At 32.9% G+C, this 102057-nt stretch overlaps 2 protein-coding genes across 2 annotated transcripts; both read right to left on the reverse strand.

Moving 5' to 3' along the window:
* Positions 1–18850: 18850 nt before the first annotated feature.
* On the reverse strand, positions 18851–73666 carry LOC127719559 (uncharacterized). The gene is made up of 19 exons (XM_052225777.1): positions 73395–73666; positions 68853–69219; positions 68094–68214; positions 64239–64483; positions 63876–63941; positions 60207–60524; positions 58853–59173; positions 57820–57918; positions 57091–57117; positions 56259–56345; positions 55413–55505; positions 54640–54675; positions 53151–53186; positions 29631–29753; positions 27530–27598; positions 26049–26159; positions 23535–23561; positions 20408–20488; positions 18851–19212 (listed from the first exon to the last, which is right to left on the reverse strand). The coding sequence occupies exons 1-19, from the start codon at positions 73629–73631 to the stop codon at positions 19106–19108; spliced, it is 2571 nt and encodes an 856-aa protein (XP_052081737.1). The 5' UTR covers positions 73632–73666; the 3' UTR covers positions 18851–19105.
* An 8849-nt stretch (positions 73667–82515) lies between these two features.
* LOC127719557 (uncharacterized) lies at positions 82516–100428 on the reverse strand. Its single transcript, XM_052225774.1, has 3 exons — positions 99934–100428; positions 87504–87736; positions 82516–85793 (listed from the first exon to the last, which is right to left on the reverse strand). The coding sequence occupies exons 1-3, from the start codon at positions 100042–100044 to the stop codon at positions 82685–82687; spliced, it is 3453 nt and encodes a 1150-aa protein (XP_052081734.1). The 5' UTR covers positions 100045–100428; the 3' UTR covers positions 82516–82684.
* Positions 100429–102057: the final 1629 nt, after the last annotated feature.

The following is a 102057-nucleotide window of genomic DNA, read 5'->3' on the forward strand; positions in this document are numbered from 1 at the left end:
AGTTGTTGCCATGACACGGGTTATGTTCTTCTCATATATTTTGTGATGGTATAATACTAAACCCCTAACAGGAGGGATTTTGCCTGATATTCATATGATGAAGACATAATCTTCCAATCAGTTTAATTGAGGTCTGGAGCTGGCATGTCAGTAACTGCTAGTAGTCTGTTGTTATTAATGTATTATTGTCATTTTGTTTTATTTTCTTTTATTTCATATTCTGACATCGGACTCGGACTTCTCTTAAACTGAGTTTTACTGTGCGTACTGTTGTACGTTTGATTTTTCTACATTGGCTAGAGGTATAGGGGGAGGAGTGAGATCTTAAAAAACATGTTTAATCCCGCCGCATTTTTGCGCCTGTCCCAAGTCAGGAGCCTCTGGCGCCTTTGTTAGTCTTGTATCATTTTTAATTTTAGTTTCTTGTGTATAATTTGGAGTTTAGTATGACGTCCATTATCACTGAACTAGTATACATAATTGTTTAGGGACCAACTGAAGGACGCCTCCGGGTGCGGGAGTTTCTAGCTGCATTGAAGACCCATTGGTGGCCTTCGGCTATTGTCTGCTCTATGGTCGGGTTGTTGTCTCTTTGACACATTCCCCATTTCCATTCTCAATTTTATACTTTGTATATGGATTTTTTTTTTAAATTACCCTTACTTTACACTAATCAGAACGATTCGGATCAGAATAGGTGATACGTAATCATCAAATTACCCTTACTTTACACTTACTTTACACTATTCAGAACGATTCGGATCAGAATAGGTGTGTGGACTCATAATCCATTTACTTGTAAAATCATCGCGAGGACGACATGCCTTATGATATTGTACCCACGGAGATCATCAAGGGATAGTCAGAAGAAGTGCTACAGCAAGTGAGTTGGAAATAGACAGTAGGAATACGGAATTTTGTTGTGAATCTTTTAATTTGTTCTGTGAATTACTGTGTTCCAAATGTTTGGTCACAATCTTACCTAATGAAGGATATTACAGAACCGTTTGTGAACGTAGAATGATATCATTTGTTTTTGTAAGTAATCTCAGACATGTAAAAAGACATTTATGTAGAGATGAGTCCGAGGAGGGAACAAATATATTGTAGAAAATTTTATGTTTTTTGCTCTCGTATTCTTTTAAAAACAAATGATGGGTATTGTTAAGTGCGTGCAGGGATTTTGTGACATACATTAATACACCATACTTCTTCCTTCTTTACCGTTAAAACATTTGAGGTAGAAAATATTCGAGTAAATCGGTTAGTTTAAATTGTTTTAATCAATTTCACTCCTGAAAGATAATAGTTGTTAAAGTTTATACCCTAACAGTATTGTTGTATGAATGACGATGTCTGCTGCTTATCATATAAAAATGTACGGGTTTTTTTTCTTAAAAGACGATTTGCAGAAAAACGATTTTCGTTTTAGAAAAAAAAACTTTGCAATTTAAATGATGATAGTTAAATGGATGAATTGGAAGATTGTGATGGCGAAAACATACTTCAGGACAAATATTCAAATGGAGGATTTTGATTGTGAGAATATATATCAGTCAAATCTTATTCAAAAGGACGATCGTGATGGTTAAAACATATAACAGGGTATATCTCATTTAAGATGTTTTCAACACCATACCAATGAAATACCTCATTTAAAATATCGTGTGTCCGATGCGCTTGTCTTGATTAACCGTCAGCAGGAACGATCAACCTTAAACATTTAAAATTCAATGATGAAATATAAAGACCAAAAGGAAACAAAATATGATGATAAAATATTATAACATTGACATATTTTGTGCCAAAATAGGATTATCTATATGAGGATTGAAAGATTTTCTTTCATTAAAACATGTGACGTCACAGAGCAGACAAAAAATTGCAAAAAATCATTAGATCGATCGACACAAAATTGAGGTCACTTGCATTAAAATCACTAAAAAGTCGAAAGTTGTGTACTTTTCATGGCCAAGTGTCACGTGTCATTCATTTCTGTCAAACTAGAACGTTTTATAAATCTTAATTATGCTAATGTTACTGACGTCATACAAGAAAAAAAGATGATAACTATTTTTAAGGAACAGATTTCAAATGTCACAAAAGGGAATAAGACATAATAGATTAATTTACAGTTGCGACGACTATTCTTGTATCTTAAAAGTAAGACAGACAAAACATGTTTCTTTTGAGATGAGACACAAAACAATCATATATGTCGAACATTCCCGATTGGGTAACCATAAAACTTATGATGTGTCCATTACAATCATGTATCCTTAAACCCTACTATCAAAGTGGTTGTAAATGAACATCAAGGTTTTCCGTATTTTCATATCCGTACAGACCATAGGTCCACAAATTATTGTAATGTTTTCTAACAAATTGGTTTATAATGGAAAAATGCGATGAAATGCATATACTGATTATTTGATCTCTTGATAGAAAGATGTACTACTACGATGTGTTTAACGCCCCTGACTACCCATGAGGATCTTGTACGGTCTTTAGATAAATGCCAATTGTTTCAATAAAGGTATCACTCTATAAGATTAAAATTCTACTTTGAACCAAATTTCGGGGACACATGTGAAATGTTCACCCCTAAATGTACATATATGACAAAAACAGTTAGCTTGATTTGTTAGAAAGCAAAGGAAATACGGTAGTTAAAAATTCTGAGCGTCACTTTTTAGCGTTTGTTTTTGTAGCAGTTCAGTGTTTCTGTTGTTCCGTTGTTTTCCTCTTATAGATGATGTGTTTCCCTCGGTTTTGGTTTGTGACCCGGATTTGTTTTCGCTTAATCGATTTATGACTATTGAACAGCGGTATACTTCTGTTTTCTTTATTTACTTTTTTTTCCTAACTGTGTATTGCCACCATACCTGCGAATTGTTAATGACCTATCGAGTCATCAATCAACCCAGGATTTCAGCATCTGACCAGTTTTCACACGTATGATACATGATACATTTGATGTCCGAATTTTGCAAAATTTCCCTCTGAAATACTGCACGATTTGACGTTCAACATGTACTTAATTTAATGTTTTACAGCTGTCAAAATAATATTTTGTCACTCTATTAATGTACAGGTGACAACTTACAATTTCACAATTATCTCGTTAATTATCTCATAGAGAGGTGTCTGATTTCAAAGGATATTATAAAATCGCCGTAGTCAGGCGCTGAAAAAATCAATTATCGTTAAAAATCATGACAAGTGCATGAGTAAATACGATAAAATGTTCCTCATAGAAAATATCATGACATGCATTAAACTTTTCAATTCCTCGTTTTAATGACTCAAAAACGTAAAAATGTGGAAAAACTCCCCTTAACCCATGTACAAAATATAGCAGGAAGTACACCAAATGCATTTCTTCTCGTTCTTCTATGTATTGTTCCTGTGAAAGGAGCAACCGGGAATCAAATAAAAAGTAAAATTACAAAAATACCGAACTCCAAGGAAAATTCAAAACGGAAAGTCCCTTATCAAAGAGCAAAATCAAAAGTTCAAACACATCAAACGAATGGAAAACAGCTGTCATATTCCTGACTTGGTACAGGAATTTCCTTATGTAGAAAATGGTGGATTAAACATGGTTTTATAGCTAGCTAAACCTCTCACTTGTACGGCAATTGCATAGAATTCCATTATATTGACAACAATGTGTGAGCAACACACACTATCTAGTTGTAAAATACCGTATATCTTCCATCAGTATCAATGAATAAAATAGAACTATTTACATCCCATTAGGTCCTGTATAAACTTAAATTGTCATGGACCTCTAAATATTGATTGAATGATACCTACAAACAAAACGCTTAACTATAAATATTTAATACAGACCCAACTGTATAAAACTAAGCAATATGATCCTTGATACTTCAGAACTGTATATCTGACTGAAATTGTTATAATACAGGGATATGTTTGAATTGGTTCTTTGATGAATAAATAGAACATTCATAATAGTTAAACTATTTATTGCAACAAAGAGAATAAAAAAGTAAGGCATTGTTTGATAGTTTTCAATGATTGAAAAATATAATAAAATGTTTACTTTTAGGTGAATATTATAAGCATTTGTTGATTAATTGATTGATTACTGAGAAATAATTGGGAATTTGACAATGAGAAAGTTAAACTAGATCCTTGTTTTAAGTCGTCGATTAGTGTCCATATCAAGAAAAAAGAATCATATATAAAGCAGACTTTCTAGTTTTGGTAGTATCCCTAATTTCAAGTTCACTTGGATATATGAGATCCAAGCACTAACTGAAATGTATGTAATTGATAAAAGGACATCATCAATATATCTAAAAATGAAACTATATAACTTGTGGAACACATTTTGTTGTCTTTGAGAAGATTTAACAGGATTTCTACATCGAATACTATCAGTAGGATGTGCACAATTTGTAACCATTGGATTACGGATTGCTTGTTTAAATATCAATACTCAAATTATATGTTGTCGATAAATCCAGGATTTCGATGGTATCGTCGTCGGGGTGTTTAGTTGTTTGAATAAGGGTGGTACTTTATAAAGTAAGAATTTCATAACTTTAAACCAGAAATTTGCATCTGCAATTCATTGTTTAATGATAAAATTAATTGAGCATTCGGTTAAGCATAAGGAGAAAATTATTATAGCAAAATTGTAACTATTGTCTTTGAAAAACTTTGGAGTAGATTTTTTTAGAATTAAAAGGTTCTTCATCACAAATTTTGAGGGAATCTTCATATGTAGAACGAATTGTAGTAGAATTTTAGAAAGATGTTTAATAGACAATTTAGACGGGCTGGCTATATGTTGTTCATTATAAGAATTTTTTTTTGATTTTTTTTGGTGTCGGCGTCCGTTTTATGTTTATACCAAGGAGAGAAGGGTTGACTTGGGATTTTATAAAGTCTTCTCTGAATTTTGTAGGTGTATGAATAAAGGAGATACACTAGATAAGCATTCGTTCCTTTACATAAACTCATCATATATACCAGGCTTAATTTTTGTACACAGGACGCGCGTTTCGTCTACAATAGACTCATCCGTGACGCTCGAATAAAAAAAGTTATAAAGTCTAACTCAATTAAGAGGTTGAAGAGAATTTAAAAGATACCATGAACCCGGAGGGTGGCATGTATCTATGTACTGATTCATCGCTTATCCATTGTGTCTTTTTTTTAAACTATCATTGAGACATCTTTTCAATTTATAGTTCTTTAATTAGGCTTTGTTATCAAAGAGTTCAAATAGCCATCTAATTATTTTTGAAAGTTTCACAAGAAACAACCGCACGGCCTTCAACAATGAGAAAAACACATATTGTATAGTCAGCTATAAACGGCCCTGACTTGAAAAATATGAAAAGAAATCAATAGAAAAAACTAACGGCCTAATTTGTAACAAAACAATTTACGAAAAACAAATATGATAGACATGACCAAACGACAACCACTGAACTACAGGCTCCTAACTTGGGACAGGCACATATAGAATGTGACGGGGTTTAAAATGTTTGAAGGCCCCAATCTTCCCCCTTACCTTTGAGAGTTGTGTAACGGTACAACTTAAGAACAAAGTTATAAAAATCAGTTGAAAAAGGCTGAACTCATCAGATCGATACAAAGCAGAAAAACATACAGTCAAACAATCCAAACCAAATCTTTGTATCTACGGAAGAACTGAGTGAAAGTAATTTGTGGTAACGAAATCTCTGATTTAATGATCTATCAGTAATACATAGATTACGTTCATTGAAATCCAAAACGTCACTACCGACACGGGCAAAGCAAAACAGCTGGGATATATAAACACTTTAAGACGTTGCAAAAGGAACATCACCGTCCAAAAGGAACATTAACAATAGGGATTGAAAAATCGTCCCTTTTATCGTAATTTTTTGTGTAGAGTTTCTGGTGTACAACCGAAATATCTCAATATAGGAAAGGACAGTAATTGCTATTAATATTTGATTAATTTAAAGTAAGTTCCTTTCGATAAATTTCGGTAGTATCTTTAGAGAAGTTTTGTTTTTTAATGAAAAAATATCAGCAAGATAAAGTTAAGTGTTGTTGAATTTATCAATTGAATGGAATTTAGTTTTTACTGAATTTGGCCATAAATTGTGATTCATAACATTACAGGAACAAGTCTACTATTAAAGGGACACAATTGGTGCCCATAGGAATCCTTACAAACTGTCGATAAATTATATTGCCAAAACGTACATAAATGCTGTCAAAGAGAACATTTACAGCCTTAGTTAGCTCATCACAAATCCAGAAATTATATTTAACATATTTACCTTTCTTATTAGAGAAAGAGGCTTTATAGGAGTTGCAGCAGATAAAGTTGCAATCAGATTTTTCAAACAACCATTTAATTAATAGGAAAACTAGTGTTTGATAAGATTGTGAGGAAGTGTTGTATAAAGAGTGGAAAAATGAAAACTGTCAACCTAATGTATATTACCGAATACTAGGAAGAAATCTAATTCGCACCACAAAGGGACTAATTAAATGTAATCATTTACTTTTGAAATGCGTGGAAAAGCCAATAATAAACCACAAATAAACGAGAAAATCCATTATCATTGAAAAAGTATCAACAATAACTAACAAAATAAGAAAAACGGAAAAACAAAAGAAAAAGATCAAAACAGAGAAACAGACATCGAAATTAAACAGACAAAACTTACTATCCGACGTTAATTCTACAATTCATGCATCTTAACCTCTCGACAATCATATTGAACGAATGTGGATTATATGTTTATCAAGATTCCATCCCTATATGTCCATTTCGCCGGTGTGTATCATATTTTACAATTTTACAACAGCATTTTTTAATAACACAATGTCCGTATTTTCATGCAAGTAGCGAAATTTTGTCTTTTCATCTGTTTAAATTGCCATGGTGATGTCGGTTCTACTTTACTTATATTGTTTATTGTTCGTTACATTATATTTCTGATATTGGTTGATTTGCACTAACTTTGCATTCTGAACTATATGAAAATAAGGGGATGTGGTATGACTGCCAATGAGGAAAATCTCCACCAGAGACCAAATGACGTAGAAGGTTAGCAACTATAGGTCACCGTACGGTCTTCAACAATGAGCAAAACCCATACCGCATAGCAAGCTATACAAGGCCCCAAAAATGACAAATGTTAAACAATTCAAACAAGAAAACAAACGGTCGGATTTTTGTTCAAAACAATAAACGAAAAATAAATATGATGGGAACGAACTACGCTCCTATCATTGTCGGCCTCTTCTTATTTTCATATGAGTCGGAGTTCCTTAAGACACTTATCAAAAAACAAGAAGATCAAAGAAGCAAGATCATTTAATTACACATTTAGATTTATTGATGATGTTCTTCTGATAACAATCCAAACTTTTCTGATTGGGTTCCATTAATATATCCTCCAGAACTAGAAATTAGAGAAACAACAGACACTATTTCCTCCGCCTCATGTTTAGATTGATACCTCGAATTTGACATAAACGGTCATCTTAGTACCAGAATCTATGACAAACGAGACGATTATAATTTTGAAATTATCAATTTCCTCCTCCTTAGCAGCAATACCTATATATGGGATGTACATTTCCCAACACATTCGGTATTCAAGAGCTTGCAGCTGCTACTCAGACTTTATAAAACGTCACCAGTGTCTGAGCAGAAAGTTGATGAACCAGGGTTATGTCATAGAACGTCTCGTCCTTTTTCTAAAAAAACTTCATTGTAAGATACCAAGACCTTGTTGATAAATATTCAGTATCAACTTCACAAATGATACATGATGGTCTTCAAGTATAGTTTCTAGGTCCTGACGTTGTAAATCATCTTATCTCCGTGTTATAGTGTTCTTTTTATTTGTCTTTGTATATTTTTTAACTTTCCTGTTTAGTCCATTTTTGGCAGTATCCTTTTGGCGTGGCTATGTATTTTTACTTCCCGCCATTGTGTTATTGTGCTATGGTAATTTTTTGTATTCTTGTCTTTAATTTTTGCTGATGTGCTTTGTCTAAAGAGTGTATACATGCCATTTTGATTTTCTTTGTTGACATAGTTGTTCATTGCTATAGTAATTAAGATAATAACACAATGTTGACTGCTGTACCCCAATTTTTGACATTTTTTTCCTATTATGTCTGTTTGTTTTGCTCACACATTGTTTCAATATAATGGAATTTTACGCGACTGTCATACAAGTGAGAGGTTTAGCTAGCTATAAAACCAAGTTCAATCCACCATTTTCTACATAAGGAAATGCCTGTACCAAGTTAGGTTTGATGTGTTTGAGCTTTTTATTTTGCCATTTGTTAAGGGACTTTCCTTTTTGAATATTCATTGGCGTTCGGTATTTTTGTTATTTTACTTTCTCCTAGCCTGGGACAGTTGAAACATCAAGAGAAAGTTGCTCGGTGTGCAAAGGAGAGGCGAAAGGTACCACAGGAACACTTAAACTCATATTTCGAAATAAACTAACAACGCCATGGCAAAAAAAGATAAAGACCAAAAGACAAACAAAGTATATACATGACGGGCCAGTGGGTTTGTGGTTACGAGGATTGGAATATATCCGTCGTCATCTGTGAAATAGATATTTCATAACGGACAACCAACTCATGATGGCGTCCGTAAAATTTCGGAAGGAATAATTTTGACTTCACCACTTGGAACTCTTAGTTTAATAGCTTCCTTGTGAGCAGCAACCCTCTATCAAGGAAATCATAAAAGGAAACGCAAGCCCGGGGATATCAAAGTGTTTGTTCGATAAAAGGGGCAGATAACAAGGGTAGAAAACTATGCGACGAAGAAAGATAGACAACGCAATAACATGAAGCCGGAATTTAACGGCACACTTTGCATCTTAATTTTGTGTCTGCGATAAAGCGAATATTGAAAACAAGCGTGATCACTTTCAAAATCCTTAATTTTATTTTACATGAAAACTAACTAGATTGCAAATACGAAGGAAAATAAAACTTTTGTAAATGACATATTATTTTCTATACTTCGTCTGGAATAATTGTCATTCTATTAAAAATAACCTCCATGGTTCGTTTTAATCTTTTTGTTTGTAATTTTTTGTTTGTTTCTTTTTTGTTTGTTTTTTTATGTATCATGTTTGTGAATGTGCGGTGATTATTTATTTTATGATTATTATTGATTTTATTTGTTTGTTAAAACGTGTCATCTTGATTCAATGAATTGCTGCAACTAATATTAGTCTCGTGAAGATAATAAATCTATAATAAAATGACTTTTTGTCGATTCCATTTGTTTTTCTATGATTGTGCTTTTAAGTTCGTTGAATTTTTCTTAAATATTTATATAGGAATATAAAATATAGAAACAAAGGAATATTTCCCCGTGTTCATTGGATGAATTAAAATAAAATACCAAAAACAAATTTTATAGTGTAGTAAAATATTGCATTTTATACGTCTGTATATTGTATATGCTACTAAATAATGTATGTGATTGTGTTCTTTCTCGCCAATCTATCAATTTACAACAAGATCTAAGGGAATTGGGATGTTCATGAAAATGAAAAACAAAAAAAAATAACAATGATTTCTTGTTTGCTTTCATATCCAAAAGCAAGACACAAAAATAAAATAAAACATTTGTAAATTTTTATAATCGTTTATTTTTATAAGATTTATGTTCTTTGCAAAAGTTTAGTGTGTACCCAAAGATTATCTTAATTTATTTGAATAATAGAAAGGCGGTTATGTTCAAGTGTTTTTCCGCCGGAAGAAATCATATCATCATACATGGCCTTTATAGCAGTTCCTTTTCCTTTATTGATTGGTATTTAATGCTATGTGTTAATGATAATAAGTGTTGATATGAATTTTGTGTAATTATATACATATATATGTTACTGTTAGTAATCTTTTTGGTCAGAGATTCTTACATTTAGGCCCATCGTCTAGAAAATCATTTCTTATTTGATATGTGATTTATTTCAATAAACTCTCAGTTTATTGTAAATTTGTTATATAAAGGAAAAACATATTTGTGCTCTTATTACAAAATATAAAAGACATAACAAATATCATATACTGACGTCAATGGATGGACTTAAATATATATCTTAACTGATATGAACTTGTGTTGTTGAGCGGGATGTGTTTAAAGGTTATTTTCCCCGAAAGGTGTAAAATGGATATTAAAAATTAAATTATGAAAGTGAAGGCTACATTTGATATTTTTAAAATCGAAATATGGAGATCCAGATTATATTACTTTCAACAAACTTTGAATAAGAAAATCATGGTGAACAAAACAATTAATATGTGTTTTCAGTCTTTGCGGGTGATTAATTTTCTAAAAAAAGTCGATACCCCTGCTGTCGAGCTGTTAGTTCCCGAGGGTATCATCAAATCAGTAGTTAGTGCTTCGGTGCTGACACGATTTTTAACAAACCTTGTTTAAATTATCCGTTGATAAATTAAGAAGTTATAAAGAAAGTAAGGTTCCAACTCTCACCGGAAAAGTTGACCTTAGATGAATCTGACTATTTTAGGTCCCTTTTGATCTAATAGCTCTTCACGTGTTTAGGTTGTGTACATCCGGGGCTTTCAAACATTTGGGTTTGATCATTCCTGATGACGGTCAATCCAGAAAAGCGCTTTGGACGCATGAAATTGATGAAGTGTAATTTTCATTTACTAGCACTGGGTCGATATACCACTGGTTGTGGACAATTAGTCCCCGATGGTATCACAAACATAGTAACAATTGTTTCGGTGCTGGGATTATTTGTTATCAATTTTTTTGGTAAATTTCTCTTTTGATAAATTACGAAATTTTAAAGAAAAGAAGGTTCCAACTCCCACAGGCAAAGTAGAATTTGGATATTTTTTAGGTCCATTTTGACCAAAACGCTCTTTACGCGTTTAGGTTGTGTACATCATTGGCTTTGAAACATTCAGGTTTTAGCATTCCTGATGAAGGTAAATCCAGACAAGCGCTTTGGACGCAGGATATTAATAAAGTGTTGTTTTTTTTCCGATTTACTAGCACTGGATCGACACCACTGTTGTAACTCCCTGATGGTATCATCATCTCAGTAACAATTGCTTCGGTGATGAGATTATATTTTTTAACAAATTTTGGTTTAAATTCTTTGTTAATAAATTGCGAAATTATAAAAAAAAGTAAGGTTCCAACTCCTTCCGGCAAAATTGAATTTTGATTTTTTTAGGTCCCTTTCATATATCTCTGTACCTGTTTAGGTTGTGGCTATTACTGGCTTCCATACATTTTGGTTTGAGCATTCCTTCTGAGGGTAAATTACGAAAAGCGCTTCGGACGCACGAAATTGATAAAGTATTATTTTCATTTAATAGCCCTTGGTCAATACATCAGATTGCGGACCGTTAGTCCCCGAGGGTATCATTAGCTCAGTAGCCAGTGCTTTGGTGCTGATATGATTTTTTAACAATTTTTTTTAAAATTCTCCGTTGATAAAAGCTGAATTGATAAAGAAACTATAGATCCAACCCCCTCAGGTAAAGTTGACTTTAGATGATTGTGGCTTCTTTAAGGTCCCTTTTTGGTAAAATAGCTCTACACGTATTTAGGTGTTATACATCCGTGGCTTTCAAATGTTTGTGTTTGAGCGTTCTGGACTAAGGTAAATCCAGAAAAACGCTCAGGACGCACGAAATTAATAAAGTGTTATTTTCATTTAGCAATATCAATTTAGATTTATCTATAATGAATTAACTCATCAGAGATAACAACCTATAATAAACCTTCATTTTTCCTTCAAATCTCTTAACATAAGAAATTTATATGCAGTGGTTAAAGATGTATACAGTGATGTTGTTTTGAAATGAAATTTGCTCATGACAATGAACATTTAATTATATAGTCCATAGTTCATCAGTGTTGTTTAAGCCTTGCTGTATATTCAAGTACAATAAATGGTGCTCTAGAAGGAGCAGTGATTGCATCCCCTGATATCACTCTTTTGTATTACTTCTGTTTTTTGACGATGAAAATGCTGCAGTGGAGAACAAATATGAAACTAAAGAAAAATAAGACATTTTAAGAAGAAAAGCAAAACTTAGGTCCATTAATTTATTGTCACAATGCATGAAAAGTCATTGTTATCATTTCGTATCTTGAAATAAGGTGACAGTCATATCACGTATAAACAAAACTATAGCATGTGTATGATAAAATAACAACAGGTCTTCGGACTAGCTCCCGAAAGTTCGGAATTCATTCGAAAAGCATGCACAAAATATACTTCCGATCTAAAAATATGCATCACTTTTTTTGAAGTTCACCTAAATAATTTTTCTATTTATTATCATTCAAAATGAACATTCAACAAGAGTTCTACAACGATCATATGTTTTGTAGCTCTCTCAGTTTATCTTAATAATTTATCTATTTTAAAAGTAACAGATCTAGACAGCTATGCGTAGGAATTATTTTTATTTCAATTATGTAGTACTGTCTGGTATGTTTTCATGACACGACTACGGATAAGGGATTCTACAACCAAAAATTGTTATATTGACGTTTGATTTACCTTATTTCTTCGATGTTCTATTCTAGCAAAACGGAACCTATAAAGCTATAGTCCAAATAATATTTTACAGAGATCAACCTAAAACTGGTCTTGTTGTATGCTAGGGTTTAAGCACGAACTAACTGTTTTTCTAATGATTTTCAGACAATATGCAGATAAACTTAAACCTTCTTTTCCAATGATCTGCAAAAAGTAAAAGAACAAAAATACCGAACGCCAAGGAAAATTCAAAACGGAAAGTCCTTATCAAATGGCAATATCAAAAACTCAAACACATCAAACGAATGGAAATGATGTGTTCTTTCAATAATATTTCATCAACATGACGTGACGTAAGAATAGGAAATATAGAGGAAAGCAAGAAAATTTAACGTCATAATTGAGTTTTGATAAATGAAAAACTATGATTAAACGAACTACACGTTGGTTAAATAAAGAAGTAATCAACAGGTCATGAAGAGGATAAATCGGCTAAGATTTAGAGAAAATATTTTACATCAAAATGAAGATTTATACATTATGGAAGTCAGTCCACTTTCTTAATTCCAGCCATTAAAAATTTAAACCGTCAGGGTATATGTAATACGATTCCCCGATTACCTTATAGCATATAAACCATGTACGGTTTATAAGTGTCCTTCTGTTTCTTTTGGAAGAATTGTTAAGTATCATTATTCTAATGGTGAGGAGTTATTTCTATGTGGATATAAAAACGAATATAGGAATTGTTATATTACACTTAAATTTACAGTACTGCATGTATTTGGTTTTGAAAATAATATATATAATGAAAAAGCAGTAAAAAGCAGGAGGTATGGTAAGAACCATAGTCTGGCACCAGGAACACTACATAAAGTAAAATGATTCAATCCTTTCAAATCATGTTTATTTTATAAATAAATTAATAGAATAATATATAATCTAGACATTGTAAAATGGAAATGTCATATATGGTGTCACTATAACGTCATACATATGGTAATCCCAGGTTCTCTAGGATCATATCCTACTTCACATGCGGCACCCGTATTTGTATAAGACATCTTGTAGTAAAATATCTTTTCGGCTAAGGTTTTGGGTCATATTTAAATATTGTTGTCAAGACTTCAAAATGACGTTATTTTGACATTTTTCAAGTATCCGTAACTAACAAGAAGTTTGATGCCGTAATTAAATATGTTGACGTTTAACAAATAAAATTCCTGCTATCTCATCTTCTATTGTAGTCTTCTGTATCCTTGTTCGTCGTTTTGTCTGTTTATTTTTTTGCCTTGGCGGTGTCAGAGTAGCAAACATCCTTGGGTTTTCATCGACTTAAGGATGTTCGCTACTCTGTTTCAAAATAACAAGCTTTTTAAGACTGTTATGAATTGATAGTATATAAATAAAGATACTAAAAAAGCAGAAAAAAATGAAGGGTCCGTGTGCTTGTTTTCGAGATATAAGTCATTGAAAATGTGGCGGGAAATAATTCTCTCTAGATTTTTCATGCATTTAACAATGGCACCTTTTTTCCTTCAAAAAAAAAATGAAAAAATAACAAGGATTTTATAAGATTTTCAAAGATGTCATTTTAAATTAAATGTAATCAAATTATGGAAAGAAAAGTAGGGGTTAGTGGGCAAAATTGTTATGGCACTACATGGATAAAACCAGACGATTCCGAATATCTGGCAAAAATTCAAAACAAAAAAGAGGAGCAAACATCCTCAAAAGTTTTGAATGTCTCCTTGTTATCTTCCAACTCTCTTTAATTTGACGGATGAATGATACCTTTTAACATTCGAATTCAAGGGACAAAATCAGTGGCCTTGTCATACCTGCTCTTTTGCTTGATAGTCTGTATAGATAAAAAATATCAAACCGCTTTGCAAATCAGGAATAAATAAGACGCTGCATTGTTGTTGTGTTGAGCATACCCCAATCGCAATTCAAAGTATCTGAAAACAAGAAGTAATTGTCTATGCTATCAGAAACATTATATATTTACACTTTCAAGTTGCAGCCAGAGATACAGTAGTTCTGTTGAGTAGAACTGGAGAAAAATATTGGAAAATCCAAAGTATTGGTATACAAGAAGTAGTTTACTGTCAGATCTCTAAATAGCTCGCACGTTACAACACTTCATAGTAAAGCTGCACATATAACGCCATTCTTTTCTTTCGGTAGTATCTGTGACAAGAATGACGGTATATACTCTACCATTAAATGGGAACATACAATCGAAATCTAGATGTTAAAATAAGTGAGATAATCAAAAAAGGGTAATACGAACTGACATCAATGTGAATCAAAACTTTCCTCAATTAGACAATTATCACAAGAAAAAAATAAAAAAAAATAACGAAGTTCAAATGAATCTAGAACATGGAAAGACCTTTTAATCTTTATTTGGAATTCATTTCTTTTTGTTGATTTCTCTGTGTCTTTGTGTTAATGCCTTTGTGTCTTTTTTAATAAATAAAATATTGGTTGGTATCATTATCAATAATATTATCATTTAATTTAAACTAAATGTGATTGCAATTGTAGACCTTTAACACTTATCGCAGTTAATATATGTTTTTATGTTCGACTTGTAGGTTAGCAGTAGGTTCCACTTTTTTTAATTAATTTTTTTCCTTGAAACAAGTATGTTTTCAATATATTGAAATACATATCAGAACACACAGTACGCTACACATCCAGCCCCATTACCAACATTTTGACAAGCTGTACACGTGACTGATTCCAACTCTGATAGAATGACCGCCTGATCGCCATCACCTTGATTTAAATATTTCGAAAAATGTTACATCTTTGTATGAAATAGTCTTTTTGATGATGAGAATTCGAACGATAGAAATAAGTAAAGAACTTATAGAAATTATAAATTAAAGTATGAACTTGAAAAATATCTTTAATTAAATTATATTTAATATATAAAGGAAAAATATGCTTGTCCTCTTATTAAAAGATATAAAAAAACATCACAAATATCATATACTGACGTCAATGGATGGACTTAAATAACTGTCTTAATTGAGATGAACTTGTTGGCCGAGATGTTTTTTAGGGTTATTTTTCCTGAAAGGTGTGAAATGGGTATTATAAATTAATTTATAGAAGTGAAGGTTACATTTGATATTTTGACCTAGGAATGTGGAGTTTCAGATACGACTGTTAGTCCCTGAGAGTATCATCAACTCAGTAGTCAGTGCTTCTGTGCTGCCATGATTTTTAAAAAAACTTTGTTTAAATTCTACCTTGATAAATTAAGAAATTATTAAGAAAGTATGGTTTCAGCTACCACAGGTAGAGTTGACCCTAGATAAATTTTACTATTTTTGTAGGTTCCTTTTGATTAAATAGCTCTTCACGCGTTTTTGTTGTGTACAACTAACACTGGATCGATAACACTGTGTAAGGACTGTAAGTCCCTGAGGGTATCACCTCAGAAGCAATTGCTTCGGTGCTGAGATTATTTGTAAACAAATTCTAGGGTAAAGTCTCTGTTGATAAATTACAAAATTATAAAGAAAGTAAAGTTCCAACTTCTTATCAGGCAAAGTTGAATTTGGATATTTTGCGGTCCCGTTTGATCATATAGCTCTTTAAGTGTTTAGGTTATAGCTATTACTGGCTTCCATACATTTTGGTTTGAGCATTTCTTCTTAGGGTAAATTAAGAAAAGCGCTTCGGATACACGAAATTGATAAAGTATTATTCTCATTTACTAGCACTTGGTCGATACCTCAGCTTGGGAATCGTTAGCCCTGCGGGTATAATGATACCAGTTTCTAGTGCTACAGTGCTGACATGATTATGAAACAAACTTTGAAAAAATTGTCCGTTGATAAATTCAGAAATTAAAAGGAAATATAGTTCCAACCCCCTCAGGTAAAGTTGACTTTAGATGAATGTGGCTTCTTTAAGGTCCCTTTTGGTAAAATAGCTCTACGCGTATTTAGGTGTTATACATCCGGGGCTTTCAAATGTTTGTGCTTGAGCGTTCTCTACTAAGGTAAATCCAGAAAAACGCTTAGGACGCACGAAATTAATAAAGTGTTATTTTCATTTAGCAATATCAAGTTACATTTATTATCCACATCTCCTTATTTTTTTATAGGGGTTCTACAATGATCATATGTTTTGTAGCTCTCATTTTATATCTTAACAATTTATTATTTTAAAAGTAACAGACAGCTATGCGTAGGAATTTTTTTTATTTCAGTAATGTAGTACTGTCTGGTATGTTTTCATGACACGACCACGTAAAAGGGATTCTACAACCAAAACTTGTTATATTGACTTTTGCTTTACCTTATTTCGTTCGATGCTCTATTCTAGCAACCAGGAACGTATAAAGCTATAGTCCAAATAATTTTTATAGAGAAAAACTGGAACATGTCTTGTTGTATGTTAGGGTTTAAGTACGACCTTAGATATATATATATATATATAGTGTGAAAGACTTCATATGAATTCATATATGTATGTCCTTCCTTGTCAAAATATATAAAAGATGGTTTGAGATGGATAAATGTAGCTTCTAGCACTGGATCGTATGTGTTACGCTATTTCTCCACTTTAAAACGCGAGGTTGTCGAGAGCGGGGAAATAGCGTATTGATGGTTGGATCTGTTTTTCTAATGATTTTCAGACGATATGCAGATAAACTTAAACCTTCTTTTCCAATGATCTGCAAAAAGTAAAATAACAAAAATACAGAACGCCAAGGAAAATTAAAAACGGACAGTCCCTTATCAATTGGCAAAATCAAAAACTCATACACATCAAACGAATGGAAATGATGTGTTTTTTCAATGTTATTTGATTAGCATGGTCGCTTTTTGTCGTGACGTCAGAATAGGAAATTCGGAGGAAAGCAAGAAAATTTGATGTCATAATTGAATTTTGACCAATGAAAAACTGAGATCAAACCAACCACACGTTGATTAAATAAAAAATAATCAACAGGTCATGAAAAGGATAAATCGGCTAAGATTTAGAGAAAATAGTTTACATCAAAATGAAGATTTATACATTATGCAAGTCAGTCTGCTTTCTTAGTTCCAGTCGTTAAAATCTGCCTGTCGGTGTATATGTGATAAGATTTTCCAAATAGCATAGAAACGATGTTTTGTTTATGATTGTCCTTCTGTTTCTTTTGGAAGAATATTTTACTATGACTATATTATGGTAAGGAGTAATTTCTATCTAGATATAAAAAAGAATATAGGAATTGTTATATTACATTAAAATTCACAGTAGCATAATATATTATGAAAAAGCAGTAACAAGGGAAAGTTATGGTAAGAAACATTATCTGGCACCAGGAACACCAAATATAGTAAACTGATCCAATCCGTTCAAATTATGTTAATTTTATAAATAAATTAAAATGATAATATGATCTAGAAATTGTAGAACGGAAATGTTATTTGTGATGTCACTATAACGTCATAAATATGAAACTCCGAAATACTCTAGTATCAGATCAATCTTCACATGTGGCACCTGTCTTTGTATAAGACATCTTGCAGTAAAATATCTTTCTGGGTAAGGCTTTGGCTTATATCCAAATATTGTTGTCAAGTCTTCAAAATGAAGCTATTTTGACATTTTTAAAGTATCCGATACAAATAAAAGTTTGATGTCCTAATTAAATATGTTTAACATTTACCAAAAACAGTTCATCATATCTCTTCTACAGTAATGTGAAGCATTTTATTTCGTGTTGATGAGTCTAATGAAAACTTGTTCTTCTTTTCGTCGTTTTTCGTTTTTTGCCTTGGCGGTGTCAGGTTTTCATCGACTTATAAGTTTTGAATGTCCATTTGGTATCTTCCCTTTTTTAAAATTTGCTAGATATATGATACCTTTTAACATTCGAATTGAATTCAAGGGACAAAAGAAGTGACCTCGTATCTTCTCTTTTGCTTGATAGTCTGTATAGATAAAAGATATCAAACCGCTTTATAAATTCAGGAATAAACAAGACGCTGCTCGTGTTGTCGTGCTGAGAATACCCTAGAGAGAAGAATATTGGAAAATTCTAATTATTGGAAGACAAGAAGTATGTGTCTGACAGATCTCTAAAGAGCTCGCACGTTACAACACTTCACGGCCAAACTGCCAAATATAAAGTCATTCTTTTCTATTAGTAGTATCTGTGAAATGTATGACGAACGGACATCAAAATAATGTAATTTAAAACCTTCCTAAATTAGACATATATCACAAGAAAAAAAACTCAAACGAAGCCAAACAAATTTAGAACAAACAAAGACCTTTTAATCTTTATTTGGAACTCATTTGTGTTTGTTAAATCATGTCTTTCTTGTTCAATAAAATAACAAATTGGTTTGTTTCATTGTTATCACTTAATTGAAACAAAATCAGATAGCAATTTTAGACCGTTAAACACTTATAGTAGCTAAAATAATTGTTCTGCTAGCAATCAAGGTTAGCAACAGGTTCAAGAAAAGAATACGATTGTTTTTACTTGAAATAAGTATACTGTTTAAAGTGTAAAAGAAATATCAGGACACACAGTACGCTTCACATCCTGCTCCATTACCAACATTTTGACAAGCTTTACACATGACTGATTCCAACTCTGATAAAATGACGGAATGATCGCCGTCACCTAAAATTAAATAATTCGAAATACGTTACATCTTAGGATAAATGGTTAATGAGCAATCAATATAACCACAGCCTATTACCGGGTTCACTCACATCAGATTCAATAGGGACTTTGTTCCTGGTTACTTTTCAAATCAGGTGCTTTTGCTATCGTGTACAGCAGATTTTTGTCTACCGTTCCGATAGCCATTGAAATACAATAGATTTTGTAATTGTGTACAGCAGATTTTTGTCTACCGTTCCGATAGCCATTGCAATACAATAGATTTTGTAATCGTGTACAGCAGATTTTTGTCTACCGTTCCAATAGCCATTGTAATACAATAGATTTTGTAATTATGTACAGCAAATTTTTGTCTACCGTTCCGATAGCAAAAAAAGTAAACGGTCATCATACATATTCAAATTTATTTCGGAGTATTATAATGAAAGTTTTTCAATTTACTGTGTATGTAGGTTTTTTTGGCAGTGTTAGAAAGTGTTGAACATTCTAAAAAGGCTATCATTATCCCTATTGGCCAGGAAATACTACCGTGCCACCTTGATATATATTTCATAAATTAGAAAACAAATACGGGTATAAGATGCCTATCCCGTTTTTTAGACATCTCAATGTTCCTGTTTTGTACATTAAACCCAAATCATTAAAAAACATAGAAAAGGTAAACATTTCATTATGAAATTAAGATCCTCTAAATAGTTTCATTAAAAGCTTTTGGTTTAAGATCAGTTTCGGATAAAGATTGGTCGATGGTTGGTGTTTTACGCCTTTATCACCACTACCTGGTTATATCATGGCGGCTAGTTTTTTTAGTGGCGGATGGAGACTGAGAGGAAAATTGGCAATCCTAGTAAATTAAGATCGGAGTCGAACGCACCTTGTCACTAACGGTTTCGAACAGCTGCAGATGAATGAAGGAACGGACGAACGAATGGACGAAAGAATGTACAAAACAATGACTGCTTACCATCCACTTAAAAACCAGTGATATATTATATAGATGACCCGAAGATATTAGCTACATATTTTTTCAGTGATACAAGTAATTAACAGGGGAAACGTACATTTATGCATCATTCAAAACTTGTTATTCTTGAATTAGAAATCTTATCAGTCTCGAAGTTTATGTAATAAAACTTTCTGATATGACATTTTTGATGAACATTATATTTTCCTAATACAACAATACACTTACAAAAGATCTTCTGTAAATGTGTATCTTCTTTTGTAATTGCTAGTTGGCAGAAAATTTCTGGGGAGTAGCTGAATACATTATCTGAAAAATATACATCAAAATATACAATGATGCAATTGAATATATTGTGAATGTTAACCTCCAGCGGTCTGTTGGTTATTTGTGTCGTTCTCAGGGACCAAAACCCAATTGGCTTTTAAAACAAAACCATAAAACAGCGTTTAACACGTCCGGTCTGTGTTTTCGTTAGATAGTTTCTGCTTTGTATCGATCTGATGAGTTAAGCCCTTTTCAACTGATTTTTATAGTTTGTTCTTATGCTGTACTGTAACACCACTGTTCCAGGTTAGGGGAAGGGTTTGGCGCCAGCGACCTAGTTGAACCCCGCCACATTCTTTATGTGCCTGTCCCAAAGCTTAAGTCAGGAGCCCGTAGTGCAGTGGTTGTCATTGGTTCATGTCAGTCATATTTGATTTTCGTAAATTGTTTTGTTAAAAATTAGGCCGTTCGTTTTCTCAATTGAATTGTTTCATATTTTTCATGTCGGGGTCTTTCATAGCCGACTATACGGGATAGGTTTTTTCGTTGTCGAAGGCCGAACGGTTGCCTATAATTGCTTCAATCCACTCCATTTGAACTTTGGTGGATAGTTGTCTCATTGGCTATCAAACCACATCTCCCTTTGTTATATTTAATCTCATTCAAATGAACAAGAAAACTTGATAATTCACATAACGGTTTATTTAATAAGACCATCCAAAATGAGCCAATTAATTGGAAATGAGTAAAACTTGAGCTTTCATTTCAAAAGGATATGTATTGGTAAAAAGTAAAATTACAAAAATACTGAACTCCAAGGTAAATTCAAAACGGAAAGTCCCTAATCAAATGGCAAAATCAAATGACAAAACACATCAAACGAATGGATAGCCACTGTCATATTCCTGACTTGGTACAGGCATTTTCAAATGTAGAAAATGGTGGATTGAACCTGGTTTTATAGCGCTAAACCTCTCACTTGTATAACAGTCGCATCGAATTCCATTATATTTACAACGATGCGTGAACAAAACAGACATAATAGGTAACATTGTCAAAATTTGGGTACAGCAGTCATCACTGTGTCGCAATCTCAAATCAAACAAACATTTAACAAAGAAGCACAAGAAGCATCTATCAAATTTAACAACCACATTCATTGCTTACTTATATATGTATTTTAAATCAACCCATAAAGGATTGTTTTTGTTCTTCGTTTATCGCTTTAATGCGCTTTTCCATTCCAAAAGTGTAATTTTAACGATCTTTGCATAAAATATTGGTTAATTATGTTTCTGAATCTGTTAGATGTGATGTCTGTGTACGGTTTTACGTTTCTAAGATGTTTAATGCGGCGTTCACACAGTGCCGATTATGGCTCCCGTTTGAGATCAGACAGCGCTAAGACAAGAAAAGAAAAAAGTCGGATTACTATCCTCAATGATCAGGAATGTCCTATTATTGTCTCAACGCAGTCGTATACGTTCGTAACAGATTCCTATGGATCGGGAGAGGACGAACTAGCACCCCGACAGTTAGGTGCGTCCCGTAACATTCGGGGAAACTCATCCGATTTTGTCTAGTCGGGCTACAATCGTGACTATGTCGTGACAGATTCTGTTGTACCGGATCAAAATTGTAACAAAGTTCTGTGTTTTCTGGACGGTGTCCTGTGGAACGGGCACGATCTGGAGAAATTTGTCATCGCTGTTTTTTTTTTGCCGATTAGGTCCAGATTGCATCCAGATCTTGGCAAATACGAACAGCCTTTGTTCTGAAACAGTTCCGTTATTAATACGAAATTCGGCAATAATACCCACGTCAGAGTCCCGAAAATTACAGAACACGATACGACGGAGTCCAGACAAAGCCGTTTGCAATGCGGTACAGCAGACTGTGATAGGATTGCGTTCCAGTAGTACCTGATCATCCCGAATATGGCGATTAAAAAAAAAAACGGGACTATCACATAAAACAGTTTTTTAACGGATATCTACCGTCAACGTCGGTTTACTGTCTTATCAGTGTCTGAATTCTATCGGATCGCAGTCGGCAGAATCGGGACGCTGTCGGGACATATTCGGTCGTTTTTTTACCAAATGAAAGATACAAGTCGAATAAGAATGGGATTGAGAACGGGATAATCGGGACAAATGCGGCTAGAAACGGATGATTTGGACGTTTCCTGAACAACATCTAATTTTTGTCGTGATAAGATAAATGTTTTTACAAATTTAAATTAAAGCTTGAATTTCCAGCCACGATTCACCGGATCTTGATCAGACTTTTGACAAATTTTGATCGGAAATGGTCCTATCAAGGACGGCAGTAAAAATCGCGAATGTGTGACCCCGGCTTAAACGTCCTGAAATGTGTTTCAATTTTTTGTTGTTTGTAATCGTATTTGAGATGGTCGTGTATCGTATTTGTGATGGTCGTGAATCGTATTTGTGAGTGTCGTCTATCGTATAAGAACGCCTGTTGTGATTCCCTTTATTTTTATTTCATTAAACAGTACTGCTGATGACAATAGAATGACTGATCTAGTCATGAAATAGATCACTCTCCGTTCTTGATGGTTTATACATGCATTTTGACTATATATAGAGACCTAATAGAAACATTTGTGCTAATTAAAAAAAAAATATCTAACAAAGCCAGTCAGTAATAACATTTAGAAAAAGATGGGATAACAAATGATATAACATATATAACACATGGATTGTTGATAAACTATTTTTAAGGTAATTTGAACTCAAATGGATTCAGTAGTTTTCGTTTGTTGCTATATATCACATTTGTTTTTCGTTCATTATTTGTACCTAAATCAGACCGTTAGTTTTCTCGTTTCAATTGTTTTACATTTGTCATTTCGGGGACTTTTAAAGCTGACTATGCGGTATGGGTTTTACTCATTGTTGAAGGCCGTACGGTGATCTATAGTTGTTAATTTCTGTGTCATTTGGTCTATTGTGGAGAGTTGTCTCATTGGCTATCATACCACATCTTCTTAGTTTTATATTAAATAGTAGTAGTGGTGGTGGTAGTGGTAATAGTAGTAGAGTTAGTAGTAGTAAATTAATCTTACTAAAAAAATCTTGCGGTTCTTCTAAATCTGCAAAATAATAAATTACAAATGTAAATGTTCTATATATAATAACAGATACAAGCTTGCCTAGATGAGGTTGATTTGGGAAAGTCAATCCAATTAAATGTTTTGATTAGGGTTTTTGACTGTCGCATCACTTATCTATCTTAACTCTAAAGGTTGCCTTTGAACTTATGTTGATCTTTACTCATGATATCAGTGAAGCCGCATGTATAGGTTAACGTCTCAATTATTGTAAGAATTCAAATAAGATTAAGTTTTATTTTTTTCACTCAGTCAACTAATTTTTTCATATACAGAATGCTCATTGTTAGTTTATTCCTGTTTTGCACACTGTTGGATATACGAAGGATATGTTTCACTTATCGGAACAAAAATTTCACCTTATTTGCTTTGATTGTGAAATAACCCAATGCGCAACATGACGAATGCAACAAATAAAACAAGAACTGCTTATACTTCCGGGAACCTATATTTATCCCCCAATCGAGTTTTTGAAAGGTTAATGGTGCTCATTGTTTAGTTTTACATCTAGTGGTTTGTTGACTTTTGTTTGTCTTCATGTTGTTTTTAAACTGATACACTTATTAAAACAACCTACAGTATAATATTTTGTAATGCCTGATTCAGATTTTCATTGCTCAGTTTCGGCAATATGGAAATTAACATTATTTTACTGATTGAAGTGTGGGTATGGACTGTAAGAACTGTTTCACGAAGAAAAAAAAAAGCTGCAAAAATCTTTTATGGGTTTCAAATATTGCTTTAAGAAATTCGTGCAACTTCAAAAATCCGGTATTTTCAATTACCTGGGTTAAGTGTTGCATTTTTTTCTCTAATCAGAAAGAAGTATAGTAAGCATTTATAGTAGTTATATGCAGATCAATAAAAAAAATCACCAAAACGTGTGTTGCGTTCTTATAGTCCGTCATTATATGTCCAGTCTCAAATCTGTGTCTAATTCTATATTGCGTCATAGACGTCACAAATCTATCACAGTTCTCATGGACTGTTTTCTGTGTTGACAACAGAATTTTCAAAATATCTTCGATGAAATATGTTTGGTGTCAAAAACCTGTCGAAGGCCAAACGGTAAAATAGATTTAACATAGTGTAAATAAACATGCTTTAATATAATTTGCAATTAACAGTACATGTTTATTCTGTGGTTTGCCAGTTACTAAGAAGTTAGTTTGATCGAAAGATGTGATCAACTTATTTCTAATTGTGGTCTTAAAATAAAATTCAATTACAAAGTTTCAAAATATAAAAAAGATATAAAAACAAAAAGATTTATAAACCAAATCTCCGTTTCTTAAATAAAATTTTGTACAAGTTTAGAAATATTTTCTTTTTTCTCATCATTGAGGAATTCACTACCTGATAGTAATTTTTATATATTAACATTTCTTGGTAGTGTGTAAATGGTTTTTGTCCTAATGAGTCTATAATTATTTCATTATAGCAGATAGTGCTTGCTGCTCTCTACCTGTCTACTTATACAGAGATTGGAATGTATTCTTCTTGAAAAAGTGTTCATTTAAGCCACTGCCGTTCAATCGGAGTCTGGCATTCACTATTTGGCCTTTTCTTCAACCATTATTATAATATAAAGGAACTTTCATAAATAATTAAATAATGTTTAAGGGTGATTTTTGATGGATTACATCTTACGTCTTGTGGAAGGCTGTTCTATCCACGAATAACAGACGGTAAGAAGGAATTTTGATAAAAAGAAGTTCTACCGTTGATGTTTTGAACGTTGAATGCCATTCTAGTATTATATATAGTAATAACTTAGGCATATGTGTTGAGGTACGAGAATACAAAGATAATCAGAAACTTGATCAAGAAACATTTCGAGAAATTTAATAATTTTATGTCTGGAACTTCTTTCACGAAGACCTGTCATGAAATATTCTGTAATATTATGTCCATTAAAACAAATATTACAGTATTTGTTCCTGACGGGTTAAAGAGTATATAATATGTGTTCCAACAGGAAGAGATAGTACGGCATTGTTTATAACAAAGTTAACAAAGTTTCCAGAGGCCTGATGAAACTGATATAAATTTTTACAATTTGTAATAATGTGTTGTAACACAACGAGCGTATTAACCACAACGCATTCTTTATTTGCCTGTCCCAAGTTACGTCACATTACAGAAAGTCTATTTTATTAAAGGGAACCGACTTGAATAAACAAATGACCACATATTTGAGTGTCATGCATGACACCAAGGGACACAGATCTGAGAAAAAAACATAAATTTGAGTCTGCACAAAGGGTCACATATTTAACTGTCATGGCGCAGCGGGACAAGAGATCAGACAGAAATCAGAGGAAAGGACACAGATTTGTTGACAGACACAGGTCACTCTAACATATATTTAATACATCACTTTATAATAAATATGTGTACTGAGTTTATAGTTTCAAGTTTCAGTGTACCTTTGATACTCTAAAATTTTACGATCTTTCTATTACTCACTTGGATTATATAGATTGCAATATTTCGTAGAACAGTCTGAATATTTTGGTTGTTGGTTACAAACTGAACACATAATACCATTCATGGCATTGGCGGAATACAAATCTGCGCCTGAAAAAAAAGATAAAATGAAAACTCGTCACAATATCAACCAAATACAAATCTGCACCTGAAAAAAAGATAAAATGAAAACTCATCTTAAAATCCTACTCTGGCCTGTCTATGTTTCTTTTGGATCTTATGTAATCCTGATGAAGTTAATTTACATATGCAGATTAATAGCAACAAAAATAGTAAAATATACTTTTAATTTATATTTTACCAAAAGGCGAATGTGCTCGTGTCCATTTTAAGCATCTGAATTAACAAGAGTAGTATTCAGTACAATTATTCTAAAAAGACGATTTAGTGAAGATGCACCGAAATTATCCTGCAAATGAGTACTAAATTACCAAAGTATCAACATGGCGCTTTACATACCTCCAACTTTCTTTCGTATCATGTTTTATAACTTATAATGCAGCTCTATTTTTATTTCATTGTATTTACAAATAACAAATAACATCAATTACATGAAACAAACTTTTGTTCATTTTTAAGTTGATGATTAAGAAATTATTACGTAACTAAGGTTCCTACTCCTTAAGGCAAAGTTGACCTTGGCTGAATTTGACTATTTTTATGTCCCATTTGGTCATATGGCTTTTCAAGTGTTTAGGTCTTATAAATCCTTGACTTTTCCCAATTTTGGCTTTGAGCGTTCCTGGTTAAGGTAGTATGACAAAGCGCTTCGGACGAGCAAAGTTGGTAGTGTGATTTTTATGTAAGCTTTTTACTAAGACATGATTAAATGAATCATGATTAAAACCATTATCATTATCTACCAAAACAAATGCCTGACCATATCTGAAGACAAGCAATTGTTACATTAATAAAAACTAAATCATCTACATCAGGCTTGTATTCAATATTGATTTAAGAGACAGTGTGTAAGGCACCTACACTTCTTTGTTATACGAATGCAATAGAATATTTTACATATCTTGAAAAACGGAGAGAAGATACCAAAGAGAAAAACAGTCAAAACCATGGCTAAATAGAAAAACAGCGAAAAGACGAACAACAGCTCAAAAGCTTGAAGAACACCAAATTGTCAGTTAAGCAGTTCACGTTCAACTTATAACACCCGTCGTGTTGCTCATCGGAAGTAAACATTGGGTCATAAGTCGCATTTGATGATTTTTTCAATCGAGGAAATAGGAAAAAAGCCCACGTGAAATGAATTAAGTTGTTGTTAATTACATTGTATAATCTAAGAATATGCACCATATTATTAAGCCAGAAACATATCAAAGATACAAAGCAAAAAAGGAATTAAAAGAAAAAAATATCGAAATTAGTTTATAAGTCCAAATGAAAATACGCCATCTCTTTGAAACATGACATGTGAAAAGACTTTAGTTATAAAAGTACAAATATACCTGAAGCAAATTGAGTGCTCTCCGTTGTTGGCCTGGTTGTTGTCGTTGACGTTTGAATTAGTACTCCGCCTAGTGTGTAAAAAGAAGTAAATACTAGTTGTTAGGGAGACAAAATAAAAACAGGGATTCCAATATGGCTTCGTATTTGAAGTGACAAGATCAATAATTTTCACAAATAAGACAACACCACAAAATCTTTTAAAATGCTGATAAACGCTACATAAAAGGGAAAATGAAAACAAAATGCATTTTTAGATACACTAAAAAAAGGACAATAGAAAATAATTATGAACTCATGTATCACAGAGCTCAATTTTGTTTTAAAATTATCTCTTTCATTTCATAGCGTTATTCAAATCTTTTAAAGATTTTTTTATTATCGATTTTGAATTTTTTGCGTGTCCTATTCTCAAATGTTGAATTGTAAAGGTACACTAATGGTTTATGTCGTTTCTTGACAGGTGTTAATGCTTGAGTTAATCATAAATATGAAGCAGAAACGAATTCGATCATTCTTCTTTTGTTTTGTTGGTTGCACTGTAAATATACAAAACTGTCAATTATTACGCATTTGACTTAAGCTGTTCATGAGTTTTGTCCAATCTTTACTCTTATAAAAGGGAAATTAAAAGTTTCCAAAAGATAGTTTAAATCCTACCCGACTTAGTCATTGTTAAAGGTTCAATCGACTATATACAGGTTCAAAGTTGACCTTAAATGGATTTGGCTATTTTGGTCATATATCTCTTCAACTGTTTCGGTTCTCATAAATTATTGGCTTTCAAATATGCATGAAATATATAGTGTTCTTTTCATTTTTTTTTTTCAAGAAAATAACTTCTTCATCATTCAACAATAAACGTTTCATAGATGTTTCATAAGAATTTCAATCCTCCTCTTACCTGGGACAGTGGTATAACAGCACAACATGAAAATATAAAAATCATTTGAAAAGGGTTTGACTCATCAGATGGAAGCAAAACAAACAACTAACAAAAACAGGTAAGACATAAAGTAACGATCTGAGAGTACTCGCAGTTACTGAATGCTACCTCCAAGCCAATAACATCTTGTAAAAAAATCATGTATCCAAGACAAAAATCAGTAAGTACCCATCCACCGAATAAGTGTAAATATGTCATAAACAATCTAGGAAAACATAACCTTGTGCCAAAATATAAGTATCGACAGGATGAAGAACCGTTAGCGTTAATAATTGTATAGCATTAGTTTTAATCTATTAAGGTAGATCATCGGTATATGTTTCCCGAGATAGAATTTTCTTATACTTTGCCAGGATGAAGATTTTACTATGATCTTTTCAAAAATATAATAAAACGGATGGGTCACCGTGCTATTTTTCAAGCTATGAGTCGTTGAAAATTGCCTAAATTTGCTTAGATTGTTCATGAAAAAACACATTTTTGTGCATAAAAAGAAATCTATGAGATAGAATTTTGAAATAAATTGTGAGAAGATAGGTTTTATAATATGTGTTAAGAAAATAAAAGGAAAAAATGGTGTCACCGAACTTTTTTACTTGCTACAATTAAAAATTAAAAATTTCCCTATCAGTCCAGTATAAATTTTTTGCTTAAAGAGTTATCTCCCCTTAAATGGCTCAGTTGAAAAAATTGATTCTATAAACAAATGTTTGGTATTTGTTTAAAATTTTGAATAATGCAATAAATCAGCAAATTTTCTTCATATAAATAAACAGTCCAACCAATAAAATTGCACATTCTGTCTATAAATTTGCAGATTTGGGCAAATAACTAGACTGATTGTGTACTGCGATAGTACAATCCAAGATGGCGGTATCAAATTAATCTACCTTAATAAAACAATCAATGTTAGTACCGATGAAAACAATATTCAAATATCTAATTACAATGTAAATTGATAAACTTTGAGAATAAGTTTATTCAGAGGATCGAAAAGCTTACAAATACGGATTCAATTCTCCATTATTTCGCTGCTACAACGATTGCTTAGTATCATTTCTCGTTCTGTAGCTTTGAAAGGGTCATATTACCAACTGCATTAATGAACTATAGTTGACCTCATCCAGGGTTTAAGAAATTAATTCAATATGTCTTACATTCACAGTGAGATGGTGGACAGAAGCCTTGAGGACAAACAATCTGACACCATATATCCATGGCAGGATTCGCGAACATTCCAATCCCTCTACATGTAACTAAGTTTGCTGCAGCTGGTTCATCTGAAAGTTAACAAAAAAACTTTTTTAATCAGATCTTTCCTGAGAAAGATAAATCAAGAATGGCGCCTCGACGCACAAAATTTATAAAGTGTTATTTTCATTTAGGGGAACGTTTCTGTTGAAAAAAAAATTGAAAACAACACGTTTAATAATTTCATGCGTCCGAAGCGCTTTTCTGGATTTACCTTCATCAGGAACGCTCAAAGCCAAACATCTGAAATCCGAGGGATGTATAATTACCGAAACAGTTGAAGAGCTGTATGACAAAAATACCTAAAACAAATAGCCAAATCCATCTAAGGTCAACTTTGCCTGAGGGAGTTGAAACCTTAGTTTCTTTATAATTTCAAAATTTATAAACGGACAATTTTAGAAAAGTTTGTTATAATTCATGTCAGTACCGAAGTATTGACTACTGAGCTGAAACTGCTGAAGCAGTAAGAATATAAGGCACGAATTAAGCCTTAGATGTTAGCAACAGTTTTAAATGTGCAATAATAATGGGAAATGCATAAAATAAAAAAAAAATAAGAAGAATGCGGAATATATAGATAAGAAATTTAACGAATCATGAAAATAACGTCATGATTGGTGCCACGGTAATTCATCAAATGCGAAATTTGTTTTATTTTCTGAACACCTTTCACTTATGTAATGTAACAACAAAGTTATGATGATATTTGGAACCTCATCAATTTGAATTGAATTCCTGTCAAATAATGATCTCTTGCACCTATTCCGTTCAGTTTTATTGGTATACATACAATTATGATTTTTTTTAATCATAAACCGTAGTTGATTTATATATAATTTGAATCGGAAAACTTCAAAGCAATTAAATCAAATGTTTTAAAGACTACACTAATACTAGTAAATGCCTATATACACAAATATAACTCTGCAATAAAAATTGGTAAATAATCATACTTTAAGATATTAATGCCTCGTTCACACTTTCATTTAATTCGAATTGAATTCGAATCGAATGCGAATCGAATTCGCTAATCGCGTTCACACACTCTTCTTTTTTAATTCGAATTGATTCGAATTGGCTAAATCGCATTATCCAATTCGCATTAGAACAGTAAAGCGAATTTGACGCCGTAATTTGTCACGTGTGAATAATATTATTATTTTTTTTTTTTTTTTGTATTAATATCTTTTAATATATCATCAAAGACATTATAAACTTTTATTTTATTCACTTTAACTAACTAATTTTATTTTAAAATTATATTTTTCATATCGTAAATATAAAAATATCCGCTTTTTCTGTTAAGTATTTAAAATTCTAATACTCATTCGATAAGTGGAGTGCTCCGATAAAACGGAGGCATATACCAGAACAGAACAGAACAGAACGCGCATTGCAATTCGAATTAGAATTTACGTTTGGACGTTAAACGTTTCGAATGCGAATTAAACTAATTCGAATTAGTTAATGCGAATCGAATTCGAATTACGTGTGAACGCAGCATAAAAGGCAATAAAATTCAGAACAACAAAACGATAAACTAGAGACAACAGAAGTTGCGATGTTGACATATCGCTAATCGATAAAGAATATAACGTCACGGTACACAAATTGCACCGAGTACCCAAATTGCACTTATTTAGCAAAAAAAGCAGAGGAAATCTTACAAGTTTTCATAGAGACTAAACAATTTGCATTTTTATGATTTGACACTATGCACGTCTTTCAACAGAGGTAAATATATTTAAATATACACAAAAAGTTCACGGTATATATAAACAGATGAAGTGTTCACTGGAAAAAGTCAAATTTACGGTAACGTCGCGATGCGACGTCCACAAAAAGTCATCTTTTAAAAATTAACAAATATAATATGTTACAAGTATTCATTTCTTACAAAATGAATAGTAAGCATGGACTGATGTCAAATTGTTCTAAATATTTAAAGAAATAAAACAAAATATCTGTTATTCAACTTTTAAGGATGTGAATTTAAGCATGGATGCAATTTGGGTACTCCTCATTACAGAATCATTGATCGTTTGGAGGTCTGTTCAAACCCATTTTTCCATGATTCAATATGGATTCAAAATTAAATTGGTGGAACTATATAGTAAATAATGATACATCTACAAAATAAACACAGAATGGAAACTTTTGTCTAGATCATAAATAAACGTAGGTGAAAAACTATCAAAATAGGTGCAATTTGGGTACCCTCACGTTTCAAATCAAGATTTTAGAAAAAAAAAAGTCGAGTGAACTCCAAACGGCGGACAGAGTATAAGTGTCTCTGCCTATGCAGTTATCACCAGCCTTTAAATTCCACACTCTTTCAAAATGCCACAAAAGAGATGTTACATACTCGGTAAATGTACAGATCAGACGATTTTTCTGGTACTTAAAGATCTGACATAGCGAAAACATTATATTGTGTGTTGATACATTGACACATAAAATCATTCTTCCTAACAACCATGTCGGAGGAGGTTTTGCGTCAGAAACACTTACCCGTTTATAGCTTCCGAATGATGCAAACATGCACGCGCGTAACGCATCAATTGAGATATGGAATTTATATAATGCATGCACTCACTAAAATGTGGGTATTTGCTACCAAAAAAAATTAGTGACAGAACATCATCAATATACCTTAAAGGAACATGGCAAGACGCCTACTGAAAAAAGGATAAAAAAATAAACTTGACTACAGAGTCCCTGGTACATAAAGTGTATGGCGAGATCCTTCCTTGCATGGAACAGAAATATACAGTATATGATGGGGGTCCTGATTGCGTTATCTACTAACAGGCATATAAAAACTCACAAACTACAGGCTTTTGATTTGGCACACCAGACGTGCGTAAGTCTACATAAGACTTAAAAATTCAAATATATGACAGGAACATAAAGAGTATGATTAGGTAAGCTCCTTTCCGGTATAAGGCAGGCATAGTTAGTAAGTGGAAAGATAAGTTCCTTCCCAAAGTATGACAGGCGCATAGACTACGTGATGGGGTAAGATTCTTCATGGCATGAGGCATGAAAATATTGTAAGTGTCTTGTCAGTCTTATTCTGACAAGAGCATAAAGTGTATTCTGTAGTTAGATCCTATCTGGCTTAAGGAAGTTGTATGATATAGAATTAGATGCGTACACGTATGTGACAGGCAAAGAAAGTAAGTGGTAGGGTAAACTTTTCTCAGGGACAAGACAGGTGAATCAAATATGTGGTAGGGTAAGCAGCTTTTTTTACATGACTATGGACAGGTAAATCAAGTATGTGGTAGAGTTATCACCTTCCTTACATGACAATGGAGCAGGTAAACCAAGTTTGTTGTAAGGTAAGCATGATCATGACATGACATGGTGCAGATAAAACAAGTATGTGTTAGAGTAATCATCTTCTTTACATGGCACTGTGCAGGTAAATCAAGTTTGTAGTAGGAAAAGCACCGTATTGTCATGACATGGAGGATGTAAACAAAATATGTGTTAGGGTAAGTACCTTCTTGACATGACACGAGACAGATAAAAAAGGTAAGTATTAGGGTGAGTACCTACCTGGCATGGCACTGACAGGAAATTCAATAAAATGTCAAGGTAAGCACGACAATGAGTATGTAACTCAAATATGTGTTAGGGTAAGCACCTTGCTGACATGACATGGGATAGTTAATTGAGTGTGTTTTAAGGAAAGTACATTTTTGATCTTACATGGGGCAGTTAAATCAAGAGTGTTGTGCGGATAGTTTTTTCTGGAATGAGAAATATATAAATTATATATTCGGATGAGGAGGGTGGGTTGTTTGTCCTGACTAGGGATAGATATATAAAGTATTTTTCTTAACATGTTTGCATGTCTTTAACCCTTTTAAATGAGCAAGATGTTCAAGAATCCATTCGAGAATTTGTTTCTGTCATTCTTGGTTTCTGCTTTTATTTATGAAAAACGGTAACCTGAGTTGAATGTAGGTCCGAGTTCCATAAGTGGGTATATCATGCGGATACCAATTATCAAATCGCCTCTTTAAATTAACGTCTCTATTCACACTTTTTCAGTTGTCACGTATGTCATTTTACTAGTTAAGTATTAATTTATAGATTTCAAGCTTTTCATTAAAAACGTCGATATTTGGACATTTTACAATTTTGTATTAGTGTCGTGACACCTTTTCAATCCAACAATAAAAAGGACGAAAAAGCTATTTCTAATTTCGTTCAGAGAAGAAAATTTTTAAAAAGTAATAGACTTGCACGAAAAAATGTAAAAAATAAACGTTTCATGGACAATAACTCCTTAAGGAGTCAATTGACTATTTTGATCATTTGACTTATTTGTAGATCCGACTTAGCTGAACATGTTTGCCATTTACACTTTCTCTCTATCTATTATACTGTTAAAGATAATAACCAAAAACAGTACAAATTCATAAAAATACTATATCGGACAGTAACCCTACAATGGGTGGTCCAATTGGTCTGAAAATTAAATAGCAGATAGATTTTGACTTATTCATCCCTTTAACTCCTGTCACTTTTGCTCTAACTGCTATAGTTTTTGAGATAAAAGCCAAAAACTGCATTTGACCCTATGTTCTATTTTTAGCCATTGCGCCCATGTTTGTTAATGGACCAAAACTTCGGATACAATTTATAAACCAGTTACCATAAGGAACATTCAGTTAAAGTTTAGAAGTATTAGGCCCAGTAGTTTCAGAGGAGAAGATTTTTAAATGTTAGCAAACATGAAGAACAATTTGTGTAAAATTGTCTTTAAAGGGCAATAACGCCTTAAGGGGTCAAATGACAATTTTGGTTATTTAATTTTTTTGTAGATCTTAATTTGTTGAACATTTTTGCTGTTTACAGTTTATCTTTATTTTCAATGATGTTGAAGATAATAACCAAAAACTGCAAAATTTCCTTAAAATTACCAATTTAGTAGCAGCAACCCAATAATGGGTTGTTTGGTTCGTCTGAAAATTTCAGGGCTGATAGATCTTCACCTATTGAACATTTTTATCTCTGTCAGATTTGCTCTAAAAGCTTTATTTTTGAGATATTAGCCAAAAACTGCATTTGACCCACATATTCTATTTGTAGCAAAGGTGTCGTTTGTTGATGGATCAAAACTTCGGATACAATTTATAAACTAGATACCCTAAGGAATATTTAGTTAAAGTTTGAAGGTATTTGGCCCAGTAGTTTCAGAGGAGAAGATTCAAACAGATAAAGGGATCAGAAACAAAATTAAGATACGAAGAATCTTATCTCAAATGGGATAGCATTGTTAGAAAATGAAAATAAAATTGGTCTTGAGTTGACGCTTAGACTCTGCAAAGTACACGACCTAAAAGGTATTTTTGCAAGTTCTGTAATGCTTAATTCATCATGTTTATATATTATTGTCTTTGTTGAAACTCCTACTCTCTCTATAAGATCATGTTCAAGGTCTATTTTCAACATTATTTAGCAGATTTATTACATATCCTTTTACAATTTAGTTTAAAAATTCAAAACAAAAATTGTCACAAACGGCATTAACATTTCCAAATGACAACACTATATACGTCAAAAAAAAATTTCAATAAGGCAAGCACACATTAAACACCTCAAAATAAATGAAAAACAATGTTACAAATACACAAATACAGCAGCGTCTATAAAGTCTTCATTACAGATGATATTAGTAATCAGATAATGCGCATCTAGTGCAGAACAATTGGTAACATTAATATTATTACAGCCACTTGGTCGATACTTCTGCTGTTGGACTGCCATTAGTTCGGTACTTGCATGAGAATACGGATATTATGTTATTAAAATTTGCTGTTACAAAATTTTGGAAACAATTTTAAATTAAGGAATACATATACCTCATGCAAAGCTATGATTTCTTGTCCCACTTTGGCTATACTTTTTGTCCATTGTGGTTAATAAGCCCTTCATTTTTTCAATAAGTTTTGGATTTTCAAATATTTTTACATCGAGCATCACTGAAGAGACATTTATTGTCGAAATGCTCCTTTGGTGTCAAAACATGTGTACCGTTAATGTTGCAAAAAGATAAGGACGAAAAACCTAATCGTAAATGGTACCACATTGTTGCAAAATGAAAATAACATTGGTCTTGAGATGACACTTAGACTCTGCAAAGTACACCATTTTTTGTACACGGACTAAAACGTACTTTTCAAGTAGTGTAAAGTTAAATTCATATATTATCAATTGTGTTGAAACTATTATTACCTACATAAGATCATGTTATAGGTTTATTTTCTTTTCTTTTTTTCCTTCTTTTTTTTAGTGTATCGTACTGTTAAGTCAATTTTCAACTTAATATACCAGATCCATCGATACCCTTTCACTATCTAGTTCAAAAAGTCAAAAGTAAAATTGTCTCAAAAGACATTACCATTTCCAGATGAAACATTTTGTTACATTTATTTCCAAGCTGTTGCGATGCATGAGGTATATTTTCAGAAAAAACTGTTAAAATCCAAAAATATGTTTTAACAGTTTTTCAATGCAAATAAGAAAGTGATCGTCTTCAAAGAAACCTGTGAAAAGCAGAGTGTCTGTCCAAAAGGTTGTCTGCTTCAGTCAATTCGGTTGCTGAAGTTTTTGTTTTTGCATTCAAATTAGGTTTAAGGTTGCACTTTGTAAATACAGCTGTTTCACAAGCCACGCCTCTTTTGGGGAGATATATAATATTCATAGATATGTCAATTTGTTAACGTACTGGTTCCCAGATATGATCTCTGTGTTTCATCTCATAGAGACATAACTTGGGAATGTTACCAGTATAGAAAAACATGGTAGCGCCTAAAATTTAATACTTAGGAGGTCCAAAAGTGGAGGTTGGGGTAGTATAGAATTTTAGTATGAGTTTAAACTCTTAGAAGTTGAGGGCCTATAAATGTTGAAAAGATGCCGCACAGCCCTATATTTTGACCTTTGAATAAAATAGTAGTGGATATCAACTTTCCGTTCTGGGATATAATTTTTCATGAAACTTCATAGTAAAAGTGGCACAGTTTTAGCCGCAAAGGGAGTTCCTATGGGAAATTGCAATGTCTATATTTACAGAATTGCAATCTATATAGGGTGAAACAAGAGAACATATATAATTTCACCAAATCTTGTTTATCTCAGAGATTTAAATGAAATTAACTGAAAGCCAAAGTTTTATGAATATTTCATGAAGATTGAGAAAATCCTGGGCCTTAACTGGCATAAATTCATAGTTTACATAAAGGCCTGAATTCAAAATAAATTCTTAATGTATGCATATTTGTAATTTGAATTGTTTAGAAGTGCTGATATTTACTCTTCACAGTCATTGAAACTTATAGATCCTTCCTGAATATTGTTTTTGGGGTGTTTTTGTTCTGTCGATAACCAAAAAGTAAGCCTTAACACCTGAATGTGCTTTTTGTGACTGCGGCATAAAAAATTACAAGCTAGAAATACAAAAATACCTCAATAAAACTAACAATAGTGTGTTCTATCCTAAATATGTACTGAATATTCCATATTCACAGAAAAAGCAGAATAATTTCGCAAATGTGAGGCCCCAGTGGCAAAAAAAACCAGAAAAATGCATACCCTCAGGGTCACAAATCAGATAATTTAACCTGTAAATGCTCTGATTTTATTATTTAAAGGTCTTTTGTATAGAAAACAATAACTGTGCTTTGAAATTATGCAAAAAAAAAACAGATGTTAGCAGTCAGTTCTTTACAACTTTTAGTGAAGTCATACATTCATTAGACTGGTATTAGTAACTTTATACATGCAACTTTTGAAAATATGGCTTTGTTTAAACACTTCTAGTTCATATATTAGCTAAATTATGTTAGATATATGGTTAGGGATGATACTGTTGTGACAACATTTCTACACTGACCATTTAAGGTAGAAATTGTTAACTTTAATTGACAAGTAGGCATACAGTAAGATGTGGACTGGAGACAAAGGCAGGATTGGATATTTTATATAATCTTGAATGTTGGAATGCTTAACTGCTAAACTTTACATTTATAGTATACTGAAATGCTTTTAATTTGTTATAATAATAGTTTCAGACAGGTTCTAGATATTTCATGTCAGAAAACATGCACATAGGGTAAGCTGACAATAATCAAAATCTTGTTTTCAAATTCTTTAAAAAATTGAAACAAGGGTGGGGGTATAAAATGTACTGTAAAAGAAAAGTTACAGTATATGCAGTGATTTTTTAAGTGCAAGTCTCACAGAAAACCATGCAAAATGGTCCGAAAGTACTTTTTTCAAAAACAAATGAAATCTTTACCAGACAGTACATCTGGATAGGTTAAATGAAAACACAAAATATTTTTCTAAAATTTTATTAGAAAAAAAAAATTATGAGGAGGTGAAACTTTACATGTCATTTTACATATGCAAATAGCCAAAAAATCACAATTTTCATCATTTTTGACCTGAAATATTTTTTTATTAGTAAGAATGATGCATTTTTCTATTGATATTTCCAGAAGAACTACATTTAATGATTCATACCATAAAATTATTTTTTTCTTATCTTGAACAGCATTCTGTCAAAATAATTTCAAAATATCTATATAAAGGCACTTTGCTCATAGAGCTAAAATGGCACAAAATGAAACAAGCGTATCTCCATAAATGATGAAAATAAATCAAAATCAAAAGACTTTCTATAAACCTTAACTTAAGTCTTATAACATATAAAAAATCCACCCACGGCAAATAATCATGAGATAAAGGAAAATTTTTCAGAATTTGGGTACATGTGTACTTCAACGATTTTCATCAAATTATCATAATAAGCTGTGATATCTGTAAAATGCATATACTTCAGACATGTAATCCTTTTAAATTGCTTATATGTAAGATTTCTTGATAAAAAGGGGGCAGTAGTTGGTTAAATAAAAGTATCTTGAAAATTTAGATGAAAGGAGATGGGGCAATTAGGGCCATTCTTGGCCATTTTTCATATAAAATATGAACTTTTGAATTTAGATTTCCTTCTTTGACTGTTTAAAAGTTGAGGTTATGGAAAATAAAAAACAATAAGCTTTTAACCCATGAGGTCATAATTTAAGCAGTCATAATGTCACAGAAACAGCCACTTTACCAGTTTTTGGACGGGCACATATAGAGCACATGTGTGAATAAACTGCATAATTTTAGATAATGTTTGTTTATATTAATAACACACTTCATGTTATCATACTCTTGTTATTTTCATATGAACAATGTTTCTAATTGAAATAATGCTTATTTGAACACATTCTTTCGTTATATTGCTTTTCATAATCTACAATATATATTTCAATCATATCATAAACCAAAAATTAGGTGGAAATGGCATTGGGTGAATTTAGAGGTCTCAAACATTACCAATTTTTAATGGTATTTCCAACCTTTATCACTGAAATATGCAAATTAGGTTGTTACTGTATATAGCCTCAACTTAGAAAAGTCTGAAATATTTTTTTTTAATTCCTTAGACATCTATGAACTGAAAAATCAACCTAATTAGGAAAATTTCAAACCACCCTTCTGGACAATTTTTACAATTTTGCATGTTTTTATGTGAGACAAGCACTTAAGGCTATAATTCTGATTAATAAGTATTGTTGTGAAAACAAGTGTTTTTCAAGAGTTTTCTATTTGAATAAATGTTAGTACAGGTTGCACTTTGTAAATACAGAAGTTTCACAAGCCACGCCTCTTTTGGGGAGATATATAATATTCATAAATATGTTAATTTGTTAACGTACTGGTTCCCAGATATGATCTCTGTGTTTCATCTCATAGAGACATAACTTGGGAATGTTACCAGTATAGAAAAACATGGTAGCGCCTACAATTTAATACTTAGAAGGTCCAAAAGTGGAGGTTGGGGTAGTATAGAATTTTAGTATGAGTTTAAACTCTTAGAAGTTGAGGGCCTATAAATTTTGAAAATATGCCACACAGCCCTTTATTTTGACCTTTGAATGAAATAGTAGTGCATATCAACTTTCCGTTCTGGGATATACTTTTTCACGAAACTTCATAGTAAAAGTGGCACAGTTTTAGCCGCAAAGGGAGTTCCTATGGGAAATTGCATTGTCTATATATACAGAATTGCAACCCTGAAATGTTTTACAGGCATAATTAATGTTAGGTATTTTTATATGAAATTTCTATGTATTCATTGGTTGCATGGCTTTTATTGTTTGTAGCCATTTTTGATTTTATAACAATACGTTTTAATTGTTTCTGTTGGTGATCAATCTAGGAGAACAGTTCGAATTCAGATGAATATAGAATAAAGGACTTTTCGATACTGACTTAATCACAGTAAAAATTTCAGATGAGCCCAAAGCGCAAGCCTCATATTTTACCGTGATAAAATTCACTTTCAAAAACAAACATTCCTTTATTCTTTTATCTGTATTTAGAAATAAATGAAAGAACTATAAAAATAGAGAGAAAATAACAAACGAACTACTTCATAGCGTCGAATCACGGCAAATCAAACATGACGTCACAGGCTGTATAAGGTCATTTAAAATTTTGTCAAAGTGAAGTAAACAGGTGTTCCCTTGCACACATAATTGAAAATGAATAATTCTTGAATGCGATTCATTATTTCTGCTTTAAACCGTTATACTTGGGCTTTCCCTTTTCTATTTCTATCTTTAGTAACTGTGGAACTAGTTTGTAGAACTATTTTGCTTCGTTTTTGACTATAAGTCTTTGCCGGTTAATACTGCACGGATATTTCTTTGGCGGTATTACGGGTGGGGTTTTATAGTCATATATAAGTCCGATAATTGTATAGGGGATATCGAGGTGCTCACAGTAACTTTTAAGTACAACATGTTTTGCATAGTATATTATTTACATTATATTAAATTGATTTAGTGTAGAATAGGTAGGTGTGTGTTTGTTTGGAGATGAATGTAATGTTTTTGTTATGTTTACTAAATGTTGCATCGCACAGAAAATAGTAAGATACTGCGAACAAACCAAGCCTACATGTTGACCTGCCTCTTATTTAGCTATGTAGATAGATCAGAAATGTTTTAAATTTGGACGAATTTATGAGGAAGAATTTAATAAGATATAAAGCGTACATATCGATGAGTCACATGTCTTCATTGTTTACATCTTTTTTTCCACATTGTGTAATATGATACGATCTGAATCTGCAGATTTGGTATGGTTTTAGTAGTAAAATCTTTAACTTATTTGCTTTTTATCGGATGATTAATTTGTTAAAAATCACATTTATCTTGTCGTTATAAGTTCAGCATTCACCCTGAAGACGATCATATTTATTTTAAGAAAGCCTTTTGTAAGGAGACATTTGAATTTTTACAGGTGTTGGCAACGAGTCTGTAGTTTATGGGAAAGCTCATTTCTTGTCGACCTCATGATAATTTCAAACATTTGAATAGATTGGTCTATAAGTTAGTTTCGCTTTTTATTATTTTACAAGCATGTCATTTAATTTTCAACCCGTACCAAGGATATAAAACGTTGAACGCGAACGTTACGAACGTTACGGTAAAAGGCCATGGAGCTATATATCAATAAAACAAATATGGCAAAGAAATCAAACATTTACTGTTATAATTTAACCCGACAATCACACTGAAAAATCATTACAAACATTTATAGTGACTGGACATGCAGGTTGAACAAATATTTCTCACGAAACAAAAAAAGAAGACACATTGGAACAGCACCAGACAATTTAACATTCCTGCTTATTAGAGGAAACTGAGATCGGGATATAAATGTGAGCTATCAAAAATTACTTCAGATAACGCAAATTGTCCTGGATTATCGGTTTTTTCGCACATTTTCTGTTCAAATTTACACAACAATAAGACAATTTCGCTTTCAAGAAGCTACGCTAATTTTATTTCACATGCGATTTTAGTGAATGAAAGTAGACCCTTCAACCAATTGTGGATGTCCATTGTGAACTGACCCGATATTTTTTTTATCACAACCAGTCTAGTGATACTGACATTATCAGCTAGTACATATCAAAGGATAAATGTACAAATAACCGCTAAACTGGTATATATGCATCTCCTTATTGTACAAATAAAATACCTATAAACAAAACCTTTCAACGGTATTGCTAATGTTTCGGGATGGTCAATTTATGTGTAAGTCTTATTTTGAAAATATTTATTTCGCCTCTTCAAATTATCAGCTTTCCTAAACCAGCTTTACATCAAACTAACACACAAAAACCAGATGTTTCAAATGTTCCTATACCAAGACATATAGATTATATATTGGTAGACTACTCAACTAATGTCAACAGAGCGTGCTTCTTTACATAAATCTTTACACGCATTTATAAGGCTTCCTTTTCGTTTTGAAATAATAAAAAATATTATAAGATGTGGGAAAATGTGTGTGGCATCCTAAATACGGTCGTAAGTCTACATGTCATAAAGAGGGAATATTATTTTGCGTTTTCAATAAAACACTCTAATTCAAACACAGCTTTCTTTGAAACTGAAACCATAAGACGTTTGATCTTTGTTTAATAACATGTTTTTTACGATTTTTGGATCATCACTTTATATTTCCTCAGATAGAATTCTCTTTTACTTTGCCAAAATGGAGTTTTTGCCATGCTTTTTTTTTTTTTAAATATAATCAAAAGTATGGGTCACCGTGCTATTTTTCAAGCTACAAGTCGTTCAAAATTGCCCAATTTTGCATAGATTATTCACGAAAAAAATACTTTTTTGTGAATAAAAAGAAATCTATCAGATATAATTTTGAAATAAAATATGAGAAGATAGGTCTTATAGTATGCTTTAAGAAAATAAAAAGAAAATATTGTGTCACCGAACTTGTTTTCATGCTACAAGTAAAGAATGAAAATTTCACTATCATTCCAGTATAAAATATTTACTATAAGAGTTATTTCCTCTTATATGGCTAAGTTGAAAATTGAATTGAACAAAAACAAATATTTAGTATTTGTTGAAACAGTCTAAATAACGCAATAAATCACTTAGTTTTCTTTATTTAAACGAACAGTCTTAAAATTTAATTGCCAATCTGTCTAAATATTTTCAGATTTAAGCAAAGAACTAGACCGATTGTGTACTGCTATTTTACAATCCAAGATGGCGGTATACAGATAATCTACCTTAAGACCGCCGTGTTCTTCAATAAACAATCGACATTCCTCTGGGAACCAAATTTCTAACCGAATTGTTTCTTTATTCACGTGAGGAAAATCCATACATAAATATAGTGGGAACTTCTTACTTGGCACGATACACAAATTAGTACTCATCAACTCCTTAACTGACGTTACAATAATATGTGTCTAAATGGAGCCACAGACCCTACATATCCATCTGACTTTATATCCTTAATACCAATAAGTCCAATAAAAACAGACAACACCATGACCAAAAGAATAAAATGCTCCGCTGGGCGCAGCTTGATATGACCGCAGAGGTCGAACCCTGAACAGTTGGGGCAAGTATGGACACAACATTCAAGCTTGATACAGCACTGAATTTGGATTGTGATTAAATATTTGACACAGCATAGGTTTCTGACACAGAATGAATGTGATCTAAGAATTTAAAAAATTTTAATTTACCTATTCAAACCATATCATTATTATTTGCTTTTATATATAAATCAGAAATAACCAATTTAAAGAAACAAAAGGAATCCCTCCCCCAAATTTTTTAAACCAAATTCATCACCCCCAAACTCAATCCCAGCCTTCCCTTTGTGATATGGTACCTTGCAGTACAAATTTAGAGAGATCCATACACTTGAACACAAGTTATTGTCTGGAAACTAGAAAAATGCTTGTTTTTAGGCCCCTTTTTGGCCCCAAATACCTAAACGTTCAGGGCAATTAACCCCAAACTCAAACCCAGCTTTCCCTTTGTGATATGGAACTTTGTAGTACAATTTCATATAGATCCATACACTTACACACAAGTTATTGTCCTGAAACTAGAAAAATGCTTGTTTTTTGCCCCTTTTTGGCCCCTGATTCCTAAAATTATGGGGCAATTACCCCCAAAATCAATCCCAGCCTTCCCTTTGTGGTATGGTACTTTGCAGTACAATTTCAGAGATATCCATACACTTGAACACAAGTTATTGTCTGGCAACTAGAAAAATGCTTATTTTTGGCCCCTTTTTGGCCCCTTATTCCTAAACATTTTGGGCAATTACCCCCAAACTCAATTCCAGCTTTCCCTTTGTAATATGGAACCTTGTATTATAATTTCAGAAAGATCCATACACTTACACACAAGTTATTGTCATGAAAAAAGAAAAATGCTTGTTTTTTGCCCCTTTTTTGGCCCCGAATTCCTAAAATTTTGAGGCAATTACCCCCAAAATCAATCCCAGCATTCCCTTTGTGATATGGTACCTTGTGGTACAATGTCAGAGAGATCCATACACTAACACACAAGTTATGTCTGGAAGTTACAAAAATGTTTATTTTTGGCCCCTTTTTGGCCCCTAATTCCTTAACTGTTGATACCATAACCCCCAAAATCAATCCCAACCTTCCTTTTGTGGTATTGAACCTTATGGTAAAATTTCATAGAGATCCATTCACCTAAACTAAAGTTAGAGTGCGAAAACCAATCTGTCTTCAGACGACGACGACGACGACGCCAACGTCATACCAATATAAGACCGCAAAATTTTTTTTGCGGTCGTATAAAAAGGAAGAAAGGATATCGAAACTCTGACATTCTAAGAGACCAACAACATAAAATTTTGAAATAAAATATGAGAAGATATGTCTTATAGTATGCTTTAAGAAAATAAACATTCTAAGAGACAGGCCTCTCTAAATCTTACTTCTTTTTTGATAATTTTTTTTAAAGAGTATAACAAAAATTCCCAACTCCGAGGCAAATTCAATAAGGGGAAGTCCATAAAAACTGACAAAATCAAACGCTATCAGTCAATGGAACAAGTGAAAAACAACTGTCATTTTCCTGACTTGGTACAGGCAATTTCCGAAGAAAATGTAGGGTTAAACCTGGTTTTATAGCTAGCTAAACCTACCACTTGTATGACATTTGTTTAATAGTTCTGTTATATTGACGAAATTGGGTGAGCAATAGGGTGATATATCATATAGATATAGATTACTTTGACTCCTTCTATGATTAACATCGATCTTCTTTATCTCGAAAAAACATTTACACCAAATTAACATACAAAAACCAAAAATAATAAGTTTTGGCGAATCAAGGATTCTGCTTGCATAACGATTTTTTCTAAGTTTCAATTTTTTCTTTACAAAATCATTTATACTAAACTATGTAAACGTATTTATTTGCACGTAAGCATGATATTGATGACTTTTCACACATTTTCAGGTGATAATGAAAACAAAATGCAAGTAGGTTAGTTCCTGTTCTTTTGTCGAAGGCGGGCAGCTGCCAGCTTATGTTACAAAATTATCTTAATTACAAAAACAGTAGTTAGCACCTATCCCTGATATGATTTATATAAAATAGAATTGTAATGTAGGTGAATTATCAGATAAAGTTCAAGATTTTATCAAACAATACATTTTATATACCAACCTATTGTCCGGTCATTGTTGTGAATGGGTGTGTTTATTTACGTGTGTACTACTTAATTGCACGAGTCATTTACGGAATCATGTTTTGATTGCAGATCTTCGATAATATCTGTTATTCACAACTTTTCCAATTAAAAACTATCTGAATTCTAAAATGGGTTGGTTCAGCGTTATGGAATATCTATGTCACAGATGACCTCGGATATGTTTTTATTGTAGTAGCCATTATCCCGTCCTCCTTTCCTCGATTGTGACACCAACGAATAAGACTTAACACCGAATCGTACTTACCATGAGCAACACGACAGCTGCCATATGTGGAGCAGGATATGCTTACCCTTCCGGAGCACCTGATAATATTCCCTGTTTTTTGCTCAGTCTATAGATTTGTAAGTAGTGTTTTGTAGACTGTTGTTTTCATTTGGTCATTTTTCGTTTTCTTTGTTGGTCTCTCTTCGACGTGTAATTTTTGTTTTCTTTGTTGGTCTCTCTTCGACGTGTAATTTTTGGTTTCTTTGCTATGATTTTGTTGGTCTCTCTTCGACGTGTAATTTTTGGTTTCTTTGCTATGATTTTGACGTGTAAGTTTTGATTTCTTTGCTATAATTTTGTTGGTCTCTCTTCGACGTGTAAGTTTTGAATTCTTTGCTATGATTTTGTCAGTCTCTCTTCGACGTGTACGTCTTGATTTCTTTGCTATGATTTTGACGGTCTCTCTTCGACGTGTAATTTTTGGTTTCTTTGCTATGATTTTGACGTGTAAGTTTTGATTTCTTTGCTATGATTTTGTTGGTCTCTCTTCGACGTGTAATTTTTGTTTTCTTTGCTATGATTTTGACGTGTAAGTTTTGATTTCTTTGCTATAATTTTGTTGGTCTCTCTTCAACGTGTAAGTCTTGATTTCTTTGCTATGATTTTGTCGGTCTCTATTCGATGTGTAAGTTTTGATTTCTTTGCTATGATTTTGTCGGTCTCTCTTCGATGTGTAAGTTTTGATTCTCATATTGGTATCTTTCGTCTCTTCTATAAATATCTTATTTGAAAGTTATATGGTTGAGAACATACGTTAACCTCTTTTGGTTTTTGTTTTTGTCTTCTGATTGTTATCTTATTGACCTATTTTTTACTTTCCTATTATTCATACTTATGTATATTACATGGTCTTTTGGTGACAAAAATTCACGAAAAATGCGATATTATAAGAACAATTTCCTGACAATAATTACAGTCCAAGTTTCAAAGATGACAGACTGACAATATTGACATATAGTGGTGATTTCAGTGCCGCTAATTAGTGAGTTATTTTTTTTTAATTTCTAACCGTTTTATAGATTTTAAGCCTTAGATCTTCATTAGTTTTTAAAACTCAGATAACAAGACAGTAACAGTCAAAATGAAAAACATTTCATCATGAAATAATAATTTTTAAATAAAAGGACAGAGTTCCAATGTCCCCCGTGTTGCACATATTTTATATTTCAAAGGGTTGCTGATACTAACCTATAGTATAAGTGCTATAAAAATCTGGCTAGATTGTACCCGTGAGAGCGCTAACGAGGCCATTTTCCATAAATTTAATATTTCCAAGGAGTATAACTCTTTTAAAAAAAGTCGATCGTCCACCATTATAAAACTTGTCCGAGATATTGCTGATATTAACCTATAGTATAAGTTTTATAAAAATCTTGCAAGAATTGTACCCGTGAGAGCGCTAACGAGGCAATTTTCAATAAATTTAATATTTCCAAGGGGCATAGCTCTTTTAAAAAAAGTTGATCGTCCACCATTATAGAACTTGTCCGAGATATTGCTGATATTAACCTATAGTATAAGGTTTATAAAAATCTGGCAAGAACTGTACCCGTGAGAGCACTAACGAGGCCATTTTCAATAAATTTAATATTTCCAAGGGCATAACTCTTTTAAAAAAGTCGATTGTCCACCATTATAGAACTTGTCCGAGATATTGCTGATATTGACCTATAGTTGAAGTTTTATAAAAATCTGGCAAGAATTGTACCCGTGAGAGCGCTAACGAGGCCATTTTTCATAAATTTGATTTTTCCAAGGGGCAAAACTCTTTAAAAAAAGTCGATCGTCCACCATTATAAAACTTGTCCGAGATATTGCTGATATTAACCTATAGTATAAGTTTTATAAAAATCTGGCAAGAATTGAGCCCGTGAGAGCGCTAACGAGGCCATTTTCAATAAATTTAATATTTCCAAGGGGCATAACTCTTTTAAAAAAAGTCGATCGTCCACCATTATAGAACTAGTTCGAGATATTGCTGATATAAACCTATATTTTTCATTTTTAAAAAGCTGGCAAGAATTGAACCCGTGAGAGCGCTAACGAGGTCATTTTCCATAAATTTGATATTTTCAAGGGCATAACTCTATTAAAAAAAGTCGATGGTCCACCATTATAGAACTTGTTCGAGATATTGCTGATATTAACCTATAGTATAAGTTTTATAAAAATCTGGCAAGATTTGAACCCGTGAGAGCGCTAACGAGTCCATTTTTCATAAATTTAATATTTCCAAGGGGCATAACTCTTTTAAAAAAAGTCGATCGTCCACCATTATAGAACTTGTCCGAGATATTGCTGATATTAACCTATAGTATAATTTTCATAAAAATCTGGCAAGAACTGTACCAGTGAGAGCGCTAACGAGGCCATTTTCCATAAATTTAATATTTCCAAGGGGCATAATTCTTTTAAAAAAAGTCGATCGTCCACCATTATAGAACTTGTCCGAGATATTGCTGGTATTAACCTATAGTATAATTTTTATAAAAATCTGGCTAGAACTGTACCAGTGAGAGCGCTAACGAGGCCATTTTCCATAAATTTAATATTTCAAAGGGGCATTACTCTTTTAAAAAAAGTTGATCGTCCACCATTATAAAACTTGTCCGAGATATTGCTGATATTAACCTATAGTATAAGTTTTATAAAAATCTGGCAAGAATTGAGCCCGTGAGAGCGCTAACGAGGCCATTTTCAATAAATTTAATATTTCCAAGAGGCATAACTCTTTTAAAAAAAGTCGATCGTCCACCATTATAGAACTAGTTCGAGATATTGCTGATATTAACCTATATTTTTAATTTTTTAAAAGCTGGCAAGAATTGAACCCGTGAGAGCGCTAACGAGGTCATTTTCCATAAATTTGATATTTTCAAGGGGCATAACTCTATTAAAAAAAGTCGATGGTCCACCATTATAGAACTAGTTCGAGATATTGCTGATATAAACCTATATTTTTCATTTTTAAAAAGCTGGCAAGAATTGAACCCGTTAGAGCGCTAACGAGGTCATTTTCCATAAATTTGATATTTTCAAGGGCATAACTCTATTAAAAAAAGTCGATGGTCCACCATTATAGAACTTGTTCGAGATATTGCTGATATTAACCTATAGTATAAGTTTTATAAAAATCTGGCAAGATTTGAACCCGTGAGAGCGCTAACGAGTCCATTTTTCATAAATTTAATATTTCCAAGGGGCATAACTCTTTTAAAAAAAGTCGATCGTCCACCATTATAGAACTTGTCCGAGATATTGCTGATATTAACCTATAGTATAATTTTCATAAAAATCTGGCAAGAACTGTACCAGTGAGAGCGCTAACGAGGCCATTTTCCATAAATTTAATATTTCCAAGGGGCATAATTCTTTTAAAAAAAGTCGATCGTCCACCATTATAGAACTTGTCCGAGATATTGCTGGTATTAACCTATAGTATAATTTTTATAAAAATCTGGCTAGAACTGTACCAGTGAGAGCGCTAACGAGGCCATTTTCCATAAATTTAATATTTCCAAGGGGCATTACTCTTTTAAAAAAAGTCGATCGTCCACCATTATAAAACTTGTCCGAGATATTGCTGATATTAACCTATAGTATAAGTTTTATAAAAATCTGGCAAGAATTGAGCCCGTGAGAGCGCTAACGAGGCCATTTTCAATAAATTTAATATTTCCAAGGGGCATAACTCTTTTAAAAAAAGTCGATCGTCCACCATTATAGAACTAGTTCGAGATATTGCTGATATAAACCTATATTTTTCATTTTTAAAAAGCTGGCAAGAATTGAACCCGTGAGAGCGCTAACGAGGTCATTTTCCATAAATTTGATATTTTCAAGGGGCATAACTCTATTAAAAAAAGTCGATGGTCCACCATTATAGAACTTGTTCGAGATATTGCTGATATTAACCTATAGTATAAGTTTTATAAAAATCTGGCAAGATTTGAACCCGTGAGAGCGCTAACGAGTCCATTTTTCATAAATTTAATATTTCCAAGGGGCATAACTCTTTTAAAAAAAGTCGATCGTCCACCATTATAGAACTTGTCCGAGATATTGCTGATATTAACCTATAGTATAATTTTTATAAAAATCTTGCAAGAACTGTACCAGTGAGAGCGCTAACGAGGCCATTTTCCATAAATTTAATATTTCCAAGGGGCATAATTCTTTTAAAAAAAATCGATCGTCCACCATTATAGAACTTGTCCGAGATATTGCTGGTATTAACCTATAGTATAATTTTTATAAAAATCTGGCTAGAACTGTACCAGTGAGAGCGCTAACGAGGCCATTTTCCATAAATTTAATATTTCCAAGGGGCATTACTCTTTTAAAAAAAGTCGATCGTCCACCATTATAAAACTTGTCCGAGATATTGCTGATATTAACCTATAGTATAAGTTTTATAAAAATCTGGCAAGAATAGTACCTGTGAAAACACTAATAAGACCGGACGGACGGACACACGGACGGACGCCCGGTATTTCCGTGTCGCAACGCGTTACGCGGGGGACAATAAAAAAAATTGAAAATGAAACTGAGGATCTTTAATACCATGTTATCAAAAGTAGCAATTAACATATCAGATTTATTTGTATTTAGTTAATGTAATGCGTCATTGAATGTATCTGTATTGCATATACATGAGTGACATCAATCAGTAGTACATAAATATCTATATACAGCGTTCCAATGTCCCCCGTGTTGCCCATATTTTTCCAGTCAAAGGACACAAACTACAAGAAAATGTCTTTTAACTTTTTTGATAAATATCTGATAGGAAATGTAGGCATGAATCGCTAACGTTACTTTTGATATATTCATATTTTCAAGGGCATAATTTTCTAGAAATTGTTAGTCCACATTCTTGATCAATAAGCCATTGATAAACTACATTAAAATCGACAAGAAATGTAAGTCTGAGGGGGCTTTCCATGCAATTTTCAATATAAATTACATTTCAAAGAGACATAAATCCTGTAAAAATATTAGATCAGCGTTGATTTTCTACACGTGTAAAAGACATTGCTAATATAAACCAATGTTGTAAATTTCATATCAATCCTACACAAAATTTGAGCGTGACAGTGCTTACAATGCAATTCTCTATAAAATAATATTACCAATGAGCATAACTCTTTTAAAAATAGTTAATCGGCACGGATTTACGAACTGGTCAAAGACATTGCTAACATAAACCTTCTATATAAATTTCATAACAATCCTACAAGAAATGTATGTGTGAGAGTGCTTACAATGCAATTTTCTATATATCTTATATTTCTAGGGAGCATAACTCTTTTAAAAATAGTTGATCGGCACTGATTTACAAACCTGTCCGAGACATTGATGATATAAACCTTTGATATACTTTCATAAATATCTGGCAAGAATTGTACACTTGAGAGCACTAAAAATGCAATTTTCAATATTATTTATATTTAAGATAGTTGTTTGGCACTGATTTTCGAACTTATTCATGACATTAATAATATAAACCCTTAATATAAATGTTATAAAAATCTGGCAAAAATTGTACGAGAGCGCTGTGCGGGGACAATTAGGCTAGAGTTTGCTTTAAACGTTACCACTAAAATAATAACAAGTCTAAAAACATATCAAAGATACCATGCTTATAATTTGGTACACCTGACGCGCGTTCTGATTTCACAAGACTCATCCGTGGCCCTCGAATCAAAACAGTTAGAAGTTCAAGTCAAATACAAAATTGAAGAGCATTTAATACCGAATATTCCGAAAAGTTACGCCAAAAACAGCTAAAGCAATCCATGACTTAAGGTAGAAAAACCTTAGTGTTTCGAATAATTCAACTTCTATAAAACTCTGAATGAAATTTACAGAAAATGAACATATCAATGATATTTCATGTCAACACATCAGTTCTAACTTCTAGGCTGGTGATATCCTAGGTACAAAACGTCCACCGGCAACGGCATCAACTCAGCAGTTGTAACAACTCACCAAATATAACAGACTTATAATGACTTGCATGTCGTTAACATAATTATAATCAGTAACGTTCGAATCAAAATAGCTGAAAGGTCAAATCAAATACGAAGTTGAAGAGTAATTAAAACAAAAAAATCCGGAAATACGTACAAATATATATAGCGGAAGCAATATATGTGTCTTGAGGTTTAAACTTTTTATAAACGGTAAATTTACAGAAAATTAATATATCAATGGTATGTTAAGTCAACACACAAGTAAAGAGGGATAACTGTGGAGAATGTCGAAGATATCTGCCAATTAAATAACATCAAAATAATGCAGACTATAAATGACATTCACGTTTGATCTTTAATAAAACAGGAAAATACTTAAAAGTTTCCTAAATACGATCCCAACAGATACCTATCAGTAAAACAAGTTTGTTAAGATACATGTGGTAACCATAAACACGTGCAAAATATCCGAAGCTAATGGATCAGTAGTTATTCAAAAGTGCACAACTAATCCAAAAAAGGACAGAGAGTGTCAAATGGTGAAGCAACGAGTAAAAAGGAGGTGGAAGATACCAAAGGGAGAATCGAAACTCGTTAGTCAAAGAGAGATTGAAAGAATCGTGGTCAAAAATAACGAAAATTGAGACAACAAAACAGTACATCAAAAACGCAAGAAACGACTGAGCAACATAAACCCCACCAAAACAGGTGCTCTGGAAGGGTGAGCATATCGTGCTCCACATATAGCACCCGTCGTTTTGCTAATGGTAAGTAAAATTCTGTGTTAAGTCTCGTTTGATGATGTCACAATCGAGGAAAAGAGGACGGGAAAATATGTGACACAGATATTCCAAACAGTTAAGCAACTCAAGCTAAGGTTTAAAATAGTTGTACCCCACCAAAAACCGAGGTTGGTATCAGGTGCTCCAGCAACATATGCTACTCCACATGTGGTACCCGTCGTAGTGCTCGTGGTTAGTTTAAATAAGGTGTTTAGTCTCTTTGGTGATATGTCTTGGTTTCTTGAATATGGTATGAGAAATCTATATACAGTAAATTTACAGAAAATGAATATATCAATGGTATATATATATGTTTTTTGCTTTTGTGTCAATAACACAATACATTTCTGGAGAGACTAAGAAATTCGTAAATTAAAGTTGGATAATATGAACCCCAAAACCCCCAGCAATGGTTTCAGGTTCTCTGAATGGAAGTAAATTGTTTAAAGACAGCAGACTTTCCTGTTTTAAAATGTTGTATTCGTTTTGGGTGTGTTTATCAGATAAAACATCGTTTTGGATTTAATAATGCTGTTGCAATGACAAAATCACAGACAAACAAAGAAGTAGACAACATCCTTGAATTGCAACCGATGACAGGCAGAGAATGAGACATATTTTGCTAATCAAAACTAATTAACAGTTCTTGAAAGTTATAATATAAATCTTTAAAAATCAAGACAAAAAATAGAAAATGTAAATTATTTTAACTAATATGAATATTCTCACACCTACCTGACCCCGATTGTAAATTACTGGAGGAAGAGCCACCTGTAAATATAATAATAATTGCTAAGGAAAAGTTTGCTGTATACTTTAGAGATCCTTAATTTAGGGTTCATTATAAGTTAAAGTGCACAATGTAATGTTTGACTCTATAAACAAACATCATGCTATCTCTATTTGTTATGTACTTTATTTTACAGTAATCTATATCAAAACATAAGGACTGAAACGACTCATTTTACTAAAAAGGAGACAAAAATGCTACAGAAATATCATTATAGCAAAATATTTCATGTAGGATTTTGTGAAAGTTATCATAATATGAGTGATATATAAAGAGACGGGAGATAAGAAAGGGAGAACCAACACGCATAAGTCGAAAAGAGAATGGCGAAATCATGGCAAAAAAAGACAAAATACAATAAGGCAGTGTGCAAAACACTTCATAAAACTAGTACTAAAGGTTGAGCAACACGAACCTCACCTTAGATGGATTTGGCTATTTTTGGGTCCTATTTGGTCATAACACTCTACAACTGTTTCCTTTTTTATACATCCTTGACTTTCAAATATTCGGCTTTGAGCGTTCATGGTGAAGGTAAATCCAAAAATGCGCTTTGGACGCATTATTTTTATAACGTGTTGTTTTCATTTTTTACAGCCGATACTTCTGCTGGTGGACTATCAATCTCCGAGGGTATCATAAGCTCAGTAGTCAGTACTTCGGTACTGACATGATTTATAACAAACCTTTCTAAAATTGTCCGTTTATAAATTTTGAAACTATAAAGAACCTCCCTCAGGCAAAGTTGACATTAGATTGCTTTGGCTATTTTTTATGTCCTTTTTGGTCATAAAGCTCTTCAACTGTTTCGGTTTCTATACATCCTTGACTTTCAAATATTCGGCTTTGAGCGTTCCTGATGAAGGTATATCCAGAAAAGCGCTTTGGACGTATAAATCTCATAACGTATTGTTTTCATTTTTTCACCAAAAACCGGGGTTTGTATCAAGTAAAGGGTAAGCATATTATGTTCCTGTGGTACCCGTCGTGATGCTATTGGTAAGTATAAATTCGGTATGTAGACTCCTTGGTGATGTTTTTTGTTTCCTTGAATGTGGTTTAAATAAATGAGAAGTTTCTATGTCACATGGTATTCGCTGTTGTGTTATAAGCATTATATATGTAACAGACCAACTAATTCGGAAATTTAAGTTGGAAATCTTTAACTCAGAAACAACCTCAACAAATGTTATCAGGTCCTCCGAATGGAAGTAAATTGTTTTAGACAATAAATAAGCAGACTTATTTTTCTTAAAACTTTGTATTCGTTTTGGGTGTTTTTAACCAATGACAAGCGGAGAACAAGCCACAGTTTGCCTAACAAAACTAAATAACAGTTCTTGAAAGTTATAATATAAATTATTAAAAATCAAGTGAAAAAAAAAATAAGAAAATGTAAATGTTTTAACTAATTATGAATATTTTCACACCTACCTGACCCCGATTGTATGTTATTGGAGAAAGAGCTACCTGTGAATATAATATAATAGGTAAGAAAATATTTGCTGTTTAATTTTGATATCCTTAATTTAGGGTACATTATACTTTAAAGTGCACAATGCGATGTTTGACTCTATAGACAAACATCATGCTATCTTCATTTTTGATATAGCTTTTTGATACAGTAACCTATATCAAAATATAGACTGAAATGATTATTTTTTTGCAAAATAAACAGAGACACCATTGCTACAGCAATGATGTGTCATTATAGAACAATATTTCATAAGTAAGTCAGAAAGACAGAAAACAGGATAGATCATAGCTACCAAGGGAGAAACCGAAAATCAAAAGAACTTGAAAAGATGTCCACCAAATCTGTCACAGTAATTATTTACTTTGTCAACACAATATCACAATTAACATAATTGTTTAAAGTCATCAATTCAATCTTGCCCGTAATTACTACAGGTATGTTTGCATTGTTTCCATTCTATAAAATGTATAGTTTTCGTAATAATTGATTACTTTCAGGGGATACAGAACACCTAAGGGAGTTAACTAGTAAAGAGAAATTAAGCTTCTCAATGATTTAAAAACTGCTATATATCCAATGAAATTATTCATGTAAATTGTGTGGTTTAAGTTAATTTTTGTATATTTTTGTTAACCGGTCAATCATTTTGTCAAAATTTTATGAAAATTAAACGAGCCAAATTTATTTTAGTCAAAGTGTTGGGTGCCACGTTAAGATACTGTGAACTTACATTCTGGATGAGCTTGACATTGAATACCAGTTGATGAACATACATTACATCTAGCTTCTATAGATAAGGATACCATGCGTCTATTTGGTAAACCTGAGAAAAGGGAAAAAGTTCAGATTGACATTGAATACCTGGTGATAGGCATACATTACATCTAGCTTGTATAGATAATGATACCAAGCGTCTATTTGGTAAATCTGAGAAAAGGGAAACAGATCAGATTGACATTGAATACCAGGTGATGATCATACATTACATCTAGCTCGTATAGATAACTATAACATGCGTCTATTTGGTAAACCTGCGCAAAAGGGAAAAAAGACAAGCGTAAACAACGAGGTTAATGGTTGTGTGTGGCAGTGCATGTGGATCACCTCTGTTAATAAATTTTACTGTGACGGCTTAAAAGCCTGAGTTTTATTTGGATAGGTAATTTTATCAAACGCATCGTGAACAAACCCAAAAAAAGGAAAACAATTGGTACTATTTAGAGCTCGTGCTGTTATCGACAATTTATGATTGTCTTAATAATTAACAAATTTACATTCTTTTGCACATAATATTTACAAACAACTAATGAGGATGGAGCTGATTAAATTAATTTAGTATTATAGAACTAATCTTGAAAGATTTTTCATTAAACGGGACATATACAATGTTATATATGTTTGAGTCGTGAAAAAGTTCTTATCCCTTTGCATTCATATTTCGGTTGTAGCTTATGTGCATTAACTCTAAACGTACTAAAAGACTCCCTGCGTCCTTGCAGTTTAAATACAATTGATTTTTTAGGCACACACTCAAATTAATTACAAAATACACCTGTACAAAGAGTGGCATACTTACAGAATAAGTCAATGCATGCAGTATCATTGGTTTCGCAGAAGGAACAAAAATTGTCAGCTAACTGGTTCACTTTTGATGTCAAAGTTCCTAATTGTATAAATAATGATAAAATATAAACAGCATTTTTCATTTTCGTTTGTTGCAAAATTAATGACGGAAACCATTTCGATTACACCTAGGCTACTGTTATGTTCCAATTGTAAATTATAAGCTGATTATTCCTCTATATTCCAAATAAAACGATGTTTTTCACAAACAATCTCCCTCAATCTTTCCTGGTTTGATTTTCGTAGAAATCATAACAACATAACAAATTTATTTCCTGTATATTATTTCATTTTTATATTTGATTAGTGTCAAAAATGTGAAAATTAAAATAATTATGAATGTTTACTTAGAAATATAACTATCTAGCTGCTACAAATTGTTAAGATAGACCTGAAACAAAATCAGGAGAATTTTGTAAAAATTATGTCCTGTATGTTAAAATATCTTCAATATCCTATAGTATCGATACTGTTACATATGAAGATATAGCGAGCCCACTCATTTGTTTATCGTTTACATGTCAATTACAACATGCAATAGTTTGTATGATCATAGAATATTTTTTTGAATTCTGGAAAGATTTTGTAACCGCTACAAATATGTAATATAGCAGAAACTTGGAGAATTTTTTTGTTAAAACAATTTTGACGTAATTTCCGTATTCTGACGTCGATTGTTGGTATTACAAACAACCATTAAATTGCTGGTAATGATTCTATAAATTTGCATAATGAAAAAATATAAAAGATTATTTGCATAAAAAAATACATTTTCATGTACATACCAGTTAAATCAAGTTCCGCAGTGAACACTACAATATAAAAATATGTGATATTTAACAACATACTTCTCTCGTCTTATATCACTTGGGCACTATAAATAATTTATACAGAAAACCTTAATAAACATTTAAGTGGCATTCATTTCTATTTTGTTTTTATTTTTGTACTTTAATTCAGGTCCTTTGGTCATAATCTTAACATGACGAGTTTTTACTGCCTAGTGGAGTAAGAACTAAGATGGGTTTTGCTCATTATTGAAGGCCGAAAGGCGACCTATAGTTGTTAACTTCTTTGTCATTTGGTCTCTGGTAGAAAATTGTCTCATTGGCAATCATACTACATCTTCTTATTTTTATAAGCAACTTCACCATATGTATGTTTGATTATTTGTGGACTGTTGTTAGCCTTTTTGTACTATTTCATTTGGTCATCGTGTTGTCGATTATTCTTCTATTTAAAGCTTGTTATTGCCCACTTTATATCGAAAATAATCATTGTGGAACACTTTGACAGACAAAAACAGTGGAAATGTCTACGAAAGCCTGATTACAACTAGAAGACTTCTGTAAGTGTTTCTCTATTCGAATCCTTCAGATAAAATTGAACATTTCAGCTCAAAGTTTTTTACTACCAACAAGTTTGGTAGATGACTATGATACAGTTTGTTTGTCTATCTTGATAACTTAAGTTTATGTACTGTTATATGTTAAATATCAAAACAATTGACTTACCTTCTGAGCAATACCAGTTGGCGCATGTAACATTGTTCTTCTTGTTACAGTACTGACATCCGGCACTCGCTAAAACACGGACTATGTTTGTAACCGTGTCTACAAGTAAACAAACAGAGGAATAAACTAGTAAAATATCACATATTAAAAATGAAATAAACATGTCAGGAATTCTTATAAAAAGATGTAACTAAGACAATCAAAATAATGGGTCTAGGAATAATATTAAACGTTCTAGACTTAAGTGTTTGTTTGATAGATTGTTTTTGAGGGGTCATGATTATTATGTTGATTGTTGGTGTGGTCTGATGACCTGTCCAATATTTAGAACAGCAGTCAACACTTTTGAGTTGACATGACATATTATTGATATGTTCATTTTCTGTAAACTTATTGTACTTTGGATTCATTTGTATTCGTGGGTTATCATTTTTCGAGGATTTCATTTTGTTATAGATAAAATACGAATTTAAATGTCCAACGAAGTACACATTTCTTTTGGCTTTTATGCAGATTTTGGCAAAGAACGAAATCAAATATCCAAAAAATTGGTATCCAAGAAAATAAATGAATCCACACTGACTGTATATAAAATATTGAGTTTATCGAAACACTAAGTTTATATTACCACCAGACATAGATTGCCTTAGCCGTTTTGTCACAACTTTTCAGAATGTTCGGTTCTTAAAGCTCAACAATTTTGTATTATATTTTGCTTTCCAACTGTTTTAATTAATGAGTATTATGTAAACGAAACGCGCGTCTTGCGTACAAAATTATAAGCCTGGTATTTTTATCAGTTTTTGGTAAATCATGTTACCCTTTTGATGTATTATTGTGTTTTTCTGGTTTTTCTTGAAATAATTATCCATAATATATGATAATCAATTCGGAATCTTCTTTTCCATGATTTTTAAAATTTTACACGAATATCGTCATATAAATGTATGACAACAGAAAGAAAAAGAAAATTCATCCGTTTTTTTTATGTTGATTTAATTCCCATCAATACTGAGCAGTCATCGCAACTTACCTCCAGTGACAAGTAGTCTTGACTTCCTTGCACTTTTACTTTGTCCAGCGCCATTCGTCGCGTGACATTCATAATAACCTTCATCATCTTCAGTTATGTCTTTAATAGTTAGATGTGGATAGGTCGGTGAATTATCAATAGTATATTTCTGGTTATTGGTTCCCTGACCGATCGTACTAATTGTATTACCATTTATTGATGTTTTCGTCCAGTACCAAGACGTAGCTTGTGGAGAACCGGTTATTATGCACAATATTTTATAACTTGCATCTCCCGCCAATATCGTGAAGCTTTCTGGTTCTATTGAGATATTGAGCAAGTCTGGAAATACATAGATAAAGCAAGGCTGAAAAATGTATGTTAATAACATTAACTGTACCAATTTTATTGCACCAGATGCGTATTTTGACAATCTATGTCTCTTCAGGGATGCTCGGATTCAGAATATTTGAAGGTCCAAAACCAACATAATACAAACGTTGAAGAGCTGATAAAACATAAAAAGGACCAAAAGTAAAGCCAGACCCGGACAAGGAATCAGAACTACATGTATGCATGGGAGAGATACATTCCTTAATTTAAACTTTACTACCTACTTGTGTATACAACACAGACATTGTTTTCGTTTTGAAAATGGCAGAATCAATCTCTGTCAGATATGAACGTCGGGTTTATTTTATAATTCCAATTGAAAACATAAATATCTTTGGCATGTATCCAGCATACCACAAATTATAGTTATTGTATGTTTATACTGCAACTGTGCTGTTTGCACAGTCAAATCGGATTGACCATATATCTATTTGTGACATACCGTCACTGTATATCGTCTTGTGTGTGACGTCAATAAACAATACAGGTTTGCGGAATTTTGATGTCGTCTGCTCCAATTCAAAATTGATGTTTGTACCCAAAATATTTCATTTGGAACTGTTGTAAGAGTTGCAGTATATAGAAAACAACCATACATTGTCTCGAAATATAAACTTTATTTGAACAAGGCTTAAAAAAACCCAGGTGGAATGAGTGGCTTTGTTTTCACATTTATAATGGAATTGATACTAGTAGTCTGAGAATACTGATTACCCAACAAGTTCATTTTGATTTTGATAAGAAGATTTCTAGAAGACAGTAACGTTTTGAAATAAATTTTGTTCAGATTTAAAAAAAATATTCAGAGACAATTGTTTTAAGAGGACCCTGCATACATCATCTTGTAAAATTTGGGTAAGATTGGATAAGTAGTTTCAGAGAAGGTGAAAATGAATATGGGACAGGTTTACGGAGGACAAGACGCCAAGTGAGATATTTTCAATTGATAACTTGTGTATGTTTTTTTTTAAAGTAAGAATACCTCCATTAACATATAATCTTGAGCTGGAACTAGAACTTGCCCCAGCAGCATTCGTGGCATAACATGTATAGTCGGCTTCATCAGCCTTAGTAATACCAAGAATGGACAGGGATGGACTGGTCGGGGAATTATCCACTATATAATCTGCATTATTGGTTCCTTTTTCGATTGTAGTAATTGGTCCACCATTAAGAGGTTTCCTTGTCCAGTACCATGTATCGGCCACTGGTATCCCAGTAACAAAACATTGAATCTGAACGAGTACATCACCAACTGTAGCAGTGGACTGGATTGGGTTAATGTACACAAACAATCTCCCTGAAATTAAAGAAACTGATATTAGTCAATGAAAACAAACAATCTGTCTGAAATATATTAAACTGATTTTGGTTTCTGTAGATGAAACAGGAGCAGGTCCCAGTACATGGTGGTAATTGGGATAGTCATGGACCGTCAAGTAGAGCTTCCGTCCATGTTCTTTTATAAGCACAAGTCAGAATTAATTCTGAGTAAAAATCTGATAACAACGAGGCCAGAGACTACGACCAAATGAAACTGGTATGGTATTAGATAAATGGCCAAACCACGTCTGCTACATATACAAACAGGCTGAAAATAAGTAAATGTAGTCAAACAATCTGTCTGAAATAAGTAAATGTAGTTAAACAATCTGTCTGAAATTACGTAAATGTATTCAAACAATCTGTCTGAAATTAAGTAAATGTAGTCAATAAATCTGTCTGAATTTGAATAAATGTGGACAAATAGTCTGTCTGAAATAAAGTAAATGTAGTCAAGCAATCTGTCTGGAATTTTGTACACAGATGTATACAAAAATAAAATACAGAAAAATCGAGAGATGATATAAAAATAAAAGAAACTTACAGTAAAAACGCCGTCTGCCTGAAGGAATGTGAAATTGGAATTTATGATAAACGAAAACAATTCAATTTATAATTCTTCATATATTATCGGTATCGTCAATGAGGGTCGCAAAAAGCAGGGGTGATGTATGTGCACGGCCGAACGGAGAGTAAAATGGCCATTTTAAGATGAACGTAAAAAAAACAGCCTGCAAGTTGCTTTTTCACCAATTTGCACGCAATACGGTGAATTATGAGCTTCAAGCAGGAAAACATATGAAATATAAATTGCAAACACGTTAAAGCACGAAAATAATCCTTATCCACCCTCGTCACTGTTCGAGCACCAACATGAAAATAACGTTATGTTTTTGGTTAGTACGTTACTTATGAACCAATCACTTTTCGTGTTCATTTTGGAAAGCATTAGATTCTGAAACTGTGATGATTCCAAACGGATGCCGTGTGGTTGGATGGATACTGAAGACTAGCACCTATTATCACAGAGTCTGGTGATAAAAAGCTCTCGTAAGTCACGAGCAATTCGGCATTGATACGCCATGATTAATTTTAGTCGTAAATGATATATTTTGCGGAAAGAGCTGAATATAAATTCAGTGATGTTGATTTTAAGAAGACATTTAATTACATATGAACACGATGAACTTGTTTATGGCAATATTCTGGGTTTTTAAATCAAGTTCATTTGGTTTTAGGTTCAATATATTGTAAGGCAATTGTACGTAATTTTTAAACTTCCCAGAATAAATTTACTAATGTGTTTATCTATGGTGAATGTAATCATATATTACAATGTCATTATAAATATACAGTACTTCGCGTCATGATCGTACCTATAATTACTTTGCTCTACTTTGTGCTGCAGGTAGATTAGTACGTATATCCATATAAGGACTGTACTAGGATGATAAAGCTAGACAAATGTCCAGATTTGTGCTTAAATTATCTATATAGTTCGGAAAGTTTGCTTATTGTACCTAAATGAACTAAACCAGTTAACCTCCATTGAAACAATACATGTGTACTGATCAGGAATGTAGATCACAAATATTACATATAAATGAAGACAACCAAATGCTATTTGTGGATCGAGAAAACTTGGCAGGGGCGTAGCTGCCGTTAGGCACTTTAGGCACGTGCCTTCACATAATTTTTTCACAAGTATTTTTTTTTATTAAAAAAAAATAATGACAACGTTATCTGTAGATGCACGTGAAGTCGTCAAAACTCTTTAATTATCAAATGTCATTCAGTGTACACTAGTCTATCATCCTTAATGAATGGAGTATTGGATAGAATTGTATGTACATTATATTAGAACTTTGGTTCAGATCATTTCACTTCTATCAACAAATACATGAATGAACCTCAACATGCATTTTATTCTAAGATGCATGATTTTTTTTTTAAAGTTGTTGTTGGCTTTCAACTAGTTTTCCACTTGGTCTTCATCCGACCTACACTAAAACCCTTGCCAAGTGGGGCGTCCGTTTGGCTGTGCGGGATGTATAAATACGCAGTCACGTCTGTACAGAATGGGGACGTTAAATCCGATGCTTAGTGTAGAGAGAATGCCACGCTCTCTGCACGTTAAGAACACTTGCAAAAATTCATTGAGGGGTCCGTAGGTGGTCTGCTGAAAGGCAAAAGTTCTGTCCCTATCCAATAAACCCTCATTTTCCAATGGCATTTCTAAATTTCCAGACCTTCATCCTGGACGACCCCTATTACAGGATCTACCTGTTGTATTAATTGTAAATTTGTTTTTGTCCTGAACATGCACGAACTATTTGCCACTGAACATTTAGCAATCAATTAATCAATTAGCTACTTCAATAACTTCGAGTACTCTCAGATCAACGTGTAATGACCATAATCATTCAAATTCCTTAGGTAGGAATTTTACAGTACAGGATATCAGAAAATATGAATTTCTTGAATTTTGTTAGATAGTATAAACAGAACCGAACTTCTGGCTTCATTAGGCATCGACTGTGTGTGTGTATGTGTTTGTGTGGCCGGGGAGGGTGAAGGTATAAGAATCAAAAGATGAATGGTCGATGCCGAGCTCAAATGATAGTATTATTATATAGTAGTCTCAGTGTTTACGTGCCTATTTTTTTTAATGAAGGATCGATCGTCAAAATGTACTATCAATTGACGTATATATATATCAATTATCCTCAATCAGAAAGGAATAGATAAGAAAATACTAAACAGGATGCACTGCTTAATTGAAGGGCTACGCTAATCTACGCTGGGCAATGCATATTGTAAATATTTTTTTTTAGATTTCCGATTGTACTGCGTAAATTCATCAGTCAGATGTTATTGTAAAATTATTCATAATTCTTTGAACTTTTCTTCATGTATTTTATGATAAAATTACCAGTAAATTTTATGTTTTTTTGTACACAAAATTTTGCAACAAAAATGCTGAAACCCGTATATGTATAAATCATTTGTGGATTTTTATGATTGTATGGACTATATATATATATATATATATATATCTCAATGGCAACTACCGTAAACTTTCCAATGTCGCTGTGTTTGTTTAAAAACCCCATTTACTAGTATCCGTTTATGCATAAGAGACAAAATAAGCGCTGTATCATTGTGAATATTTGGTTTAGAAGTAAACTTTACCTTTGATTCTGTTGGGTACCATTTGAAAATGAAAGGATTTACATGTTTAGATGGCAGTTCCCACAAATCATTGGTTTCACCATTCAAAATTCAACTTTATAGAATCAAAAGATATTTAAAATGAACAACTAATTACCTGGTGTTGTTGTTGGTGCCGTGGTTGTAGTGGTCGTTGTTCCAATGGTCGTTGTTCCGACGTCCCCTTAAATCAGAAAATTAATTATTTCAAACCACTTTTTTGATATTCAGTGCTCGGTTATATTTGCAGGTATTTGTTTCCCGGCAAATAAAGATATCAAAAGAGGTAATGGTAATGGAGGAGGTGGAAAACAAAAAAATATAGAAATCAAGTTCGTGTATTTGTACACCAATCAATATGATTTATTACAAATAAACTTTCTTTTATCATCTACACATGGAATTAATTAAAATTATGCCGGAAGAATCACATGTGTGCGTTTCATTGTTTGAAAATTATCTTGAATGCAAGAAATGGTACCTGTGTCACATTCGCAGTACTCCGGTGGACAATACGGTAGCGGGTTAAGACAATTAATCCTACACCAAAAATCCATTCCTCTATTGTCTGTCCATAATCCCGTGCCTTTACATGTCTTTGATGTTTGTCTCTTCAGACGTAAATGTGCTAGTTTTGAACAAATTGTCGAATCACATTCCTCTTCTGAACACTGGAATGTACACCACCATGACAAGTATGGTGAATCTTCTAGACTGTGTTCATGCCTTAAAAGTAAGATGAGTAAAATTGAAGAGACATAAAATAAGGTAAATAGACCGTCCCAAACTTGCAATGAGGACTCTGTTAATTAAGAAATAATTCATGCAAGCCATAGATTTATGGAAGATTTCACATGGCCTGGGCCTTAATATTAGAATTTTATCCCGAACAAAACATGAAGTTATACAGCATCTGCGTGTCTGTCCTTAATATAGATATATCGATAATTTTATCACGCCTGTTGTTTACAAATCAGCACGTCATATTAGAATTTGAGATAAAGAACAGCAATAAAAGCGCTGTTCCCTTTGCTTTCGGTTATATGGGAAATTGATATCAACATATTCCATCTTTTGTAAATGAGATAGAACCTCATTTTAATAATATCATAGACAATCTGAATCCCATAATCCAAGCTTATTCGTTTGTTGTTCTTCTCACCTAAAGCTGTCATGGAATAGAAATTCCTTTATAGTACAATTTTCAAATGGAAGGAATATTATGTAACCATTATTTCCACTTGCAGATTGTTCCTGACAAAAAAAGGGTATAGCATGTTTGTTCAACAGGGACAGATATTACAGCATTATTTATAATAAAGTTTCCATGGGAACTTCTGTTCGGAAGAACAAGTATACGTTGACATATACATGTGTAACAACGTGCAGAGACATATAATTAGCAACTTGGTGAAATCTCGTGATATCACACAACCCTCGTGATTGTAATGTTAAAGTATGATTTAATTCTTAGTTTAAAAAAAAAGAATCACAAAAATATTTAAATGATACCTTTAATAATACCCTATCAAGAAATCATTTAGATTTCCATAACATCAAATATGTTATGTATAAAAAAATCATACCTTCTGTGATTTCGTTGAATTTTTAATACCTTAATGTCAATTTTTTACTAACATTGTTCACAAAATCTTGATAAAAAAAAATGGGCGTATGACATTTGCGCCGATTTTTAAAAGTTTCATTCTTTCATTTGCGCCGATTTCATTTTTTCATTTGCGCCGATTTTATATTTACTCCTAATAGCATTTACAGTTTAACACAGGTGAGTAAATATTTGTAAACGTTGTTCACTTATGTTTAAGTTAAGAAAATCCAGGCCGTTACGTATGTTAAAATGCGAACTCTAGAAATGCCCGCATCAGTACGTTAGCCAGAGAAAGAAAAGTTGGACTTCGTTATTGACAATTACGACAAATATAGAGACGAAATCACAAGAAAGGAATATATTAGATGTGTTGCCTATAAATACTCCGCGACAAGAACAGATTTATGATTTTAATGTACTCCGTTTTTACGGATTTTAATGTTGTAAATAGATTTTAAATTCGTCATTTTAGTAAAAACAGAGTGCTTTTATCTTAGGTTTTTACTTCTTGATTATAAAGTATGTGAACATAGTGCTTTTAAATTGACTTATCTTGCTCAAAATCCTACTTCCACCTCCCCGTGGTGTGCAGAGGACAACAGTTATATACATATTATGATTGACAATTCATAACATTTGTACAACTGGCGAACTGAAGAGGTCTATAATGATAAATGAAAAATAACATTCACCTGTAATTTACCTGTAAATAAAAATAGGCGCAAATGAAAAAAAAATCGGCGCAAATGTAAGAAAAAATCGGCGCAAATGAAAGAAAAAATCGACGCAAATGCAAATGCCGAAAGCAATATGCTTTTCAAATCTATTAAACCATATTTGGAAATATTCTAGAAATGATAAAAAATTAATAGAGAAAATATATGTCTCTACATGAAAAAGAAGTTCGAAAAATACTGAGAGAGTCGTATGAAATTTCAAAATCATATATCTGGCCTTTGAATGAAGTTGGCAATCTCTTCCATTATGTACATGTACAATGAGGTAGTATACAGAATTATCAATCGGTATCAACCAATAAGAATAATGGTTACTAATATAGAAAAATATTTTCAAAATCATATATATGTGAGTAAATTTATAAAATTCTAAATGTGTTAAAACAGAGATAAGTTCTTCGTCACTTTAAAATTGCAACACGAAAGTAGACCGTCATGACTTGCAACACTAGGATATCTACAGAAATATTTTTTGGAATGTGCTATAGTTGTCTCATTGGCAATCATACTACATCTCTTCTTATTTTTATATAATTTGATAAGGTTTTTTTCTCAACTAAATAATGAAATAGTTTTCCTTTTGATGTGGAACAAAGATAACACAGTGTTGTCTTTCATCTCTAAAATTATACGATAGTAGTAAATTTAATTTAATTTCTCAATATTTAATATCAGAATAAAGATTACAAAAATTTTGTCACGTTTGACACGCTTGCATCCTACATGTGTATATAATTTTTTCTTCATTTTTTCACTTTAACAATTACGTAATTTAAAGAAAACAAAGTATGTCGGTAATGAATAAAAAAACATAACAAATGTCATATGGCTCAAGGCTAACAAACTTGCAAAACTATCAAAATTTCAATTAACCGAATTAATCAACAAAACCAAAAAAAAAAATTTCGAATGCACCTTACAATTAAACAAAGTATTCAAATTTCGTATTAAATTCTTTAAAGCAGGTCAATTACAGGAAGGTTTTTCTTCCAAAATCACATTCCCTTATTTTACAATGGTAGTGGCTCTGATATGGGCTACTTCAGTAATACAAATTCCACAATCCATACAACAAGAGGCAGTTATTCAGTAATTGTCGTTGGTTCATGTCTGTCATATATGTTTTTCATAAAGTGTATAGTTATAGATTAGGCCGTTACTTTTCTCGTTTGAACTGTTTTACATTTTTCATGTCGGGGCTTTTTAAAGCTGACTATACAGTATGGGTTTTTTTCTCATTGTTGAAGGCCGTACGGGGACCTTTAATTGCTTACATCCACGTAATTTGAACTTTGTTGGATTGTTGTCTCATTGGCAATCATACCACCTCTCCATATTTTTTATAATATAACTTTGTTATTTTAATCTATGCTATAATAAACCTAAGGCTGTGTGTCATACTAAAAAAAATAGTAAACGTTTATCAGATAGTACGTTATAATTAAGACATTTTAGGTTATGAACTATATATGTTTTATATCTAACCGCAGGGTAATATTTTTTTTTAAAGTATTGAATGTTGAATAAATCACGTATCATGTGATGACTCCTACATTAATAGATTAAAGCGTAATGATTTTTATTTTTTGTTTCGCATGATACCAGCAGGTATATATAGTGTTCAGTATTAGCAAAAAAAAAATGTAAAATAATACTTCTCCTCAATCGTCAAACTTTATTTGGACCAACTCGATATCTAATCACCCTATACTTGTTTGTTTTTTTTTTTCATTAAATATGATTGAAAAGAGAAATGAGAATATATCAACGACACAGCAACAAAACGACCAAAATAACAAAAAAGACACCTCTTTATGTATACTTTTGAGCCCCCTAGCAATAAGAGACTTAAGCGAGTGACCGATTTCTAACGACTTATAATTCAGGTCCCTCGCTGATCTTTTAATTAATGATGAATTTCCAATAGTATATTGAATTCAGACTGCTTTTATTTGTAGCATAAACATAAACTTTGTATGTATGATCTTACCACGTTTTGAATTTAAGAGTTTCATCTGGCAGTATTGTGATGTCAGCACAACTATAAAACTCCTCCTGCATTGGACCACAACCATAGCAACAGTCATCATCATCACAACCCCACCGATAACCTGTGAAGAGAATATTACCAGAACAACATTTATACAAAACAAAGCTCAACAAGGAGAGTTAAAAATGTAGAACAAAAATATCGAACCCCAAAGTAAATTCAAAAGGGGAAAGTCCATAAAAACTGACAAAATCAAACGTTAGACTTTATCGTCTTACACGAGGAGGATGGTTAGAGAATATTTGTTGAAGGTCCTTTTTTCAGGATTTTTATTTTATTTGACATTTTAATAAGTGACTGAAGATTTGGTTTTATAAATGTTTCACATAACCATAGCAATGGAGAACTTTGGAGGCTACCTTCTGGCTAAATTAGGTAAAATATGGTAGCGAGTAATTGTACTTTAACGGATTATGAATTCTCGGGTCTTCTAGTGTGGTTTTTAAGTTCATCACATATTCGGAATTCGGAATTCAAAATATTAACATAGATACCGATTTAAAAAAAAAGCGAAGATATTTGCCCTCACATGTGCTTATCTAAACAGTGACAATAAGTATTTAAAACAGTATTTCAAAGAAACTGTATGATTGATTGATGGTGAAATTATCTGAATGTATCTCTTTATTTTCTTGTAGTTCGCAAGGGTAAGTAATTGACTATTGATTACATGGTTCTTAACACCAAAACATTACTTACCGGTATGGTATCGAAACTGCAGTAAACATTTATCACAGGTTAAATTCACTGGAAGCTGTAAGGGTATCACGTGGTACCCTGAATTCCAAACCGTATACTGTTTATATTTTGTATCTCCTATTTCCAAAACATTGCTATCGAGACAGTCTGTCGTTATAATGTTATTGTTACTATTATCACAGATTCGGAATTCAATATATCCTGATAAATCTCCAATTGTTTCAACAGTCACATTAATTATTTCGTTTTGCCTAAACGTCCGAGAAATAAATTTATGATCGTATTTTTCACCATTTTCATGATCACGTGGTCCATCAAATGGGTCACCACAAATTCCACATTTTCCTTTATTTTCCAACCACTGTTTCTGTAAAATAAAAACATAACCATAATTGATGGAGTACAATTTTTTATGAAAGTGCTATAGGACTCTATGCCTGTCAGAAAATATAGCAATAAAGCTGGACTCAGACCAGAACTATAGATATGATCTATAATATTGAGTAAGGAGACCAGTTTTATGTTTGTAGCCTGCCCCACCTACCAGAGTTAATTAGTCAACACTACTCTGTGCCTAGAAGCTAAAATCTTTTCGCAGACTGTCTATGACGTCGTAATACTAAATCCATTGGATGTGTCCTGATTGATAGATAGTTTAGTCTGGGACAACGTGGTTTATTTATCAGTTAAGACTGGCTTTTAACTAGCTCACAGTACCTGCAAGTACTCTAAGATAGATTCTTTTTGTCGTGCTTTGTGTCGAGCCCGCTCAAACTGATTTTTACAGTGTGTTCTTATGATCTGTTTCGTGGTTGAGCACTCACAAATATAAGTAACCTCGCCACTTTCTGCACCTGTCCACAGTCAGAGCTAGTAATTCAGTGGTTGTCGTTGGTTGCTGTGTGTCATATCTGTTTTTCGTTTACAATTTTGTCTTAAGTTTTGCTCATTGTTGAAGGCGACCCATACTTAAATCCTTGTCGTTGTGACTTTGGTGGATAGTTATCTTGTTGGCAATCATACCACCTCTCCTTATTTTATATCAAATATATGCCAACAACACCAAGTTCTCATAAAAAAAAAAGATATTACGATATGACCTAAGACAGCCACTATACCATATATCCTTTCTATTTAGATCTAAGCATATGACTAAGTGCAAAGGGGTTAAAGTATAAATAACAATCAATATCAGTCTATATTAGATTTGTCTAAATTTGTACTCGCTTCGTCGGCTCGACATAAACCATGTGTGGTGAGGGGGTGTTATATCAATATCAATCATTCAATCAATTAGTCAATACTAGTATTCAAAGACTCTATAAACGAACGATTGCACCTTTATATGGATTAAAAATAGTTGACGTTGGTTCGACGCAAGTATTCTCTCTCTCATACTTATAAACACCCTATAAATGTGAATTAAATAATGAATTTATGCTATTTGGACTTTAGACTTTAGGATTAACCTTGCTGTTTAGTGCATTTTACATGTTGTTTCCTATTTCGAAAACAACACTAATATAGGGATTGTCAAGATATAATAATAATTCGTTTGTTTATTTGTAAGAGTAAGTAAAAGTGCATAGTATAGGAAGATCAAAGCAAGCATTTAATCATTTCATTCAAACCATAGCATAATAACTATTATAATATATAACGAATAGCTTCAAAGATAAACGTCATTTGTGATGAATATAAACGTTAGTAAATACAAATTTAAACGTATCTCTCTATCTTTATATACATATAAAGTGCTTAGAAAATCAAGCTAATAATGTTAGAGTAGATCTGATTCTTTACTCCCCCCCCCTCCTGACCGGAGCTTGAACCTGTACTTTTTAGTTCTCACTTCTACAGCAACACCACCTAGCATGGCGCAGACCCCTTATCCCCTCTTCTATAACTTTAGCTGATAAAATTAGCTTTTGTTTTCGGAGATTTTACCTTTTCGTAGGAATTAAACAAGGACGACTTATCACAAAATACGAAGTATTTTTAAGTGTACATAAATAGGGTGTGTACTGAAGCAGGCGCGCCAGGATTTAAAAAAAAAATGCACAAAAACCTTAAATTTGTTACACCTCTCTCCGGATTGCGAAATCCCAAATTTGGGGAGCAAAATTATCAATGATTTTTATTACTGTAATTTGAATGTCGAATTAATGGCCTCGCGTCCCCTGACTCCACACCAATTTTAAAATGTATACTTTAACGTTTGTTATATTCCTGAGTGAATCCTTGATAAGTTTAATACAAATATTGTAGTGTATAAAGGAGATATCGGGGTAAACGTCACCGAGTCAACTAAACGACACACGAAAAATCAAGAGACATCTATAGGTTCGGTAATAGAGAGAGACGGGTATCTTAAATACACTATATAAGTTGTATCAAGGTCAGACTGATTATACATGTAGTATAAATGAACATCTATAAAGAGGGATCCGATCTGAAATAACATGTTTAGATCTTATATCCTGTATGGTCTCGTCATGATAGGGGTGACTGTATATGACTTTCGAGAAAAAAATGATACAAATGACGCCAAAATCATTATTTAACTACAAACACTGGTACATAAAATAAAGTAGTTTGCTTTTACTGAAACATCTTCTGTGAATCACAAAGACATTTTAAAGCTAATTGGTGTAAATTTAAGTTTAAACCCACAGGCAACTGATCGAGCAGTAATTTATTTCAAGTTAGCTTGTCTTTTAATACGACCAACACAAACCATAGATAATTAGGACAATAATAATAAATATAACAGAGGTACTATCATCAAGGTACTATAATATTATAGTTCTTAGTTTGTGCCGTAAGCTATATATAAGATTTTGATCGAGGATATAATATGTAGGTGAAAGTACCCCACCCAGTCAACCCTGCTATGCTGTACTGGTAGTCGTGTACCCGGCTTTCAAGGGTGAATAAAGGACACGTAGCAAACATAGATATTTTAGTCATCTTACTTCAAATGAATATACGGTACTATAAATAGATTTTCTCGAGGTCAAAGAATTAGAAAATAAAACCGTTTGATCGTTTGTTAAAATAACATAAATATCATCCGACGCTGTTACCGTACAACTATGACATCGGGTCGCGGAAAAGATCACTACAAGAAAGGTGCACGAATTCATCAAAGCCTGAATGCACTGAATAATTTAATATGGCTTATTACAGAATAATACATGTATATTTAATCCAGAATCATGTTAAACAAAGGTGAGGAAAGAATTCTCCTATACGATATGTCTAATTACGTATTTAGGTGCTTATTTATACTGTCTTTAGACTTGTCTAAGAAAGAACAATACTAATTCTGAAATGGTAAGTAAAAAAAAAAAGAGGAGGGCTTTTTGTTATTTTTGTCATTGGGTTGTTGTCTGATCTACAGATATCAAACATATCATGAATATTCATACTTTATACAAACAAGCATATATACAAGAGAGGCGAAAGATACCAAAGGGACATTAAACTCATAAGTCGAAAATAAACTGACAACGCCATGGCTAAAAAAGAATAATTATGTAAGTGATAATTGAATTTCTACTTTGGTCTTCGGAAGATTTTAGCAAATATGTATTATTTTTGTTGTTGAAGTGTACAACTGAACAATGTGTTCTACAAACGACTCCTTGTTCGTTACACAACTCACCATTGTCTGGCTACCAATACATCAAAGGCATATTATTTTTCAAATATTTTTTCCTAATATTGTATCAATTCTGTATGAATTTATTTCATTTCAAGTAAGATGTTTGTTAGATCCTACTATTCTTAATTTTGGCTAATTTTATGATATATTTTAGTCGTTAGTCAGGCTAAGTGATTGTCAGAACATTACTTATATTTATACAGTAGTACAATGAAACATACGTTAGACAATTCTTTAATCTATGGATCATTTATAAAGTATCAATGCAAATTTGAAACTAGCTGATGTTAAAATAAATATTTGTTTGAAATTTAAAATATATACTTGATTTACAAAAAAATTCAGTTATAAATCTAAAAATGTGCATGCTAAATGCTTGTGTACTGTTTTTATTTTTTGTAATAATTTGATTAAGAAATATTTTCATGGATAGTATTTCACAGTGATATATTGTCATGGACAGAATTTCACAGTGAAATACTGTCATAGACAGTATTTCATAGTGAAATATCGTCATGGACAGAATTTCATAGTAAAATATTGTCCTGGAATGAATTTCATAGTGAAATATTATCCTGGACAGAATTTCATAGTGAAATATTGTCCTGAAGGAGATGGCAAAATTTCCTGGACATAATGAAATATTGTCCTGGACAGTCTTTCATTATGAAATAGTGTCTGTGAACAATATTTTACATGAAATTTTGTCCGATGGACAATATTTTATGTTACACTTTCAGAGTATTCAACCATTCCCTTAGGCTTCCATTATTAAAAAAAGTAGTCACCTCAGTGATTGTCTAATTTGAAATAAAAATGTTATAAATTATACAAAAAGAAACAAAACATGCAAACTTGCAATAATTCAGACTTACTTCAAACCCACCACAATTAACACGATGATCATATTCATTGACTGGTCGAAAAGTAGAATTTAACCTCCATAACGAAGATCGTCCGGGGGGTTCTACCAGTCTCCCGCCTCCACCTCCTTTATGTAGAATTTCCGCGAAAGTCACTGACAAAATAGTTAAAAACACATATATTGTTGTCTGTACAGCAGTATAATTTGTAACGGTTTTCTGCAATAGATTAAAAACCTTATCCGTCATTTTAAATACTGGAAAAGTAAAAGTAACTGGGATTGAAGGGGTAGTTGTTATATAAATACCACAAGGTATGAATTTATTCAGCGTAAACGAAATACTCAGACCAAATCAATTATCCATAACCATCAGATAAACAGTAAGCGTGTAATGTAAAATGACGTCAGCCAATGTAAATTCGGAGTTTCTTTTCTTCAAAGGCTACACATTATGCCGGAAGCATTATATTCGCATGACAGAACTTCGAACACAAAATCAAAGATTTACTGATTGTGATACATAATTTGTAACTGTTACAATGACCTGGGTTTTTTTACTTTCAATTTACACTTAATTTTATTATCATTTTTCTTCAATTCAACGGTTATGTAATTATACTAACGGATATAACATGCCTGTATCTTCACTGTTCCTGATCATCAGTTTTACAATATGCTTTATACACAGACTTCAAACGTGTTTAAAGTTTGTCCCCGTTACCCGTGTCTAAATATTCATTGACCAAAATAAGTTCTCCTAATCACGTTAGGTATAGTGTCCGGCGGAGATCATGTTTTTTCGAATGATATTACATCCGATCAGATCAATCTACTGCTATTTCGCGTATATAATAGTTTTATTCATGACTGCTCGTCTTATTTTGAATACTAAACATGTTTTGAGCACAAACTCCGCACAATTTCCTTGTAGTTTACTAACAATTCAGTGTTGTACATTGTTCGTGTTTTTTCGAGAGCAACATTTAAAACGTCCGGGTTTTTCGAAGAAAATCTGAATAGGAGAGAAGGCATTTTTGGGCTTAAAAACTAACCTTTTCTAGTTTTTAACTGTAATTTAACCCTTTTCAATTTTAAGATAATGTTTTGTTCTAAAATAATTTTACCATCACATTGCAGTATAAAGATATATTAGAAATTGCAGAATTCTTTGTAATACTGTCTTTAGAACCGAGAACAGGGGACTCACAATCTTTTCAATATCATCTCATGCTACAATATTTTTTACAATAAATAATATTTTATGATTTATATATATTACAGTGGCGAAACCTGGAGTTTAATAAATAGGGTTAAGAAAACAAAGGGACGGAAGCTATAAATTCAGAAAAATGTAATATGCCACAAATATCCTTCTAAGAGAGGCCGGGGACCAGCCGAGCCCCCCCCCCCACCCCTACACTTAATCCGTCCCTGAACTATTTCCTATTGAAAAAAAAAATAAAGAAAAATGTGTATACAATAGCGTACACCTTGTGTATTATAATTCATGTCTTTCGCAGAATTCCGTAGATATACATTGGTAATTGTACTGTCTAGACAGAGATCCGTATTTGTTTCATTTTTTAAAGCACTGCTAACTAATGGAAAGGAAGCTATCATGGTGTTTTATTGCAGTGTGACCAAGTATAACATAATAGAAAAAGCAAAGGATATGGGGTATCCATCCATGACACAAAATTAGTACATGCACAGTAAAAAAAAAAAACAAAAGCTTTTATTGTTGATCTTCATCTCAAAGTCATAGTGAGGCCTTTAACACGAAACAAAAAAAAAACTCACCTCACTGTAGGTTTAAGACGGCCCCTAGCACCGGCTTGAGCGGAATTCTTTGCAAAAATAATTTGGATAGACTTTGTAAGATGTTACACCACCTAATCAGACCCGGTCAAACGCTTGATCATACTCCTCATCACAGTAGTAGCATTTGAAAATCGTTCTTGTTTTCCATTCATAGAACGATAAAACAAATTATCATCCGGACAAATAGTAAATGAAACATCTAGGATGTATTATCTGGTAAAGAAATACACATACCCGCTTAACATACACAATGTACGTACGTCTCAATCCAAAGTTGTACTGCTTGATACTTTAGTCTGGGAAAACATGATTTATTTATTTAATAGTTGTAACAGGCTTTGAACTAGCTTTCAGTAACCGCGATTACTCCTATATCGATACTTTGTATCTATATTTTTTATGTTAAATGGTTTGTCTGTGCTTCGTACCGATCTATTGAGTAAAGCCATTTGTAACTGATTTTTACAGTTTGTTCTTATTTTGTGCTGTAACACCACTGTCCAAAGTCAGAGGAGGGTTGAGGGCCTACAAACATGTTTGACCCCGCCACAATCTTTATATGCATGTCCCAAGTCAAGATAAAATTGAGAATGGAAATGGGGAATGTGTCAAAGAGACAACAACCCGACCAAAGAGCAGAAAACAGCCGAAGGCCACCAATGGGTCTTCAATACAGCGAGAAAATCCCGCACCCGGAGTCGTGCTTCAGCTGGCCCCTAAACAAAAATATGTACTAGTTCAGTAATAATGGACGTCATACTAAACTCCGAAATATATAAAAGAAACTAAAATTAAAAATCATGCAAGACTAACAAAGGCCAGAGGCTCCTGACTTGGGACAGGCGCAAAAATGCGGCGGGGTTAAACACACAGCAACACGCACAGTAAAACTCAGTTTAAAAGAAGCCGTTATCTAGTAAAAATTCAAGGGCAGTTATAGTATCAAAGCATGTCCAATTGACATAGTTCTTTTGTTTGTTGTTACTAAAAAATAACCTAAAAGAGTTTGAACATATATATTCGCATTCTGACTTTTTAAATGCCTATTTAATTAGGTGTGTGAACTTTTTCTTAATAAGAATATGAAGCAAAGTGATATATAGGGTATAAAAATCAAAATTATGAACAGATTCAAAATCACCAATATAAGCATGCAATTTATCAAGTACTTCCAACGAATTTTTTACACTCCAAAAGTAATTAATTCCACTATTTTCAAAGGCCTTTTTTGAACAATTTATTATCAGGTTTTTGATTGTACCAAGTGTGCTAGTAAGTAGAATAGACAGTTTTGTAGTGGAACAATGGCTTGAAGACGAAATAAATCTATATTTGTAGGGTGTTATGTGCAGCTTCGGAAGCCAGTACATAGTTGGAACTTTCATTGTATTTGGTTCTGCTTGTAAAGAAGTAGCGAAAAGTTTATGTTTGTTACAGATGTCATTTTCCGAAAATGGAGTCAGTTGGAATGTTGGTGAATTGGTGATTTCCTTTTGCAAAACCTCAATGAAAAATTTACGTCAAACAATATTATTATTAGCAGCTTTATCAGCCGGGACAAAAACAAATTCCTTGGCGAGTTCTTTTTGTTTATGTTTGAGCCTGTAATTCAGTGTTTGTCGTTGGTTCATGTCCGTTTGTTTTTATTCGTACTTTGTATTGTCTAACTTAGGTCGTCAGTTTTCTCTTTTTAATTGTTTTGTTTTCTTTCATGTTGGGGTCTGTTAGAGCTGACTAAGGTATAAGCTTTTCTCATTGTTGAAGGCCGTACGGTGACCTATATCTACTTTTATCTTCGTCATTTGAACTCTTGTGGATAGTTGTCTCATTGGCATTCTTACCACATATCCTCTTCTTTATATATATGTCTGTGCTCACATTAATATTGTTTATAACACGAATATTTACTGTATGATATCCATATTTGGTTGAATCGACATCGATATACTTATGTTTGGATCGATACAACATGTGTACTTGGGCGTTGACTTGTTGGATAGTTCCACAATATTTACATGTTAATCTATCCATATATACCAATGCCGGTGTCCGTGCAATTTATAAGATGTGGCATACAATAATATATACAAATATACGATGCTTTTTAGGAATGTACGTTTTACGTATATATACTACAGTATTATCAAACTGGTAAATTGGTTTCGTGCTTTGAAAATACTTTATTTCAACCTTTTCATTGTGTTTTAAACGTAATCGCACTGACATATAACATTTTAAGCCATTGAAATTTTGTTTAATCACTCGATCAAACCCAGACCGCACTAAAAAAAACCGGAGTGCTCTCGAAAAAACACGGACATATCAAAATGAATTTATTTGAAAAATGTCCTTCTCAATGCAATAACAAGAATTTTTGTCTATATATCTCAAGATATATAGATTCCAAATATACATTTCCTTTGACATTTGCATTGGTACTTGTATAAAAATAGCTTTATCCTATATTTTGGAATAGAAACATTGTAAAGCTAAATTAAAACTTTAGAACACAATTTAATGTAGGTGTGATGATTTATTTTTTTCACCAATACTAACTAACGTTGTATGATTTTGTATATTAAGTTTAAGCATCTATTTCATGTCTTACAAAAAAAGAAGTCTGTTAGTTTACATTTTTTATCATATTCACACGAAACAAACGTGGTCACACTCGAAAAAACACGATCTCAACAGGAACCTATACCTACCGTGCTAATGGTGTGCAATATTTTGAAATATTTGATCCCTTTACATCCCAAAACGTAAAAATACTTACTACATATAATAGATAAACATAGTTCGAAATGTATACAATCAAAAGTTTCTCCCTCAGACAAAGTTGATTTTCGATGAATTTGGCTACTATTCTTATGTCCTTTTTGGTCTTATAGCTCTTCAACTGTTTCGGTTCTTGTGTCACCTTGGCTTTCAATCATTTGGCTTTGAGCGTTCCTGATTAAGGTAACTCCAGAAAAGCGCTTCGGACGCATAAAATATGTAAAAAATTCGTTTTTTTTTTCTAAAGTTTGTGCTACTAATACTACTTATCGGGGGTCCTTATAAAGTTAAAATACACCTGTGACGTAAATCTTTTGTTCAAACTCTCCATTATTTTCTGGAATGGGGAGAAATTTTCTATTGTCCATCTTCATTCATCCGGACGTTTTGCCCTTTGGCTATTTCCATGGGCAATTTCTTAAAAAAGTGTTCACCCATGTAAATAGTTCTAAAGGGGACGTAACGCCAATGACTTCAAACACTTAGAATATAGCAAAGTGCTCTCGACCAATGAAATTGTAGGATTTGGTGTCTCTTAATTGTGAAGAATGAATGTAAATCATGTTCTAAGTAAGGTATTATCCTATTATTTGGGTCTATTTACATTTCAAAACAAAGGGTTTCTATAAATGAGTTACAACTACCCCGAAGCACATTTATCAGATTGAAAGAATTTGTGATTGAAACTGACTAAAAGTTGAATTGTGAAACAAACAAAAAAATCAAAATAAGTTGAAGTTTACTGGTGCAGTAAAATTTGTAGCTTTAATGTTATTATGAAAATATTAATTACTTCAAATTACTAAAAAAAAACGATATCACAGCAATGCAAACAGAAAAAAAAGAAAAAAGTTTTAAAATAAAAAATAACCTTAATCTTTAGCTTTTCGAAACTCTGATTACTGAACCAGCGGTTTGGAAGAATAGTTATTTCCAATATTCCGATAAAATAAAAAATATTTAATAAGGAATTTGATTTAAGTTTTTAATATATTTAAAACTTTTAAAGGCATTTTATTAGAACATTTTCCTGACATAATGAAATAGTATTTGATTTAAAAAGCCGGACCAAAATATTGGCTGTGAAATAAAATTTGTTGTAAATCAAATGCATTTATTGATTTAAACTGTAAAAAAAAAAGGATAACTCCTTAATAAAATATTACATGATTTACATTCATACTCACAATCAGGAAACATATACAATTCCTACCTTTTCTTTGTACTGTTGTGTCACTTAATGTCTACAACGCATTTTTAAAAATATATCCCAAATTATAAGGAAGTCCTTACATCACTAAAATTAACCCATAAATGAAGTGCTGAAAATGAAGTCATGCATCAGTTATAAACATTTAATTTACACTGACAAAGGAACTAATTCTTGAATACAACCAATCAAGAGACCATTTGAGCCTTGAGCACTTTACAATATTCTAAGTTTGTAAGAGAATGATAATCCTTTACTTCATGGTAAGTACTCGCTAACGCTCGTACTTAATCATGAAGAAAGGGATTATCATTCTCTTACATATACAAATCTGGATGAACTTTATTCAAGATCTTTTCACAGTAATTATTTTACTGTTCATAAATACTTGTTAAGTGAGTAGATGGTCAGCTTGATCTTAAATTTGGCCTGTGGATTATTGGGTACACCATGGGGAAAATGAAAAGAAAACCATTACAAAATGAAATAAAATTCTTTAAATTTTATGATCTAAAAATCTGTTCTTAATATTTAAGGTGTATTTTAAGTTAGCGAAAGTCCAAAATAACTGTCCATTCCTGGGAAATAATGGGCGTCGGCCCTCTGGGCCTCCGCTCCATTATTTCCCAGGAATGGACAGTTATTTGGACTTTCTCTATAACGTGATAATGAATGGGAAATGTGCGTATATCACTAGCTACTAAATACCACCATTCCCCATGTGAAATTGAAAAATCATCTAAAAGAAATAATCCAGAATGCTTTTCAATATAAAAATTGTAGCATACGCTATACATTTATTGATTTGGGATACCGTATGGCACATTTTGTTAATAGTGAACAAAAAGGTAAAACATGCTACACAGAGGAACAAGTGATCAGTATGCTCGAGTTCGCATTGACAACAAATTTGGAGGTAGACTTTTTCAACAAATTATCTGCATTCATATGGGAACGAACTTTGCGCCTCTCCTTTCCGACCTCTTCTTATATTCATATGAGTCGGAGTTCCTTCAGACACTTGTCAAAAACTAGAAGATCAAATAAGCCAGATTATTTAATTTCACATTCAGATATATTGATGATGTTCTTTCTATTAACAATCCAAACTTTTCTGATTGGGATCCATTAATATATCCTCCAGAACTAGAAATTACAAAGAAACAACAGACACGGCTTCCTCCGCCTCATTTTTAGACTTATATCTCGAATTTGACATAAGCGGTCATCTTAGTACATGAATCTACGACAAACGAGACGGTTTTAATTTTGAAATTATAAATTGTCCCCACCTTAGCAGCAATATACCAACTTCACCTGCATATGGGATATACATTTTCCAACTCATTCGGTATTCAAGAGCTTATAGCTGCTACTCAGACTTTATAAAACGTCACCAGTGTCTGAGCAGAAAGTTGATTAACCAGGGTTATGCCAAAAGACGTCTCGTCCTTTTTCTAGAAAAGGTCATCGGAAGATACTAAGACCTTGTTGATAAATATTCTGTATCAACTTCACAATAATACATGATGGTCTTGAAGTATAGATTATAGGTACTGACGTTGTTTATCATTTTAATTACGTGTTATAGTGTTCTTTTATGTGTCTTTGTACATTTTGACCTTTACTGTTTTGTCCATTTTTTGGTGATATCCTTTTGGTGTGGTTCGGTATTTATACATCCCGCCATTGTGTTGTTGTGCTATGGTCATTTTGTATTCTTGTCTTTCATTTTTGCTTGTGTACTTTGTCTATATGCCATTCTGCTTTTCTTTGTTAATTAAGAATAGTTATTTGTTTGTATAGTGATTAAGATTATAACACAATGTTGAGTGCTGTATCCTAATTTTTGACATTTTTACCTATGATGTCTGTTTGTTTTGCTCACACATTGTTGTCAATATAATAGTATTCTATGCGACTGTCATAAAAGTGAGAGGGTTAGCTAGCTATAAACCCAGGTTTAATCCACCATTTTCTTCATAAGGAAATGCCTGTACCAAGTAAGGAATATGATAGTTGTTTTCCATTCGTTTGATGTGATTGAGCTTTTGATTTTGCCATTTAATAAAGGACTTCTGTTTTGAATTTTTCTTGGATATCGTAATTTTTTATATTACTTTTTGGTGGGATTTAATGCTTCTTTCTATCTAGTATTATAGTTTTCAAGATTATAGCCAAAACGCAAAACAATGGTAAAAATAGTTAACTAAGGGCAATAATTCCAATGCGGAGTCGTCTGACAATTTTGATCAAAAAGGACAACAGGCAGATCTTAATATTCTGAAAATGTTAGCCCGTCCGATTTTCCCTATCTACTGTTATAACAGTATTTTTCATATTTTTCATAATTATAGTCTATTACTATGCAGTAAAAGTTTTGATCATCGTTTTATTGGCTATCATGCCAAATCTCCTTATTTCTATAATACTTGAATTTTACTCCTATGTTCAAATTTTAGCCATGGCGGCCATGTTGGTTGACCAACGGGTTCATTGGCAACAAATGTTAAGCTAAATACTCTATGGATGATCGTATCAAAGTTTGGTTACAATTGGCCATGTAGTTTCAGAGAAGATCTTTGTAAAAGTTAACGGACTATGACGGACGCCAAGCGTTGGCAATAGAGTACACTACAGTAGCCCTATAACCCAGGCGAGCTCAAAAGGAAGGCAGCTATGTATGTTTACATAATCTACATATCTCCTCAAGTTTTGTGACGACGTGGTCGATATGGAAAGCCTTAAGAAGCACTTTACCATGTAAAATACCAATACAAAGACAGGATTATATACATGTATAACAGGCATGTCTTCGTTGTTTTAAGAAATTGTAAAAGTGCTTTCATCTAAATAGGAGTAATGAGTTGAAGTTGTTTTATATAATGAGGACTTCATGACACACAGAATATGCTTTGACCAAACAAAACAAAACACATATGTGTCTAGGGTTTCCTTATTCATTACCATTTGGAAAAATTAAAAGTATGTGTGTTTAGGGTTGCCTTGTTAAGAAAAATAGGGTAGGTAGGTAGATAGGAATTATCTATGAATTTTGATAATTGTTGTTTACATTGAAGATATGGGGAGACCTTCGATTTTGTCATTGTTCACCGAAAATTAGGTAGGTAGGTAGGATTTCATCTTTTTTATATTTTGATAATTTTTTATCTTCAGTATATGGGGACTACCTGCAACTTTGTAACAATTCCCTCACAAAATTGTCAATAATCATCAGAGAAACGTGACAATTCTTATGTACTAACTATTTGCGGCCATGTACACCTTTTTCTATCTGGCATCACGCTAAGAGATCTGCATAATTATTTACATCTTTTAATTGATACTTCATAAAAATAACTTTTTGAGCATTTTGTAAAGATATCATGTTTCTTTACGTTCCTAGGAACCAATTGCTTCTAAGGACCAATACTGTTTTGATTTGCCTATAAGTGTCTTGGGTAAGCCATAACCATGGTAACTAAGTAGCACTAATTGTCTTGATTGTCATTTTTCGACCCACCATCATCGTCTTTGCTGACTGTTTCGGGATGGAGATTTTTCATGTGCCATTCAAGGACATGTTGTTGATGACAACGGTAGTCACATATTTCGCATTCATAAGTACACATGTCACTGTCGTTGTGAAGCAGAAGATGAAACTTTAAATCTCGTTCCGACGTGAAATCTTCGTCACATCCGGGTTTTGAACAAGTGTATCGTTTAACACTGTAATGCTTTGTTTGAATGTGCTCTTTTAACGAAGCATGATTAAAGAACTTCTCGTTGCATCCTTCAAAAATACATCTCAGATGAAGTTTGTTTTCATGGCGTTTCTGTATATGGTTTTGTAATTTTGAGGGAGACGTGTAAATCTTTTGACAATTCTGATACGGACATGAGTGATAACGTGTGGCGTGGCACAATTGTTGGTGAAGTTTAAATTTTTGGTAATTAACAAAGACCTTGTCACATTCTGTACAACTAAAGTCTTTGCCGGTTGAGTTTTGATGAACGTTTTGTTTATGGCTGGAAAGGGACGAAAACTCCAGGAATCGATCATTACACAGTGGACAAACAAGTGAAACAGAAGATGCGTCTGACGTGTCGTCTGTTTTGCATTCGTTGCATTTGAAAAGGTTATCGATGCTTTCGTCTTTCTCGACATCGTCTCGTTGGACGTAAGACATTTTTACCGATTCACACTTGTTACAACAGTATTTCATTTGGACATGCCTTTCACGATGTTCCTCTCGTTTCTCTACCGGAACTATTTCGTTACAAATCTTGCAGTGAAAAAGTTGTTGGAACATGTCTTTACCGTTTTCCTCTTTTTCGTCGTCCGTTTGTTTATTGTCATCGTTAGTCGAAGAACCATCTGTTGGAGTGGGTGACCCATTTACGTCCATTTCATTTCGTTGTTGTGGTGTTGAAGCTACGCTTATTGGAGATATCTGAGGCGTAATGATATGCTGACCGGCTGTCATGCCTGGACTATATACTTCTGGCGGCTGGACGGTACTTGCCACAACGCCTGGGGGAAAATGGTGAATAGTAGCAGGCATAAAATTATCAGGATGTAAGATGCTCTCCACCTCACCTTCCATCATGTTAAATAATTTCTTCTTCGGTGGTCGGCCTCTTCGTTTCATTCCAGGTATCCATGGTGTTTTCTTCTTCTCCTTTTCTTGTTTGTTTACATTGCGAAGTTTAAACGATGTACAGATGAAGTCATTCGTTGGGGTAGATTTAGATTTTAAAAGTTCAGTTGTACTTTGTCGTTTTCTTGGGCGAACATTGACAAGTGTTTTAGATGATAGAATCATTTCTTGGTAGATAGCTCCACTCTGTACGTTTGCAATCGACGTAGTTGTAGTCATAGATGTTTTCGATGCAAAGTTTTCCTTAACAGTTTTTGATGCAAAGGTTTCCTTAACCTTTTGTTCCGCCATGCTGTATATGTCTGTCATTTCTTTTGAATTACCATTCGTCACATTGTAAACTTGAGCTTGAACTGGAACATTGAGTGTCATGGCTTCCGATGTGATCATATCAGTAGCGTTTGCTTCCTCTTTGTTCGCATTTTCCTGTTCATTACTTTGTCCTCTTTGTTCCACTGTATTTTCCACAACGTTAGTAGCAGTCGTTGTGTTTACGTTCGCACTAGTGTTGTTAGTTGCGTTGGCAACATTTCCGGTATTCATCATATTGTTAACATTCAAAACAATGGCCGGTTGTTGACATGGTGTAAATTGTGGAAAAAAGTTTGTTACCGGGAAGTCAAACCGTGGTACTTTACTTGTATCTGAAAGCATTCGAGCGAGTACCGGCACTTTCGGTGGTCTACCTCTCTTTCGTGTGGGACGTTCTAAATTCATAAACGAGGCATTTGGATAAACCATCATCATTGGTTGATTATTATGTGCTTCTGAGTATAAAGGCATATTATTGGCTGGAACAAAGATGCCATTTTGTGATGAGGGGATACCTGGTACAGGCATCAACATAACTGGCTGCTGAAGCTGTGGGGTACCTGGTGTTTCGGATCCCTCCTCATCTACAGGTTCCATTTTTATTGGTACTGGTGATAAACCAGATTCATGTAGATCTTCAATGTCAGGAGGTATGAAATTATCACATGACACCAATTGTTTCTTAACTTTATCCGGGTTTTTTACTCCCTGTGCAGGGTCGTTTTTTGGAGTACGAGTACGTCTACTCCAAGGTAGTTTAAGCACGCTGGTATAAACACCATGATGGGATGTGTTCTCGGCAATCAACTTCATCTGTCCTTTCTTGGAATTATTTTTACCACTTGCCTTGTGTAGTTTTGCAGTGATGCCGTGTGGATTTAAGGCCTGCATGGCCATATGGGCATCAGTTTGAGAAATAATTTCTTGCGAAAACTTCATGTCTTCTATTTTATTTTCTCTCTCTAGTACCTCATCGTCATGCTTCGGAGAAATAATTACGCCATTTTCATCACACAGACTTGCCACCAGTGGGAAAGCTGATGAAACACTGCCATCTTCCATCATAGGTGTCGCTGTAACATACGGGTCTTGTGATTTTGACTTTAGCGACTCGTTGACGTATGTATATTCTACATTTGGTTCCGATGTTACGTTTCTTCCTGAACCTTCGGAACCGATGCTTTGAGCGTACATACTCTGTCTTGAATTGGGTCGGTTGTTCTCGGCAAAACTAGGACTTTCGCAGCTGCTGTCAGAGTCCTGTTCCCTTACAACTGTGGGAACCTTCATTGAGTTTGTGTACCCATTTGAAAATGTACTTTCACCACTGTACGGTGGTTCGTAGTTCTCGTCACTCCAATAGTAAGGTTCTGCAGAATATATCCTTGCCGGAGAAGGATTTCTCTGAACTTCAACCGCTTTACGCACTGGTATGTCGGTTGGAGTGGTGTCATATCTCCTTTGCTTCTTGATATCACTTCGAATTATTTCCCCTGGGCTAACGGGTCGGTCCTCGTCGTAATAATTTATCAGCCCAGTTTTGTCCTTTTCCGAACTTTGAATGGAAACATCAAAGAGCTGACTTGTTAATCTGGATCCACTTGTATTCTTTTCACAACCGGAACTCCTAAAAAGAAACAGAGGATTAGAGACTGGAAAAGTTTGTCACCAAGGATGAGTTTCACAAAAAAATCTTACGACTAAAAATCGATCGTAAGTATATTGAATTGTGTAAGACGATCAATTTTGGTCATACGATTTTTCATGAAACTTATTCCAGATCTTTAATGTTTAAAAAATTGTTAAAGAAGATTCTGCATATATGTAACAAAAATATATCTATATTCTCGATGGTATGGTTTTAAGATGAAGATTCATACTTGATTACGACTAGGAAGGGTTAATCGTCCATAATGATCATTTGTGCAAATACATCTTGGTTTCAATAGGCATTACGATTACTGTCCAGACATGTTAGATATCTCTATTGAAAGCACTGGGCACAATTTAATTCATTGCGCCCGTTACTACGAACTTTAGAATTACCCATCAAATTGGTAGTTAAAGAGAGGCGAAAGATACTAAAGGGGCATTCAAACTCATAAGTTGAAAATAAACTGACGACGCCATATTTGTCCTGATTTGAATACTAGTATATGATTGTTGCGAGAACTATGCTCTACTTATTTGAGCACAATTCTGTAAGAAATGATGCTATGAATTGTCTGATGACGTTTATTTATAACTGTGTGAGCGGTTCGATGCATGGAGAGTTTACATTCTTGTCTTGCGTTGAATATAACAAAAATGCAAAAAAAAAAATCATCTTGCAACGCAGTAAATCATATAAGGAATCAGTTGACGATTTTGACCATGTCGACTTGTAGATCTTATCATGCTGAACATTTTTGCATTTTAAAATTTATCTTTATCTATTATAAATTCTGCAACAAAAAAAGGATAAAATTAGGTTTCAAGGTTTATAACTCCTATAAGAGGTCAATTGACTATTTCACCCATTAACCTCATTTTCAGATCTAAATTGATGAACATTTTAAGTTTCAAAATACTCTCTATCTATACTTATTATAAATAAGAAGATGTGGCATGAGTGCCGATGAGACAACTATCCACCATGCAGAGACCAACTGAGGTTTATGTAGGTCACCATACGGACTTCAGAAATGAACAAACCCCATACCGTATAGACAGCTATAAAAGGAACTGGAAATGGTATGACAAAATGTAATGCAAGAAACCCAATTAAAGCGGCCTGTTTTATGCTAAACCAATAAGCGAAAAAATTTATATGACAGATATCAACTTAATAAAACGGCCTGTTTTATGCTAAACCAATAACATGAATAAGCGAAAAAATATATATGACAGATACCAACCAACGACCCAAGAGGTCAGCTTACTTTTTTCAATAATTAATAGGTCTATATATAACATAATAAACCTAAACTGACAGGTACATAGACATATGGGGGGATCAACTAGAGGGAACCAACTATATTAAACCTCATCAAGTGTCTTCGGTTCCCTGTATGATAGGGTTGTAAGTCAATCAATCTGCTGATAATGTTCTCCTTTGGGTTGTTCCATAAATTGTTACCATGGGACCTTTTGTAGTTTGTTATACGATATTGTGGTCGGTGTTAAATGTTAAAGGTCATATGATGACCTTTGTTGGACAGTTGTTTCATTTTCAATTATACCATTTCTTATTTTCATATCTCGCCTTCCGTTTTTGGCCATGACGTTGAGTTTTGAATTGTCCCTTGGTATCTGTCACCCCTTTTGTAAACAATATATAGTTATAAAGCAAACTTACTGTGCATAATCATGGATTAGTTTTCTCATTAGACTGGCTGTATCCAAATTTGTAGCTTTCTTCAAGGCTGTGAATTCACCAAGAAGATCGTTTGGAATTTCAAAGTTCTGGTCTTTCTCCTGGGTGGTGGGCCGGGGATTAGAACCGTTCTGCTTGAGTGCATTTTTTCTCGTATCTGATTCGTTTCCACTACAGGACTTGTAATCGGTATCATTAGAATCACTGTAAAATATCTGTAAGGGAAGAAATAACCAATTAGGAGTTAGACTTAAAAATTCAAACAATTATATCAATTTAGATACCATTTTTTTACCATATTAACCCTGCCTTGCTACCTATGCATTTCCTTTGAAAAGAAGAAAGGTTCAGTGAATAATTGGATTTTTGAAATGACAAATATTAAACTACCTTTAATATTAAGATTATTTAATTTGATAAATTGAAAAGTATAAAATTGAGTTTTGTTAATGATAAGATGATTTTGCTTACAAAATACTATATTTATCAAACAAAATTACATTATACAAGACTTATTGATATATACTTATATATAATATTTCCGGCCATTCCTTAAAAAAATAGGTCAAAATCGTTATTCAAGGTTAATCACACCTATAAGAAGTCAACAGATGATTAATGCCATGTGACTTTTTGGAAGATCTTGCAGATAATTTTTGATTTTTACTTTTTCTCTCTACCTACTATAAAAACACACAATATTGGATATAATATCGTCATTCTAGGGCAATAACTACTAAGGGGTGTTTAACGACCATGACTACCCATGAGGGTCTCGCACGGTCGCGGTCATGAGGGCAATGACTGCTAAAATAGTTTACAAATGATTTCAGCCATGTTGACATATTACTTTTGTTAGTAGGTCTTGTTCTCCTGGTCATATTTGCTAATTACAGTTTCTCTTTATCTAATATAATTTCTCCAACAATAATATAAAAAAAAACGCACACAATTGATAAAAATCTTCATTCAAGGGAAATAACTCAATTTTATTTTCTTGTTAATCATGTCATGTTCATCATGCTTGCCATTTATCTAGTATAATAGTCAAAATAGCAAAAATGGCGAAAAAAATAATCTAAGGGCAATAAATCCTATCAATAGTAGTCTTACTGTTTTGGTCAAAATGAATAGTAGGTAAATCTTTTCATTCTGAACATTTCTGTCCATGTCGGATTTCTTTTTATCTAAGAAAGGGGCCAATTTGGTTGCCAGACGGGATAATCGGACACAGTTTAAAACTAGAAACCCCAAGGATGATAGTGGTAAAGTTTGGTTCCAATTGGCCTAGAAGTTTCGTATGAGAAAATATGATAAGTAATAAATGACGACGGATGACACCTCGCCTACATGGCCAAACGAGCTTTTCTCATCACATGGTAGGCCATGTAGGCCAGGTGAACTAATACAAAAAAAATTTTTTCAAATATACTTTGATTCTAGTACAACAAAATAGCTTAGAAAAAATGACGAGTTTCTCTTTAGGTATTATATAACTATTTTCGTTTCCTCTGCTGTGGACGTTTTATTCCCGAAGTTATCACCATCACAGTTGTCAGCACCCCTTTGATGATATGGAATATCATTGATGTAAATTTAATGCTCGGAGGTCAATCTGCACACCTTTTTGTGAATATGTCATTTTGTACATCTTTGTGAATATGCCATTTTGTACATCTTTGTGTGAATGTCACTTTGTACATCTTTGTGAATATGTCTGTTCATCTTTGTGAATATGTCACTTTGCACATCTTTGTGAATATGTCATTTGTACATCTTAAAATTTGTGAATGTCATTTTGTACACCTTTCTTTTGGGGAATATGTCATTCTGTATACCTTTACTCATGTATGTTGTGCCAATAAAGATTATTCATTACAAAAAAATGGTTTAGTACCAGTTGTCTTATTGTCATATCTTTTTCCATGCCATAGTTTTTTTTGTTTTTTTTTATTGTTTTTAACATCCACTAGGCATTTTGTTTTTTGTTTTAAATAGTTTTTACATTTTGTCATGCCGGGAACTTTATATCTTATTATACGGTATGGGTTTTGCTCAATGTTGAAGGCTGTGCAGTGTCTAATAGTTGTTTACAACCTGGTCTTTTGGTCTTGGATGGATAATTGCTTCATTGACAATCATACCGCATCTTTTTTTTTTTTTTTTTGGGGGGGGGGGGATTGCAAATGTAAATACTCTGATAGTATGAATAAATATGTAACACTCAGAAACGTGTCCTTCCCCCCAAACGTGTCCGATTCCCCCAAACGTGTCCACATCGACGTCACTGAACTGCAAAACATGTTGAAAAAAAGGGCTCCAAAACTTGTCATTTGTATAAACGCCCAAAAGTGTCCAATTTCCCAAACGTGTCCATATCAAGCTTATTTTCTTTTCCGTTCGGCTATGTTGGATGTAAATGTAAGCAGCCATGCTCAGTTAAATTGTAGATATTAAACCAGATACCTCGTGTAGGGAGATGTCTTTTTCTCTGCGCATTAAAACATTTGTACCATTTCACTCTTTCATGGTGCCATAAGTTGTATTTTTGAAGGCAACATTTTTTTTTTAATTTCCGCACATATTATTTAAAACGGCATCGTATTACATATCGGAGATTGAAGTAGTTTCTTACTGAGGTCATAAAAAATTGGTTTTTACTCGCTCTTTAATTTTTTACATGAAAATCCCAACTAGTGTTAAATCCTGAATAACCGTAAAAATTTTGGCCGAATCCTAAATTCCCGGTATGATAATACACTTGTAGAACCTATCTACAGTATATGCAGTCGTTCAAATAATGCATGAAATATTTGGCACTGGACGTTATTTCTCTTGTTCGTGTGCCTTTAGTGATGCTGAAAACCTAAAAATTTATTAAAAAACCAGATAACCCGTTTATGATCTGAAGAGCTTATAAAGTATTAGAACTGTTGACAAACGGGAAGTCAGTTCTGCTGAAAGCCCGCCGTGCAATATTCCGATTAATATAAAAGGCATCATCGGAGTTTAATAGTACAAAATAATTTACATAGTAAACGATTAATTCAACTCTAGAATTATTTGCATGTTCGCTCTAAATGAGTATGAAATACTTGCAACTGGACAATAAGCAATTTCAGTCAAAAGTTAATTCATATGTTACAGATTAAATTTGCAATTATGATAACATGTAATCATTAAAAACCGGCAATTATGATAATCATTAAAAACCGGCAATTATGATAATCATTAAAAACCGACAATTATGATAATCATTAAAAATACGGTGACCTATAGTTGTTAATTTCTGTGTCATTTGGTCTCTTGTGGAGAGTTGTTTCATTGGCAATCCTACTCCATCTTCTTTTTTATATTGAACTTACTAATGCTAATAAATGACAACTTCATCACCTGTGCCCCCATCATAGAATTGCCGTAAACGTTATTGATTTCATTTAGGACATACGTTTAGCGCTAAAAGACGTGAGACGTTCTGGCGTTTAAAAGTGGACACGTTTTGGCGAATAACAATTATCGGACACGTTTGGGGTTATGAAATCAGACACGTTTGGGGAATATTGGAAATTACGGACACGTTTGGGGAGAATAGACACGTTTGGGGGAATCGGACACGTTTGGGGGGAAGGACACGTTTGGGAGTGTTACAAATATATACGTTAACAAGACAGCAACCCCAAAACCCCAAAGACTTCTAGAGGTCAATATATAGTCATCACCAATAAACAGGTGTCTGTACAATATGTCAAATTCTTAATTGACCTATGCTCTGAAAAGATGTGAATAAACTTAATAGAGATTGCTAAAGATTTGTCATAAATCCCCGACGTTTACTAAGGACAAAAATGTTAAAAAAAATGCATTTATAAATACAATATATTTATATGTTAACCATTGCCATTAAGATATAGGTAATACATATTTTATATCATAATAAAATGCTTCGCTGGGCGCAGCTTGATACGACCGCAGAGGTCGAACCCTGAATAGTTGGGGCAAGAATGGACACAACATTCAAGCTTGATACAGCACTGAATTTGGATTGTGATTAAATATTTGACACAGCATAGGTTTCTGACACAGAATGAATGTGGTCTAAGAACTTAAAAAATTTTAATTTACCTATTCAAACCATATCATTATTATTTGCTTTTATATATAAATCAGAAATAACCAATTTAAAATGGAAAATTTTAAAGAAAAAAAAAGGAAAAAAAGGAGAAAAAAATCCCTCCCCCCAAATTTTTTGAACCCCCTTATGATTCATTACCCCCAAACCCAATCCCAGCCTTCCCTTTGTGGTATGGTACCTTGCAGTACAATTTCAGAGAGATCCATACACTTGAACACAAGTTATTGTCTGGAAACTAGAAAAATACTTGTCTTTAGGCCCCTTTTTTGGTCCCAAATTCCTAAACGTTTAGGGCAATTACCCCCAAACTCATACCCAGCTTTCCCTTTGTGATATGGAACCTTGTTGTACAATTTCATAAAGATCCATACACTTACACACAAGTTATTGTCCTGGAATTAGAAAAATGCATGTTTTTTGCCCCTTTTTGGCCCCTAATTCCTAAAATTTTGAGGCAAACCCCCAATATCAATCCCAGCCTTCCCTTTGTGGTATGGTACCTTGCAGTACAATTTCAGAGAGATCCAGACACTTGAACACAAGTTATTGTCTGGAAACTAGAAAAATGATTATTTTTGGCCCCTTATTCCTAAACGTTTTGGGCAATTACCCCCAAACTCAATTCCAGCTTTTCCTTTGTGATATGGAACCTTGTAGTACAATTTCAGAAAGATCCATACACTTACACACAAGTTATTGTCATGAAATTAGAAAAATGCTTGAAATGCTTGTTTTTTGCCCCTAATTCCTAAAATTTTGAAGCAATTACCCCCAAAATCAATTCCAGCATTCCCTTTGTGATATGGAACCTTGTGGTACAATGTCAGAGAGATCCATACACTAACACACAAGTTATGTCTGGAAGTTACAAAAATGCTTATTTTTGGCCCTTTTTGGGCCCCTAATTCCTTAACTGTTGGTACCATAACCCCCAAAATCAATCCCAACCTTCCTTATGTGGTATTGAACCTTATGGGAAAATTTCATAGAGATCCATTCACTTAAACTAAAGTTAGAGTGCGAAAACCAATGTGTCTTCGGACGACGCCGGACGACGACGACAACAACTACGACGACAACGACGACGACGACGCCAACGTCATACCAATATACGACCACAATTTTTTTTGCGGTCGTATAAAAACAATGCAGTTAAAAAGAATTCATACTCTCTCTTCGTCGTGTTTATATTATCTACTGTTCTGTTCAATTATTGATGTACTGTCATCAGTCAGGGCATGGAAGTAATATTTAAGCATATAAACTAGAATATTTTGAAAATCAGAATAACATTCTATGAATAAAGGTGTCAAATCAGGTAGCTTAGCAGTCAGGGGAATGACTGAAATAAGTTATTTTTCAATCGCTCATTTAAGTAACAAATTAGAAATTCTCTGATGTTGTGGTTTTACCAAAATTTTAAACATACAGGTTTAAATTATATCTAGTTATTAGTAAAATTGAAAAATTGACTTTTTTCAAGTAGTAAGGTTTATGCTTTTGACGCAATCATTCATCAGTAAATCTAAATTTGTTGAAAAAATGCTATAATGACGGCTTTACATAATGATCTAATACTTTCCAGCAGTGGGAGTATTCTTCCTTTAAAGTTCAAGGTTTCAACTTACAGATTATGTAATAAAATTTTGATGTTTGCGACCAAAATTTGACTGTTCGTGGGTGTTGAATAAAAAACTAATACTGAAAGAAGGGATTTTTTTGGAAGAAAATAGAGGTATGATACTAAACAAGTGATTGTCATGTAAATATCCCAGATTCAGTACAAGGTCATTGTTGCATGCAAAATTGTCTTTAAATACTTTGGATTCATAAAACATAACTATATCAAAGTCAGACAAATTGTAATTAATTTTCAATCTCTGGTACCATTGTATAAAAAAAAAATAAAAAAAACATCTGAATGCATCTACAAGCAACTGAGAACTGAAAAAGTGTGGGAAATCCCTATTCTTTTATGTACTAAAACAAATGTAAAATGACAGTAATGACATGTAGAATATTAGTCTATTCTCCAGAATATACAAGGTTTGGTCTTCTATATAAAATAAATGGGGAATGGGATACAGATGATGCCCCCGCTTGTTTATAACGTTATTAAGGGACATAACTCAAGATCTGTAAAAGTGACGCTACCCAAAGTTGTACTTGATCTGAGTTTTGTGGTAATAAGCATTGTGTATACGTTTCAGAACATTTAGTTGAGGCAAACTTAAGTAAGAGAACGGAAACGAAAAATTCAGCATTTTTTCCATTTGTAAAGGAGAATAACTCTAGAACGGTAAAATTGACGCCACCGAAATTCGAACTTGTTTTGTGGTAATTAGCATTGTGCATAAGTTTCATAACATTTGGCTGAGGCCAACTAAAGTTAGAGAACAGAAACGAATATTTCAGCAATTTTTCCATTTGTAAAGGGGCATAACTCTAGAACAGTAAAAGTGACACCACAAAAATTCAAACTTGATCTTTGTTTTGTGGTATTTAGCCTTGTGTATAAGTTTCATAACATTTGGTTGAGGCAAACTAAAGTAAGAGAACGGAAACGAAAAATTCAACAATTTTTCCATTTGTAAAGGAGCATAACTCTAGAACGGTAAAAGTGACGCCACTAAAAATTAAACTGGATCTGTGTTTTGTGGTAATGAGCATGGTGTATAAGTTTCAGAACATTTGGTTGTGGCAAGGCAAACAAAAGTTAGAGAACGGTAACGAAAATTCAGCAAATTTTCCATTTGTTAAGAGGCATAACTCTAGAACGGTAAAAGTGACGCCACCAAACTTCAAACTTGATCTGTGTTTTGTGGTAATAAGCATAGTGTATAAGTTTCATAACATTTGGTTGAGGCAAACTAAAGTTAGAGAACGGAAACCAATTTTGGGACGTACGGACGGACGGACGTACAGACGGACAAGGGTAAAACTTAATGCCCCCTCCGCTACGGACAGGGCATAAACAGCTCTTTAAATTAATGTTCTCTGCCACTGAAATTAAACCTTAAGATCCAAATACAGGAAAGTGTTACAAAGTTCAATTGTTTTTCTATTTATAACACCGGAAAGTTCTGTCAATGGCTTTGGGAAAGTCCAAGTATAAAAATATACAGCAGACACACTAGTAAGTAAACTAAAAACCATTTACTTCACTAATCAATTTACGAAAAACAAATATGATAGACATGAACCAACGACAACCACTGAAATACAGCGACTAATTTCACAAACAAATCTTAAGCGAAATAAATGTGGATTGTGTCCACATGTGGACACAGATGATGCCCCCGTTTGCATAACATAATAGTTAAAAAGGAACATAACTGAAGAACGGTAAAGTGACGCTACCAAAATTTGAACTTGATCTGAGTTTTGTGGTAATAAGCATTCAGTGTAAGTCTCATAACATTTGGTTGAGGCTAACTTATGTAGAGAACAGAAACTAAAAATTCAGCAATTTTTCTATTTGTAAAAACGCATAACTCTAGAACGGTTGTGTATATGTTTTATAACATTCGGTTGAGACAAACTAAAGTTAGAGAACGGAAACAAAAAATTCATCATTTTTTCCATTTGTAAAGGGACATAACTCAAGAATAGTAAAAGTGACGCCACCAAATTTCGTAGTTAATCTATATTATGTAGTAATAAGCATTGTGTATAAGTTTCATAACATTTGGTTGAGGCAAACTGAAATTAGAGAACGGAAACAAAAAAATTGTACTTGATCTTAGTTTTGTGGTAATGAATATTGTATATAGGTTTCATAATGTTTGGTTGGGGCAAACTTAAGTTACAGAATGGAAACTAACAATTTTGCAATCTTTCGATTTATAAAGGGGCATAACTCAATAATGGTTAAAGTGACACTACCCAAATTCAACTTGATCTGTGTTTTATCAGTGGAAGGCAAAATTAAACATTGCATTGTATTAAGCATTGATTGTAACCCGAATAATTCAGTCGTTATATTCCGCTGATCTACGAAGGCTACATTAACGTGTGGGAGAAAATCAGACACGGAAAGGGCTTGAATTATTCGAGTTACATTGATTGTAGTTGATTCAACTATAATCATGGGCAAAGGGAGATAACTCCAAATTTAAAAATCAATTGAATAATGACATTGATATTTTTGGAAATTACATTTAGTTTTAAGACAAACTCAAGTTAGAGAATGGAAACGAAAAATTCAGCATTTTTTTTCATTTGTAAAGGGGCATAACCCTAGAACGATATTTAAATAGATTGTAAGCACTGAATGGTAAAGATTGCTTTAATTTATCAGTAGGAAGTAAAATTGAATATTGCATTGTATAAAGCATTGGTTGTAGTTGATTCAACTATCATTATGCACAAAGAAAGATAACTCCAATTTTCAAAAAAGACTTTGAAATATTTTTAGGAATGAAGGGTAAAAATTGCTTTAATTTATCAGTGAAAGGCAAAATTAAACATTGCATTGTATAAAGCATTGATTGTAGTTGATTCAACTATAATCATGTACAAAGGAAGATAACTCCAATTTAAAAAAAAAAACTTGATATTTAGAAAAAAAAATGAAACATTTTTCCATTTGTAAAGGGCATAACTCTAGAACAGTAAAAGTGACGGAACCAAAATTCAAACTTGATCTGTATATTGTGGTAATAAGCATTGTGTATAAGTTTCATAACATTTGGCTGACGGAAACTAATGTTAGAGAACGGAAACGAAAAATTTAGCAATTTTTCCATTTGTAAAGGGGCATAACTCTAGAATGGTAAAAGTGACGCCACCAAAATTCAAATTTGATCTGTATTTAGTGGTAATAAGCATTGTGTATAAGTTTCATAACATTTGGTTGAGGCAAACTAAAGTTAGAGAACGGAAACCAACTTTGGGACGTACGTACAGACGGACAAGGGTAAAACTTAATGCCCCCTCCGCTACAGCGGGGGCATAAAAATACTCACAAGTCATGAACATTTCAGTATAACTTATGATCAATTATGTCGTAAGATATTTTGTGAAAAGAGCACCGGGCTCCTGACTTGGGACAGGCACATAAGTAATGTGGTGGGGTTAAACATGTTTGGAGTGCCAACCCCATGTTCTTTCTGCAGAGAACATGTAACTTTCGCGTATTGGTTGACCCTTCACTTCAGATAAAGGTTTAGATGATGTGACCATGAAATGACGATTGTTAACCGGAATTTGATAAAATCGAAAAATACGCTGTGCTTTGATATCACAGTTTAAAGGCTTGTAGCTATGTGCCATCATTTACTTTGCAAATTTCGTAAATACTTGTTTCTTTTTTATAATTAATAATTACTCCATGAAATTTGGCAACATGGGATATTTGTGCATATTATGTCATAGAAAATACGAACTGGGAATTAAGTATCTAACCCATACTATGCGACTAATATTTGAACTATTTTGTGTTCAAGTTGAAGAAAAAATATTGTATTGTATTGTTAAGCTGTGCTTTGCTTCTTTCTTCTGTATAATAAATAATCAATGCATGAAATTTACCAACCGCGTATTGGTTTTAGAAAATTTAAAGGCATTCCAATATGCATAACCAAAAGTATGCGACTAAAATTAGGACTATTTTCCTTTGAACAAAGACTTGACATTTAGCTTGGGATCATACGAACAATTCTAGATTACATTTGTAAGTTGGGCAAGTGGAAGAGAATCCCAGGATAACTGTTAGTAAGCCACGTGCACAAATATCTGATTCAATGATATAAAACTTATAAGTAGTATTGGCAAAACTTTGTATTTCTCTTTGTTACACCAAGAAAGTTATATGACCTCCTTGGTTACACTTTACCATTTCTGAAACATTTCAATCGTTACGCATGTTTATACTTTCTAAATCGGACACTTCTCTTTGTAGTAGTATTTCAAAAATACCTTTGAAAAAGTTTACTGTTTATTTTACATGGTTTTAATCTTATATGCATTTAGCTTTTAAGACCCGTTGTCACCATCAAAGTTTTCTTTGGCCGTGAAAACTTCGACATTTTTTTTTAAAGAATTTTTCAAAGTGACACCCGTCAAAGAAAACTTTGATAAAAAAAACTTTGACGGACTTGCATGGAATAGAATCTCATCCTATTTTTCTTATTCAATTATAGTGCAGTTTAGAAATGATACAATTTTTGTTTACAAAACAAAAGCACATGGCAAATTGGTGGGAAAAGTATGATGAGCTCCATTAAGAGTAAAAGAAATTTCAGAGGGGAAATGAAATGATAGATGATTTTATTGAATTTTTTTTTATCAGAGTTTCAACCTTATTATCAAGTAGCAGATTGAATGTCGCTTTGTAATTCAAAGATAATTGCTGAATCCGACTGGGTTCTCACTGTGGAATTCTTGAAGGAGAGTGTTGAAAGTACTTCTGTCTTTTTCTTAACAACCAATTTATTGTCCCCCTTCTTTTCCCTCTTGTACAATTAATAATGCAGTAATTCTGTGAGAAGAATATTAGTGCCATTTTTCTCATTAAAAACATTGAACTGCCGCCTTTTCTTTGACTAATTTCTCATGAAAAACTTTGATAGTGACAACTGATGACTTTGACCAAGCTTTTTCTTAAAGTTTTCTATGATCAAGTTGGAAAACTGTGATAGTGACAACAGGGCTCAAAGAAGTTCTGATCAGTTTGATGAATTTCGATAAACAACACCAAAGATTTATAGTAAGACCCTACTGTAAAAACCCTTGACCACTCGTTGGTTTCTGGTTGGTTTAAATTTTTGAGTGTGATGTCCTGTATCATTCCCACGGTTCGGAAAATTTTCCTCCAATAAATCATTAAAGAAAATTTACAACGTTAACTGCATTCCGTTAAATGCTCGGTAAACTTCACGTTTTAAGTTTGAAAATATAAATATCTCGAGAGGGGGTCCTGGGAGATGTGGTAGAAGTTATCAGCATTATTTGACTGTCTCGTTGCCTAAGTTCGAACATGCATACATCAAATCAAATCAAATCAAATTAATTTTATTGGTGTAAAACCAATATATTGGGTTGGTACCAAGACAAACATGACAATATTTACAAACATAGAATACTGAAAGGTAACCAACATTTATATTATATAAGTATATCATATATTTAGATATTTTGGAGGAGGTGATACTTTTACAATCTTGAAAATAAAATTACAACATGCTTAATGATATTGTCATAAAATAAAACAAAACAAATATATATGCAACAACAACAAAAAAAGAAACTAATCACTTTTAGTTTAGCTACATTGATATAGAAGTAACGCATCCATGGTTAAAAGTAAAATATATTAATACATTTACCATGTTTACTTAAATTAATTTGTTTGGTGAAAGGTCACATAAAACGTAATTTTATAATAGTAACATTCCCTTTTCTTAATGAAAGATATATATTTATATTTTAGAAAACAATTACACTATTTTAAATGCAAATACAAATTCTTTTCCATGTATAAAATAGTTCTTTCTTAAAATATTTTTTTCATATCCCATGTTTTGTAAATTCTGCAAATGTTTGCCAGTCTACATTTAACGAGGTAATTTATGGATTTATATAGAGAAATGTGTGTATAAGTAGATACATATCAGAGTTACCATCAGTGTGGAACGTGTGGTATTATTTTCACTTGTTTAAGAATCTTAGCATGATGCCTTCTTATCGTCTGTTCAAGTCAGGATGCATTTACCAAATATGGAAAGTCGAGCCTCAAGGGGGAAATTTTTACAGTTAAAACAAAAATATTTATCATTAACATATGTTGCTGTCTTTGGATTAACTTAAGTCTTTAAGTGGGGTATTTTGGGGTCTGGGGAAATAGGTCAGGTGTTGTGTGTATCGATACACATAAACAGTAATAGTTCGAATCAATTTCATTAGACGGGAAAAAAATATATTTCAAACAATAAATATTGAGAATAGTGATAATAGTGGAATATTATAATAATGATAATAAAACTAATTATTGTCATTTTAAACAGATAATTTCTTTTAAAGTAGATGTTTAAATTGGCATAGATTTGGTTCTTCTCAAAGAATTATTTCGATCCGAGATTCCGATGTAGGTCATTGAGAAATAACTTCCATACAGAAGCATAAAAACCACCGAAAAATCTTAATTATTCAATGCTAATTGATTAAAGGCATGCACGTGAGGCGCTGCACGTGGTTATTATCAATACATGTATTAATTAATCAGTAGTATCAGAGTTATCTAAAGTTGAATAAGCAATATTATTTTAATATCAAACTTACTTCTTTCTTCTTTTCGCTTTCTTGTAATTTTGCTGCCAAAACTCGGTCAACTACAGAAGAAATACGTTTTTGTTTACATAATGGATGAGAACTTTTCCTCCTGTGTGCCATCTTTCCTCGAATTATTCACTCTTTAACTTTTAAGTCACAATTAATATTTAGAAATGTCACTAAGTTCTCAATTTTTCAGAAATACGCCATTTTTTAACTCGTGATTGAATATCTCCGCCTGTAACTGTACTGTTACTACTAAATGTGTAGACAGTCGTAAACACAACACGGATCAGCTGGAATTCGTTGACCCCCTGGCTACAGCTGCCAAATTTGTTTTATCTAAAACGAATATTTTAAAGATGTTTGGATACCAGGGGTCCCTTATTTGGAGTATTAAATAATGAGCGACGGATCGGTTTGCAATGTAACGCGGTGACCTAATCAAACCTATCTTTGGTATGACTATGTTATAAACACACGCGCATTGTGTGTGCATTCTTATTCGCTGTCCCGTAAAAGGAAGGTAATATTTCTTACTTGTTTCTATGACAACGGAAAAGAAGATCGACTTCCCAATTTATAACTTCTAAGTCAGAGAAATTATCTGACTGATTTTGTGTATTTTCTGGCGCCATACCAAAAACTCTCTTAAGAAAGTTGTATTTATTTTGACGGATAAATTAGCATAGCTAAGAGAGGCTTTAAAAAATCAGTTAACATTTCTTTATATGATTTCTTTCATCAAATCTTAAGTTATTAACAGAATATTTACATGTGTATATTGCTGTAATAACAGACACAGATTTTAGAGCTTGGGATGGTATTTAAGGTTTGGATAAAAATAGTTTTCACTGAATGGCAGGCGGCTTTAAGCAAATTTGTCATTTATTCAGATGACAACCCCTTGACATCCGTTTTTTTTTTTTTTTTTTATGTTTGTTTATTTTTTTAAGTACTGCGTAAGTTGTTTTTTTCTATGATTTGTTGAAGAAATTAAACGGGTTCATCGTTTTGAACATCTGCAGGAGTTGACCATTACTTAAAAAAATGATGCGGAATATGAAAACAGTCATTTTCCTGGTAATTCAACAAGTACTTATCGCTATCATATTTTGAAATGTTTTTTTTTTTTCTTTTCCTCACACTTTACAATATACTTGTAGATCTGATTAAGAGCCCATATTGAGTGTATTATCACATGCATGACAGTACATCGATTAGTGAATATATGCTATACATGTACTAGTAGTAGATGAAAAGAGAGGGGGATATTTTATTTAATTTTTATTTACTGTCATTACTAAACATAAATAAAAAGAGAAGTAGTGGTATATGTTAATTAAGCTGCTACCCAACGACAAAAATAATTTGAAACGACGTCAATATAGTCTTATTAGACATGCATCTATGCAATATGCGGGCAAGGTTTTAATCGTCCCGATTCTACAAAAAAAACATTGTGAATTAATTGAATAGAAACTATCAATGATCTGTCATCAACACAAAATCTCCAATTGAAAAAAAACCCATTCGGATAAAACGTAAGACACCAGTGTCGAGGTTATAGGATTATCTTGATATCAAATTATTTCTTCTCGTGTAAAAAATAACCAAGCACGAACCTCAGGTTAATAATCAGCCTCCGTGTTTTTACTCAAACATCTCACCCGGGAGGTTATTGAAATCGTAGTCTAACATTTTCAAAGCACAAACGTCGATAGTGATAAACCAAATCAGTTAATGATCTTCATTTTACTTTTTCTGCCTCTTCGTCATACCCTGAATTAATCTTTTATGTTACTATATGAAATAAGATGTGGTATGATTGCCAAAAAGACAGTTTTCTTATAGTGTCCAAATGAAGCGGATTTGAGCAATTATATGACGACGGGTGACACGCGGGGTGCACATCTCCCAAATCCCGCTATTTTAGAACTTTTTCCAACTTTCCACTATTCCCCCAGCTCCCACTTTTAACCCCTATATCTCATATCCCCACTTTTCTCCCTTATATCCCACATCCCAAGGATTTGTATATAGTGATATACAAATCTTTGCACATCCCAAAAGCGTGTCTGTCATTCCCCTCAGTATGATCAGACTGAGACTACTGTTATAGTAGTCTCAGGA

This window comes from Mytilus californianus, unplaced genomic scaffold (assembly GCF_021869535.1).
Source record: "Mytilus californianus isolate M0D057914Y unplaced genomic scaffold, xbMytCali1.0.p SCAF_11, whole genome shotgun sequence".
Taxonomy (NCBI): Eukaryota; Metazoa; Mollusca; class Bivalvia; order Mytilida; family Mytilidae; genus Mytilus; species Mytilus californianus.

What these genes read in the sequence shown, in the direction of transcription:
- LOC127719557 (XM_052225774.1), bottom strand. Translation starts at nt 100,044, where the DNA reads ATGGCACACAGGAGGAAAAGTTCTCATCCATTATGTAAACAAAAACGT. An exon ending in AAAGCGAAAAGAAGAAAGAA is followed by an intron (nt 87,737 to 99,933) that starts GTAAGTTTGATA and finishes CTTCCCTTACAG; the next exon opens with ATATTTTACAGTGATTCTAA. An exon ending in CTAATCCATGATTATGCACA is followed by an intron (nt 85,794 to 87,503) that starts GTAAGTTTGCTT and finishes GTTTCTTTTTAG; the next exon opens with GAGTTCCGGTTGTGAAAAGA.
- LOC127719559 (XM_052225777.1), bottom strand. Translation starts at nt 73,631, where the DNA reads ATGACGGATAAGGTTTTTAATCTATTGCAGAAAACCGTTACAAATTAT. An exon ending in ATGTCAAGCTCATCCAGAAT is followed by an intron (nt 54,676 to 55,412) that starts GTAAGTTCACAG and finishes TTATATTCACAG; the next exon opens with GTAGCTCTTTCTCCAATAAC. An exon ending in TTGCAATCTATATAATCCAA is followed by an intron (nt 23,562 to 26,048) that starts GTGAGTAATAGA and finishes ATTATTTTGCAG; the next exon opens with ATTTAGAAGAACCGCAAGAT.